Source organism: Terrapene carolina, unplaced genomic scaffold (genome assembly GCF_002925995.2).
Source record: "Terrapene carolina triunguis isolate 2854851 unplaced genomic scaffold, T_m_triunguis-2.0 Scaffold42, whole genome shotgun sequence".
Taxonomy (NCBI): Eukaryota; Metazoa; Chordata; order Testudines; family Emydidae; genus Terrapene; species Terrapene triunguis.
Genome location: NW_020664393.1, coordinates 28,059,462 through 28,203,640, shown reverse-complemented (window position 1 = coordinate 28,203,640; position 144,179 = coordinate 28,059,462). Strand labels below are relative to the sequence as shown.

Genomic DNA, 144,179 nt, shown 5'->3' with positions numbered 1-144,179 from the left:
ATTATCAAATGCTTTCTCTTGTTTTTATTTCTTGTATTAGAAAATCTGAGATTGAGGCAAAGAGAAAACAGGAAGAAGAAGAGAGGAAGAAGAGGGAAGAGGAAGAAAAACGTATTCAGGTAACATTTTAATTAAATTTTCCTGATCTTTCATTTAATTCATCCTGTTATCCTCTTTGAGCTAGTAAATCTAGAGGCTCTATTCCCAAGATAATAAAACAGTGTTGTGGTCACCATAGTTAATATAAGCATTGACAAAAACAAATAGTGGAATTATAGTTAGGTAATTCAGTAACTGAAGAAGTGGGGAAGAGGGAGAATTTAATAGTGATTGGTAAGGGAAAAAAAAAAATTTTCCAGGTAGGATTACAGGTGTGTGTGAACGAGAAGCAGAGAGAGAGGTTATTCTAGATGGCAGGAGCTGCAGCATAGGGTTTTGTGCAAACAGTGTCCAGCTTGTGTGGAACAGCATTGAGGAAAGCCGTGACAGATGAAATGATAAAGAGAAGCTGAGGCTATTTATGCGAGCTGAGCATGAACAAGTCCATGGAAGTTCTTAAAAACAGAAGGCAATATTGAATAGAGTCCTCAAATTCATGGGGACTCGTTAGCATTGTTTGTAGATATGACTGAATGCAGATGGTGAGCAGAGTCAGAAGGTGCCATTTTAACAATCGCTCCTTAGTACACCCCATCTCTAAAGGCAGATGTGAAATGACTGTGTGGGAAGAAAACTAGAAAAACCAAGGGCTGAATCTTTTAATTAAAGGACAGGTAGAGGCAGTGCTGCCACCAGTATAGGAGAACAAGGGATATGATGGGCAGGAGTAGAACTGAGACAGAAAGGAACTGGAAATGTTCTTGTAGCTATAGAGGCTGTCCAAGACAATGCACAGTGGCTTGTGCTTCCCCCAAGGTAAAGGAAAATGAGGGAGAAGGAGTCATTGTCAGCAGAACTGTTGTTAGTTACACTGAGGAGAGCATTTTGCATATGACTAAACCAGAATCAAGATTGAAATGAATCAATATTGTTACAAAAGGAGATTGAATTGATAACAGGAGGCTACACACACACACACACACACACACACACACACACACACACACACTTCCTCTGTGTCACTGACGCACATTTCCCCCCCACACCTCCCCCCAGCAGCTCGAAAAGTGTAAATTGGCTTAAGTTCTATTTATTGAATAGAATCTATCTATTCTATGAATTATCAGATTTGGCTGTACTAATGGTGTATTTTCTACAAATAATGTAATGTTAGTAGTATGATACCTAACCACACCACAGTGCTACTAAATCTTATCTGTGAAGTGAGGTTAGACTTAGGCCCCCACCCCCTTTTTTTCCCCTTTCTTAATGTGTTCTCTATATGGTGGGTTCCAATGTGAGATTTAGTGAGGTTCTGATATACTTACCACATAAGTGTCACAGTTCAATGAAATATAATCATGTAATAAAAAAAACACTGTTGCAATCCATGATATGTAACTGGTTAAATTAAAGTTATTTTGTAAATTTTAACTCTGAATATCATGGCTTTAATTTTAAAATATTGATCTAATGTGGCATTAAGATAATTTTGTGCATTGAAGTAGCTATATACAGTAGTTGAAGAAGGAAAAATAAATCCCAGCTGGGAAATAACACTTTGCTACAGGGAAGTAATGAGAAGTCTATTATTTACAGCTGTGACATTTGACTTCAAATTGTTTTAAAAAATAAAAATATCTTAATTTAAAAGTCTTATGCCATAGCTTTGTTAAATTGCCCTACAGTTAAATAAGAATTGTAAAATATAATATTTCTTGCTAGTTGGAGACTGGATTTTTTTGCTTTGACATTATACACCTCTACCCACGATATAACACGAATTCGGATATACTGTGGTAAAGCAGCGCTCCGGGGGGGGGCGGGGTTCCGCGCCCCGGCGGATCAAAGCAAGTTCAATATAACACGGTTTCACCTATAACGTGGTAAGTTTTTTTGGCCCCCGAGGACAGCATTATATCGGGGTAGAGGTGTACTTATTTCTGTATATAAGCATAGTGCTGTTGATATAAATGAATATTTAGAGTTTTTGTAATTTAGAAGTAAATCCCAGAACAATTTTTACAGTAAAACAAGCTTGTAAAAGAGCAAGCCTACTGTAGAATGATTGACAGAATTGCCATTGATATCACAATCCCATCTATCTTCCCACCCACCTTTGCTTTCCCGCTGTTCATAACAGACTGTTAATCAAACGAAGAACATGTAATGCATGCAAATTCCTTTGTTAATTTTGGAGTTCTTCAGGAAGCTGTCTCAGTCACTTCTTATACTTTCCTGAATCCTAGAACCATTTCAATGTGTTAAATATTGAAGTCTCACATACACCCCAACCATGGATCACTGTTCTATTTGTTCCACGTAGAAAGCATGTTTTTTTTTCTCACTATTGACGGCAGGTTACAGAACAATTCTTTCTAATGTTTCTTGGCATCTTATCAGTCTCTACTTATAAACATTCTCTTAAATAGTTATAAACAATAGTTATAAATTTCAAATCCATTGCTTCAGCGGTCAGTGTTAAGAACAAGTAACGGCTAGGACTAAAAATATCTGGTCTCTCTGAGGACGTCAAAAGCCTGGTCCACACTACCCCCCTACTTCGGACTAAGGTACGCAAATTCAGCTACGTTAATAACGTAGCTGAATTCAAAGTACCTTAGTCCGAACTTACCGCGGGTCCAGACTTACCGCGGGGCAGGAAGGCTCCCCCGTCGATGCCGCGTACTCCTCTCGCCGAGCTGGAGCACCGGCGTCGACAGCGAGCACTTTCGGGATCGATTTATCGCGTCTAAACCAGACGCGATAAATCGATCCCAGAACATCGATCGCCTGCTGCCGGACCCTCCGGTAAGTGTAGACGTACCCCAAGTGAAGGTGCTGGCCTTTGCCTTTCAATAGTCTAGACTTTAAAAAAAATTTTTTTTTTTAAAGCTCATTCCCAAAATCATGTTTCAGTCTTTGAGGCTTTTGCAGTTTTGTACAGAGAGGGCATCAGATTTGCACTACTAAAAGCCATATCACAGCTACAATCAGGCTATATCAATGCAGATAGCAATCCTAACACAAACCTAGAGAGTTCCAGGATGCTTACAGCTATCAAGGGGAACAAAACTCTCTTGGAAGACATCTTTTAGTTGCAAATATATCATCCAGATGGATAGATGCAATCCAGATCCAACTCCATCCTCCTAGATTCATGAAGACAGTGATGTTTTTCTCATCCCAAATTAAGAACATAAGAATGGCCATACTGGGTCAGACCAAAGGTCTATCCAGCCCAATATCTGTCTTCCAACAGTGGCCAATGCCACCAGGTGTTTCAGAGGGAATGAACAGAACAGGTAATCATCAAGTGATCCAGCTTCTGGCAAAGAGAGGCTTATAGCCATTGATGGACCTATCCTCCATGGATTTATCTAGTTCTTTTTTGAACCCTGTTATATTCTTGGCCTTCGCAACATCCTTTGACAAAGAGTTCCACAGATTGACTGTACATTGTGTTAAGAAATACATCCTTTTGTTTGTTTTAAACCTGCTGCATGTAAATTTCATTTGGTGACCCCTAGTTCTTATGTTATGAGAAGGGGTAAATAACACTTCTTTACTTTCTCCACACCAGTCATTATTTTATAGACCTCTATCATATCCCCCCTTAGTCGTCTCTTTTCCAAGCTGAGGAGTCCCAGTTTTATTAATCTCTCCTCAGATGGAAGCTTTTCCATACCCTAATCATTTTTCTTGCCCTTTTTCCAATTCCAATATATGTTTTGAGACAGGGCAACCACATCTCCACGCAGTATTCAAGATGTGGGCATACCATGGATTTATATAGAGGCAATATGATATTTTCTGTCTTCTTATGTATTCCTTTCCTAATGATTCCCAACATTGTTAGCTTTTTTGACTACATTGAGGGGATGTTTTCAGAGAACTATCCACGATGACTCCAAGATTTTTCTTAAGTGGTTACAGCTAATTTAGACCCCATCATTTTCTATGTATAGTTGGGATTATGTTTTCCAGTCTGCATTACTTTACATTTATCAACACTGATAATCTAGGCTTTTTTACTATTTAAAATTCTTTCCCAGGGTGATGTTAGAATTCTCTGAATCAGAAAATTACCTTTTTGTTCTTTTTTTCTGAAACCTTGGGAGCTGCCGGCTGGGAAGGTAGCCACCAAGAGCATATTGTCTCTGTCCTGGCAGGAGCTGGGTGCATTTGCAGCAGTACTGAGGTTGCAGGAAGAGGCCCAGTAATGTCAGCAGAGTGCTTTAAACTTTGTCTACTATGATTTCTTCCAAACTCTTCCCTCACTTCTAACTTGCTATCCCTGTGCTGCCATCCTTGCTCTACCTGCCTTTCATGCTCCTCTCCACCCCCACCCCCCACAGTACCCTGACCCTCCTTTGCTCCTGTTTACTCCTCCCCTTCATTCACCTTGGCCCACATAGTAGTCGTAAACAAAAGTGTGGAACTAGCATGACACACATAACAAAGAGGCTGAATCTCTGCTTGAATTGTAAAAAGGAGCTCAACGTTAACTGATTGTGCTGGGACCAGTGTCTCTATCAAAATAATAAATACTGCCAGACTGCATAAAGACCTATTAGTTGCTATTTGGTTGAATCCAAGCCCTTTTTTCAAGATTATACCAGAAGCTCAAAGTCAAGGGATAAATAATTTCTGTTCAGAGATAGTTTAAATGGATTAAATTGTATCCATTGAGGAAGCAAGTGTCCTACTGCTAGAAGGATTTAAGAATTGATCAGCTAGCACTATGATTGTCTTTGTGGCTTGCATATGTTGTATTTCTGGGTCTGAAATTTGTAGGTCTGCAATGTGAAGTACGTCTTACACTTCTACTCAGCTCCAATCTCTCTGTTCTGGGTCTAGCACAGATGCCCAATTCAGGAGGGCATTTCTTTGGTCTATGTAAAATTAATTACTCATTTCTCCTTCTGTTTATTGCTACTACTAGCTAATCTAATGTAGGACTCTACAGAGGGTAGTCTCTGCAGGAGAAAGGATGACTACTTAGCAGTTAAGGATGTTATTTGACTGCATCGCTGGACTTGCCCTCCATCACCATCTCTTTGAAGTCTTAGTCTAGATTTTTGACTGGAGGAGAGGAACTGATGAAAGTTGGGTCATGGAACTTTGCTCACTTGGGTAACATGCTCAGATTGCATTGGATATGCACGCATGACCCCAGTGGTTAAAAATGGACTTGTGAGAAAGAACAAACTGTTCCCGTACCTTTACATTTAAATTGGTAGAGTTTTGCCATTGACTTCAGAATCAGGCAGAATCAGGCCCTTAGAGATTTACAGTAATTTTCCTGATCCCTTCCCTGATGGGCCATAAACAAACATGCAGGAACATATTTACAAACATATTTGTAAATGAATTAGTAAAAACAGTATTCATTGCCAGAGTCTTACGGAATACTCTAAATAGATAAATTCAGGAATGTTACCTATAGTACTACACAGCATCTGAGCTTTGACTCCATAAACTCTTCTTGCCTGACTCTCGTGCCTAACAGAATTGTGAGGAGACCTTGATGTGTTTTATAGATGGAATAATTGTCTCATCTTTTGAATTATGAGGCTGTAATTAAGTTAATGGGCTCAAATGGTTTGATAAACCACATAGGGAATGAAGCTGATATTGAAACTATTTCTCTCTAATGTATCTCTTGATTTACATGTGTCAGAAAACTATCCCTATGTCTTTTCTGTTTCTACTGCTGCCACTGTCTCCCCTCATTAATACTTCCTGCTATTACCTTCTTCCTTCCCAATCATCTGTAACTACCACTTGAGCAGTCTTCCGAGCTGTTTCAGTGGGTCCTCTTTGATCATTGAAGGTATCCTTTCTATAGCTGAAAGTATAACTTGCTCTTCAGTCAGACTGGTGATGTGACAGCTTTGAACTATCAGCGAATTTTGCATGCAGAATAATGCGCTTAATTCTGCAAATCATGTGTTTATAGTTTGTTGGTTTTTTTCAAAATTCACCTTTGTAATATCACTTACCTAGTTGTTTACCTTTGTAGTAGTTTCTCATGGTGGGTGGGTGAGTATAAAGCATTTATTTAAAACGTATGTTTATACTACGCAGGCTGAAATTGAGGTACAACTAGCTAGAGAGCGTGAAGAAGAGACCCAACAACAGGCAGTCCTTGAACAGGAACGTCGTGACCGTGAACTTGCGATGAGAATTGCACAGAGTGAAGCAGAGCTAATCAGTGATGAGGCTCAGCTTGATTTAGGATTGCGAAGGTATGGTCATTTAGTACTCTTACTTTACTTTCAAAACTTTTCATTTACAGATCCTATTGTTATAAAATACGGAGATCTTGTGTTTTTAATTAAGAAATAAAAGTAAAATGGGGTTTTCAAACCAATATATTGGAGTATTATATTTTCCAAATAACGCTGTCAAATTTGTTGAAAAATAGCTTGCTTGGCTTAAAAACTCTTCATTAGTTTGCAATGTGCATATAATCATATGTAATCCCCCTTTTGGCACTGGCTGAGTATCTGTATGATGTGTGAACAAGAGAGGGGTACCTCAGTCTTTGGACAGTCCCAAAGTTTCTATCACCTGAGTTCTTCTGTATCTTAACTGGCAAATACAGAATTGGAAATGCATGCATAATCCTGTCAAGATTAAAAAAAGCCTATATGAACTGACTTTTTAGGCACTCTATTAAAAGATGTAGACCCTCCAAATGTTTTTTTTTAGATAATGTCACAGCATTTGCTTTGTCGTTGATATTATGTTGTCTTTCATGTAATTTTATAGGGTAAGTACTACACAGCCGCATTGGGTATTTACTAATAAACTTCTTAGACAGCTAACATACATATAACTGATTTATTTTCTGTGAGACTTGGCCCTATTCATCTGTTCTTCATTGTGTGTGCTGAATGCGTTTTTCCTTGTGTGACTTGTGGTTACAAAATTCAGTTTAGAGAATCTCCATGATCTTAATTTTACTCATAGAAGAACAATACAAGTACTCTTTTTCATAACACTTCACTAAACTGATAATGGTAATTTTATACAAAACAAGGAGCTATCTTTTAATGTAATGAACCTTGTTTAGTTTGGTGTAGCTGAGATGACACCTTGGCTGTTACAGGAGGGATTATATTTGCAAGAAGGTCCCTTTACGTTTCCAGTAACAAATCCATTCCAATATTTTAGATAGAATTAAAGAAAAAGAGCTTCGGCAGTTTTGTATGTTCAATATTGTATCTTTGTCAGTCAGAATTCTATTTTAGAAACCATGACATAATGAAAAAAATAAACTTTTTACAAACCAGAAAAGTATTGTACATAATGTACAGTGTACCAGAAAACTAAATGTTGCCATGATTGCTCAGTCTGTGCGTTTTCTGAGTAATATAAAACTATTGGAATATTCTATCACTGTTCACTGTATACATACAGGAATACAATGGTAAACTTGTACCCTCCTGCTGTCAGCCAATCCACATACAAATATTACTTCTGGGGGAATTCTGCACCAAAATTTTAAAAAATTCTGCACACAATATTTTAAAATTCTGCATATTTTAGTTGTCAAAAATAGCACTATTTGATCTTGCAGTTTCAATTCTTTTGGTAATTTATTTCAAAATACCTGTCAGCAAGGATATCTCTAACAATACAGACACACACAAAAAATCCCCCCTTCCCTCCCCCCCAAGGAGTAGAGAGTTAAAGAAATCCCTATGACAACTCAGTTCCTGTTTCTCTGCAGAGCCCAACTGCAGACTCCCCAGCCCAGACACTGGCATCCCCTCTCCACCCAAGGATCCAGAGTGTGAAACAGCCTTATGCTGGGTCCTGTGCTTGCATGGAGTTTCCTGTGTGCCGCTGCTTCCTTCCTTCAGGGTGCGCAGAGAACTGCAGCTGCAGGGAACCCTCCAGCTCCCTCTCCCGGGATCAGTGTTTTCTGTTTGAGAGCTGGGCTCTGCCTGGTCTAGTGGGAACCAGAAGCTTTGCAGCCCATTTTGAAGGCGGTGGGGGGAGGGGGGAAGGAAATTCTGCATACACAACATTAATTTCTGCAAAATTCTGCGTTGTGCAGTGGCACAGAATTCCCCCAGGAGTAAAATATAAAATGTTAAAAAAATGAGTGCCATTTACTTGTCAAATGAAGAACAATGAACCCTCCATAATCCACTCTAAGACGGATTGAATAGAGTGATTATTTTGTACAAGGGAAGCATCTTGAAAAGTTGGCAGACGACAAGGAATTTCTAAGAACTCAAGAAAAAACCCAGAAAATCCTTTTCTGTTCTTTTACATTCTTTATTACAGCATTTTACTTCAGTGTGTATATAGATGATATGGTTATAAAATACATGGTATGATATGTATTTTTGTTGAGTACCTGTATTGACTTGCAGAGGTTGCCACTAAAAAGTCAACAGTTACTAACAGTCACCATACAATAGTTATCTCAGACACTGTTGTTTGGTATCAGTTGATAAATGTTGACGTTTTAACAGCAACCATTGTAACTTGCAGTTGGAAATTCAAGTGTGATACACAGACAGAGTTCTGGAAGCTTTCACTTCCTCCCTTGTCTTTAGTTTCCTATACAATCTATGCTTTTTTTTTTATCTGTCTCTCAGATCAAAGAGCAACTTTTCAAAACCATGTGTAGGAATGCAAAATGAGTACATTAAGGTATGCAGCTCTACATGATGATAATAATGAGGGCAAGTTTGTGGCAGACAGATCAGCTCCTGTAGGTTTGAATCACTAATAGATCTTATTCTTTAAAGTGCTTCCATTTCCCTGACTTTCTCTTAACCTGTGAGGGTGAAGAATGAGGTTTAGATTGTATTATGGTCCCAATTGGATATTCTATATCCATATATTTGTTTTGAGGAGGTTTAGGGACTTCCGGAGCTCTGCTTGAGAATTTGCTTTTAGATGACAGAGCAAGAGACATGTTTCCCAGGAAAGGAAGGCCAGTGAAGCTTTTCAACAGCTGAGGGGAAGGAGTAGAGCTGCACCAGAGGCACCTAGAAATGCCGGGTTGGAGGGAACATAGGAATGGCCATACTGGGTCAGACCAAAGGTCCATCAAGCCCAGTATCCTGTCCTCTGACAGTGGCCAATGGCAGGTGCCCCAAAGAGAATGAACAGACAGGTTGTATCATCAAGTAATCCATGCCCTGTCACCTAATCCCAGCTTCTGGCAAACTGTGTGTGTGTAAGGATCTGAGCAACCCCTCTATTTTTAAAGTCCCTACATTAAATAGGGACGTGGCGTGGGATATACGAGAGGCATTAGTTCCATAACCTTCCCTCCCTCAAGTTTGAAAAGGGAGTAGATAGACATGTCCCTTGGTGCCAAGAAATAGGCAGAAATTGGAGCCCAGGAAGGGGGACTGGTTGGCAAGTAACCTTTCTTGCAAGACATGTAAGAGGGAGAGGAGGAGGAGGAGCAGGGAGAGGTGTAGCAGTATAAATGCATTGCAAGAGATTCACTCAAGCTCTGATCTTCCCCACTTTTCCTGCTGCCAGAGGATATGCCTGGCCCTTCTGTCTTCCCTGCCTGGGATGCCCTTTGAAGCACATAGGATGAGTAGAGAAAAAGAATGCTTAACCTTCCCTTTCCTCATAACTTCTCCAGTTCCTCTATCTATTCAGATGGTAGGGGAAGGAATCCTCTGTTTTGAACCACTGGAAAGAGAACAAGGATCTGGACAGCTTAATGTGGCAACATACTGTCACTAGAGATCTCAGGATATCCTAGACACACCTGAAAAACAATCTACCCATTTTGAGCTATAACTGAGTCTCTTCCTCCCTTTTTTTGTTTTTGTGCATGGGCATGGACATGTGCACATGTGCGCACACACATGGTGAGGGTTGGGAACACAGCAAAACTATCTAGGCTCAGGGAATAAGTGAGTGCAACCACACTTAAATACCAAAATACTTTTGACTGGGAAACTTTGACAACACTTTAAAATAATGTCCATCTTGTTTTCCATCAGTGTAAATCCTTTCTTAGATTATTTCAACTGTAAATGCAGTGAAGAAACCAGTTTGCCTTGGTTATAACTTTCTTTGAGGCATAAGCAAACTAATTTAATTTCTAACTGCTTGTGTGTAGGCACCTAGAAAACTTGCTTAGAAAAGTTGTGGAAATTTTGTTCAGTCTGAATCAGCGGTTCTCAAACTTCATTGCACTGTGACCCCCTTCTGAAAATAAAAATGACTACACTACCCCAGGAGTGGGGAACGAAGACTGAGTCCACCCGACCCCTGCCACCCAAGCTCCACCACCCCGGGCAGGGGGCATATAACCTTAGCCCTGGATGGTGGGGCTCGGGCTTTGGCTTCATCCCTGGGCGGTGCGGCTTAGGCTTGGGCTTCAGCCCTGGGCCACAGCAAGTCTAACACCAGCCTTGGCGACCCCATTAAAGTGGGGTCGTGACCCACAGTTTGAGAACCCCTGGATAAAACTATTGAGTTCAGCAATTTTTTTTTTTTAAATCCCTTTTACACAAATCCTCACAAAACATTTTAGTCCCGTTGGCTGCAGGGAGAGGTTTGAAATTTGAAGCATTGCATGGAAATAGTGCTCAAAGAGAAGAAATTCCTTTGTGAGATTTGGAGAGGCGGGAGCTAAACATAAGTATTGAAAAATCACTGCTGAACATTCTTGCTCAGTGGGTATTTGTTAAAATTTTAGCAGACTCTAATACCTTTGTGTCTTCCTTGGGGGCAGATGAACTGCACATTCCAACATGCACAGGCTTACATTTCTATAATTTGCATTTCCTTTTCTCCCCTCCCTCACCCCATGTTCAACCTTATTGTTGCATAACATACTAAGTATACTGAACTCATTCAGCCTCACTGCCTCTCCAGTGCTTCGCATAGCATTTCCACAAACAATTTTGGTTTTACTTTTGCATCATGACATGAGCAAAAGTATTTTTTTTCATCGAACTATACTCCTTTTGGAGTACTTAATAATCAGCACCAGGAGCTTTTTTTAGCCAAAAGCCATGTGACGATACAATAGTACGTTGTGTTTCTAAGGAGCCTAAGTAGTGACTAATATGTTCTGCCCTATCGTGCTGTTTAAAAAAAAAAAAAAAAAAAAATCAATTTGTAGCATGTCCTTCTGTAAACGGCCTCAATTTTTATTCAGTGTACACACACTCTGTGTTTGATCTGTTTGACTTTTCAGGTTAAGTAAATGAATACATTGCCATTTTGTTTTCTTATTCTGTTGACATTTACTGGCTTGGTTACAGTATCTGGTACCAAAATACACACTAACCCTTTTAAATTCTGGTTAGTCTGTCACTTTTGAATATGTTATGTCATTACATATTTCTGGAGAGAAATCTAAATATGTATGTATTTAATAACTGTGTACTGTACATAAGGATGTATGCAATATGGATTACTGTTGATACTGTATTTGTGTACGTTCAGGACAAACCATTTCAATTCGAAGTATCTTTTCACAGATTGGATGCTGAAATTATTCAGCCTGTTCCAGTATTTGCTAAGTAAGAATTGTTCCATTTTTTTGTAGTATGCTCAACCACACATAAGTACGTCTGTTGCATGTCTGAGTCTTTGATTCAGAAAGATTAAATCAATTGATTATGTACAAATAAGTAAATTCCAGGTTATAATATGAGAGTAATAAACATAGCCATGGTGAAGTGGAAGGCCATCTATTAACGGAGTAAGACTTTTCTGAATTATTTTAATTTCACTTTTCTAATTGTGTTACTCTGATCAATAAATTCAGAAGATTAAAGAAGAAAACAAGGCTTCATAATGCTGAGCCTAGATCAAATAAAATCATTAGATGATAAATAGGAGGAGGATGGGAGAGACGGAAAAGTTGAACTGATTGTCCTCTTGACATTTCAGATTATTAGAAAGCTAATTAGGAAATTGCCAGACTAACCTAAATATCTTCTGTTTGCAGAGTCAATGGAACAAGGCCTCAAATGACTGCGTATGACACTTTATTTTCACTGAGTTTTGCACTACTTTCTTCTTATAGTAATAATAATTCTCTTATTAGAAGAAATTCTTGTATTGTCCTTTTATTAATCTGTTCCCCTATAATAGTAAGCATCGTTATACATTGACCTTTGATAATCAATTTTAATACTTCATACCTTATACTTTGCTTATGTCTAAGAAATATTTAAAGTTAATTATAAATAGTGTACGTAAATTCAGTATCTAGCAAATACCATGAATTGTAACTAGCCCGTATGAAAGAGGCAAACATTCATAAGGAGTTACCACAATATAAATCAGCATTTGGTTGAAGTTTATTGCTCCTGCATTAGTTTTATCTTAGACATAATATACCATCAGTCATAATAGACCTTATTAATATTTGAATATAACACTTTTCTTATGTACACTTATCACTTTTCTTATAGGGAACAAATGGCCAAAGAAATGTCAGACGTTTTGTCTAGGTGGGTGAATAGACCTTCCAAAATTAATTTAATCACTCAATTAAATGAAATCATAAACTGAAATGGGCTGATGCATATAAAATAATGGAATTCCATATTTAATTGCTCAATGAAATAAATCAACCTTTTCTTTTGGATGAAATTGCTGTATCAGTATGCTTCCTATTCAAAATCATTATCTGATTTCTTTCTTTAATTATTTTGCCATGACATTTATTTGATTGCATAAACATGCTCAGAAGGAAATTATCAGTAAATTGCACCTTAAAGTTTCTTTTTGAATAATTTCAATAGATAAGGAAAAGCTTCGAAGAGCATTCTTTTCCCACTGTATCTGAGATGACACTGACAAGTTTCCAAAATTTTCAGGCAGCATGCTTACAAGTTCAGGATGGTGTTAATAAGGACATAAAAAGTGTTATGTTTATGTAACTGTAAGGAGCTTTTTAATAAGAAATTAAATCCAGACATAATTCCATTTCAAACAAAATGAAAATTTGAGGTTTACTTTGTTGTTACAACCCTAGAAGTAGTACTCTCTGAAGCATTGAAACACAAAATGCCAGATGGTGTCTGTTCAGCAATCTTGGTATAATAATGTAGCAGTTTTATATTCTAAATAAAATTCTGTTTTATTGAGTTACTAATTAAAAGGTGTCTTTGGTAACCTCAAAGATAAAAAGCAGTCTTATGACATGCTGTCTGAAGTTCACATGAAATCTTACTTTCTTTTACATTTTTAAAAATAAACCCTTCAGAAAACAAGATATTATGCTGTGTGTGTATATGATCTTAAGATATTAGTATGTTTGTTGTGGCATTTCTTAATTGTAGTGCTGATAGTATTGAACACAGCAGATGCCTACGTTTGCACAAAAACATTACTTGCAGTATTTTTGAACAGGAGAAAAGGAAGATTAGCACATCCAATTGAAATTGCTGGGGGAACATAGGTAGGGGGGTTGTAGAGTAACTACGTAAGAACTGAGCTGAGTCACTGGAGTTAACATGCCCTTAGCTTCCAGAAAGTATCACAAGAATTTTGGCCAAAAGTGGTAGGAGCATAGGTTATGGACAGAACTTAAAAACTAGCATTTTTAGTGTACACTAGTGTGACTGGTAACTTGTTAAATTCAATTGTTTAGAAACTTTTGATTCTTCTTTGAGTGGTGGTACCTATATTTATTCCACACATGAGATATGCGCTTGAGTTTGAAATTTCTTATCAGCAGTGTCCATTGGCTTGCACATGCTTCGTAGATCTTTGTGCTCACAACTGATAGCAGAAAGGACGGTGCAGACCGATGCCTCTCCAGATCCTTCTTACCGCCATGTGGTGTGTGTCGTAATATTTGGTGTCCTCAGCTCCTTTTTACCGTGTCATTCCTTTATGAATTATGTATAGTTAATTTTTGTAGTTTTTATAGTATAGCATAGATAATTAGATAGCATTATTTCCTCCTGCCCGGGAACTTTTCCCCCAAGAACTCTGGGATTCTGCTCAGGTTCTGGGGGTTTAAAAACTGTTTCCTGCCCTCACTCCTTTACTGTGAGCAAAGAACATCAACGCTGCTTCTACTGCCTGGGTGAGGCTCACATTTCTGCTAAGTGCAGCATCTGCCACACTTTCCCCCATAGAACTTGTGAGGGTCAGGAACTGAGAGTCAGAAAACACCTCATGGAGAAGGCAATGAAGCCCCAATCAGAGCTGGGCTGTGGACCCCCCCCACACACACTCTACATCAGCCTCAACAAGCAGGCAGTGTACCTCTGAGCATGGGTTGAGGAACAGATGCTAAGTCTGTTAAGCCTAAAGAGAAGGCTTCATTGGAGAGTAAGGGGCATTCTCATAGACATAAGGACAGTCATTTATGTCTGAAAAGAAGGGATCCCTCCCTGACCCCCTCAGGAGAGCCAACACGCATGGGTGCTCAGCTCTTCAGCCCCCTAAATCTTCTTGACAAGTCAAGAGGGCACACAAGGGTACGGATCCATGCTTCCAACACTGGCTCTAGTGGTGAAGAGACATGGTAGCGCCTGGTGCTTCGATCCACTTTGGGAAACAGGCATTACCAATAGCAATGCTGCTCTGGAGGAAGCCAACCACCATCTGACCAGAGAGGCTCCGGCTCCCCCAATGGACTCTCCTCATACTCCAGGATGGTCAGAGATGTGTGTCTCCCTGGAGGACATCTTTTGGTCTCCCCCCATCCACATTCACCATTTCCATTGGGTCCATCCATATTCCAAGATGTTGTTACACGGGAGGAGGAATCTATCACAAGGAGATGGAATGGGGTGATGATTCTATCTGCCAGCCTACAAGCACAGCCATCAGGAGTCTCTGCGGCATGGAGGAGAGGTGGCCTTGGACATGGGTCCTAGAAGGTCAGGATTCAGGCCTCGAAACCGACATGGGCTAGCCTGTGCCATGGGGTCCCCCTCCTCCAATGGATCCATCTTATTGGCATTACTGCGGATCGTGGGAGTCCTACCCCCAGACATAGAATCTATGCATGAGTCCTACTTGCCATTGCCTGGCCCTACACAACTGGCCCCACTGGCATATTCAAAGGTGGATGGCAAGCCAGATCCGATGGTTCTGGGAGCAATCTGTTCAGTGTCACTGGATGAGGTGACCACTCCATCTTCTTTGTCTCCACTGGGTGACTTTAAACAGTACCAAGAGCTCATGCATAGGGTAGCAGCAGTGCTACAGATCCAGCTGGAGGAAATTCAGGAGCCTCAGCACAGCTTACTAAACATTCTGCAGCCCTCCAGTCCCTGTAGAATGGCCCTCCCTGTCAATGAAATTATCATGAACCCAGCAAAGGCCGTTTGGCCGACCTCTGCTTCTTGTGCTCCCACCCCTAAGAGGGCCAAGAAGCATTGCAATGTCCCATCCAAGTGGGGAGAGTTCTTGTTCTTTCACCTTCTGCCAAACTAGCTGGTGGTGAATATGGGTACAGAGCGGTCCAAGCAACAGCACCCAAAGGATACTCCCTCTGATAAGGAACACGAGATGCGACCTGCTGGGAAGAAAGGTCTTCTCTTCCACCTCCCTCCAGGTCAGGATCTCGATAATTATTAGGCCCTCATGTAGTAACCCAATTAGACGAAGGTTTCTAACCGTCAGAGGGGTGAAATTCTGGAACAGCCTTCCGAGGGAAACGGTGGGGGCAAAAGACCTCTCTGGCTTCAAGATTAGGCTAGATAAGTTTATGGAGGGAATGGTTTGATGGGATAACGTGATTTTAGTCAATTAGGCAATAACGTGCCATCGCTGGTAAAATGTGGGTCCGGCTGGAGAATCTTGCGTGTATGCTCGGGGTTCTACTGATCGCCATATTTGGGGTCGGGAAGGAATTTTCCTCCAGGGTAAATTGGCAGAGGCCCTGGAGGTTTTTTGCCTTCCTCCGCAGCATAGGGCAGGGGTCTCAAGCTGGAGGATTCTCTGCGACTTGAAGTCTTTAAATCACGATCTGGAGACTTCAACAGCTGAGATAAGGGAAATTGGGTGGGCCAGCTTTTGTGGCCTGCATCATGCGGGAGGTCAGACTAGATGACCATAATGGTCCCTTCTGACCTTAAAGTCTATGAGTCTATGTCCAAATATAATTTTATCAATTATACTAGATTTCTAGAGGTTAAGGACAAGATCCCTGTGGAGTATGGATCCCACTTCCAGGCCTTAGTAGATGAGGGCAAATTGGTGGCAAAACTTGTCTCCAACTCACGGTGAATGTAGCAGATACCACATTGAGGGGAATGCTATGGCCATTGTCATGAGGAGAGACTTGTGGCTGCAATCCTCAGGTTTCCCTAGAGAGCTGAGGAGTACTGTCCAAGATCTTTCCTTTGATACTATCAACCTATTCCACAAGAAAATGGACAAGTGTCTCCACTCCCTCAAAGACTCAAACAGCGCTTCACTTGCTGGGCATTTATACCACAGAAGGAAGCCTCATAGACAGTGGTATAGGGCAAGACCAATTCCTGAGGCCTTTTATCATCAACTTCCTCAGGAGCCACCACGCAAGAGACAGAGGGTGTATAGACCTAGGAACCTAGCCTCTGCAACATCCACTGCCAATTTGTAGTCTAATCCCTAGGTGAAGCGTTTCTTTTGATGAGACTCTCAAGACCCATGTCCCTTTATTGATACCTCTTCATTCCCCTGTTCAGATTGTTTGGAGGCCACTTTACCCAGTTTGTCAAAGACAAAACTATTTGTTTCCATTGCAGAGCAATCAAGAAATCAACGTATATTGGCTTAGAGACTTTTGAAATGGATCTTGGGTTGTATTATCCTTTTGTTACCAACTAGCTGGCATTCTCCTCCTATTCCCCCCCACACACAGTCCCCCAAGAGGTAAAAACTCATTCTACTGGGGACAAGCTACTTCAGCTGCATCTCTGAGAGACGTACCCGTACTAGAGATATATGTAGGACAGCTTCTTGCAACTCTTTGCATACCTTCACAAGATATTATCCCCTGGTGCAGTTATGAACTGCGCATACAGCTGTGGAGACAGCAGTACTACAGACAGCTATCACTTCTGCGTCCTCGCACCCACTATCGGTTTGCTTACTGCTTGTTAATCTCTGATTTCCACTACCCACCCTCTGTCCCCACAGCTGTGGATTGGCTACACTGTGGTAAGAGTGGAAAACTGGACAGACATCAGCCCATTATGTCCTCCATTAGGGAGCACAAGGAGAGCTACAGCACACATGTGGGCCAACAGATGCTGCTTGAAAGAAATTCTGGACTCGGGCACATGGTGCACGTGTGTATAACCCATGTGGAATACAGATAGGGACCAGCCATCTCGAAGAACCTCTGGTTACGGGTAAGTAACCTCCTTTTTGAGACAGAATATTAATAATCAACTGCCATTCTGGTTTTGATCCATACCCATTATTTGGATTGTTGTATAGAGTAATGAAGACGAACAGTATGAAGGAAAGAATGAGGAGTACTTGTGGCACCTTAGAGACTAACAAATTTATTTGGGCATAAGCTTTCGTGAGCTAAAACCCACTTCATCGGATGCATGCACTGGAAAATACAGTAGGAATATATATACATACACAGAGAACATGAAAAAATGGGTGTTGCCATACCAACTCTAACGAGACTAATCAATTAAAGTGGGCTATTAGCAGAAGAAAAAAAACTTTTGTAGTGATAATCAGGATGGCCCGTTTCAAACAGTTGACAAGAAGGTGTGAGTAACAGTAGGTGGGAAATTAGCATGGGGAACTAGTTTTTACTTTGTGTATTGACCCATCCACTCCCAGTCTTTATTCAAGCCTAATTTAATGGTGTCCGGTTTGCAAATTAATTCCAATTCAGCAGTTTCTCATTGGAGTCTCTTTTTGAAGATTTTTTGTTGGAGAATTGCAACTTTTAGGTCTGTAATTGAGTGACCAGGGAGGTTGAAATGTTCTCTGACTGGTTTTTGAATGTTATAATTCTTGACGTCTGATTTGTGTCCATTTATTCTTTTGCTTAAAGACTGTCCGGTTTGGCCAATGGCAGAGGGGCATTGCTGGCACATGATGGCATATATCACATTGGTAGAAGTGCAGGTGAACGAGCCTCTGATGATGTGGCTGATGCGATTAGGTCCTATGATGTTGTCCCTTGAATAGATATGAGGACAGAGTTGGCAACAGGCTTTGTTGCAAGGATAGGTTCCTGGGTTAGCGTTTTTGTTGTGCGGTGTGTGTGGTTGCTGGTGAGTATTTGCTTCAGGTTGGGGAGCTATCTGTAAGCGAGGACTGGCCTGTCTCCCAAGATCTGCGAGAGTGAGGGATCGTCCTTCAGGATAGGTTGTAGATCCTTGATGCGCTGGAGAGGTTTTAGTTGGGGTGAAGGTGATGGCTAGTGGCATTCTGTTACTTTCTTTGTTGGGCCTGTTCTGGAGTAGATGACTTCTGGGTATGCTTCTGTTTCTTCACTTCAGCAGGTGGGTATTGAAGTTTTAAGAATGCTTGATAGAGATCTTGTAGGAGTTTGTCTCTGTCTGAGGGATTGGAGCAAATGTGGTTGTATCTTACAGCTTGGCTGTAGACAATGGGTTGTGTGATGTGGTCTGGATGAAAGCTGGAGTCATGTAGGTAAGTACAGCGGTCAGTAGGTTTCCTGGTATAGGGTGGTGTTTATGTGACCATTCCTTATTAGCACTGTAGTGTCTAAGAAGTGGATCGCTTGTGTGGACTGGTCCAGGCTGAGGTTGATGGTGGGACGGAAATTGTTGAAATCATGGTGGAATTTCTCAAGGGCTTCTTTTCCATGGGTCCAGATGATGATGTCATCAGTGTAGCACAAGTAGAGTAGGGGCATTAGGGGACGAGAGCTGAGGAAGCGTTGTTCTGAGTCAGCCATAAAAATGTTGGTATACTGTGGGGCCACGCGGGTACCCATAGCAGTGCCGCTGACTTGAAGGTATACATTGTCCCCAAATGTGAAATAGTTGTGGGTGAGGACAAAGTCACAAAGTTCAGAGACCAGGTTTGCCATGACATTTTCGGGGATACTGTTCCTGACGGCTTGTAGCCTATCTTTGTATGGGATGTTGTTGTAGAGGGCTTCTACAGACTAAACGGCTACCACTCTGAAACCAGTATGAAGTGAGGTGTTCTTGTTCTTGTTACTTCCCGGCTATTTAAATCCACGTAGAAAAAAAACAAAGTGGTGATCTCAGCACAGAGTAGTACTGTAATGGAAAGGCTAAGCCATTCAATTGGATTAACATTCATAAAGATTACTTGTTTGACCAGAGACCTTTTGGCCTACTTCTGTTGATCTAAACTCTGTAGGGGATTCTTAGGAGTGATGGATGATGTTGCTAAATAAGGAAAATCCTCAGGATTTGTCAAATTAATGGTTCAGGAAGGTTAGACATGTAGCGGAAATTACATTTCACAACAATCCTTTAATGGCATAGGACTGATATTTTAACAGTGTATTAAAATATATTTTAAAAAGTAGTATTCCATTTGGTAACTTGTTTCACAGGTGAGATTTTTATATACATTTTATATTCATGTCTTGTAATTATAGAGGGGGCAGGAAATGTCTTCAAAATGTATTTCAACTTTATTGTTTAGTGGATGAAGAATATAACTTCTGTATGAAACTTGTCACATGTATAGTAATATATTTCTAATCAAGGGCTGTTATTACACGTCACTAGGTGCACATGAGAATGGTCATAGCAGGTTTGAGATTGCTTTAAAGAGTAAGGAATTGCAGAGTTAATCATTTACATGTGAGGAGTTGTTTGAGTTGCTGTTAACAAGGATGTTTGCATAAATTAGCTGGTTTTATTCTATCCCCTTGATGATTATTTGTGTAGTATTCTGTCTGCTCCAAGGACAGTCACAACTAGATGCCCCATGTCACTGGAGAAATCCTGAATAGAATGTGTATAGAGTGAGTGTGAGTGTGTGAAGTTATACAAGTTCTCCAAACACCTATATCTGAATAAGATTCCATGATTAATATATTTTTGTATAAATTACATAATATATTATATTATTATATATTGATACTTTTAGAAGTGTAATAAGCTCTAGGAGTTTGGAGAACTTGTGTAACTTCATTAAAAACAAAATGAGACTATATCTAAATATCACTCTAAACTTTACAGAAAAGTAAAATTTCTCAGTCATAGATATACCTAGTTGCATTCTAATGATATTGTACTCATGCAAAGACATGACTACAATACGCAGTTGCACAAGAAGGACATGGTATATTGTTTCTTCTGTTCATTTTTTTAGTGATATGCCTATATCTAGTGATGTGCTACCCTGGTAACCTCAACCCCTGGCCTGGAGAATGGATTCTCCCAGAGTTTGAAAAATAATTTAGTCTGCTTCCTAGCTTATTCCTGGGCTTTAATAGAGGCTACCAAAATCATGCATCTGTTATCTCAAATCACTCAACAATTCAGCATGTTCTGTCATTCATTAGGGATGGTGATGCTACAATCCCAATTTGTGTACTGTTAATGCACAGGATAATCACAGATATGAAGAGTGTGCTTTCATCCCTCCAGTCATAACCGCTAAGAATGAAAAATATTATCTGTATCATTGCTGCTCAAAATCAAATGACAGTAATATATTATAGGATGTTAAATTTGTCTGCCTTGAATGTATTACAGTGAAGACTGATATATTTGAAAAATCATCAAAGTATCAACTTTGGTCATTTTATCACTTGTCTGGGCCTGATGTAGTTAATCCTAACTTTCATGGATTACCATGGGGCCCTATGTCTTTCGGCCTTTGTTCTGTGAATGGTGGTGTCTCGTGACCTTTCCACCCATGTTACTTAATGCTGATTTTTTGTGAATAAGTGAGACACTTTAAAGTTACTTTAATGTAGAATTAATTTTATTTCTTCTATTACATTGGGAGATTTGGATGAAACGTTGATTATTTCATTTATTCTCCGTGCTTTTAGACAGTGTAAGGTGTTTCCTTTTCAGTTTTGTTCTTTTCTACTTAGTCATTTTCCCCCCACCCTTGTTTTGCTAGTGGAACTTAAAATTTACTTTGCTGCTGTTGTTTACTGCCTTTATTCTGCATCACTATTATTGATGTCCTCAGGACTATACGTAGTTCTGGGAACAGTTTATATTTAAAGGGTGCTGCAAAAAGGAATACACACAGCCTTATTTTCAGCAAGCCACACTTGTATATTAACTTCTAGTTTGTTTTAATCTCTTTGCAATGAGCAAATTGAACATTTAGAATACAAAGTACATATAAAATATATTTGAGGTAAGTCAGATTTTGGATCTATATTATACTCCTTCTGGAGTTTCTTTTTAATAATGCCAATATGTTACAATAAAGATATATTATGCTGCTGAAAGTTATGAGGTGAATTTTATCTTACTTTTTTTGCATTCAGCTCTTAGAACATATAATGTTTTTCAATGCAATGTGTATTGCACAGAGATGATTGTGCAATCTGCTTGTCCTGTTGTCACTAATATTTCTTCTCACTCTCCTTTCCTTTCTGTACCTTGAACATTATTATTGTTTGTTATAACCGTAGGGGCCCTGCAGTTCAAGCCACAAAAGCTGCGGCTGGCACTAAGAAACATGATCTTAGTAAGTGGAAATATGCAGAACTTCGTGACACAATCAATACTTCCTGTGGTAAGTTTGTGTTTGCTTGGGACTGACGGGGATTGTGTTCCAATAGTACAATAAATCTATTGCCTCTTTCACCAGGACAGAATTTTGAACTCACTAATTTAGTCTCAGATGAAAAACTAAGTTGAATGACTTTTCTCCAAAGGAGAGAGCAAATATACCATTTCCCATTGAGGAAACCGATGCTATTATGTTACCTGTTATACTCAGAGTTGTATCTGTGAAATTAATACACTTCAGTCAGGAGTAACTTGCTATAAATTCTTAATGACCTTGTTTAAAAATAATTTATATTTCAGTGAAATGGAACTAAATGGATGTGGTTTTTCCCTGAATTTGTAAGATCTTCTAAATTTATAACTGTAATTTCTTGCATTCACCAAAATTTAAAAGAACATGAGTTAATTTAAAACACAATCTAGATGTATTGACGTTGTAGCTTTGCTTAATTTTCTCAGAAGCTACAGCTTATCTATATAATACTTAGATATTTTCAGTATCATGAAGAGATGAACTAATCTGTAATATTCCTTTATATTGTATTATAATTGTTATCCTGTGTCAATTATGAACAATTGGTTTATTTCTTGGAAAAGGTATCTATCTTGAGGCTAATGGATGCATCTGTCAAATGCCTCATTCCTCCTCGGATATCTTGGATAGAAATCTATCCATTCTCAAGATTTGTTTTTAAACCACTTAATTAGCCTTAAATTTGAGACTTTTCTTTTATAATTTTTGAGTTTTTGGATTAAGACACTGTTGGCTGCAGACTAGGTTGTGCAGTGGGTTAATGCATTTAGCTGTTCACCTCTGGTGAACCCAGTTCAAACCCTGTTAGGGGACCAGTGACATGCATTTGGTATCGTTCTACCATCTATTGTCTGTATGGGCCAGATAATTTGGCAAAAGTAACCATCTCTGTTTAAAGGAAAAAGTCCAGGCCTTGATTTTGTAGCCAGGCTGCCAAGTGTTTTCTCAGTAAGCTAGTTCCCAGTTTGGTTGGCAGGAATGAAGCAGGTTCTGCTTGCAGTAATGAATAGGCAAAGAGAGCAAATCGCAAATCATAACTCTAGATGACTGTTCCAAACCTGATAGCCATCCCTACATTCAGAAAGAGAAAAAAGAACCTTCCAGGCTGTCCACTACATTTGGCTTCCAATGTGAGGAGAGGGAGAAGGATGCTTGGACCCTGTGGGTACTGGGGAAAAACACTAGAAAATCCAACTGTGAATCTTCACATTTCTCTTCTCGCCAATCCCCCATCCCAGTATACCTTCTCTGCCAGTACTTGCAAGGGAGTCCTTGGGAGTCAATCTTACACAGATCTGTCTTCCACAGATCCTGCACCAGGGGAATCCTCTAGGGCTGAATATGGGTTTTTGAGGTTCCCTTTATGCCACTGGGCCTTTTTACACATCACAAAGAGGCCAGAGCATAGGTGATGATCTTGCCCCGGGACTGTAGTAAGGAGAAGAATATGTGAGTGAGGGACAGTGAAGAGGGTCTCACCAGCATTTGGATCCACCTTCAAGTGTGATGTGAAGCCAGTCGCCTGCCATTCCTATAATAAGCCTTCATAGCACCTATCTGCCTGCTTTGCTCAGTTTAGAAGTCTCTCACTTGTTACAAGCTTTCAATTTACTTGCATTGTAAGAAATAGTTATCTTATAACTTGTTCTAAAATTATGTAACAAATATATATAAACATGTTTTATAAATAGGTTTCTCTTCTGATTTTTCGCACTCTTTCCTTCCCTCCTTTTTTTGAGACAGATATTGAACTACTGGCAGCTTGCAGAGAAGAGTTTCACAGACGACTAAAAGTATATCATGCGTGGAAATCCAAGAATAAGAAACGTAATACAGAAACAGAACAGCGTGCTCCAAAATCAGTCACTGACTATGGTGAGAAAAGTTAATTTTTTTTTAATAAATAGGGGGAAATTTTCAAGTGAAATGTTTCTAGAATAAACAAGCAGATTGTTTTAAAAATATTTTTCTCTGTTACGTTGAAGAAAAGGGTTATTTTGTTTAAATATGTTTGTATGAAAGTAGGTAAAATACTCTGTTAAACAGATTTTAAGACAAATAGTTTGCAGTTAAAATACAGTGTTACTCATAAGATCCAGTATAATTTATGTTAACTAAAATAATTATTTTCTAAACAATCATATTTACTAATTCACATTTGCTATAAATTAGAAATAGTTTTAGATTTGGTATTTTGTGTGCTGGCAGTTTGTTAGAAGTTAACCACTGGGCAGAAAGATACTTAAGGCTTAGCTGATGAAGAGCACTCTTCATAAAACCTTACTAGAGGCTACTTCAGCTACATCCTATAACACACAAAAAAAGTTCTGATTATTTAGCAATCAGATTATTGTTAGAAGAGAACCCTCTCTCTGAATTCTGCTGTTTGATGTAATTCTATGTGGTAGATATTATCAAAGATAGACCAAATCAGAGATTCTAATTATCCTCAGAGTCAACCTGCTGTACCTGAACCAACAGTGTCTGTAAAAAAAAATAAAAAATAAAAAAATAATAATAATAATTGGCTTGCTGCAATACTAATAAAAAACCAGACAATTTTAGCTGGTGGCTGCTCAATGGTATGATTGTTTTCAGAATGAGCATGACATAAAAATATATTGAAGACAAGATTTTTTTTTAACCTTTGTTTATCCATCAACAGCTTGTGTTCCCTGTTGGTTCATTTTAACTAACATCTTAACTTTTTTACAGTTTAACTTCTGTTTAATAAACTTTAATATTAAAAATGTGTGAAAATGGGATGATAGTTGATTTACAGTCTGTGTTTCAGTATGTGACTCTCATCCTGCTGGTCTCAGAAATGGTGTTCACTATGTGAAATTTCAAATACTGCACTAATGAGAATGAATGTGTTTGCTTTTTAAGAGATTAGATGGAAGATAAAGGTGTATTTTAATAAATTGCATATAACACTATTTGGTGTTAATGGGAGTAATGTGCCATAAAGAGCACAAATCTATCTTTGGATGTGTGTGTGTGCAACTCTTTTATGGGTCTCCCACATTTGTATTGTATTTGAATGAATAAACCACATAGCAATCAAATTTATAGCAACTCTAGTTTTTCATTATAGTTTTTTCCTTCATTTTCTTAAAATATGGCATTATATTTTGTTAATAAAAGTTGGGATCATTGCTGTTGATAGAGAAATATAGTAATATCATAATACTGAGCTTTAGAAATTCATATTAGAGTCACAATAAATTCTTATTATTGTGAGTAATTACACTAAATGAACATTTCAATTCCATTTATTATAACTAACCTTCAATATAGTGAATAATCACTTACCTGATTTCTTGGGTGCTTGTGCTATAACTCTTTTAGATGTCACTGAATACATGATTCAAATGACATATTTCCGTTTTTATCCACTCACCCAGTATATTGTAGTTTTATGCAAACTGTCCAGTAATTAGATGTCAGTGTTCATGAGAAATGGAACATGTTAAGTTAGCACTGGTTCAGAGAAGGGATTAGAATTAGTGCGTTTTATAGTGCCAAAAAAAATTTAGTTGCATCTCTTTCTTTAATTTGCCACAGTTCTGTTAATATCTAGGAATCATTTTTCTTACCTTTAATAAACTTTTGACATTTTTACATGGAATCACATGAAATAACTAACAAAGATTTATACTTGCAATCTGTGCTGAGTACACCTGTACCACTGTTTTGGTTTTTGTTCATTTGTTTTTTGTGAGTGGAACTATGTCACTGAAATATCAATTTCAAATTTATATCCCAGTTAGACTATAAGCAACCATAGATTTGTGAAACTTAATAAAAGAAAACATTTTCTTCTTGTCAATAAATAGCACAGAAATGCAGATAATTGCCTCAACGCCCACTTTTCCATTACAAGTGGAATCTCCATTTGTCATCTGGTTTGGTGATGCATTTTCAGTATTTCGTAAAGTTTAACTTTAACAGCATCAACATTGTTATGTTTCCTTCAATATGGAATATTTGTTTACAGATTTTGCACCATTTTTCAACAACTCAAGTAAGTGGGAGATGGTTATTTAAGATAACTTTAACAAATAGGAACCATTTATAAGCTCTATACTAACCAGTTGAACAGCGTTTTGCTATCTTTTATGTAGAATCGAAGTATACCAATCAAAAATAATAATTCACTATTTTCTACTTAACACAAAAACAACCACAAAAAACATTAACTCAACATGTGGACACCTAATGGCTATATGTATTAAATTACCAGAGCACTGTGTTGCTTGAAAGCTTCTCTCTCTCACCAACAGACGTTGGTCCAATTAAAGATTTTACCTCACCCACTTGGTTTCTCTAATGGTTGTATATTTTTGGAATTTCTTTTCATAATTAGATCCTACATGTTGGGAAAAACACCTTATTGATGTAGGTTAATCTCATTTTTTATTTCAAGAAATGCTATGCTATTATTTTAATTCTACCCTTTTTATTATACAGTATTTGTACACGTTTTGCTATTGTAGCAAAACTCTGCAATCAACTTAATATAGTAGCTGTTCTCTTAGAACAAAAACTAACGTTAGGATGCTGGCTTCTTTTTTAAAATGAAGTATTTCTGTATGTGTCAAAATATCTAGCATTGAAAAGTGAAGGCTAAGCTGACTGCTCAGAATTTCTATCCTTTAGATTTACTGTTGGTTGTAAATGTGCACAAGGATAGAAACAAGACCTACTGATTACTGTTGTAATGCAGAGATGTGTTTTATAGTAGTATGTCTTCAGTGTGACGTGATGCACATTTAGGCAATTCAAAAAGATTCATGAAGTTCTATGCAGTTTAATATAAATAAATTCAGAATTTTATTCTTTCATATAGAACATGTTTTATCAATGCTAGCGTATAAAAGTGGCATCCACAGATAACTCATATGTAATAAACATTACTAAAAACCTGTTCTGTAGAAAAGCTTTTCTTGTTTTCCTTATGTGGACATGAAAAATTCTTGTTTTCTGTATAATTTTCAGGCACTAACATTTACATTTCAGGCCTTTTTTCAGATGTTGCTTTCTACGCTTTAATGAACCATTCTAGTTCTGTATGAATGGAAGAGATAGCAAGTGGGGCTTGCTATTCTGTTTACTAATGTCTTGTTTATGAAACTGCAAAAATATATACATTAAATGTGAATGCCATGTTTTAATTTTATTAAAGGTCCAGTATAGATTTGCTACTTTATATGTGACTAATATAGATTAATATTAAAGTTGCTGTTTAGAAGATCACATTGGCCTTGCTTTCAGAACTTCTTAAAAAAGAAACAAGTTGGCTAAAAATATGCTTGTCTCATGTAAAATTTTGTTCAACTGAGCTGATTTTAATGACATACAGTAAATACTTTCTGAGGGCAGGTCTACACTACGGGACTAAATCGACCTAAGTTACGCAACTCCAGCTACATGAATAACCTAGCTGGAGTCAACTTACTGCGTGTCGATCCCCCGGTAAGTGGAGACAAGCCCTGAGAGTCTCAGAAAGTAATCCTAATTTGTAAATTCAATGCACATTTCAGAAAGCAATTTTTGGTGAGTGTTTTGTAATAAAAGGACAGTAATAGCATTTCTGTTAACACATTAGATGTCTTTAATGATATTACAAGATTTTTCTGTTGGTTATCAAAATAACATCGTTCTTTAGATATTACAATGTTACATTAGCCTTTTATATCTAAAATTGCTTCTCTGTGGTATGACTTGATTTTGTGAAGAGATAGACTGTAATATAGACAGTCTATCCCTAGTTGCTGCTTAATACTTTGTTTTTATGTTTGTAAAGGGTTCGATAAAAAACAGTATATCTTCAATATTACTCTAAACCATAGTGGCTTTTTAGCCACCCCATTGTCTAGACGTGCTCAAGGCCAGACAGCATAGTGCTGAAAATTACCAAGTAGGCCAACACTAGCTCTTCCCAAGTCACTACCCTTGCAAGAGTGCTAACTGTGAAAATGCAGGAGGGTAAATTTTGAGTTGTGTGGTTTTAGCTAATCTGCTTTCTAGCATTGATTTTATTTATTTATTTGATGAAATATTTCAGATTTTTGCACGTGAAAAAGAAGGCGTTTAGGGGTTAAGGGCTGCTTTTGCTGTTTGATCTGCAGTTGTAACTTTGTTTTTTGTAAATAGCTCAACAGAACCCAACAGCTCAGTTGCCTGCCAGACAACAGGAGATTGAAATAAACAGACAACAGCGTTACTTCCGTATTCCCTTCATTCGCCCAGCAGACCAGTATAAAGATCCTCAGAACAAGAAGAAAGGTTGGTGGTATGCACATTTTGATGGGCCTTGGATTGCTCGACAAATGGAACTTCATCCTGACAAGCCACCTATTCTGCTTGTAGCGGGTTGGTATATTCTCTCAACTTTTGTAAAGAAAAACTCAAGTATAGAAAATATTCAGTGCTGATATTTATACTGTAGCTGTAAGAGGCTTGTTACAGATTCCAATAACCTCTGGACCAAAACAACATCAAAACTAAAGATTGACATAAAGTGATCTGAAATAATGCATGGTCACTGCTTTATTTATTTGATTTTAGGTAGCAGTGAAAGCAGTTGGGGGTGGGGAGAGATTTAAGCAATATATCATTCCATTATGAAAAATAGTTTATAATAGTAGGATAATTTTAAAAAGTCAGAAATTAGGGCATAAACCCATTTATCTACAATTTTGAATACTTCTGTATTTAACAATGTGTTTATAAATGTTTCCTGGACTTGTGGGAGACCCCTTCTGTCACCTCTCACCGCCTGCCTCAGTCTGCTGCCCTGTTCATGGCCCAGACGCTACTTTTATCGGCTCATTGATTTTAAGGTCAGAAGGGACCATCATGATCATCTAGTCTGACTTTCTGTACATTGCAGGCTACAGAACCTCACCCCCTACTCCTGTAATAGATCCCTAACCTTAGGCTGAGTTAGTGTAGTCCTGAGATCATGATTTAAAGACTTCAAGTTACAGACAATTCACCATTTACACTAGTGTAAACCTGCAAGCGACCCATGCTGCAGGGGAAGGTGAAAACCCCCTGGGGTCTCTGCAAATCTCACCAAGGAGAAAATTATTTCCTGACCCCAAATAAAGCGATCAGTTAGACCCTTCCTCTCTTTGTGTTGAAATATTCCTTACCGGGGATCGAGCTGCTGCAATTGATTCAGCGGGGGTCGATTTAGTGGGTCTTAATTGACCACAGAATGCTCTCTGGTCAACTCCAGTACTCCACCAGAATGAGAAGAGTAAGGTAAGTTGACGCGAGAGCATCTCCCATCAACGCAGTGCGGTGTAGACACTGCAGTAAGTCGACCTAAACTAAGCGTAACTTAGGTCCACTTGCCCCAGTAGTGTAGACAAGGCCCTAGTGAAGAGCATTCCCAGGTTACTTGTGCATTGTCTTATAGTCAGGGTGCATTTCCAAGCAGCTAAGTTTGTTCTCTCTATGCTAATTAGAAATAATAGTATTTTTAATAATTATAGAATTATCTATCTGGTGCTTCTTTCATGTATAAGAGGTGTGTGTGTGTGTGTGTGTGTGTGTGTGTGTGTGTGTGTGTGTGTGAGATATATACACACACACACACAATTATGTTGTTTCCTATGGGTACACTGTTTAATGTACCTCCTGGCACAGTTAAAAAAAAATCAATTGGTTAGCTGCATTCTCCATGTATTTGGATTTAATGTACATACAGGTAATACAAGTTGACAAATGTCATTTTAAATGTTTAGTGTGGGAGACTGGCTGATTCAGCTTTTGACAGTGTTACACAACACCTTTAACTTCTGGGTCACTTATTCAGATATGAATAAGTTTAATAATGATAATTCAGTGGCTTATGTGAAACAAACTGATTAGTAATTTCCTAGTGGACAGGGTGCCCACATCTCAAAAACCATCCTTGTCAGTGATCTCAGCAGAAAAGACCCTTGCAGGTATTCTAGCCTATTCGCTTTTGAAGCACATTAGCAAGTCAGTTGAAACATGCAGTATTAGCCTATACTGCAGCTGTCCATGCTATACTTATTTAATGGGTAGGAGAACTTCAGTCTCTAGGACTATCAAACTGGTCTCATAGCACTAATGTTTGTTTGTAAACTACAGTAAAACATTGTATCTCTTAAAAGAATTGTACGCATTTTAGTGGGGGGGGGGAAGAAACAAAGCAGATGTGTAATTTTTGTTAATGGCATCTTGAACCATGTAAACGGTTTTATAAAACCAATTTTGCTTTAACCATTTCAGGGAAGGATGATATGGAGATGTGTGAACTAAATCTTGAAGAGACTGGCTTAACTCGAAAGCGTGGTGCTGAAATTTTGCCGAGACAGTTTGAAGAGATTTGGGAGCGCTGTGGAGGCATCCAGTATCTTCAAAATGCAATTAAGAGTAGACAAGCTCGCCCTACATATGCAACAGCTATGTTGCAAAGCCTATTAAAATAGTCACTTTGCACATTGATATTAGAGTTGAGAACTCTTACCATGATATAAAGGGAAGAGTTCCTCTATGCAACAGAGGATTTAAACAGTCTGTAATTGTGTTAGAGATGTTTAATTTAAAGTGAACAGATTTTATTAATCATGGGAGTTTAATTTGTATTTTTGATGTTTAATTTGTGTAGTGAACTCACTAATTCTATGGACCCTGCAGAAGTTTCAGTCAACTATGTTTGTTGCATTTTCTTTATATGCTGCATCCTTCTCAAAAGCTTCTGTTATAATGCTAACACTGTAAAATAACACTATTGTACTTAGGGTACATACTAGGATAAACTCCATTACAACTTCCTTTTTATAAAATCCTCTTCAGAACATGTACAATAGTAACCTTTCAAGGATGGTCTAGTGAAGAGGGTACAATGTATCTTATAACTGGAATTGTGAGGCCTTAGCTTTAACTTCTTCTCCAGAGAAGTTGGAGTGTACAGTACTTCTATATGATCAAAGACATTTTATGTCCTGATCTGAAAGCTGCTCAACATCTGTATGTACTGACTTTTTCAGAAACTTATGGGAAATCTTTAATTTCTTACCTTGTTTCATAGTTTAACTGACATTGTTCTTTTATATGTTTTGAGATGAGCACACATGTATTTGAAGTATTGTGTAATAATGGAGGGACTCAAAGGTTGTACTGCACATTTAGGCTTGCATTTTTTTTCTTTTTTTTTTAGGATTTTTTTTTAAATACAGATTTCTTGCAAACACCAATTATATTTTTCTGACAAAACTTTGTTAGAAGTCCTTCGATAGTTAAATTACCCAGGTAGTGTAATTTAAATATATGATGCAAAAATTGTCTAAGATATTTCTTTAGATACATTTAAGAGTAAAGGAAAGCATAAGGGAAATGTTGTTTTTTTTTTCCTTTTTTTAAATAGTAGCATAGCTTATTAGAATACAGAGGACTGAATTTCAGAGATCCTTTTTACTTTAATCCATGCACACACATTGTTACTTCTGTTATATGGCATCAGAGTCTTGCCCAGCAACACATCACTGGAGTGTCTAATTACAGTATGCTACTTCAAATGGCTACATTTTTTGGTCTCCAGTAAAAACAAACTTTTTCCTTCAATCACTCTGATTTCTTTGTACTTAATCTCCCTTCAGGGTTTCTAGCTTTATGTAATGAAGCTTACTTACTTACTTTCCTTATTTCGCAATGAAAATGCTTGTGTATAGGAATTATCATTTCACACCATGAAAACTGCCTTTTATTTATTTATCTGGGTGTTCCTAATGCTGGCCATATATCAGCAGATTAAAACTTGATATTTATATCTCAGTGCTAGACATTTGAAAAATAGAGATGTAGTTTGATGCCTTCTAATTAAAATGAAATAGGCATCATTTGAAAGCAAAATATTCTCTTTTCCGGCAGTGAAGAACAAAGCTTACATACTTCAGTTTATATATCTATATATGTCTATATAGATAAACTGATTTCCTCTCTGGATCCTAAGGTTGAAATCTTTTTTGAAAACTTTAGTTTCTAAATTCCCTTCATTGTGAACTTAAGAAAAGGTACAGTTCAATAGTGCAGTAAGAAAAAGTGATGAGAACACTTCCTAACTGTCAGAGTAGAGATTGTTTGTGTGCCACAGTCAGTCTGTTATCAGAAATACACTCCATGTTGTAATAAGTGTGAAAATCTTTTAGTAAAGAACTAGTTATTTATTTATGAATCCACTACACAAGTGATTGACAGTGTCTCTGAACTGAATATTGAATATGTCTCGGTGTGTTTTCTTTCAAGGTAAGTATCGCATCGCTCTTAGGTCATGTGGTGGCATTGGTCAGGCTCTCAAAATGCCCTTTCTCTTCCCACACCCAACACTTTACTTAAGCTGTAATTATTGACTGCAGTATGAAAGATGCATGCATAAGGCCCCAATTCAGTAAGTTATTCAATCACATGCATATATTCAACTACATGAGTTCAATGGTACTACTTGTATGGTTGAAGTTAGGCACTTGTTTCAGTACATCGCTGAATTAGGACCAGAATCTCATAGCCTCCAGTCACCAGATTCTTGGAAATCCTAAACATTATAAGAGACTGTGGCATTTAATAGACACATTTAAGGAAGTGTTGAACCATCTTGGAGCTCAGATGCTCACCCTCTTCTTTGTCTATCTGAATTTTAGTTATTGCCTAGTTATGTGTAGTCTCATGATCTTATTGGTACATTATAAAGAGTTTTAAAAAATACAGTGTATTGATTTATTCCTGATATTAACACATTTAAAAGTGTTCTCTTGATGCATACCCATAACTTCTCTCAATAGTAACTATGGTTATACATCGGGAGGAAACTAGCCTTTATTATACAGTATGGCATATTCAGCGTTCTTATGTCCGAGTATATTTGTAAGTCACTCAGATATCATGGCAATGGGTCTGAGATAACCAAGAAATCTTTCTTACTTTAGTCAAAATGGAACTGGTGGCTGGATGTTGTCATATGACACATTTCCCACATCTTTCTATTGCTCTCGGTACTTGCTCTTGTCTTAATTTGAGCCAGAGAAAAATTTCTAAAGTTTAGAATTTCCCAGTTTTGACAGGATAGTATGCATTCCAGTAAAGGTCTCTGCTGGAAGTGGCTTACTAGTACTCTGCATTAGCTGATTGCTAGATTAGACACTTGGTTATCTCATTGGTGATAAGGAGTTGCCATATGGAGAATACAGTGTTGGCTAATGCTGCTCCTGATATCTAGCAGTAAGGAGCAATTTGAACTGCTCCGACCTGACACGTCAACAGGAAAATGAATAGAAAACATTGGCTCTTGTTCTGTGTCTTTGAATGATTTAAAAACCAAACCAAACCTGATATCCAGAGTAGCTGGGGCTTTTCACATGTAGCATGTTAGTAAATAAAAAGAAATAAACACACATACCAGGCTGTATTCCTGATCACATGACCCAAGAATATGGATCTACCTTTTCTTTCCATTGATGAGATTCTATGTTTCTTTTTGCACTTGCATCCTCTTTTTGTTTTTGTTGTTTAAAAATATTTTTCAAGTAGTTTCCCTAAACTGATCTCTTAATGATGTACTGAAAATTACACAAAATAAATACATCCCATGTTGAAATCTATCTGGTATCTCTTTCTTTTAACCCAATACTTGCAGTTTAAGTGGGAAAAGTTGACCATGTTTAGAAAAATATAAAAAAAGGCAGAAAGGCCTTTCTGAAGGAAAAGAAATATTGTAGATGAGTTATTAAGGTCACTTGAGTGTCAGGAAATCAATTAAGGGATGGCCAGGTGAGTTATAGTACTAGCAGAGTTGCCCAGTCCAAGCAATACAGACAGGCTTAGTGTTAAGACCCCTCTTTCTTCATGGGAAAGGAAGTTACCTCAGAAGAAGAAATTTCATTTTATGGTGATGTCAACGAGCGCATAATGTTGAGATTTTGCTGGTGAATTGAGATCCCATTCATTCAGCATTGGGCTGATTACATCCAGAGTGTAGTTTGGAATAAGAGCCCAACATGTTATGCCTGTCAATGGCAGCATCCAAATGCATAGAAGGGTTTGGAGGCCCCTGTAGAGGAAAATAGTTCAGTGGTTTATATGTGCTAAACTCTCCCTGTTTGTCCCTTCCTTCAGAATCATGTGAACGCGTCACAGGAGTTGGTGACTGGATGTGCGGACACAATATTAGGCATTTGGCTCAAAGGTGGATGGTTGTTTCCCCCTGGAAGTTCATTGCTGGGCTGAAGCTCTGAGTTGGCAGGGATGGAGGGGCAGGTGACATGGAGCAGGGCAGGTCATGAGACTTAATATTTGTATCTGTGGGCACAATATTGTGTGTTGGCAGGGCCGGCTCCAGGCACCAGCTTAACATGCAGTCCTCTAGGAGCGAAGGACCTGCTGCTCAACTGCCGCCGCCGATCGCGGCTTTTTTTCTTTTTTCCCCCCCAATTGCCGCCGCTGATCGTGGTCGGGGGTTTTTTTTTTTTTTTTTTTTCCTTGGGGCGGCAGAAATGCTGGAGCCGGCCCTGTGTTGGGACTATAGGGAGGCAGTCTGTTCCCCTGGAGGTCCATAGCTTGGCCTCAGTGGCGAGGCAAGGTGAATCTGAGTTGGCGTTGCAGAAGGGATGTGCTGTGGGACCAGCTGATGCCTGTTTTACATTCTTTGGCAGTCCAGAAACAGTCACCTGAAATGATTATAGTTCATTAGTTGAGTAGGGATTTTGTAAGCGGGTGATGTGATCATCAGGGCACAGAGGTATTTAGGGAAAATCCAGATTCAGGGGGTGATGCTGACTCGTCTGAAATGCTGGGTTGACAAGGCCAGAAGGTGTGTGTCTCATCAGGAATGGAGAAGATCCATAATTACCCACCCAAAACTATTGTATTTGGTACCTTATTATTCAGGGACAATGAAGTACACCTTCCTGAGCAGGGAGCAGATATATTATTGGCTGTTACAGAGGAAATTGTTAACTATCTGGGAACCCAGCTGGGGCTGGTGTGAGGCAGCCAAGTAAAATGACTGGTGCCTCCTTGTGGCATGTGTCCAATGCAAGGATTTGTTCCACAGGGGATAAGCTGGAAGTGGATTTAGAGAAAGGCATCTCCTAAAGCAGCTGGGGAATGGGATTCGGGCTCCTGATATCTGGCACAGCAAAAACACCCTTTGTCCAGCCCCTTCACTCTGGTACAAAGGATTGGAGAAGGGGTCCCAACAATGGGCTGGGACCAGCTGTGGAAGAGTGGGGGGCTGATGGCAGCCCTCTATCAGGTGAGAGCGATTAAGGAAGGAATCATGATCTGCACTGTACAAATTACCTAGGAACTAGCCAGCAATGAGACAAGTTATTAAAGTTGCGGCCTAATTAAACCACATTCTTTGCAAACTGTCTTTCTTCCCGCATGTCTGGGACAAGGGTGAAGTGATGTTAAGCATCCCTTTCGATTTAAATGGCTACCCTATTTCAACTCTAGATTCTACTTGCCTGACACACAGTTTTTATCATTTTTATTTCCAAATTAATTTAAGACCCAAACATCAAATTAGGATGTAATTATGATAATGAGATTAAATACTGATTGAATCTCCTACACAATTGTCAAGTAAACAGTTTTATTATATTTTATTGAAATACAAAAGGTTTACATCCAGCAAGTGTATTTGGTAATTAATATTTGATAGTGATAAATACAGTCATGAGCAATCATTTCATTATTCAAATACACATTTAAGAATGTCTTCTTTATTGCCTGACTAATGAAGAGTTGATATGAATTGAAATATACTAAATACATTGAAAAAAACAGACTATTTTGTGCATTCTTAAGTGATATGATCAGCAGTTACAGCTAACATTTGTTGGAAGATATCTTTCAATGCCCACTGAAAAATATATTAAATGAGGTTCTACTCTGAGATGTGACTTGGTAAAATAGCATCATGGGTTCCCTGTTTATTGTCTCAATGATTTCCTACTCAAAATACTCAGTTTATAAGTCATAAAGATGTTCTGTCAGCCCTGCAAATTCAACCTGGGATTTAAAATGGGTTCTTTTATCTTGCACATGAGCACCAGTAACACAGATTCTGCATGGCAAATTATGGTTTGCACAGATGTAACTAAGTGGAACTTTGTCATCTACTCTGTTGACACTGCACAAGATAACACAGAATAAAGCTCCTCACTCTTTGTTTTGCTGGCTCTCCAGCACTAACAGTTTAAAAAGTAAATATTTAATTTTTGTCACTAAAATAGCAGATAAAACTCTGAATACACACAAGATTCAGATCTCAATAAAGAGGTACCATGTTGCTATAGTACGCTGTACTGAGTAGAACCGCACTTGTAAGTTTTTAATTACAGTTTTTGTTGTACAATAAATGGTAAATAATGATGCAGCATAGACAGACTCATGAATAGGACAAGTAACATCAATATTTGAATCTGGATTATGAAACAATTCAGCACAGATGGGTGATAAGTGTATGGCTGCCCATTGCTTGTAGAGATGCCTTCTGCAGAAACTTAATGGTAACCATTAGGAGAGATTTGTGTGTATACAGAATATATATTATTTGTGTGGGTATGTATGTGCATATATATACACTCTATTTGCTACCATACAGTAATCATAAACACAAATCTCTTATGTACATTGTAAAATTTACAGAATGTTTCTTTATGCCTGGAAAGCCTACTTGCAGGAAAACTCCAATCATTTTGCTCCATCCAAAAGTGTGAAATCTCAGAGTGAGAGACCGTTTCACCATGAATTAAACAATTAAATATGTAAAGTTTTATTGGGGGTTGGGGTCAGACAATAATTATTTAATGACAGTAGATGTTGAGATTAACAAGTTAAAGCTTTATAACTGTTAAAATGCAAATTGTCAACATCGCATGTCAAAATATAAAAAGCAGGGCTGTTGATTAATCGCAGTTAACTCACGCAATTAAATAAAAAAATTAATCATGATTAAAAAAATTTATCATGATTAATCGCAGTTTTAATCGCACTGTTAAACAGAATACCAATTGAATTTTATTAAATATTTTTGGATGTTTTTCTACATTTTCAAATATATTTATTTCAGTGACAACACAGAATACAAAGTGTACAGTGCTCACTTTATATTATTTTTATTACAAATATTTGCACTGTAAAAATGATAAACGAAATTGCATTGTTCAGTTCACCTCATAGTGAGTACTGTACTGCAAGTACTGTAGTGCAATCTCTTTATCGTGAAAATGCAACTTACAAATGTACAATTTTTTTGTTGCATAACTGCACTCAAAAACAAAACAGTGCAAAACTTTAGCGCCTACAAGTCCACTCAGTCCTACTTCTTGTTCAGCCAATCGCTAAGACAAACAAATTTGTTTACGTTTACAGGAGATACTGCTGTCCACTTCTTATTTACAATGTCACCAGAAAGTGAGAATAGGCATTCACATGGGACTTTTGTAGCTGGCATTGCAAGGTATTTACGTGCTAGATATGCTAAACATTCCTATGCCCATTCATGCTTTGGCCACCATTCCAGAGGACATGCTTCCATGCTGATGACACTCATTAAAAAAATAATGCATTAATTAAATTTGTGACTGAACTCCTTGGGGGAGAATTGTATGTCTCTGGCTCTGTTTTACCCACATTCTGCCATATATTTCATGTTATAGTAGTCTCGAATGATGACTCAGCACATGTTCGTTTTAGAACACTTTGGCCTGGTCTACACTACGACTTTAATTCGGATTTAGCTGCGTTAATCTGAATTAATCCTTAACCCGTCCACACAACGGAGCCAGTTACTTCGAATTAAAGGGCGCTTAAAATCGATTTCTGTACTCCACCCCGACGAGCGGAGTAGCACCAAAATCGATTTTGTAAATTCGAATTAGGGGCAGTGTGGCCGCACACCACCGAATTAATGTGGTTAAAATTAATGGGGTAGTGTGGCCGCACACCACTTAATTAATGTGGTTAAAAACCGAATTAATGTGCTTAGTGTGGCCGCGCACAATCGAATTTATACAATCTGTTTCCCAAATTCGAATTATCTAAATTCGAATTAATCTCGTAGTGTAGACGTACCCTTTCACTGCAGATCTGACAAAACACAAAGAAGGTACCAATGTGAGATTTCCAAAGATAGCTACAGCACTCGACCCAAGGTTTAAGAATCTGAAGTGCTGTCCAAAATCTGAGAGGGATGAGGTGTGGAGCATGCTTTCAGAAATCTTAAAAGTGCAACACTCCAATGCAGAACCTACAGAACCCGAACCCCCAAAAAAGAAAATCAACCTTCTGCTGGTGGCATCTGACTCAGACGATGAAAATGAACATGCGTCGGTCCACATTGCTTTGGATTGTTATCGAGCAGAACCTGTCATCAGCATGGATGCATGTCCTCTGGAATGGTGGATGAAGCATGAAGAGATATATGAATCTTTAGCGCATCTGGCATGTAAATAATTCGCGACACTGGCTACAACAGTACCATGAGAATGCCTGTTCTCACTTTCAGGTGACATTGTGAACAAGAAGCAGGCAGCATTATCACTTGCAAATGTAAACAAACTTGTTTGAACGATTGGCTGAACAAGAAATAGGACTGAATGGACTTGTAGACTCTAAAGTTTTACATTGTTTTATTTTTGAATGCAGTTATTTTTTGTACATAATTCTACATTTTTAAGTTCAACTTTCATGATAAAGAGATTGCACTACAGTACTTGTATTAGGTGAATTGAAAAATACTATTCTGTTTTTTACAGTGCAAATATTTGTAATCAAAAATAAATAAAGTGAGCACTGTACACTTTGTATTCTGTGTTGTAATTGAAATCAATATATTTGAAAATGTAGAAAACATCCAAAAATATTTAAGTAAATAGTATTCTATTATTGTTTAACAGTGCGATTAATTTTTTTTAATCGCTTGACAGCTCTAATAAAAAGTAAATATACTTAAATGCTAAGTTCTCAAGCAGTATTTTTGTATATTACCTGTCTGTAAATGTTGATTATTATTGATGGAAATATTTTCTCTCTGTGTGTGTACAGTGAAATTGACGTTTACTGATGTTTACTGATAAAAATCTAATGTTTCCACGTCTATTTATAAAAGCAGGTTGGAAATGCACGAATACAAGTGTTCTTTCTACTGGGTTCTCATACTGCTAATGGAATGTAACACCAGCAAGATATCTGCTTGCATCACTTATCTTTGAAATAACTAATTAAAATCTTTAAGCACTATATTTTAACACTGAACACTTAATAAATGCATTTTAACACTGTATTCATGATGAATTTTTAGACTGTTGCACTGAGCAAAGTGGCTGCAGCTTTCCATTAACAAAACAGTGACTTTCACTTGATGTGTGCTTCAGTTTAAACACAATTGTAAGACTTTCTGTAATCCCCAAATTTGCCCGTATACATAGTTTAGCCTGAACTCCAGTCTTGAATAATGCAGAACTTGTTTCTGAATACCTGTAAGAAAAAATCTTGTAAGAAACATTTTTAAAAGTTTACAGAAGTCCTTTAATAAAGTGTTCTCAAATTGAAATAAATTGAATATGTTTTACTAAACCACTGTAATCAGGCAGGCAAAGTTTCTCTAAAATCATATTGGGTATTTTCCAAGTTGTTTCAAATAGAATTTTGTAGTCCCCTACTTGCAGCTATTTAGTTGTGCATAGAGGTAATGCTATAGCAGTCATGATGTTGTTGTGCTTAGCTTTATGGGGGCTTTATATAAAATCTCAGTGAAAGGGTGCATGAATAGTATGTTCATTTGAATAGTATATTCCTGATTATTAAACAATGAATGAAATACAGTATTCTGAAGAAGTCACATATGAAATATTTATGGATCCATAAATACAATAGCTCTGGCAGCTGAAATAAAGCATTCTCCTTCATGACTTTGCCTGTCTATAGTCTCAGTGTAAAGGCAGCTTATCTTACAAACTCACAGAACAATTTCCAAACCTCAGAACTATCCTTCTGGAATTAAGGGTATAGCCCTTCTCATTCCACCTCCCTCTCCAAAATGTCTCTTAACGGTCCCTCAGTTCTCCTTCCACCAACCTTAGTAGTAATGGAATCCTACCTGTGTGATGATCTGGCTTTCTTAGATAGACTTATTTCTATTGCTGTACTTTTGTACTTTTTAAAAAAAAAAATCCTATGAATATTTCAATAATTCAGTTACTCTTGAGACCACTTGTCTAATATAGCAGATGTGGAGCAGAAAAGAAATTGTGGCATTCCTCCTTCTCCTCAAAATTGTGTAATTCCAACCAACATCCCTGGTGAAGGGTGTTATGCTGTTTTTTCCCCAGGGTCAGATGAGAAAGGAACTATACATTGAGACGTGTACGATGGGGGAGCCCTTCGGGATCTTCAGTCCCAAACAGCTGTTTCGTGGGAAGAGCCTGTGTCCACATAAGGCAGATCCAGCGCCAAATGACTTGAAATCCAAGAAATCATCCTCAGATCCACCTAAGGAGGATCCCATATGCTTCAGTTCTAGTACTTCTAAATTATTTTATTTGAGGTCTTTGGGTCCATCTCCTTTGAATGGGACATTTATAGTGACGCCTCGGGACTCCAGGAGAGCATTATCCTGTTCTTAACAGAATCTTGCAAACCTATAATAAATGCTCTCAAAGGCGGGATCTGAAATAGGGTTTTGTCTGAAACTGTTACAATTGATTACTTCCTGCACTTTTTGCAAGGCTGCAAATGTGCCTTCTGCAAGGTTGCGTAAGTTTTGTTTGCAAACCGAACTTTGTACGCAATCCAGATAAGACCCTTTCTTCTTAAGGAGATCAAATATTTAGATTTATTGGTGGATGGTGTCAGTCAATGCCTGGAAAGGGATGCCCTTCTCACCTCTGATGCTATTCACAGCGGTAGACATTGATATTCAAATCTGGGTTGTGGCGGTCCATTTCAGTCAACTGAAAATGTATGGGCTTTGAAAGTCAAGCAAACTTAGACTCCAGACAAACCTCTTGTAGCTGTGAGTAATGTGCTGCTGCTTCAAACACTCCTGCTGATCAGAAGGCAGGCATCACTGATTCTGACAAGCAATGCTGTGATAATATATTATTTAAAGATTCAGGAAGGAGCTTTATCTCCCCTATTACATACTTCCATAGAAATGGTGCATTTTGAAAGAGATGTTTTCTTCAGGTCTACACCTGGCAGGAGTGAAAAGCAACTTAGTAGATGGCTTAGGTTGCAAAAAATCAGATCAACTTTGGATAGTTTCCTAAGGACTGTTGTATGTTTGACTTTTGACATATGGGGGTCATCTAGGTTTGGTCTTGCGTGCCTGAAGTCACAACATGAAATGGTCTGCTTGAGCACAGGCATGAACCCAAATTCAGTGTCAGATATGCTTCTTTTGCAGAGAGGAGCAAGACTCACATATAGCTTTCCCTTTTTCCTTCCATTACGGAATATTTTGAGGGAGAAAGGACAGAGTCCGTGTGATCCTGATCACCCTAGCACAGGCTGTGGTTTACAGATTGGGTAGCCCTGTCCAAGGTTAACTTGTTTTTGATCTTGAGCATGGATCTTTTATTTCAGAATAAGGGCCTGGTTCATCATAGTCATGAATCCTTTCGTTTGACCACTTGATTTCTGGGTTACGAGCAGGGTTTTTCTGAGCAGTCACATCCTTGCTTTTGGAATCACAGATACCTTTCACTTGGTAATCATATGACTTCATGTGAAAGCAATTTTCAAGCTTATGTAGAGACTAAAGGAGTTGTTGCAACTTCTTCACTATATACTGGATTTTTACGTACCCTTTTATGAACTCTGAATTATCTTTGACTATGGCTAAGGTGTACTGAACAGCCTTTACTTCTACCATCTCTATCTACCACACACCTGTTTGAAGGAGTTGGGTCTTTTTTCAAGCCTTGGTAAAATGATTTCTTAAGGATCTGGGCTGGGATTGTCAGAGACCAAAGAGTGTTTAGGCATGCAAGTCCTACTGAAAGTCAAGAAGATTTGGATGTCTAACTTCTGTAGTATCCTTTGAAAACCCCAGCCCATATGAATATGTATTCTCCAGATGGTAAAACTGAGCTTTTGCACTGCCCATTCATTTAGCTTTGTTAGGTCCCACTAAAGTTCCACAGCTGTTACTTCGATACTAACACAAATAATTTTGTGTCCTCTGCACATTTTGCCTCCTCCCTCTGCAGCACCTTTTCCGAGTCACTAACAAATACAATAAGCATCAGTCCTAGCATGGAATCTTGGGGCACTACACTGTGAACTTTAGCCATAGTGAAAATTGGCCAAGTATTCCTATTGTTGTTTTAGCCAGTTCGTAAACTGAGACAGTACTTCAGCTCTCACCCCATGACTATCTAGCTGTCTTAATCTTGAGAGGAATTTTGTCAATGTATTTTTGATGGTTCAAATAAAATGGTAACGATGTCTCCTTTACCCACTGTCATACTCAAAGGATTCGAATAGATTAGAGAGGCATGGTTTTCTTTTGGAGAAGTTGTGTTAGTTTATTTTTATAATACCATGTGTTTTAAGATTTCAACCTGTTCACCTGGTATGGAAGTAAAGCTTACTGGTCTATCATTCCTATAACTCCCCTCCCCCCAAAGCACCTCTTTTAAAGACAGGTACAATATACACAACTTTTTAGTTCTCAACTATAGTAGCTGATTTAAGAGTAGACTTATTTTTGTTAGCAGCTGAGCTCAGCCACTTCATTGTCCAGTTCCTCAGAATATTTGAGTGTATACAGTCCAGCCCTGGTGACTTACAGATCTTCATTTTATCAGTGTGTTCTAGCACCTCCTCTATAACAGTGCCTCATCTTTATTACTTGAAGAGAATAAGCCTGAGGTAGGTATCTCCCCAACATCCTCTGCGTGGCGAAGACCAGTGAAAAGAAATCATTTAGTTTCTCTGCTCCTCTTACCCTGGTAATCCAGTAAATTAATCTATTCTTTTGCAGGCTATGATTCAGAGAAATTACAATAGTGGAATATTTTGAAGGAACAAACCAACATAACTTCAGTGACAATTAGTTTGGCTTGGTGCCAGGCAAATCAACAATGGGTGCTATCTTTTCATGAAGAATGCTTGTGGAAAAATATAGGAAAAAAGAGAAAATCCCTGCATGTAGTATTCATCAATATTGAGAAGACTTCTCTCAGAACATGGTCATATAAGCTATCTGTTGCTGTATGAGAATGAAACAGATACCTGAAGGCACATACGAGGGTGCTGCTACCATACGTAGACCATGTGGAGAAACTGAACAGCTTCTAGTAAGAGCTGGAGTACATCAAGGTTTGGCACTAAACCTCTTTTTGTTCATATCGGTGCTCGATGCATTAGAGGGGTATCTTGATACCTTGAAGACAACAAGACTGTAAATCTAGAGGGACCAGCCACCAACAAAGATACAGAAGTTCAAGTACCTAGGTTTGATAACGCAAGATAATGTTGAACTCAACGATGAACTTAACAAGCAGAACAGGAAAGGCCTGGACTAAATGGAGAGAAGTGAGCAGAGTGATCTATGCTAGGATAATGCCTATCAAACTGAAAAGTAAGACCTACAAGATAGTAATTAGGCCTGCATTTTTGAATGGCTCAAAATGCTGGACACTGAGGAAGAGACAGGAGCAGATCTTGAATACAGTGGAAATGAAAATGGTAAGATGGGTGCTTGGAATTACAACGATAGGCCACGTTTGAACAAATGAATTAGGGAAGTGTGAAGCTGGTACTATTTACAGGGAAACTGAAGGAATCCAGGCTTAGCTGGCTTTGGCATGTGAAAAGAAGATTTGGTAGAATATACAGGAAACAGGGCATTAAACTTAGAAGTGAAGGGTAAGAGAGGGGTTGGAAGACCCAAAACTGGATGGATGGATGGATATCATACAAAAGGATCTGATTAGCTGTAGAGTTTCTGAGGAACTGCTTCAAGACAGACTGGGATGGAAAAGAAGGACTCAGAGCCAACCCCATGTAGATGGGACTAAGGCTAGAGAAAGAAGGAAGACATAGCTTGACAGTACAGAGAGAACTTCTCAGCGCAATCGAGTTTCTACCCTTCCTAGTTAGATCTTGTTGTTACATATAAGCAAGAGATTCTGTACTCCAAGTCACACATTTTAAAGTCTAGATACACACAAAGTAAAATACAGTGTAGTGTTCAAACTCAAATTTAGGAGCCTTTTGTATGAAGGTCTTGTGCCTAATTTAAGTAATCTCAGCTCCTTACATTGCACTAATAAGTGAAAGTATATGACTACTATTCCTATTAACATTCGTTCTTTTGTTTGTTACAATTTTAGTGTCTTTTAGAGACTACTGCATTTGAAAGCGGGCATACAAAATGGCACAGTATTACATAAAAGCACTTCAAAATAGAATGTAGCTAACTTATCAAGCTCCCAAAGGAAAAGTCATTTGCAACAAAAAAGTACATGTTCTTTTCAGCTTCAAAAGGAATATGAAACTAGTACATAGAGAGGTTTCTTGGTCACATCTACAAATGGTAAACTTGAGAATAAACATTAAATGGTACACTTTTCTTGAAAATGGAGTCACAAACCTTTATCTTATCTGGCCGATGCTGGAACTCCATAATTTCAGACACTAACTTGTCAGTCTTGGTTTTGTAATATCATCTGGTGACCTACAATATTAAAATAAGGATATTCAGGCTTAATTCTTGCACTAATGATTAGGAAAGTCATCAGAATAGAATGGATCACCAAAGCCATGCAGAAGAGCTGTAAAAAGGTAATTTCTAAAGTTCTATTATGAAACCTTTGCAGCAGTAAATATTATAGATTATTAGTAAGTTTAGGGATTAGTATTTTTAGCTCTGAAATGGCTAAGGCAAGAGGCAAAACAAACAAACAAACCAAAACCTGATTTAGTTGTAAAGTTTATGCATGAAAGTGGACATGTTGTTATTTTGGGGAAACTTACATTGAAGAGGATGAGAATGTATGTACATGCATTTTACCTTCACACTGAGTTGTTTTTTCATATTTGTGTAATGTTCGTTGGTTAATGATCTCTGAAGAACTGACACAAGCACTTACACTACAAGGCATATGGCTAAAGCTAGAGATGGGCTCATCATGTTCAAAAATGGGATTAATTCTTACAGCATTTTCTGTGCCACAGTTGTTGGGAGCAGGACCTCTATAATGCAGAACATTTTTGTTTTATGTAAGAATCTGTAACTTAAGGAACATTATTGAAAATTAATTTTCAAATGTGAAGGGAAAAATCATGAGCTGCTTACTCCAAATTAGTCTGGTTTTTGCATTTTCTTCTTATCTTAACAATTAAAATGATGACAAGAAAAACAAGGCTTAATAAGCTAAGAACCACAGCTTTTAAAATGAAGGGTTGTATAGGTTCTGGAGCAAACTTTGCACAGCGCTCTCCTTGGTAAAACCGGTGCCTACGTACAGGGCATCTAAACAGGAAGAGGGGAAAAGCAAAAAATATACATAAACATAAGACTGAGGGCAGGAAATACAAAGTACTTGTGTCCAAAATACAGGGAAAACTGCCAACAAGTATAAGAACAGTTTTCTCATTGTAATTAATCAAAAAGAGTCTTTCCATATGAAGCAGCATGATTAATAATACATGGAAGAATATATCTTCAAGTTCATGATGATTAATATAAAACAATTGGAGACTGAAGTATTCTCTCCCCACCCCTGAATCTTGAGGAAGTTTGCATATAGAACAGAGCTTTGTGGCTGATTCCTAGCTCTATACTGAGGCCAAACCAAACCCTACACTTGAATGCCGTGGGAATTTGTTCCATATGTTCTAATCGTATCTCTTTTTTGAAATCTTCCCTAGACATTGCTCATCGGTGACCTCTAACTTGAGAAGTGCTGTCTAAAGCTTTATACTACAAGACTCTAATATAAAATAAACCTCTTCCAAGATGTTGGGTGAGACCTCTGGCTTTTCTATGAGAAGGTAGGTTCATAGATTATCAGAAGTGAAAATCAGTCAGGTTTGAAGTAATTTTGGAAATGAAGCAAACATTGGACTGAATTTTACTTGCCTTACCAAGTTCTTACTTGGAAGTACTTTCATTGGTATCAATGATCTGCTATTTTCATACCTTTCTTGGTTTTGCTTGCACAAGCTTTTTAAGTTTATATTGGAATTATGTAAGTATGTAACCAGACACAATTCACAGGCATTGTATTCATTATTGTTAATAAACTTGCATTCTCATTATGTTCATTATCTGCATTTAAGCTAAGTCATTTGACTCTATGGACAAAATTCTGACCTTGCAAAATCATGATCTTGGGTAGATATATTATGGGCATTAGATCCCAGTTAAGTTTATTGTTGCAAAATACAGCAAGTCTGCTATCATGAGTTTGCATATAGGGAATTCAGCCGTGTCCCTTCAGAACTCAATCTGAGCTTCAAGCATCAACATCCTGTTCTTCTCTAAGAATCGCCACCCTGCACTTAAGCAGGGAGGAGATATCCTATCTCTTAGAACTGGAAGGGACCCTGAAAGGTCATTGAGTCCAGCCCCCTGCCTTCACTAGCAAGACCAAGTACTGATTTTGCCCCAGATCCCTAAGTGGCCCCCTCAAGGACTGAACTCACAGCCCTGGGTTTAGCAGGCTAATGCTCAAACCACTGAGCTATCCCTCCCCCCGAGGAGTTTGACTGGCTGGCCGGAAGAAGAAGGCAATGCTTTCTGGTTCAAGGGAGGAGGGAAGACGTAAAGCTGCTGGAAGAGCAGTCAGCGTGGTGGAAGACTCACCACCTAGGAATGAGGGGTTTAAAAAGGTCAGCTGGGCCTGGCTCCTCTCCTCTTCACTCAGAACAGGCTGGGCAGCACCCAACCTCCCCCTCCCTAATTAGGTCACAAATATGCCAGTGTTTAGCTATATCTGCTGTGGGCATTACTCTAGCCACCCCATTAAGGGGGGCTGGGAAGGAATTTTTCCCTTATTACCATATTGGCCAGGTGCAGTGGTGGTGGGGGGGGGGTTTCGCCTTCCTCGCAGCAGGTTCAGGTAGGCTGTGTTCATGCAAAGCATGATGGGTGGTAGGTCATATGTCTCAACTTTTTATTTAAGTGTATAGCAGATGTTCAGTGCAGGTACTCCATAAATTAAGGCACAAAAGAATGAAAAAATGGCTTGGAAAAGAAATTAAGGAGAGGTGCTTGGTAATTTAGCAAGCTGGGGGCAGTTGGGGACTCCTATGATTGATACAGCAGAGAGCCAATTCCCTCATCATTATAGTCCACCTTAACCCCTCCTAGGAGGGGGCATGGTCGATGGGGGAGATATGGAAGAGCCCCCCCCCCCCCCCCCCCCAAAAAAAAATTGGCTGGAATTGGTAAGGTCCCGGCAGTGAATCTGCTGAAGGGACATAAATTTTGCATCTGCACTGCACACATTTTATCCACCGGGTTAGTCCCAGACATCTGTCTAATAATAAAGTTGAGGCCTAATTAAACCCATGTCTAATGTCTCCTGTCATTCTTTCAGCATAACCAGACAAGCCAACAGAGGCAAAAAGAGTTAAGGTAAGTCAACTATTGTACATTTTAAACATTAACAGTATACAATGTAGTGGATAATTCCTCTACAGTCATGATATGCAGAAGTTGTTCAATGTTCTTATTGTTTGTAGCTGATATTGAATGCTCTAATTAGCATATACTGACCTCTTGAGGTCAGTACTAAGAATGATTGATTGGGCTAATCAGATCTGTACTCGGCTTGTTACAATGGCAGTCAATCAACTGCTGGGTAACACTCAAGGTTCTGGACATCCTGTGTAAGAGCCTCATCATCTTTGACCTACTGTACAATCTACACTCCTTTTGAACACTAAGGGGAAGTTTGTGTGTCTGGATTGCATGACATTCTCAGTAATTGACCCACACTCCTGAATTTGCTCCCTGTGAAAATATGGTATCTGGTCACATTTACAAAGAGTTGCAAGAAACATCATGCCTTCCCAACCAATGGAATCCCGGCTCGCTTGATTACTTTGAAAGCTGTGGGCAGCAGGGTGTCTGATCATAAAAAGTTCTTGACTGTCTCAACATATGCCTTGTAAGGTGGCCAGCTATTACAGTGGTGGATGACATATATGCTTACAATAGTATTTTAAAATGTATTTTATACAACCCAGCCAAAAGTTAATTCCTCACAGATATACCTATTTTACCAATGGCCAAAAATGTGAACAAATGTTATTTGATTTTCCAAAATGTCAGAATAGTTGCATTTTGAAAATCAAGAAGAACCAAGAAGAATATCATTTCAAGTTACTTGTAACCTAGGTCAATGATGTTTCCTTTCTAATAAAGAACTAGATTGTGATGCCCTTACTGATATTGTGCAGTACTTGACTGCTTAAATAGTCCCATTGACTTCAGTGGAAATATTCATTGTGTAAGATACTTTGTCAATGGAACAATACCTCAGTCTAGATCAAAATGTCTATATAATTTTACACGCGTTGGCTTGCACTTGATACTCCTGAAAAAGGGTAATCCCAATTGCAACTCTTCATATAACTGATTTTTCAGGAACTATTGTTCAGCAGAATTAATAAGAAATATAATTTGCCTACCTGCAGACAGCTCCTTTTCCTGGAACTAATTCACATTTTCCGCCGTTAACACAAAGATGTGGCTGCATCTCACATAGACTCCGACATGGCAGTCCATCTCGGCTTGCGTAACCAGGTTTACAAAGGCAGTCTGCCTCTTTTGTCCATTCATTTGTTATGCACTCTGAAAATTCATCACATGCCATGAATTTGCATGGGTCCGCTTGATCAGCTGTAATAAGATAGAGACATTATTAGTGGATGCGTTGAGGCATTATCCCAGTGTACTTGGCAGAACTTGAGGCTGCTACAGAGAACAAAAGAGATTCACTACAGCCAGGCTCCTTCTATATCAATTGGTGGGACTATATCTCAGCATAAAAGGAAGCTGTACATTTTTCTTTCCTCAGATAGCACAGAAAATTGCTGTTATATTTTCTTGCACAATCTGTTTCCTTCCCACATATTCAGAGTCATGTTTTTATGTTTGCACTGTAGAGACTTTTTTGCATGTGGGTGTTCTGATTCCATCATCTTTTACTTTTGGGGAGTGCTAGTACTATATTTGCACATATATACAAAAAATGTGATTCTTGTCACAAATAGCTTGCAATCTGATTAAGGACATGTTAAAAACAGCACCATCCCTGTGTATAGTACAGAGTGACACTGCTAGCTAGAAATGGTGGCATTCTCTAGGGGAGAGCCATGTGTGAATGTCTTTGTGGAAGTAAGGTGGTTTACCTTTTAGGACAATCTCCTTTCATGAGGTGTATGAAACCATCATCACTTGCTGGTTTTCTGGGTTTGGGAAGGAGGCTGCTATGAGACACTGTATTGGGGAAGATGAAGGTCTATTGATGCTAGAAGAAAGGACCAAGCCAGGACTGCAGCCTGAAGCCATATTTCCTCCTCCCAAGCACCTCTAATTCTCCTGTGGACTGCCTTACCCTGCTTCCTCCTCTTGCCAGGTTTCAGTCCCCGCCTCACACCAAAAATCAGCAAGGGACTCGGCATGAGTCTTCCTAGCATGATGAGGCTGTTAGATGGAAGCAGTGGTGAGGAAGGCTATATCCAATGTATATGTTTTTTGGTAGGAGTATCATTTGGTACTTGGACGGAAGTATGGGAGAGGATGAGGGAGATGAGAGCCATGCTAAATCCTTAGCCCTGAGGATACAATTAATGAGTAGCAAATTATTTCAACCATGCGGATTAGTGTGGGAAAGGCCTGGGGATAAGCGTGCAGAGAATGTTGGGAGGGGCAAAAGGAGTAAAAGGAGGAAATGAGAGCAGAGATATAGGCATGGGTGGAGTGACAGGGCCTCAAAGGTGTATTTGAGAAGCCTGAACTGTTAAACGGAACTGAGAAAATGCAGCCTTTACCATAGCTGTAGAGATAAGCATGGGTCTATTATATAAAGATTAACTATCAACAGCTCTTAAAATGTCAAAATGATGTTATCTCTGCAATAATGGGCCTTAAGATTTGCCTTTCTAGGGAAAATAAACATTAGTTTCAAAAGAGGATTCATGTTGGACATCCTACCTATTAACTATAAACCTGTTGGCTGAGATTTTCAAAGCCTTTAGAGGATATGGATGACCAGTGCCATCAATTTCAATGAGAACTGAACACTGAGTCCTCCCTGGTGGCACTGAAAATCTCAGCCATGCTTGAGGATGCTCATATCTGCCTATATAAAGAGTGAAATGGATTGAATGATCAATAGGTCTCTTTCAGCTCTAACCTTCTATACAATTCCATGATTAGCTTCTCCTTCAAATTTAAAGACTAGGGAGACTGTTTTAAATCTATCTTTGGTACTCATAAGATGATGTCACTTTGGCATCCACTGTGTTATTGGAATGAAGAACTTTGTATTTTACTAAGTTTGAAGCCAAAAAAAAAAAAAAAAATTGTATCAGCAATAATAATTAAGTAAATATCTGTAATGAGTGACTGACAAATCCCTGTCTAAATGTAATAGAAAAAATTCTTTACTGTATTAATAATAATTTTTGAATGAAAATTAAAAAAAAAACATTCTGTAGCAAAGCAATAAGTTTGTAAATCAAAAATTGTTAACTCTTATTTTACAGAAAGGAAGTGAAATAACGTAAACAGGTTTTAGCTAGGAGTGGAATTCTATATCAATGTTCACAGAAAAACAGTTTTTCTCTTTTAAAAAAAAAACAACAACAACAACAACAATAAAAAGCCTATTAGCTACAGAATCATAGATAAAAACAAAAAATATTAGCTGGATCCACTGAAATGTGTCATCCTGCCTCCCCCCCAGCATTTTACAAGGCTAGTTATTGCCTAGATGACTCTCACTAGTGTCTATCTTCGCTTGCTTATAAGTAAAAATAAAGTAAATCAATACATACAATTGTCAAGATAAATTGAAACTTTGATTACATATTTTTGGGAAAAAAGTGTGTGTGTGTAATAGAAATATGCTTAGATTCATAGATTTTAAGGCCAGAAAGACCATTAGATTATCTTGTTTGACCTCTTGTGCATTGCAGGCCTTTGAACTTCATCCAGTTACTCCTGTAGTGAGCCCAATAACTTGCATTTGATTAAAGCATATCTTCCACAACGGCATCCAGTCTTAATCTGAAGACTGCAAGAAATGGAGAATCCACCACTGCCATTAAAATCATTCCCGATGACACTGTACCGCTGCTGTGAAATTTATTCACTCTTCGGCACAAAAGGTGGGGCATGTATTCAGTATGCTTTTTTAAACCATTAAAATTGACTTTTACAATGTGCAAGAAGATTGCTTTTTGTGCTCATGTAATGAATACCAGTCCTGAAATCTGTTCACTAGCCATGAAATAAGGATTTACCATTCTTTCTGTTGGCTAAGGACAAAGTAGGGTTAATAATTTTAAAAGTAGTAAGTGAACCTATCTTTCAAGGTGGTGATCAGACTCTTGACTGATTCAGGTTGGAGTCATGTTGATGCTACTTGGGCCTTAGAAGAACATTCTTTCCAGATAGTGGGTGGTCCATTTCCATGGCTAATGAGTTGGGGAATCTGTTTATGTACAACTTATGAATTCTGGTTGTTATGAAAGTGTTGTATCTTGGAATGCCTCTATCTGGATGTGGGATCCCTTATTTTCTGACAAACCTGTAGCACATACCTACCATATGAGGGACAATGGTTGGTTACTAAAATAGTTGCCTATTCAGGTGGAAACCTTGAGACAAAAGATTGGCTTTTACCGAGGAGAACTGGTTTATCAGTTTTCAGAGTGTATCTGTGTTAGTCTGTATCAGCAAAAAGAATGAGGAGTACTTGTGGCACCTTAGAGACTAACCAATTTATTTGAGCATAAGCTTTCGTGGGCTAAAACCCACTTCATCGGATGCATGCAGTGGAAAATACAGTCGGAAGATATATATATATATACACACACACACACACACACACACACACACGGAGAACATGAAAAAATGGGTGTTGCCATAACAATTCTAACGAGACTAATTAAGGTGGGCTATTATCAGCAGGAGGAAAAAAAAAACTTTTGTAGTGATAATCAGGATGGCCCATTTTCCAACAGTTGACAAGGTGGTGCGAGTAGCAGTAGGGGAAAAATAAACATGGGGAAATAGTTTTTACTTTGTGTAATGACCCATCCACTCCCAGTCTTTATTCAAGCCTAATGTAATGGTGTCCAGTTTGCAAATTAATTCCAATTCTGCAGTTTCTCATTGGAGTCAATTTTTGAAGTTTTTTTTGTTGGAGAATTGCGACTTTTAGGTCTGTAATTGAGTGACCAGGGAGGTTGAAGTGTTCTTTGACTGGTTTTTGAATGTTATAATTCTTGACATCTGATTTGTGTCCATTTATTCTTTTGTGTAGAGACTGTTCGGTTTGGCCAATGTACATGGCAGAGGGGCATTGCTTGCACATAATGGCATATAGCACATTGGTAGAAGTACAGGTGAATGAGCCTCTCATGGTGTGGCTGATGTGATTAGGTCCTATGATGGTGTCCCTTGAATAGATATGAGGACAGAGTTGGCAATGGGCTTTGTTGCAAGGATAGGTTCTTGGGTTAGCATTTTTGTTGCGTGGTGTGTGGTTGCTGGTGAGTATTTGCTCCAGGTTGGTGAGCTGTCTGTAAGCGAGGACTGGCCTGTCTCCCAAGACCTGCGAGAGTGAGGGATCATCCTTCAGGATAGGTTGTAGATCCTTGATGATGCACTGGAGAGGTTTTAGTTGGGGGCTGAAGGGGATGACTAGTGGGGTTCTGTTACTTACTTCAGGACAGGCCCAACTAAGGATGTGATTTCTGGGTATTCTTCTGGCTCTCAATCTGTTTCTTCACTTCAGCAGGTGGGTATTGAAGTTTTAAGAATGCTTGATAGAGATCTTGTAGGTGTTTGCCTCTGTCTGAGGGATTGTAGCAAACGCGGTTGTATCTTAGAGCTTGGCTGTAGACAATGGATCGTGTGATGTGGTCGGGATGAAAGCTGGAGGCATGTATAGGTGAGTATAGCGGTCAGTAGGTTACCGGAAACAAATACTCACCAGCAACCACACAACAAAAACACTACAGACGTCAAGAATTATAACATTCAAAAACCAGTCAGAGAACACTTCAGCCTCCCTGGTCACTCAATTACAGACCTAAAAGTCGCAATTCTCCAACAAAAAAACTTCAAAAACTGACTTCAACGAGAAACTGCAGAATTGGAATTAATTTGCAAACCGGACACCATTAAATTAGGCTTGAATAAAGACGGTGTGTGGATGGGTCATTACACAAAGTAAAAACTATTTCCCAGTGTTTATTTTCCCCCTACTGCTACTCACACCACCTTGTCAACTGTTGGAAAATGGGCCATCCTGATTATCACTACAAAAGTTTTTTTTTTCTCCTGCTGATAATAGCCCACCTTAATTAGTCTAGTTAGAATTGTTATGGCAACACCCATTTTTTCATGTTCTCCGTGTGTGTGTGTGTGTGTGTGTATATATCTTCCGACTGTATTTTCCACTGCATGCATCCGATGAAGTGGGTTTTAGCCCACGAAAGCTTATGCTCAAATAAATTGGTTAGTCTCTAAGGCCTGGTCTACACTAACCCCCCAAGTCGAAGTAAGGTACGCAACTTCAGCTACGTGAATAACGTAGCTGAAGTCGACATACCTTACTTCGAACTTACCGCGGTTCAGACGCGGTCCACACGGGGCAGGCAGGCTCCCCCGTCGACTCCGCGGTACTCCTCTCGTTGAGATGGAGTACCACAGTCGACGGCGAGCACTTCCTGGTTCGATTTATCGCGTCCAGACCAGACGCGATAAATCGAACCCGGAAGTTCGATCCCCAGCCGCCGAACTAGCGGCTAAGTATAGACCAGCCCTAAGGTGCCACAAGTACTCCTCATTCTTTTTGGTTTATCAGAGGAGAGGTTGCTTGGCAGCATTGTCTCTTGGTAAGGATGTGTTATCACCTGTTGAGGCGAATCAGGAAGTCACCTGAAAAACAGTGCTGGAGTTTATAAAAGAAAGGGCCATTTTAGAGAGAGAGAGAGAGATGGAACACAGGAAGTTTGGGGCAGAAAAGAAGGAAATGGGAAGCAGTGGGATCTAATTTAACTGTGGATCAACCAAGATAAGGGAAAGTTAGCTGACCTAGAGGGGGAAAGAGGCTCCATGTTTCTGAACTGAGACACTGAGCTTCAGGAGAAGGATTCCAGGCATCCCAGAGGCCTCTGTCCAAGCCCAAAGAACTCTCCAGAATGGTGAGGTAACTGAGGGAGGGAAAATGCATGCCTTTTGTCTACAGCTGTGTATTTCTCATGCTGTTAAGTAAAGGGTAAATTGTGTTTAGAGTCCTGTGCAAAGTCTGTGTGCTTTCACTGTCATGTACCCCTGAAGAGGTAGACCAGAAGACGAACCAGAAAGAAAACAACTTCAGTGGGATTCTGGGGAATGTGCAAGAGCTGCTGGAGATGTGTGGGGATATGGCACCAGTTTCAGGGCCTAGGCAATTGGGCTGCGGGGTCCACACTGTCAAGAGGGGTGTCAGATTTGAAGGTCACACGTGGAGTGAGTGCCTAGAGGCCCAAAGCCAGGGACAATACCTGAACTCTGTCGAGCACCAGCAAGCTAAGGGTTCGTGGAGTTGTTTGGATCCCCTCACAGCAGTCTGGTGAATGTTAAGCAGAGGGAACCTGACATCATGCATTTAAATATTTGTGCAATCCTGTTTTTGCTTTCTTGCTGGAATCAGTACCACTTTGTGATTTATACATGGAAATGGTGAGTACTGCAGGTAATTCATTTCCCTCAGCTGCATCTCTTTGCAGTCTTTAAAGTCAATATTTACCCTTACCTTGCCTTTTCCATATCTCCATGGAGAGCTTTCCCTTTCTCATTTTATTTCCCTACATATTCATCTCTTGGGCTCAGATGCATTTGCTTGAAAAGATCCAATTTGTATTAGCATACTTTTTGTAATTGTTGTAGTGAGAACGGGCTGAATGCATTGTGTTGTGCATTCATGTCAGATTACATTTGACTGTCTCCCTAGTTATCAGTTCACATCTCTGTTTCCGCATTATTAAAGGAATGCATTCTTTAAAGTGTAAATGATGCCATATGGAGAATCATGGGAGAACATTCGGTTAGAGACAATTCTGCTTTCTGAGTCAGATGCTGTCTTTTTCTTCTCTTGTTCTTTACCATTAAGGCTAGTGTCATGAAAGCAGGCTATATCTGAGCTCTTCTGCTCCTCCTACTTATTCCCCTGTTTATTTTAGCTTGTTAAATGAACCTATTTTTCCTGAGGCATCAGTGGATATTTTAACTAAAATCTTTTCAGTGGGGGGTCTGAGAGATCATGATAGAGCTGTTCATCTAATTAGTTCATTGATTAAAATATTAATTTCTACATCAGTTTCATATCCTCTTGTAAGTTCCCCATTTTAGCTATAACATTTTAGTTTAATGGAAGTGATTTTTAATTGTGATGTCAAAGGCCAGCATTAGTACCAAGGGAACGAGGCTATAGCTAAGTTTTACTCAGTGTGTACATCAGCGCTGTAATTTTCAGGAATTTGAAGCTATCACTTTTTAGCTGTTAGAGTTAGTCATAAAACATTCTTCTGAGTTATACTGGGTCATTATTTTCCTGTAATGCTGTGTCATTTTCCTTAATATAATTCTGACTGGACAATGTGACCATTGCAATTTGTTGCCATATTTTCACTTTGGTTTGATGATTTAAAAATACTTGCAGGTATTTGACAGGTCTTTTGGCTGCCTTTTGCAGAAGGCTGAGATTTGTTTTAATATTTAGTTGTGGTACACCATTGTTTCCACTAGATGGGTCTCATTTTCACAAATGAAAGGGGATTTACTTCAAAAAGATTTAAACATGTTTCAAACCTGTAGATTTTTTGAGGTGATTTCAATTTCTATGGGAAAGTAGTAGAGAAAATGGTGGCATAGCACTCTAAAATTATGATACTAAATGAGGAATGAATATGTCAGGAAACAGCATCAGGGAGAGATCTCGTTTATGAGATGGAATGTGTTCCAATCACTGCTGATGACTTTAAAAGTGTGTTGATAGCCTGATAAACATTATCATAATTGGGAAAGTTTCTAAGTATCCCCAAGTTATTTCTGGTTGCCATAATTTCCTACTAAAATGAAAGATCAAGGGCAGTCTGACTACTGGAAGCCCAATATTAATAATCTTTAAAATAGAAATTTCTTTTTTTCAGTTGTGTTGGGTAAAACCATCAATTGTATCAATGCTCTGAAAGGTCAGCTGTATATATTTTTTGTTTTTACATTTTTAGTAACATAATCTTACCTGGCTCAATATCAAGAGAGTAGCTGTCAATTTCCAAATTCAGGCGCTGGGCTGCAGCATCGCAAAAGTCTTCCAAAACACAGTGCACAGCTTCTGTGATATTGTATGGAACTGTCTTAGCAAACTTCATTTTGCTGTTGACAATCACACTTCCATTTCTGAAGTTAAGTATTTCCAATTGCTTAAATCCTGTAAGGTTGGATTGAAGATATGGAAGCAGCTGCAAAACAGGAAGTTGTTTTACTTTAAATCCCCTATCAACTCCTACCTGCTATTAATTTCACTTATATTCACTTTTCATTATCAAGTACCTGAATCACCCACTTATTTCTCTGGCTTTAATACTAGTGCTTAACTACCAACTCCAGTTTTCGGTTTGCCTTGATTAGTCTCTGTATTTGCATCTTTCTCAATAGTGTACTGAGATGGATGGACGCTAGTTTTCCTTGTAATGAAACACAGTGTTTGGGGAATTTATGGGTCTGAATAAAGAAAAATCACCTCACTAAAAAGCCAACTTCAATTATTTTCAAAGGGTTCCATCCAGGCAAGTGAGAGCATGATATAATAAGCACATTACTGTTGTCCAATGGTCCAACAGTATCTCTGGGGAAAATCTATATCTAATCACCTTCTCTTTGATAACTCATGATGTATTTTAAAAGGATTGATAATAAATCCAGCATAAGGATTCAATTCTTAGATATAATCAGTGTTACCATACCACTGAAGTGGAGCTAAGAAAAATCCAATTAAAATTACTTGCCAAGAATATGTGTGTGGTTTCTTGCATAGGTAAATATTTCTCTCTCTCTCTCTTTCTTTTTTTTTTTTTTACATGTATTCTCCTTCATAAACCACTGCTACCTGTTACACAGCCAGCATCTCAGACTAAAAAAAAAAAAAAAAAAAGCTACTTTTTTTAGTAGTTCAAGGTGTTTTATTAAACTGGAGGACAGGGCCCTATATTGTGCTCTACTTCATACAGTTGTGTTTTCCAGCTTCTCCTTAGTTTACTGATCTGGTCAGAATAAATCAGTTTTCTAGATGAATGCCCTGGTAGCTTGTCTCTCTTTATTGCTTCTGCTAATCTGGGGAGCAATAATATAAGCTAATAAGGAAAATATTTTTTCTTTAATCTGTGCTCAAATACTGTACGTCACAGACAATCTGTTTTTACTCACCAGCTGCATGAATTGTTGCTCTAGTGCCCTGTATTCCAGAGAACTCCTGTTGAAGAGGTCATCAGAAAAATGCATGTTGGTTACTCTCAGGCTGAAGAAAACCACTAGCTCTTTGCCTTTGGCTGCAGTTGTCATGGAGCTAGTGGTTACATACTTCAATGTAGGAGCTGGGGTGGCTTCTGCTGGCTGGCTCTCCGACCCAGAAATATATCCACTGCCATACTCCACTTCATCCATCGTTACTGTGCTCATCGTGTTGACTCTATCCAGTTCTGCAGCAATATCCTGCACTCCTGTTTCGAAGCCAGTAGGGATGCTGCTCTCAGCTGCTGGTGAACCTGTTACTTCAAAGGGCTGGTCTATAATAATGGAGTGGCTGTGAGGTGGACTAGTCACTGCGGGCAGTAGTGTGATTTGGTCAGTGGGTAATGTGGCTATGATGACTTCTTCAGGCAGGGAGGTGGAGTGGTCACTTGAATCAATAAAGAAAGGCAAAGTTCTGTCTGTCGATAAAATATCACCTGACGATTCTGGCGGATCTATGATCTTTACAGCTGCAAAGGGTGGGGAGAGGCAAGTATTTAATTTTGAAAAATATACATAATGAAATATTTATACAGCATTTCAAGTGAGACATTTTTAAGGAGAATATACTCATCATCAGAACATGACAGTCTTATTATGACCGCTTTCTGATGACTCAGGCCTGGTCCACACTGCGGGGGAGGATCGATCTAAGTTATGCAACTTCAGCTACGTGAATAACGTAGCTGAAGTCGACGTACTTAGATCTACTTACCACGGTGTCTTCACTGTGGTAAGTCGACGGCTGACGCTCCCCCATCGACTCCGCCTGCGCCTCTCGCCCTTGTGGAGTACCGGAGTTGACGGGAGAGCGCTCGGCGGTTGATTTATCGCGTCTAGATTAGATGCGATAAATCAACCCCCGCTGGATCAATAGCTGCCCCTCGATCCAGCCGGTAATGTAGACAAGCCCTTAGTAAGAAAATGGAGGGAAATGCTCAGTCCACATGGTTACGTGCTGAGCTTTGTGTGTGCTTTTTTTAAGTTATAATTACACTTTATAAGTCTTTCCCTAACTTTTGCTAAAGTGCCGTGTGGTTTTGATGTACATAATCACACTGTCAGTTTATATTGACTGAAAGTGTAGGTTGCAGCTTTGACTTGTCTGCTTGGATCAGTGCAGGGCTTGAGTCATTCCTGGCCACTCCCCCCTTTGTGAAAGATTAAAGATGGTATTTGCCACTGACCTCAAAATGTGGTTGTACAAACCTGTGCAGCCTCCTCAGATACAATCAGATACAAAAGATTGTCACCTCGGTAAATATACTATTTAAAAAACAAACAAAACCCTCCTAAAGAATCATTTGCTACATTTAAAACAACCATTTGCCCCAGATTATAGGATTCCTTCAGATGCCTGCTGGAGCTCAGAGGCAGTCTAGGAATGTACACCTCTACCCCGATATAATGCTGTCCTCGGGAGCCAAAAAATCTTACCGCGTTATAGGTGAAACTGTGTTATATCGAACTTGCTTTGATCCGCCGGAGTGCGCGGCCCCGCCCCCCCAGAGCACTGCTTTACTGCGTTATATCCAAATTCGTGTTATATTGGGTCACGCTATATCGGAGTAGAGGTGTAGTTCAAATTCAAATCTTAAGCATGGAGAAATGAGACTGTTTGAATTCAGACAATCAGCTAACTTACTGTAGTAAGATAACAGAAAATGACAGATTTCAACTTCAGACTAAAGAGGGCAACTTCTCTCTTTTCCAGTGATGGCCTCGTTAGGGGGCTGTAAGGGGCTCCTAGTCAAAACTCCTGACTTAACTTGGCAGGAAAGTCTATCTTTGGACACTACTTTATTATCCCTGCCAGACATCACTTATCCTGGCAGTTTATAAAAATACTTCTGAAGAGCAAATATTTCCCCTTAGAATGGACTGGATTGGGGGGAGAGAGGAAAAAAAGAGGTATTTTCAAAATATTACCTAGTACAGTTATCCATAAACCCTCCATACTATCTCTCCTCTCTTCAAATAACACAAGTCGTAAGCCTGTGCTTATCCAATCTGTATGGTTAGGAGCAAATATGCATTTCCAGCAGTGAGAACCTTAGTATAAATTAGTTGCCTCATCTCTTGATAATGGTTACAGGAGACCTTTTCTGTTAAATGGGAAAGTAAAGAATATGCTAATCCCTCACCCGTCCTATCTGCAGATAAATCCTGTCAATCAGAGTCTCGCCAAGTCTAAAGGGAATGTGTTTTCCTTTAGTGAGCCCATTGTTAAAATATTGCTGCCACTCACAGTTCTTTTAATTACCAATGAGAATTCTTTCAGACATTAGCTTAAAGCTAGTTTGCCTTGGTGGGGAGATACAAAAATGTCCAAGTCCTCTTTCCTTTAGGATGATCAGACATTCAAAATAGATGCCCTGTACCAAAATCTGCCCTCAACTTTTTGTGCAGTTCTAAAGACTTCAGAATTAGGCCCTTGAAAAAAAGATTCATCTTCCTGTCATAGTTGCCACCTTGTACAAGGTTGGGAAAATAACTGGTACAGATTTTCTTTCATTCATCATTTTGAGGGTGCAATGGTGTACAGTTCCTTCTTGGGTAAAGCAGAGTCTGTTAACAGCCTTATGGCAGCTGCTTCTGCCTACACAGTCACTACATCAGCTTACTCCACTGCAAACTGCTTGAATACCAGTATGAAAGGCACTATGCAAAAATCGTATTCCAATACTGCTTTATGCAGGCATTGAGTAACAGGACTGTATATTATATTTCTGGAATTTGCTGATAATTACCTTGGAAAATACAAATACTAGACAAATGTTTGTTAAATATTTGAGTTTACTATGACAGTAACATTGTATCCCAAAGCATATCACAGTGCCCTGGTAGCTTTGCAAGAAACAGTCACTCAGAAACAAACACTTGGCTTGCTACAGCAAAGGCAATTGGAGAGAGGCCACATACATACTATAATTTACTCCCCTTCTAGAAGTAGCAGAATCAGAAGTTTGGGGAGGAAGCAACAACGGATAGCAAGGGCATTGGAAGGTGGCTGAATGTATCTCTTGCCCTTCTGAAGATGGGGTTATTAGTTTTATACTACAGTGGTGAGCATTCTATAAATAGGACACATAGATAGAGGGTGATAGGAGGCTGCTTGTGGCTCATTCGTCTCTTTCTTCCCTGTTACAACCCCGGCAAACCTTCCCGATCAATTCTGCTGCCTTCTCCCACATAAGTGCAGAGCCCTTTTCTTTGAGCACCTTATTATTGTGGACAGAAGTACCCTTAGTCACAACAGCATTTTAGATAAGGTGATTTTCCTAATTAATAGGTACACATTGATTCTGTTTGCTGGTTGAATGATTAGGGACAGGTTCTGATCTCATTTACTTCAGGAGTGAACTCATAGAAAACAGTGGAGCTCCCTGGGTATAAAACCTGGCCAAGTGAGATGAGGTTAACTGGATCTGAATTGAGCATTAAAAGTTCAGCGCAATGATTCTAGGAAGCTGAACAGGTTGTATGGAAAGCAGCATTATATCCTGGTGACATTGTATAGCTAGATATTAAAATCAGTCAGAACACCAGTTTGCTTACATTACACAACTGCATTTTGACATATCACCCACCCAATGGCTCCTTCGGAGTGACTTTTTTATATAAAACACACACCATGCAATGTTCAACACTAAAAGGAAGTCAGAGCATTGGCACTTGGGGAAAAGAAAACAGTGCTGTTAAATCCATGATTGACACTACTGGATTGCTGGATGCTATGAAACTATAAAAACACCACTGAATGAAATGTAGAGGCTGAGGGTCTATTTACTCTAAGGCCACTTTACAGATCCCTGAAAGTGCAAAGGGGCTGTAAAATGAGTCAATTTATATTTTCTTCCACACGGGAGTGCGGTCACAACATACAGTTTGCACTGCTGAAAATGAAGGATCTATCGTCCTGTTAGGGCCAAAAGAGAAATATCACGACACTGGATGAAACTGAAGCCATTCAGTTACATTAATGGTGTATGTGATGTCCACAGTAAATGCTGTACCACAGGATGGGGCCTTAACACTTGATTAAAATCCTCAAGTGCTGCCACAATAGAAACAATAAACAACACTACAATTGCATACACAATTAGTTTGTCAGTGCAAAGACTTCCTAATGTGTCATTCAGCATTAAAACTGGGGTCCGTACTGCAAATACCATCAAATCAGAAACTGAAGTATGAGAGAGTATGTATCTCTCATAAACTGAAGTTGCAGAAATGTTTGTAAATACAAACATAATGAACTCCCTCTGCCCTTATCCAAGTAAATTGGTTTTTGATTAGCACAAACAAGTAGAGCTGTGTATCTGACAGTCAATAGGCATATATCGTAAAAGACTCTCCTTTAGTTGTAATATATGTGTGTGTGTATAAATTTAATAAAATTGAATTACAGGAGCTTTAAACTCTATATCCCCATTTTATTGACAGCTGTAGCAATAAATCATTCCCATCTCCTCACTTTTATGCTTTGTTGTGACACTGATCAATCAGGGAATGGGCAAAGTTTTATATAAAATAAACCTAACCATGTCCTGTGGTAAATAAGTCCTCTCTTTTATTGATGGCACAATCAGCTGTTAGATTGACAGTGAATAAGACAAGATTGCAGTGAGGTACAAGTGTGCTCAGAAATGAGTTTTAGTTTGGTGGAGATTAGTGTTTGATGAACAATTTTTTTTAGGAAAATTAGCAACCCTCTGGAGCATCCCTGTCCCAAAATGATAAATTAAAATGGAATATTTATGAGCTTGAGTTTGGCAGATTGTGAAATTGTGATGGTATTTGTGAGACAGGTAGTTTTAAGTGACTCATCTGAATTCACACAGTGAATTTTAGGTAGCGCCTTGAACACAATACAATTCTGATGCCCAGCCCTGTGTGTTAGCAACAATGCATCTATATTACTATAGTAATAACTCAAACACTACAACTTGTGAAGATGAGTACTGTTTCTTTACAGCAGGAATCTAGGCAGAAGAGGGTTTGGGAGAAGTGCTAAGCAGAAACTCTGCAGTGAAGCAGAGGGAGAGAGACTAGATTTAGGGATAATATTGCTTACTTTATTCTAATAAAGTACCTTATTCAGCGTGAGAAGAAAGTGACTCTGTTATTCTCAAACATTGTCCCATGACAGCATATTGTTGTTGTTAGACTGTTATTGTGGAAGACTATAGTATTTTTAAAAGCACTTCCTGTGACGTCGGTGATTCCATCTGCCCTCTAACTGTAACAATAACACTCCCTAACAATTGGTGCTGTACTGATAAAATAGTTTGATATTGTGACGCCAGAGTTCTATCCTGTGCAACTACTCTCCTTATAACCCTCATTAACCAAAATGTGCTAGGTGCTATACATACATATAGAAAGACCCTGCTTTGAAGAACCTATGTTCTGAAAGATATAAAGCAGATGAAAGGTGAGGAGGAAATGGGACACAACACCCAAGCAAAGCAATCAGGGTGATGGTTGGCAGATGTATTGCTAGTTCTCCATCTCTCTTGGTTTTAACTGGGCTTTCCGGATTTGTAGGATACTTTCATACTTTAAATGCATGTTGAGCCGAAGGACATAGGCCAAAGGTGTTGGGTCTAGTTTTCAAAGATGCTGAGCTCCCACATTTCCAACTGAAATCAGTGGGAGCTGCAGATCACCAGTACACACATCTGAAAAGTCAGAGCCAAGATTCAAACTTAAGAGGGTCTGGGTTACTATTATGTCCTTATTATTGGAAATAGTTTTCTTTAGCTTATATGAACATTTATTCCAATATTACAAACATCTTTAAAAGTCACTCTCCAGGTGAATTTATCAGTTACCTACAAAGAGAAGTTGTAACCGTTGTCAGCATCAGAATAATCAATTTACATGATAAACTAGGGCCTAGGGAACAGAGGCCTCAGTTCTCAGCTAGTCCATCCGTGGCTGAGAGCTTCAATAGAGGGCAGCAGGGAGGTAAAGTTGGGTTTGAGATGACATTGTGCTTCCTGTGGTCTGGGGACATTTGGGGCTGGTGCACAACCACCAGTGTAGGTTAGAAGAGCCTCAGGTCTACTCTAACCCCCATAGGCATCGACACATAGACCATTTTTGTGCCCTTTACGCTAGCAGAGTGATATAAAGGGTCCTTACTGCAACAGAGAAGCAGTCCCAGAATCTTTGAATTGTGCTGAGCCTTGTGATTTAAGTCCTCATTTTCTTTTGTATTTTGAATAAGCATGAGTCATATAACACAAGATAGCGTTCCAAAAGACCCTCCATTAAAATCAGTAGAAAAATGAGCTTCAACCGTTTTATGGCAAGCTGTATGGCTCAGCTTCTGTTTGCTCACTGTTCATAACTGATTTTTGATCAAATGATCCTTCTGAGTTAATAATGCATGAATGAAATATGTAGAAGTTTTGGATCCAAAAACCTTTGCCTTTGGAAATTTCCCATTGTTTTTCTGTGTTTTTACTAGACTGGTAAACTATTTACTAGATAAATGATCAAGGATACAGAACCATGCTGATAACATTTTTTCAAAAACACTGTTTCTAAAGCTTTGGCACTGTATGAAAAAGTGAAACTTTTGCATTTTATTTTGGATTTTCCCAGATGAAGAATGGAAACCACCATCATGCAATCATTTTGAGACCTTTAAAAGCATAAAAGAATATGGAGACATAGGGCTTGTCTATATGAGGGGTTAGTGCACGGCAAGCTAGGGTTTGAATCTACATTGCACTAGCTTGCTGCATAGTCCTGCCTGGGAGGATGTCAAAGTACACTATGAAACTTTTAGTGCTGTAGCAATGTCCACCTGGGACGTCACCGTGTGGCAAGCTAGTGTGGCTGCAGATTCAGACCCTGGCTTGCTGCTCGGAGCGCGGGTGCAGGGGGACCTGCTGGAGGGGGAGGGGGCGGGAGAGAGAGAGAAGGGGGCGGCCAGGGCTACAGCAGGGGCGCCGCCACGCGGCCCCTCCCGCTGCGCCGCCGCCTGCCGTGAGGGCTCCACTACGGTCGGCGGGGTGGGAAGGAAGAGAACTGCCCTGCAGGGTGGTCTGGTTCTCTGCACCGCCGCCCCCTACAGGGCGGCCAGAGCGGAACAAGAACAATAAATAAATAAATAAATAACGCGGCCATGCCGCCCTAGGATTGGGCGGAATGCCGCCTCGAACAATCTGCCGCCCCAAGCACCAGCTTGCTCAGCTGGTGCCTGGAGCTGGCCCTGCTTAGCTGAGAGATCTATAATTTGATAAAATTAAAATATGATGGAAAAACCTAATTCTCACACACACATTAAGTAGATTTGGAACATGAACAATGAACGTTAAAGAAACACAAAGCATGCTATGTACCAAGCTTTCCAATTATTTTTCAATAAAGATTTTTGTGAGCTGCAAAGATCTTTACATGCAAGAATATCTTTACAATATCAACCACCTTTCAGTGCAGTAATTATATTTATAATCCCTAAATATTTTTAAATAATCAATGCAGTCACATTCAAAGTGTTTCAAACATAATTTTAAATCATTCATCTTTATATATTTTGAGAGCTACATAATTATATATATTATCTAGTAATTACAAGACATTTAGGTTTTTTTTTAAAAAAAACCCCTCAATTGTTGAAATAGCTAAAAATAATTCATTTGTTTTAAATTTTAATTATTTTTCCCTCTTGCAGCCCTCTGACTTCTCTCCTTCCCAGAACCTGGCAGCACCCACCAACAGTTCAGTGTCCCACACCCCATCAGTCTCTGGCCACCCCTGCTTCACCTTGGTATCTCCTAGGTTTCTTCAGCTCCCCTCTCCCAGGCCTGGGGGGCTGCATTGGGGTTCCCTCTCATCTCCTTTTCCAAGGATGAGGGGACATTGTGGGAGAGGCAAAGGCACTGTCCTGTTTGTGTTTCTCACAGGAAAGGAGGGTGAGGAAGGAGCGGAGCTCCGTTGGGTTGCTGGGTGCTTTGCACCTCCTGTGAGAACACCGCAAAGGGAAGGGAGGGATTCTGCCGGCAGGGCTGAACTCTGCAAGGGGGCTGGAGAGTCTCACATCATGGGGAGAGGGGCTCCAAAACCCTCCAAAATTCCATGAGAGCTGGCAATAGTGCTATTGGAAATGGAAAACTAAATAGCAGGAAACAAGATTCGATTTTTAAAAAATGCTCCCAAACTAACCCTCAGGCTAAAGGGTTGAACAATAGCATAGAATCAAAAGTGCTACCAGTCCAAAAAAACAGCTCCAGGTCTCAATCACTATTTAATCTCCCAAGATATTCATGGAGGTCTGCAAATGTTTGTTGTACTGTTACATGGACAAAATCAGACTGTCTGACACTTAATGTGTGTGAGGATAATATTATGTCTAAAGCTAAACTGCTGTTGGCATACATGTCTAAACATTAAATTAAAAGAGGCCATTTCCTGAACACTCTGCAATATTAAATCGCTGTAAGAGTGATTTTCTAGACAGAAGGTTTATTCCTCAACAGGGAAAACAAATCATGTGGGTTTGAGTGGCCCAAAAGAATCCTGGCTGTGATCATAAGGTGTCTATTTTAGTTATAAAATGAGATGATCCTTTTGTAATTATTAAAAAAACAAATCAACCCCCCCAACCTCATTCTCTAAGAACAAGGAATTATTTTCCCTACAGGATATAATAGTCTTGGAAAGCTCTTCCAGCGTTACCTCATCTGCATTTTTTTGCTAGAAAAAAAGTTTCAGCCAAAAAATTACACAGCTCTAATCTCGAGTCTTGAACAACCTCAGGTCTCCTGGCCTTTCCTACTAGGGGTACCACTTGTCCTGAAATTTTCAGGGCAGTCCCAATTTTCACAGGTCTGTTTTGCATTCTACAACCCTAGCCCAGGACTATTCAATGGTATGTAGTTGCTAACTGTTATTTAACAAGGCCTGAATTTATTTTGGGAGTCCTCATGCATTGCAGTTGTGCACTGTCATTATGTTACCTTTGAAGATGCAAGTGACAGTGTCACACTGCCTTGGCCAAATGTGTGGGTGAATTTTAGATACACAGGCCTCCTCTGCCAAATTTCAAGTCAATGTTTCAAAGCATGGAGGTGGGAGAGCTTTTCAAAGAAAAGGCTGTTATTGTTTTGCCCACATTAAAAAATTCTGTTTTCTTCTAGCCCTGTTCTCAGGAATGGCTGAACAATTTGGGCTGATTTCCCACCCCCAGCCCCTCTCCCCCCAAAAAATGTAGCCTGAGGCAACACTCAATACAGAAAATGTCAGCCCAAATTGTTAAAATCTGGCAAAGTTATAAGCCCTTGAAAACTGGGTCTTTTAATGGGAAGTGCCAGCAACCTTAATAATTGGTGATGCTACTAGTACAGTCTATAATACATACTATAGACTAGAGATAATTTACTCTGTAAGGGTATGTCTTCACTGGAGCGGGAGAATTAATTTCCAGTTCAAGGAGACACAGTAGGTCTGATTGACCTAGTGTGCTAAAAGTATAAGTGTAGCTGCAGCAGTAGGGCTGGCTAGCTACCTTGTGTACATACCTAGTGTTTTGAATGCATATGTACTTGGGGAAGCTAGCCCCTTCTGTAGCAATACGACATCTAAATTCAAACCACAAGATCTTTAGTTGTATTTATTAAAGCCCCATATTCAGTGTGCTGACCAGTGAGCACCCCAGTACTGGGATGCAGCTCCTTAGGTAACCATAAGCTCAAATGCACACTGCAGTACTTGGGTATGCCATAATTTTCATGGAAATAACACAAGTTAATTTCATGTGACCCTCCTTCCACTGTGTGCTCCTGCCCCATAGCATTTCTAACTGTTCCTTCAGTAACCCCTGTTGTGTCTGTCTTGGCAATCTTGTCCACTTAGAAATTCTACTCACTACAGTTTTCTGAAGGACTTGGTTCCTGTGATCTTTATTCTGAATTCATTTTTCTCCCATTTGCATTCCCACATGCCTTGTCTCATAATTTCTTATGGTCTAAAAATACTAATTCAACTTGGCATTTTCTGTTTCATTAAGGACTTTATATACCTCAATTAGATATTTGCCTGTGGCTTTTTCCTTCAAGGCATTTGACGCTTCTGTTTATATATAAAAGCCCTGCTCTTTTCGCTTATAGTTCCTTACCTGTGGGCTCCACTGCCTCCTTTTATGCTGAATTCTTTCAAGTGCTACTGCTAAGAACATGTTTTTTTAAATGAGGGTTTGGTGAAGAAATAGTGTCTTTAAGATAAAAACACAGACAAGGGACTGTGTAGGACATTTTATATATCTGATTATATATATATATATATATAATATCTTTATGCACTTTTACTAACTTCATACATTTGTGGGACTTGCAGGTTGAATTTTAGGTCTTGCAGGTCTTTGGCACTATCAAGTTTCTTCAATGTAAGCACAGTTCTATGGAGTAACCTGTTCGAAAATATGTACATATCCCTGAATGAAGTGGAAAAGAGGTTTGTGGGGGGGGCCACTATTTATGAGGAGGTGTTCAAAGGTCTTCTCAATGTCTCTGTGCAGCGCTGCTTGACTTCATTTCACAACTAATCTCTTCAATGGGGGAAGACACTGCAGGTAAAAAATGCTAAGGGGTTGACACTGGGCCTGATCCAGCATCCATTAAAATCAACAGGAATCTTTCCATTAACTTCAAAGGGTTTTAAATCAGGCCGGCTGTGATGATATTTCCAGAAATGCTGCATTTTGAAGGCAGGACTCTCAAAATGAATTCACTAACCCAGCTGTTTGGTGCTACCCATTTGCCAGACTATATTCTGAGCATAATGATGAGAAAAAGACATCACTTCCCTTCCCTCCCACCTGTCTTATTAACTAATACTATAAACTGCCTAAAATAGTTACCTCTAATTAGAGGATCATCAAGCAAGCACAGTGTGGGGCTATTGTCCCTGCGTTTTATGAGAATACCAAAATGGGATGAGCCTAATTAGAAACCCGACATAACAGGAAGTCAGTGGTGGGTCATGAAACCTACACTACAGTCATGTGAAAAAAGGTCAGGGTTATTGTTCAGTGAACGCATAACTCACTTATTATTCAACTCTCAAAATAAAATAACACCTTAGTTTTCAAGTGTTGTAAAACTCAGTCCTACAGGTAACATGTCAGCAGGTTGCTAGAAGGGATGAACTGCTTGAGTCCAGAATAATCCTGAGGGTACGGAGTCAGTAAGGATATGTACAATGAAAACAGATTGTAAAATTACTTTGATAGCTGCATTAGGTGCTACTTTCAGTGGTTTATTAAAACCGTAATTTCAAATTCTGCATTAAAGAGAACAATGTGCTATTTGTATTTATCAGTATTAAATTCCATCTCAAACAAGCCACAAACCATGTCAAACAAGAAGGTCTGGATGAGATCAGTGTTTAAATGAATGAAAGCAGTGGAGAGACAGAAAAATTGAGACGCATTTTCAATATGAAGGTACTTTAAAAAAGAAACTGAATCAATGATGAGCAATGAGAAGCTTACTCATAACCATAATGGCGGGTGTAGGACTCACCACTCCAGTTCCCATTGAAGACTGATATGCAATCAAAGCTGGAAAGTTCAAATATGTTGACATATCGAAGTGTTTAAAATGAAGGATGTTATCAATATAACCAAAAACTTTTCTTTAAATTTTCAGGTGTTCTGTAATGTGTAGCTAAGTACACTAAATGCTGCTGAATTGTGACTGTGGATACTATATTTTATTCTGGAGCTTTCTAAAGCATGGCATAAGTAAGGGATTGGAGTATCATTTTTGTGTGGATTAGGTGGGAACAATTTTAAATTAAATTTTGAAAAGCCTCATAAACAATGCATATACTCTAGAACTGAGGAAGTGATTTGAAATGAAACTCTAAGTAGGAGGCTTAAAACCCTAGAGTCCTTTTCTTCTTTTCTCTACTAATAGAGCAACATGACAAATCCTCTTGCAGATAATGGTAAAGACCAACATAATACTCGGACACGCAGCTCTGTGGTATCAGAGTTTATTAGTCTGTGCAATGACAAAAACAATGCAAAAGTCCCATGAGATAAAATATTCTTGTAAGAATATGGCGCCTCACTTCCTAAAACCAAAACCAAACATAAAATTGAAGGTTTTAAAAAGGAAAACTGAATATGATCAACTCTGAGGCACCCCGACCTCTCCAGCATTTCTGTACTTACAAGGGAAAATAATGGAAATAGACTACACATAGGTTCTCAGCTCAAGCAGATGCCTATATTTGGAAAGCACTGAAATAACATATATTTTATATTCCTAACCTAATATGCCTCTGAAATGATGGATGCAATCATCTTATTTTTCATATTCCTGACACTACTAGAAAGTGTGTAAGAGAGAAATTGAAGGGTCTGTCCAAACGTGGGGGCCCTACTGTTTTGGGGAAATACCTGTTGTGTGTGGATACCAAATACTTCAATTTGGCCAGCTTGATAAACACTATAGCCCAGATCCTCAAAGGTATTTAGGAGTCTATTAATTCCTCAAAGGTATTTAGGACTGGGGCACCTAAATACCTTTGAGGATTTGGGCCAAGGTGGGCAAATTACTGGTAAACTCCAAATGCTTTTTGCCACTCTAGCAAAGCAAACCAACACAGATATCTTTGGCCTTAACTGGCCAGTTAAATTAGGTTTATGGATGCTTTGCATCACCAGAGCAGTTTAAAGTAGTCAAGGCATAACAGGTGAATCTGGCCCTAAATGCCAGGACTCAGGCAGGTCAGATGCTGGTAAAAATGGCTACAATCAAACACGGTACAAATAGGCACAGTATGAGTTCCTCACATTCCTGCCAATTAATCCATATCCTTCTTGACCTACATAGCTCCACTTTTGAGCATGTCCTTCAAAGGGACGGCTAGTCATATTGAATTATGTCTGATTCTGAGATGCGGATCAATTTGTCTAATGGGGAGAATAGAATGAGACCATCAAACTCACTTTTCTAGTGATCCAAGCCAGGTTAGGCCAAGGTCTACACAGATGAAAGGCTCATAAATAGGGCTGTCAAATGATTTAAAAAATTAATCACAATTAAAAAAATCATGATTAATTGCACAATTAAAAAAATGAACTGTGATTAACTGTACTGTTAAACAGTAACAGAATACCATTTATTTAAATATTTTTGGATGTTTTCTACATTTTCAAATATATTGATTTCCATTACAACACAGAACACAAAGTGTACACTGCTCACTTCATATTTATTTTTTATTACAAATATTTGCACTGAAAAAAACGAGAGTATTTTTCAATTCACCTAATAAAGCTACTGTAGTGCAATATCTTTATCATGCAAGTTGAACTTATAAATGTAGAATTATGTACAAAAAAACTGCATTCAAAAATAAAACAATGTAAAACTATAGAACCTACAAGTCCACTCAGGCCTGCTTCTTGTTTAGCCAATTGCGCGAACAAGTTTATTTACATTTGCAGGAGATAATGCTGCCTGCTTCTTGTTTACAATGTCATCCAAAAGTGAGAACGTGTTCAAATGGCACTTCTGTAGCAGGCATTGCAAGATATTGACGTGCCAGATGCACTAAAGATTCATAGTCCCTTCATGCTTCAACCACCATTCCAGAGAACATGCATCCATGCTGATAACGGGTTCTGCTTGATAACTATCCAAAGCAGTATGGACCGACGCATGTTCATTTTCATCATCTGTGTTAGATGCCACTAGCAGAAGGTTGATTTTCTTTTTTGGTGGTTCGGGTTCTGTAGTTTCCACTTCAGAGTATTGCTCTTTTAAGACTTCTGAAAGCGTGCTCCAAACCTCGTCCCTCTCAGATTTTGGAAGGCACTTCGACCTTGGGTTGAGTACTGTCGCTATCTTTAGAAATCTCAGATTGGTACCCTCTTTGTGTTTGTCAAATCTGCGTGAAAGTGTTCTTAAACGAATAACATGTGCTGGGTCATCATCGGAGACTACCATAACATGAAATGTATGGCAGAATGTGGGTAAAACAGAGGAGGAGACATACAATTCTCCCCCAAGGAGTTAAATCAGAAATTTAACACTTTTTTTTTTTAACGAGCATCATCAGGATGGAAGCATGTCCTCTGGAACGGTGGCCAAAGCATGAAGGTGCACATGGTAAACATTCGTATCTGGCACGTAAATACTTTGCAATGCCGGCTACAAAAATGCCATGTGAACACCTGTTCTCACTTTCAGGTGACATTGTAAATAAGAAGCAGGCAGCATTATGTCCTGTAAACAAACTTGTTTGTCTTAGTGATTGGCTGAACAAGACCTAGGACTGAGTAGACTTGTAGGCTCTAAAGGTTTACATTGTTTTGTTTTTGAGCGCAGTTATGTAACAAAACTAAATTTATAAGTTGCATTTTCATGATAAAAAGATTGCATTACAGTACTTGTATGAGGTGAATTGAAAAATACTATTTTTATTATTTTTACAGTGCAAATATTTGTAATAAAAATAATATAAAGTGAGCACTGTACACTTTGTATTCTGTGTTGTAATTGAAATCAATATATTTGAAAATGTAGAGAAACATCCAAAAATATTTAATAAATGTCAATTAGTATTCTATTGTTTAACAGTGCAATTAAAGCTGCGATTAACCATGATTAATTTTTTAATCGTGATTATTTTTTTGAGTTAATTGCATGAGTTAACTGCGATTAATCGACAGTCCTACTCACAAACCAAGTCCTGTACAGCTACATTCTTTGCTCCCCCAAGCTACACAAACAGCTAGTATAAAGTATTGGATTCCAAGATGAAATTTCTGGTGGAAACATTTTCAGTCCCTAAAAATCTTTTCATTGGGAGGGCAAAACTGAGGAACTGAATTCCTCTAGTCTTCTCACAAATATGAGGTAGCTTGACTTGGTTACAGCTAGAAAACGAATAGCCAACTGCATAATAATATTCCCCATTTACTTAATTACCCATTCAGTTTCCAGTTATAACCATGCCAACAGTCAGAAGCATCCTCTGTTTGAAACTCCTGTTGGTGCAATTTGCATGGCAGCTTCCAATTACTTACAGAGTGCGTGGTAATGAAGAAAATATATTCTTTTCTGTCACCAACTCAGTTACTGGTCAATGGCTCCAATGTTCCAGTCTGCAAAGGAATAGCATAGCTTTAATCAGACAAAAAATCCTTTGAATGAAGGGGGGAAATTGAAATGAAAGTTAAATCTGTTAATGCAACTAAGTGAGCAAGAAACTAATTTTTATAATGATTTCTGCAGAAAGGCTTCCATTAATCAAATGCCATACTGACACACAAAATGATGTCATTGCTTTAGGGGGCTAAAAAATTAGACTTCTACCTGCTAGGAGAAAAGCCCTGAAGAATAATAGACCAAAGCATTAGAAAGGGAATTATCTCTTTCTTGTAGACCATTGGCATCATTACTTGTAATAGTGCTTAATCCTTTCATGAATTTACTTTTCCACGAACTACTGGAAATTGAACAGTGTCACACTGAGAAGTAGTGTTAAGAATTTAATAGAATAACCTGCAGTATGTTCAAACAATAGTCGGGGCCAATTTTTTTAATGTGCATGAACAGACTCAGATGTGCAAGAACAAATGTCTATATGTATACGCATCAAGAGTTGCACATGTATTTTGGATTTTTCATAAGTGCAAATGAGTCCACACAATTTAGTATAAACACTATTGAAAATTTGGCCCTGTGTGTCTGTTTAAATTGACTGATGCCATAATATTTAAAACAGTGTCAATACTATCCTTAAAGGATACAGCTATGCCAATCCACTCTTAAAAATGTCTGGCTTTATCTTATAAATCTAACCCCTACTATTGAAAGGACAATGAACCCTCTAAAAAGTGAAGTGCAGTAATTTTTAAAATCAAATTTTCAGTTCCTTACACATTCCTGGAAGCCAGAATTTCTAACAAAGATAGCACATAGGACAGGATATTTTTACTGGAAGAGGGAAGAGTAATCTTCGAGGACCCTTAACAGTGTCCCTTTAACCAGTAAGTAACTGTAAGTGTTGTAGGGATCTCTGAGCAGTTTGTTACTATATACTTAGTGAGCTTCAATAACCAGACAAATACAGGCTGGTGAGGGACACAATTTCATCCACAACTCTTTAATTTTCAGACTTAAAATAAATCTTAACCATTTCTTTCAAGGTATCATTTTAATGTTACTACTTTGTTTCCTAACTCTTTAATTAAAAGAAATCTTGCAGTATGGGCTATTGTGAAAATGGCTTTTTTGGGGCAATTTTTAAAATATGTAGTGTTTAGCTCACAGATTTGTTAGTCTATTCTATAAAGATGAGTGGGCAAACCTTTTGGCCCAAGGGCCACATTGGGGGCTGGGGCAGGGGGTTGGGGTGTGTGTGGGGGGGGGTGAGGGCTCCAGCTGGGGGTTTGGGCTCTGGGGTGGGACTGGGGATGAGGAGTTGGGAGTGCAGGACGGTGCTCTGGACTGGGCCGAGGGGTTTGGAGGGGGATCAGGGCTGGGGCAGGGGGTTGGGGCACGTGTGGGGGTCAGGGGTGCAGGCTCTGGGTGGCGCTTACCTCAAGCAGCTCCCAGAAGCAGCGGCATGTCTCCCCTACAGCTCCTACGTGGAGACCCACAGCCAGGCAGCTCTGCACGCTGCCCTGTCCGCAGGTGCTTGGGGCAGGGGCAGGTGCGAAGCCCTCTGGCTGCCCCTACGCATAGGAGCTGGAGAGGGGACATGCTGCTGCTTCCGGGAGCCGCGTGGAGAGGGGCAAGCCCCTGAGCGCCCCCCCCCCCGGCTGGAGTGCCGAAGCGAGGCAAGCCCCAGACCCCACTCCCCAGCAGGAACTCGAGGGCCGGATTAAAACATCTGGAGGGCCGGATGCGGCCCCAGGGCCATAGTTTGCCCACGCCTGTATAAAGACATTCTGAAAGAATTTCTCTTTTATTTTTAACTTTCTTATGTCCCTAAGGACAGCTTGTTAATAGTTAGTTTATAAATACATTTTTGGGTGTGTCACATATTAAACATTTGCTTTTGAAATAGGTTTTTAAACTATCAAACAGGTTTTTGCATTTTCAGATTCCATTTGGCACATTTTGGGCTCAAACATGTGGAACTGCATGTGATGTTTATGGTAAGGGTGGACTAGCAGATTTTTTGTCTGGGCAGGTAACTTTTCTTGACATCTGTTGAACAGTTTTTTATGCTGCATAGAGTAATATCAACAAGTCCATAGAATTGTGAGTTACATCTAAAATATAATATTTTACCTGCTTTGATAACATGTGTTGCATATTTTTGACACACATGCACAAAAAAGGTGATGAATCATATTTGAAAGAAGTAAAGCTTAATCTTACATGAATGTAACCCTTAATTGGAGAGACTGGGTAATTTAAATCTTAAATCTTGAAATGTGTCTATGCAGTGCTCTCTGTCCCCCTCATACTTCTTGTGAAGAATGCCCAAATGCAACTGACTTTCTTAATGTTGATTTTTAGTTTAACACTTTAAGCATGATTTGAAGATGTGATATTGATTATTTTATTATATCTTTGTTTTTTCTATTTAGGTTCTTCTAGTGTGCCTATCATAGTCATAGCTGAGCACCAGATTAAATTACATATGTCCATATGCTATTCATGTAGATACTGTAATATCTACAGTGCTTTCTGATTTTGAGTCCTCCTTTTTGACTTCTGCCAAAACAATCATCTTAGTATGTATTTTCCACCCAGCTCCCTTTAAAACATTTCTGGTCAAGAAGTATAGCGCATCCTGTCCTCAGCCTTTTTTGTGGTATTTCTGTGGTCATATTACAGGCCTGCTGGTCACTTTACATCCACTCTCACTATCAGTTTAAAGATAATTGTCAGACTAATCAAAGTCATAGATAATGCTTGAAAAAGTTACATAGCTAGACTTACCTTTTTACTCCTTGGAGTACTGGATGATGTAATGCCCACATAACGAGTGTTCTTAGAACTTCTGAAGCAGCCAGTGATAATGAGAAACAGTAAAAGGGTGCGCAGAGAATTTGATGGAAAAAACATTAAGAGAAGCTTGTCAGTTTCTGATCAAAGAGAATTCATGAAAACCAAAAGAGAGAGTAATGAAAATAGAAGAATTCTTACCCTTTAAAACTGGTGCTCTGGGGAAAGGAAAAAATGCCCTCGGTGTCAAGTACATAATATGGACTGAATTCCAATCCCTGTGAAACATCTGGCGCAGTTCTTGTAAGAAATAAAAAATGGGGTTTTCTTTGCAATTTGAGTTTAAGATCCGGCCAAGTGGAATGTCATGTTAAAGGTGACATTTTACAATAATGGACCTTCGGGCCGCCGGGAATGAACATGAAGCAGAAAGAATATCGGAAATACAGTAATGCCCAGCTCTTCCATAGATCCAGCATCTGATCACTGTCAAATATTAGCTCAAAAGGATGAGCAGGAGATTGTTTTAACTGCAGCAGGAATGTGGTGTGCAAAGGAGCCATGCTGCCTTACTTGACTGCAGGGTTGGGAGAGCACCAGAGCAGGCTTGGAGGCACAGAACCTATACAAAAGAACCTATAACAGAAGGGTGTTTTGAGTTGGATCCAACAAGGTACTTAAACATACCTAACTTTAGATCAAAATAGGATTACTCCGGTGCCCGAGTCCCTTGCTGAACCAGGACTATATCGGTAAGAGACTGGATGGAAGTAGAGAAGTTGTGGTGTGTCTAAGTAAAAGTGAATAAGTCAGATTCATAACTATAATAAAAGTTGAACCAAAAAGGGGGAAAACCAGAGTGTTAAATTGTAGGAGAGCCAGTTATGAGAAAATGTTGTTGTGTCAATGGATTTAAAGGGAGGAATACACAAATTCAAAGGGAAAGGAAGTTTAATAGCACTAGTTAACAGATGACACAGCAGCCTTACCTCCAAAAACTCCTACAGGGCTTTTCAAACTTTACCAAGTATTTCCATTACTTGCAGGGTGGAAAGCCAGCAGCTTATATATATCTGACTCAGCAATTTTATATGTCTTTCAAGCTTTCTATCATCAGCAACATACTCTTTAATAATATCCATGGGATAAAATTAAATAGACATTTTAATCTTTGAAATGTAAGTACACTCCTCTAAGAACTGTGTAATTCACAGAAGAGAAGAATCCCAAGAACACTGGGAATTTTGCTGTAACTGGTTGCAGCTGTCAAAAAGGAGAAAGCTTTTTAAATGTAACCCACTAGGAAATCTCTCAACAACCTCAATGGAAATACTTTCAAAATCTGTGTTCTCTGAAGGATCCAGCACACTTTGGGATATTATAATAAATAAGTGATAATATATACAACTATGTATTGCCACTAACATAGGCCTAGTCTACTCTGAAAAATTAGACTGACCTAACCAAGTTGCACAGGGCTAACCCCCACTGTAGATGCAGCTATGTTGATGGGAGAATTATTCTGTTGTCCTAGATATTGCCTCTCGGAGAGGTGGATTAACTACATTGATGGAAAAAACCCATCGCTGCTGTAGCCGCTGTAGTGTAGGCATACCGATAGTGTATCTACTTCCTTAGCCATCACTATTCCATAAATACTGTATTTCTTGAATATTACTCCGCTACACAATTGATTATGGTGTCTTTTTGTACAGTCTTGCAATGGGCATGACTATGTGCCCCTGTATACACCTGGATACAAGCAAGTGCTAAAGTAATGGATCTTGTGTTTGGGGGAAATGACTTTGTCAGTTTAATAAGGTTATTTGATTTTTGAGAACTGTTAGGATCTAACACATCTGCCCAATAAATAACTTCCTTTAGCATACTATGGATAAAGAGCTCGCTTCCACAGGGTGTTGAGCACCTCCAAATACCACTGAACACTGTACCTCACAGGATCAGACCCACAGAGAATATTGCTGTAGAGATGGCAAAAACCACATCTGTCCTCAATTAACAATCAGTGCTATGTTTGCCTGGAGAAAATAACATAAGTAGTTAAAAATCAACTGAATGAAAAATTTAGCAAGTAATCTGGGAAGAATTTGTGAGAGAAAATTACACTGGAAATTAAACAATTTCCTTTTCTGTTGTTCTTCCTTAACCTCATAGTCATTATGATGTTGAAAGACACTATAGGACATAGTGGATTATAATGGAATAGGTATGTAATGTTCTTTAGCAACATTTAAAAGTATGGAATCAAAATTCCCATTGAGTTCACAAGGACAAGCCTAATGAGAATAAAAACAAATGACTAACGTATTTTTTAAAGATATAATGGAAAAGAATTCAGTGAAGTAGATTGAAGGCCCTCAAAGGGATAGCAAGAATAATTACAGATAGAAGAAAATTAAACATTCTTTGCATATTTTCACAGTGGAGTAGTAGAAATGATCATACGTTTCCATGGGAGGAAGAAAGGGATAAATGAAGGCCAGTGGAATCCCACTTCAATTTATAAAGGAAGTGGAGGGGAGGAGAGGGAAGGGGAAGAGAAAAGTATGTTTTAACTTCCTTAAAGGAAGGTAAATTCCATATAGCATACATGGAAGAATCTATCCATCCAGGGATGTTACATAATATGTACTTACCCTGCCGCAATTTTGGGCCTAAAACAATTTTATGCCGTGTCTCATTTAAGAAGAAGTCTAAGGAAGGACTAGAAAACAGCAGATTTCTAAGCATGAATGGTAATACTAATTGGGAACAAGATATGGGAACACTAACTGTAGCATATTACAGATAGTTAGCCTGAATTTTTATGAAAAGAAACATGCCAAACTGCTGGAGAGAAAGGAATTTCCCCCCAGGTCAGACTAGCAATGACCTTCAGGGTTTTTTGCCTTCCTCTGCAGCATGTGGGTGTCAGTCACTTGCCAGGATTACCTGGGTATATTTCATTTAATAAATTCTCTGCCATTTCAGGGCCCCGAGTACTGGTCCCTCCTATTCTCTGTGTGTGGTACACAGTAGTTTAGTCTTCTATGGGCTGTAATACTTTGGTCTAATTTTGGTTGTTAGGTTTAGTGTGTGGGTGCTGGAGGCCTGTGATATACAGGAAGTCAGATTAGATGATTAGGTAATCCCTTCTGGCTGTAAACTCTGACTTTATAATGCTACAGAATGATTTTTTTTTTTTTAGGAATTCTGAGAGTTAAGGGTAGAAAGAAGTATATACTTAGACTTTAGCAATGCTTTTGATAGACCGCTACAGAAACCAAATCAGCTTCAATTTTTCCCCATTATCCTCTGATATCAGTGAGTGATTTTCAGTAGTTGGAGAGTGATCTGTCATTTTTAGTCCTTTTCCAGTAAGCTACTGCATTCTAGTTTCAAAAACTGCACACCGCTAATAAAGACTGTTGTATATTGCAGCTCTAGCAGACTGAGTTTGCACATGTGCAAAAAAAGTACACATCTGCACATCTCCAAGTGGAGCAAAAAGTAAACTAGCTCCTCCCAGCAAACTCCTTATGGCAAGCTACAGCCCCTCCTCTTTTTGGAGCCATCATGAAGAAAAGGAAATTCTCCCTACTCTTTTCCTCCTCTCTGATTGAGTTGTGGGGTTTGAGGGACTCCTTTCTCCCTATATTTCCCTTAGGTTGTAATGAGGTGATTCTTAAGTCCCTCTCCCTCACCTGGCAGCTAGAAGGGATAGCTCATCTTTCTTGCTCCTTTTTCTCTTCTGACAGCAGGGAAGAAGGAGTTGTCTTTCTCCCTTTCCAAACAGCTGGTAGCCCTTGTCTCTTAACTTGGTGACTCTCACATCTCTGGGTGGATTCATTAGATACTTTGTTCCTCAGTCTGCCTCATGCATGAGTATCAGGCAGGTATGGCACTGCCTAGTTTCAGACAGAACACCAAATATCAGAGTGCTCAGGTAGAAGAGCCTATACTGAGAGCGCCATTTCATCCTACACTGTAATTGGGGGGGCTGGGGGTTCAGCCAAACAAATGGTACCCTGGGGCGAGAAACAGGTCCCCTGGTGAAACTCAGTTAGGTGCTAACTGTGATTAAGCATAACACTGCTCTACAGCCAAAATGCTTCTGAAATAAATGTAGTCAAACTTTACTAATTCTGGGTCACTGAGAACGAAAATGATGCTTAACATTGTTGATTGGCTCTAGTTTTCAAGATATGCTATTGGGTCAGTATATACGGCCCTTGACTTGGGAATGGCAGAGGATAAGTGAGTTATAAAGGGAAGGGATCTCAATTTAAACCAGAAATGATTAAAATACATCTTGGACTGGATCTATGAATAAATCTATGACTGGGTTTGGACAGTACTTGCTTTTTAGGCAAAACAATGAATGATGCAATCTGAAGCTGGTGTTGCGTCATACATGATATGAATTGCATCATGTTATTCCTAGAAGTCATGGATGATGCAATCATAATGAAGCTTACATCACTCTGCTGAACAAATTGCCCTATATCAGCTCTAGAAATCATAGAGTGTCGTGCTCTCTTATTTGTCAGTGTTTGATTTTGCAAAGGGACACATTTCTGTTTAGCCAAAGTGAGCAGAGATGCCTCGTACTTGTGTGAACAGTGCAGATAACTTCTGCTATGTTTGTGGTGAAGTGACTTTTGCATCACAAAAGCGCAATATAACCACTATGGTTAAGAAAGCCTATCACCTTTATTTTGGCTGCAAAATTGGAGATCAGGACAAGAGGTGGGCCCCACACATATGCTGCAACACTTGTGCAACAAATCTTCGCCAGTGGTTGAACAGGAAAAGGAAATCTATGCCTTTTGCAGTGCCAATGATTTGGAGAGAGCCAACAGATCATACCAGCAATTGTTACTTCTGCATGGTGCCTCCAGTTGGGAAAGGTGTGTCAAAGAAGAAAAAGTGGACTGTGCATTATCCAAACATTCCATCAGCTATACGCCCAGTACCCCACGGAGAAGGACTGCCGGTTCCTGATGCACCAGAATCATTCTCACTTGAGTCAGACTAGGAAGAGGATGAAACTTCTGGTCCTGAACCATCAATGTCACAAGACCCACATTTTCTACCATCCTCCTCCTCTGAACCACACCTCATAACACAAGGTGAACTGAATGACCTCGTCAGGGATTTGGAACTACCCAAGAGTAAGGCAGAGCTGTTGGGCTCCAGACTACAGCAGTGGAATCTCCTGGCAAGTGATGTTAGGGTTTCCATGTTCTGTGACCGTCAAAAGGATCTTGTCCCATTCTTCTTCGTGGAAGGTGATCTTGTAGCCTGCAACAACATCCATGGTGTGATGGCAGCCCTCAACATCGTTCACGATCCAGATGAGTGGAGACTGTTCATTGATTCATCGAAGACAAGTCTTAAAGCTGTTTTACTGCATAATGGCAATGTTTTGCCATCAATTCCAGTTGGTCATGCAGTCCATATGATGGAAACCTATGACAACATGAAACAACTTTTGAGGTGCATAAACTATGACCAACATCAGTGGCAGCTTTGTGGCCATTTGAAGGTTGTTGCTCTCTTGCTTGGTCTGCAGACTGGATACACAAAGTACTGCTGTTTTCTCTGTGAATGGGATAGTCGTGCAAGAGATTCCCACTACATCAAGAAAGACTGGCCACTCCGACAGTCATTGGAGCCTGGGAGGAAAAGTGTTCAGCATCCACCACTTGTTGAATCAAGGAAGATTTTGTTACCACCCTTACACATCAAGCTGGGTCTGATGAAGAACTTTGTCAAGGCCATTGACAAAACACAAGCAGCTTTCAAGTACCTCCGTGGAAAATTTCCAAGGTTAAGTGAAGCTAAGATAAAGGAAGGTGTCTTTGTTGGTCCTCAGATTCGTGAACTTCTTCGAGATGATGCATTTGACCATGCACTGCGTGGCAAGGAAAAGACGGCATGGAAAGCCTTCCAGTTAGTGGCAATAAATTTTCTCGGAAACAACAAGGCAGACAACTACAGGTTGTTGGTGGAAAACCTCAAGGCATACAAAAGCCTTGGTTGTAACATGTCACTAAAGATACATTTTTTTTGCACTCTCATCTAGATTTTTTTCCACCGAACTGCGGAGCAGTGAGCGACGAGCACGGCGAGTGATTTCACCAGGACATTGCAACAATGGAGAAACGCTATCAGGGCAAATGGAGCCCATCAATGCTTGCAGACTATTGCTGGACAGTGACAAGAGATGCTCCATTTAATGAATACAAGAGACAAGCCAAGACGCGCCGAGTAGACACTGAATAGGACTAAACTATGTACAGAATAGTTTTTTGCCTTTTGTTTCATAATAAATTTTATTGATATAACCCTTTTGCTGATTTTTAAAGTGTTACATAAACAGGACAGGTGAAATATTATCATGTAAAGCAACCATAAACATATGAAAAGACCTAGGTTTACAATTTATGATTAAAACTCTACTATCTACACAATATACATAGACATAAAATGTAAAATCTTAAATATCTTAGAAACAGTAGCCAATCAGTTGTTTTAATTGTCATATTTGAATCCAGCACATCAAAATACATAATAAATAGCACATTTTATCTCTGAAGCAGACGACTTCTCAAAAATTGTAGACCAGTGTAATTAACACATTCTTCAGTCATTTCCAGATCACAGACCATGAAGTGAAACAAATAAATAATGCCCCTCTGCTGAGGTAGCCAATAGAGAGATAACCAAGAGGGAACTGTGTGGCTACAGTATTTTTCATTTATTTAGAAAAATGCAATGTTCAGCAATCATGTGGATTGGTGACACCAAGTCTACAACCAGGGAGTGAATGACAATGAGATAAATGGAGCATTTTCATCTATGAAAGGTATAATTTCATGCCAATGCTTGTTTATTAAAGGGAAACTGTACTGTTTTTGATCAGCCCTGCAATCTGAAAGATGTGATGTGCTACTCTGCATTAATAAGATGTGCAAATATATTTGAAAATAAAGTTATTAATGACAATTGTCATCAAAAACATTATTTTCAAGTACAATGCACAGATCATTCAGGCAGAGAAGTGTTTCTTATTCCTTAGAATTTTCAGACTGCTGTGCTGATCAAAAAGTGTGTGGTTTTCTTTTGTTTCAGAACTCCATGTGTGTGAGAGAAGACTGCAGAATGAGAATAAAGTGTACAATATGTGAGAGAGACTTGCAGCAGTTCTCAGCATGTAGCATGCCTGCCAATGAAATTAAAAGCATAATACAATTTTTGACTGTGGCAAGAAATTACCATTTCAGTCGACAATTATTTTCATTTGCAGCTACATTATCTACAAATAAATAAACCCTCATGCTTCAGAACATAAGCCAACAATTAACCACCTGCAACTGGAGGGACTGATCATGTTATTGCATTCTACAACTATCTAGTATGATACTTTCCTTTGCAACATCTGGTTCTGATTGCAGTACTTGCAGGTACTGGAGTACTTGATCTGTTAGTCTAATCTTAAATGGCAGTCACTCTGGTCCTATTCCTCTCATAATGCTAGTCTCATTTTCTATGTGGTTCTTTACTGTGTCCAGAAAGGAAATGGCAGGGAAGGCCATTTTGGATTAGGTGATTAGGATGAGGGAAATGTAGACACCACATACTATACATGGATATCTCCTCACACAAATCTCTACTGTGGATTCTTTTCTTCTGAGAGGCCCATAGACATGAAATTTATTTTTTTAAAGTAAAAATAACATATTAACCATTCTTCTAAGTCCCCTGGTGTGACTTATTATTTTTGTTTTATAATGACCAAACATGCGCTAGGTGGTTTAGGTAAAAAGACAAGGTCCCTGCTCTGAAAACTTAACAATCACATCTTATCATACTTGTCTTTTAGTTTCTCAGGACAGGGAATGTATTTGTAGCTCATCCTGTAGAGCAGGTGTCAGGGTCCCCCCCACTCTGAACTCTGGGGTACAGATGTGGGGACCCACATAAAAGACCCCCTAAGCTTATATTTGACCAGCGTAGGTTAAAACTTCTCTAAGGCACTAATTTCTTAGCCCTGGTCTACACTATGAGTTTAGGTCAAATTTAGCAGTGTTAGATCGATTTAACCCTGCACCCATCCACACAACGAAGCCATTTTTGTCTACTTAAAGTGCTCTTAAAATCGATTTCTGTACTCCTCCCCCGACGAGGGGATTAGCGCTGAAATTGACCTTGCTGGGTCCAGTTTGGGGTAGTGGCTCTGGATAGCACTCTCAACTCAGATGCACTGGCCAGGTAGACAGGAAAAGCCCCGCGAACTTTTGAATTTCATTTCCTGTTTGGCCAGCGTAGCGAGCTGATCAGCACAGGTGACCATGCAGAGCTCATCAGCACAGGTGACCATGGAGTCCCAGAATCGCAAAAGAGCTCCAGCATGGACCGAATGGGAGGTTTCTGTATGGGGAGACGAATCCGTGCTATCCGAACTCCGTTCCAAAAGACGAAATGCCGGAATATTTGAAAAAAACTCCAAGGGCATGAAGGACAGAGGTTATAACAGGGACCTGCAGCAGTGCCGCGTGAAGCCTACCAAAGAACCAGAGAGGCAAACGGCCGCTCTAGCTCAGAGCCCCAGACATGCCGCTTCTATGATGGAGCTGCATGCCATTCTAGGGGGTGCCCCTACAACTACCCACCCCTGTGCTTCCCTCCTTGCCCACCCCTCCTGGGCTACCTTGGCAGTTATCCCCCCATTTGTGTGATGAATTAATAAAGAATGCATGAATTTGAAACAACAATGACTTTATTGCCTCTGCAAGTGGAGATCAAAGGGGGGAGGGGAGGGTGGTTGGCTTACAGGGAAGTAGAGTGAACCAAGGGGGCAAGTTTTCATGAAGAAGAAACAAACAGAACTTTTGCACCGTAGCCTGGCCAGTCATGAAACTGGTTTTCAAAGCTTCTCTGATGCACAGCGTGCCCTGCTGTGCTCTTCTAACCGCCCTGGTGTCTAGCTATGCGTAATCAGTGGCCAGGCGATTTGCCTCAACCTCCCACCCCACCATAAAGGTCTCCCCCTTACTCTCTCAGATATTGTGGAGCACACAGCAAGCAATAATAACGATGGGAATATTGGTTTCGCTGAGGTCTAACCGAGTCAGTAAACTGCACCAGCGTGCTTTAAAATGTCCAAAGGCACATTCTACCACCATTATGCACTTGCTCAGCCTATAGTTGAACTGCTCCTTACTACTGTCCAGGCTTCATGAGCCATGGGAGCAAGGGGTAGGCTGGGGTAGGTGCGATAGCGCGGTGCTGCTGACTGGGAGAGCAGCCTGAGGCAGAAGCCTCCAGCTGGCATGATATTCCTGGCAGGACTGAATATCCATTAGATGAAACTTAAAGAAGAGAATGACCTGGAGTCATTCCTATTTTTGTCCAGGCGCCCCCGACGGACCTCACCGAGGCGGGCCAGGAGCACCCATGTCTGCCCAGGTGCCTCCGACCAACCTAACTGAGGTCAGCCAGGCGCACCCACGGGACGACAACGACGGCTAGCAGTCGTATTGTATTGTCTGTCTGCCGTCGGCAAGGCAAGGCAAGGGGATGCTGCTGTGTAGCATTGCAGTACCGCGTCTGCCAGCAGCACCCAGAAGACATACGGTGACAGTGAGCTGAGCGGGCTCCATGCTTGCCATGGTATGTCTTCTGCATGGCTAACCCAGGAAAAAAGGTGAGAAACGATTTTTTGCTCTTGCTTTCACGGAGGGAGGGGGGCCTGACGACATGTACCCAGAACCACCCGCAACAATGTTTGCCCCATCAGGCATTGAGAGCTCAACCCAGAATTCCAATGGGCAGCGGAGACTGCAGGAACTGTGGGATAGCTACCACAGTGCAACATTCCGAAAGTCGACGCTAGCCTCGGTACTGTGGACGCACTCCATCGACTTAATGCGCTTAGTGGGGACACACACAATCGACTGTATCAAATCCATTTCTAAAAAATCAACTTCTATTAAATCGACCTAATTTCGTAGTGTAGACATACCCTTAGAATGACATTGCTGTCACCACAAAGTGATTTACACAAAATATTCAGGGAAGGGTCACTTGGAATCCCTATCCCCCCAAAATATCCCAAGCCCCTTCACCCCCTTTCCTGGGGAGGCTTGAGAATAAACTACCAACCAGTTGCCTTAGCAATGTGAGCACAGATCAGACCCTTTGTCTTCAGGACACTGAAATCAATCAGGTTCTTAAAAGAAGAACTTTAGTTATAAAGAAAAAAGTAATAGAATCACACCTGCAAAACCAGGATGGAAGGTAACTCTCAGTTTCTGTGGTTTTAAATGGATTATTCTAGGTATATTTTTCAGATGATATTGTATGTGCTTGGCTTCTCCATCCGTACGGAGAGGGAACAACACACGTAACAACAAACAAAGCCTCCCCACCGCCCCAGATTTAAAAGTATCTTCTTTTCTCATTGGTCCTTCTGGTCAGGTGCCAGCTATGTTATTTGAACTGCTTAACCCTTTACAGGTAAAGCAATTCAGTACAGCTGCCAAGGATGCATAAAGGTTGCTACCCTTCCCCTTATATTCATGACAGCAGGGATTCTCAACTTTTTTCTTTCGGAGGCCCACCCAACATGCTATAAAAACTCCACAGCCTACTTGTGCCACAACAACTGGTTTTCTGCATATAAAAGCCAAAGCCGGCATTAGGGGCTAGCAAGCAGGGCAGTTGCCTGGGACCCCATGCCATAGGGGACCCCTCAAAGCTAAATTTGGCTTCAGCCTTGAGTGGTGGGGCTCAGGGCCCTGGACTTCAGCCCCATGTGGTGGGGCTTCGGCTTTCTGCCCCGGGCCCCAGCAAGTCTAACACTGGCCCTGCTTGGTGGACCCCCTGAAACCTGCTCATGGCCTCCCAGGGGGCCTCGAACCCCTGGTTGAGAACCACTGCTGTAGAGCACTGAGTACTCTGAACCTTAGATATAAATTTAAATTGACCATACTTACCAGAGGTACAAATATAGAAACGCTGTCCACAACTACATTTACACACACATGGTAGATCCATTTGTCCCAGAAACGTTCCTCTGACAAACATCACACCATATATGTGGTGCAAATCCTAACATTACCTACCAACCAGAATGTAACAAAATACAAAGAAGGAGTCTTAGAAGATCATTGGGAGATCAGACTGCCTATTCAAGCACTGTATCAGAGGGGTCGCCGTGTTAGTCTGAATCTGTAAAAAGCAACAGAGGGTCCTGTGGCACCTTTAAGACTAACAGAAGTATTGGGAGCATAAGCTTTTGTGGGTAAGAACCTCAGTTCTTCAGATGCAAGACTTGCATCTGAAGAACTGAGGTTCTTACCCACGAAAGCTTATGCTCCCAGTACTTCTGTTAGTCTTAAAGGTGCCACAGGACCCTCTGTTGCTTTATTCAAGCACTATGTATGATGGAGTCAGTTTAAAAATGCCTTTTCTGTTGTGCTTACAGAATTTGCAAGCGCTGGGGAAAGGCATTGATTTCAGCTCCTGGGTCCCCCTAGCAGCCCCTGGGTCCCTCTAGCTCCAGAGAGAGCTATTTGAAATGGTACTGGACAAAACACTTGAGAATATTGTTGAAAGACCAATCCCATGTTGGGTGCTGGTTCCAGATCATAAATTTGGGTGACCCACTTTAATTTGCCATAGCTGCACATATCTTCATTCACTTAATTACCTCTCCATGCTCAACAGTGGCTGCTGGAAGGTTTCACCCTCAGGAACTGTCTAACTTGGAGAGATTTTTAACCTTTCAGGGCTCCCAGCTATCCAAGGCTTTTTTTGAGGCTTGTAAATGGTGCTATGGGGGGGCCAGGATGGTTCTCCTGAATGGAGACAGTATTGATCTATTTCACTGATCCCTGGCTTGCTCCTTCCCCTGCCTCCTACTGCTGCTAGTACTTGCCCCAGGGTCATCCTGGAAGCAGTAGGGGATGGTTGGCTAAAAAAAGCCAAGAAAGCTATATTCTGGGCTCAGACGCTGACTGGTTGGCTAGCAGTGAGGGCAGGAGCCTCTTTGCTCACTGGCAAACTGGGTAGGCTGTTTGGTTTTATTTGGAGACAAAGAGGGGAAGAAACAGGGAAGAAATTATAGTGCCACGCTTATCTCTTATTTGTAGTCATCTGTTTTAGAAATGCATGCAGCAGAACCTTGATTTTACCAGCACCGATCTTACAAATGACCAATTATACAAACCATTTTTCCCAACAGAAAAAAAAAATCACTTAACAAAAGTGAGGTCAATGAAGAACAACTTGACGTCTCTTCATATTCTGGTGCCTTCAATGCACTGGAAATTACTTTGCAGTGATTTGAAGGACGAGAAGAAAGCGATACAGTGCCTCGTACTGTGACTTATGCACTGTACCTACTGTAACTGAGTTGTTCAGTTTTATAAACTTTTTGATTTTATGAATTCTTCAATCCTCAATTAGTATGTAAAATAGGGGTTGCACTGTATATGGTGCTCTAGAATACTGACTGGATGCTACTGTGCTCCTCGGAATTTTGTTCATGCATTATTTCAGACTCCACAGATGAAATACTGGGTTGGTTCAAGTTAATGGGAGTTTTGGTATTAATATGGAGCCAGAATTTCACACCATATGTATTTTTTTTCTCTGTAGATTTGTATTGCTTATTCATAGAGAATATCATATAAGAACATAAGAACAGCCATACTGGGTCATCCAGCCCAGTATCCTGTCTACCGACAGTGGCCAATGTCAGGCGCGCCAGAGGGAGTGAACCTAACAGGTAATGATCAAGTGGTCTCTCTCCTGCCCTCCATCTCCACCCTCTGACAAACAGAGGCTAGGGACACCATTCCTTACCCATCCTGGCTAATAGCCATTAATGGACTTAACCTCCAGGAATTTATCCAGTTCTCTTTTAAACGCTGTTATAGTCCTAGCCTTCACAACCTCTTCAGGCAAGTTCTACAGGTTGACTGTGCGCTGTGTGAAGAACTTCCTTTTATTTGTTTTAAACCTGCTGCCCATTAATTTCATTTGGCCCATAGTTCTTATATTATGGGAACAAGTAAATAACTTTTCCTTATTCACTTTCTCCACACCACTCATGATTTTATATACCTCTATCATATCCCCCCCAAGTCTTCTCTTTTCCAAGCTGAAAAGTCCTAGCCTCTTTAATCTCTCCTCATATGGGACCCGTTCCAAACCCCTAATCATTTTAGTTGCCCTTTTCTGAACTTAAAGAGATTACAGAAGATCCTGTGGACTTCTGCATACTCTCATGCATCAGAGTTCTGTAAATCAAATTACCAAACAGAGAGAATGGAATAGATGACTAAAGAAAAGGAACAGGAGTACTTGTGGCACCTTAGAGACTAACACATTTATTTGAGCATAAGTTTTCGTGGGCTAAAACCCACTTCATTGGATGCATGCAGTGGAAAATACAGTAGGAAGATATACACACACACACACACACACACACAGAGAACATGAAACAATGGGTGTTACCATACACACTGTAAGGAGAGTGATCAGTTAAGGTGAGCTATTTACAACGAAAAAAACCCTTCAAAAACAGATTCCAACGAGAGACTGCTGAATTGGAATTAATTTGCAAACTTGACACCATTAAATTAGGCTTGAATAAAGACTGGGAGTGGATAGGTCATTACACAAAGTAAAACTATTTCCCCATGTTTATTTCCCCCCGCCCCTACAGTTCCTCACACCTTCTTGTCAACTGCTGGAAATGGGCCATTTTGATTACCACTACACAGTTTTTTTTTTCTCTCCTGCTGGTAATAGCCCACCTTAACTGATCACTCTCCTTACAGTGTGTATGGTAACACCCATTGTTTCATGTCCTCTGTGTATATATATATCTTCTTACTGTATTTTCCACTGCATGCATCGGATGAAGTGGGTTTTAGCCCACAAAAGGTTATGCTCAAATAAATTTTAGTCTCTAAGGTGCCACAAGTACTCCTGTTCTTTTTGCAGATACAGACTAACATGGCTGCTGCTCTGAAACCTGTAAAGAAAAGGAGTTGTTTTTTAAAACCTTGGAATCCTCAATCAGATTATTAGAAAATCCATACTCTTTCAAATTATTATTTATTTGTATTGTTGTAGTGCCCAGGAGCCCTAGTCCGGGCCCAGGACCCCATTGTACTAGGTGCTTGTGGTGGTCCTATTTTGGGATAAATTCTGTTGTTGTACTTTTTACAGACTTCAGCCTGAGGTGCCTGTAGTTTATGTGGGTAATTTAATCTCCATTTTTGAATACTGGAATTGTTCTTATTTATGGTTGGTCTGGGATTTTATTTGGCATTTCTTTGATTTCCTTGGGTTTGTGAAATCCTACCCTAATCCCCTATATAAATCCCACCTCACCCTTAAGTACTTGTGGTTTTTACTTGCTTTACTAACCCTGAAGTCAACCTAAAAAAACACGTTTGCTCAGAGTGGATGTCAAAAAATTCTAACTCATATTTTCACTCTTGATGCTGTAAGAATATTCATTCAGCTGCAACTCAAAATGTAAATTTAAGCAAATATTTAGTCTACTTACTAAATTGTAGATGTGGCACAATAGCTGGGTGTCTCTTATTTCTCTTCATGTATAGATGTTTTATAACCTACCTTGTCCAGATAGATTTTCCTGGCTGACTCCCAGATCTGTGCTAACGGTCTGCTCTTTCTTCCTTTCAGCTTCACTCTTCTGATCACTGGGTTGCAGAAAGTTAGGTGGTGTAGTATAAGCTGCCCGTGTGACAACCTGCTCAGCTGGGACTTCAGATTCCCTTGTGCTTAAATCATTGCTGGCTGACTCATCTGCTGGAGGAGGTAAATCAGAATCCTCTGATTTTAAAGGGCCATCGGTGCTATCCAGAGTACTGAAAGGCACTGTAGAGCTTTGGTGGTCAATAATAATGTTCATGTCTTCAGTTTCCTTTAAAGATTCTGATTCTTGTTCTTTAGCCCATTCGCTTGAGGGTTTGGCAGGAAATGCAGGTTTAGATGAAATAAAATTTTCAGGGGCACTGATATCTCCACTTAGCATAGTGCTTCCAGTGGTATATTCACTAATCAAATCGTCTCCTGTCTGCTCCACCGTTGCTGGACTAGGGTAACCTAGTGGGAGTTCAGCACTCAAACCATCATCCTGAAAATCAAATTCAGAGAACATTTACAGGGTGTAGCTTTCATTAGTAGAGAGTCTGATACAATGTAGCCACAAAGTTTTGCAACCATTGGCTCAATTATATAGTTATGAAATATGGACCGATGCTTGTTATATGTGAACGTGATCCTAAATAAAATATATAAGTCCATTGCTTTAAAATCAATTGAGCAAAGGTCACATTGTATTACACCATGAGCGTTGTTCTATCTCACTCACTGAGATGTATAGTTTAGACGATGGTTCCCCAAATAACTTGTAATTCCTATAAATGTCAGAGGAAACCAGGCAATGTCTTCCACATGTTAATACTGCAATCAATTACTTTTTGCTTTTGCAAAATAACACATACTACTCATACTGGCTGCATTTATTATAAGGATTCTATTTATTTTTAGCATCAGTTTGTGTGTGGGGGGGAATTTTAGATTATTTCAGTTTCCCTTTGAGAGAGAGAGAAGCAGAATTAGCTTACCGACTCAGTGCCTGCTGGAGCAATGGTGACCACTGATTTGATATCATTGTCTGAGTCACTAGATGGTTTAATAGCTTCTGCAAAACAAAACAAACGGCCAGGTATGTTTTTCAATAAAGCTGCATATTGAAGATAATGGCACACTGAATGCTGATCAAAGTGCATAACCTCTATAATAGAGATAAAAACTGATGGAAACAAAATGATTCATCTGAAATACTTTTAAAAATTAGAGTTAATGAGAATGAGAGGTAAATTTTATTTTTAAGTTACTATAGGAAGTAAAGCAGAAATTTATTTGCAGTACTCAGTATTATGCATTACATAGTCAGTGGAAATGAGATATGTCTGTAGAAAATTCCTATTGGTTAAAACCAGTTTAAGCACAAACTATTCAATGTATCCACATGAGCCATGCTGACTTGTGTAATGAATAACCGCAGGGTTGCCCTACGTCCACACCATTGTAATTCTAAATCTAGTGCTTTCTTGGGTTTGTACCCCACAGTTCTCAGTGGAGTTACTGGTTGAAATATTTCACAAAAAGGGGGTGTTTTTGGTTGTCAAAGGCGGCCATATTTAAAAAAAAATAAAATGTAATATTTTAAAAATTGGTTGACATTATTAAAATTTTCTATTTTCAAGAAATTTTCCATGACAATTTTTATCGATAGTTTAGACTATTTTTAAATCAATAAAGGAATTTCGTTTTGGCACACTTCATTTAGACCCATGAACCCTTTAGAAGCCTTGCAGTTCACATCCTAACAGGTTAATTATACCAAATGGAAATAAGCTGGAAGGGAAGGGGAAAAAATCTTATTTAAACCTCATATTGGATATTAGGAAAAACTTTTTCACTACAAGGGTGGTGAAGCAGTGGAATGGGTTACCTAGGGAGGTGGTGGAATCTCTTTCCTTGGAGGTTTTTAAGGTCAGGCTTGACAAAGCCCTGGCTGGTATGATTTAGTTGGGAATTGGTCCTGCTTTGAGCGGGGGGTTGGACTAGATGACCTCCTGAGGTCCCTTCCAACCCTGATATTCTATGATTCTCATAAATTAACAAGAGAGAGATTTAGATGTATGCACTTATCAGCCTATATGTACTGACCATTGGTAAACTGAAGTGTTCCAAGGTCCATTATCAAGGACTGGTCTTCCTGTAGTGCCATGGCAACCAGCTGCTGAAGGTCTGTTACTGTGAATTTAATTCCTGGTATCTCCTCCTCTTCCTTTGTACTAAGAGGGCTTTTTTCATTTTCAACTTTATTGGAGCCAATAGTTGAGATATCATCCCCAGTGCCTTTTACTTCTGAGCTGTCTCTCTCAAAATTCACAACGTACCGTGCTACAGTGCTGCTTGACCTGCAGTGCAAGAATGCAATGATCAGCTACAACAAAATCAGTTATATGCCAAGCAAACATTTTAAAAAGGATTCTTATAGCCCCCAATATGCCAAAATTGTTCTATAAAAGTAATGTAATTATACTTCTAACCTAATTATCTATCTAACTGAGTTGTTACCTCCAAATTACTTTTTCCAGTACTGAGATTTTAAAAATAAAAAAAAATTAAATTTAAAAATTCCATGCACAGAAACACTGGATTTATTAACCAAAAAAATCCATTGTTCAAAGAAAATGTAAGAATTGGCAAATATAATCCAATTAAAGCTTAACTGGTGAACTGCATGGCTCGTGGGATTGGTAATAGAATATTAAGTCTTTCACTCCTAGGTCATTAGCTCAAATACAGTCATAAACCCATGCTGGCAGTGACAAAAAGTCATAACCATCTGTTGACTACAATAGCCTATGTGAAATGAGTTGGTGAACTCATTTCAGTTTATAGTGGCGAGATTCCCAAACTCCCATCCCAATAGGTAATATTGTTAGCCGTCTTAGAAGAGCAGCTAAGGACTTAATATGCATGGAAAACAAAAGTAGCTTTTCACAATTTAAGTTAGTTCTTCCAGGTCATGGGTGAGTCATGTAGATTGGGCTATCGTGGAGAAACTTGCAGTATTGCTGCAGTATTGTTCCTGTTCAATAGCTAAACAGAAGATGTGATCTGCAGGACTATTAATCTGTCACTTTTCATAAGCAGTAAGTACACAGGTTTTTTTACACAAGTAACAAACATTAATTCTAAAAACAGAAATTGTGAAACAGCTTTCCACAATGATGAATAACTGAAGGGAGAGGAATTGGCCTCTTATCTGGGATGTGCTATGAATTTACATTTATACTACATGGCAAAAATCCAGTAAAAGGAGTAGGCCATTTTTGTTGTAAATCAGATGTAAATAATAAATCTTATTCTCCAGCAGCATTCTTAAGCTGTAAGAAAATATTCTACATTCTATATTATATTACCAGTTAAGTACGAGAGCCAGTTTGCCTCTTATCAAATCATTCTCAGAGATATAGCTGGCCTTTTTTGTTCAACTTCTGTTTCAACTGGGAACTGAAGTAGCAAATTAATCCTACGTACTTACTGAAGGGACTGTGTATGTGGAAACAGAACTAGCAAGCAGCTGTCATGCCAAAAATACTCCTTTAAACATAATTTAAAGTATGACATTTTCCCATTTTCTACTTAAACCTTATGTTGGATAGAGGTATCTTTAACTGTTCAAATCAATGTTATGTTGCTTATCCAGTAGAGTTATTTAGTCTAAAGGATTTTTGTCCCTCTTCACAGATAGGATGTTACACTTTGATTAAATGAGCCTTTAAAATGCAAGTGGAAGCCATGCTTCTTGTTTACCACAGATTCTGTATCTGAACAAAAGACAAATTAATTCACTTTGCCACATTAATAAATAAAGTGTTTTATCAAATTATTCACTACATTTATTTTTTTAAAAATGCAGCTGAATTACCCATCTTTTTCCATATTCCGGCTTCATTTCATCACACAAGATAGGACATGATAATGGATTGCAAAAGAGAAAGAAAAGATCCATGTAAACTGTTAAGCCAGGCAGTCATATATCACATTTATCGCAGGACAATTTATCTTTTACCTATCCTTTGTCATCTTTATTTCAATGTGAAAAATGTCAGCATGCTGTCCATCTTTACACATTTTCCCCTCCAAATGATGGGCATCTTTCTGCTCTGTCTGAGTGTGTGAGCAGGAATTTTACTGTACTCTATTGCACAAAGATTTGAACTCCCAGTCCCTTACAAATGACACAATTTGTGGTGCCGTCGTTCCTAATCTGCACCTCCCCAGTGGAGTTCATTACTACAGAGAAGCTGGGACCGAGCCTGTGACTGGCTGCTATCCAAATCTAAGCCTCAGAAGTAACCTGACCTATTAATTACCTACCATGTACAGTTCTGAAGAACATGTCTTATGTTGACATTCTATAATTTAATGACAGACATAACACTCCGTTGTTCTTGTTTCCCCGATGAATCCTCTAGTCCAGCCATAATGGAGCCTTTAAGCTGACACCCACACCCACCCACCCACCCACCCCTGTACCCAACAGAGCAGCAACCTCTGCTGCAGACCCCACAAAACAATTTTCTTGTCAGTCAAGGATGAATGAGCGGGGAAACCCTAGTGGAGCAAATCAGAGCTGATCTCTAATTCTCACGAGGTGATATCACTACTAAGTGGTCCAATGTACTCCCTAACTCTTCCAAACTGGTGAATATGCTGGCTTCTCAACCCTACCAGCCCCTACTGACTGAGAATAAGATACCAGGACAGGTACTGATCTCAGGTTACTTGAGGCCACGGGCTAAATCGGCGCTGCTGTGATCGATGCAGCAGGCATCGATTTAGGGCCTGGTGTAGACACTGCTGTAAATCGATCTAAGCTACGTGACTTAAGTTATGTATCTTAAGTAACTTAACTAGCGTAACTTAGATCGATTTACCTCATTAATGTGGACCAGGCCTCAGTGTAAAATGTTGGTGCTTAGTGCCTGTCAGATTTGGTCTTTAAATGGCAGGGTGGAGCATTGGGGGCATTTAGCTGGCTCAGTGGAATGTTCTTCAGCAGGAAATAATAAACAATAAATTTTTAAAAATGAAAGCACATTTTAACACAATATTGACATGTGCTCACTATTTGGAAAGACTGTATGTGATTTGCTGAATAACAATTTGGGGAAGGTCTAACTTTCTCTGTAGGGAAAGGTGCTTGAATGAGCGTAACCCCTCCCCTTCCCTAAAGTACTTTGGCTTCCTCTGTCTGGGGTTCTATATACTCTTGAGGGCCAGTTAGCTAAGTCGAACAAGACTTGGCCTGTCAAAAATGGCAAAACACCCTACACATAAGAAATAGTGTACATTCTCTGTGTACAATGTACAGTGACTTTTTTTGCACAGAAAAATTAATTAGTACATAAATAGTGAGCAGTTTTCCAAAATTGCATGATAGAAATTAAAATTGTCAGGAAATTGCATGATAGAATCAGGCCTCATTGGAGTGTACTCGGTGTAAAGCTTATATAACTTTTTTAACCCTTTTGCTGTGGATCCTTTCTGCAGCTTCTGTGCTACAGAAGAACAGGTGTGGGACCTCGAGAAATGCCAGAATTCCATGGGAATGCCAGCATGGAATGTTGGCACTGTGTAGGTAGTATACCTGGTAGAATGAAAGGACTAACACTTACTACAGTGATTTCTTATTCTAGGTACAGGAAAATTTAGTCGTGTCTTACATGGCAGTCATTTTTATTAAATGCTGACTTTTTAATGGTGACCACTGTCCCTGAGGCAGCAGAGAAGTGTGAAGCAGTTAAATCTCTTAAAGCATCTCAACTTTAATGCAGGCAGAATCTTCAACCTGTACTCTATTTCCATGAAGATTGAAGAGAGCAAAGGCCAAGTCTAAAGCAGCATCTCCATTAACATAACTTGCTGCCTAGGATTCTTCACCATAACTTGAGCTTTGGTCTCTACCCACAGGAGATGTGCCCCTTTGGCATTCATTAGAAGTAGGGTGAGGCCTCAGGAGAAGTTTTAAATAGCAGGAGATTCTCTGTAACTGAGTTTGCTATGATAAAGTTCCCTTGTAATATAACACATCTGCTTAAAATTAGTCTCTTCTGCAGTTTAATTGATGCAGCAGCATGCTTTTTAGCAAAAGCTTGTGCATACTTAGGATAGTGTCCCCTCAATTTTTATTCCTGCTTCATTCAACTGACTTCACATAAAATGCTGCAAAGTGGCACACTGAAAATGAACAGAAATGTCTTCGCTTCTGTAAAGATTAAAAATAAAATCACCTTGATGACATTCAATTTACATGCTGAAGCTAGAAAAATCATTAGTGCATGGAAGCCAAAATCACATATGATCCAAAAAAGCAAACAAACTTCCTAATTCTGAACAGATTCTCAAGTCCTGTTGCTGCAGACCATGAGTCTCACTGTAGCAACAGAACAGATTGCGAATGTGTCAGAAGAGTGCCTGTTGGACCCCAGGCATCTTTATATTGGTTGCCCTTCTTTGTAAGATAAAATAATTCCCTGGCCAAACTAAGGTAATTTTGATAAGGTGCTGAATATTTTTTCCTGACTGTTCTGCCATAACCACTGTTTCTTTTCATTTTTTTTTGTCTATCAAAAAGTTTAACAATTTACTTCAATTCTGTTTTGCCTTTTCTTTTCCAGTAATTCTGTAGAGAGGAAAACTAGAAACGAGTGAGTAACTCTGTAAGAATGGGTATGATGGGAACATTCTTCAAAGTATTAAAAGGTGTTACTCGAAGGAAATTAGTCTGGGGGAGGTGCTGATAGAGGAAGGACCTGTATGAACTTCAGGATTCCAGACCTAGGTTGGGAGACCAAGTTCTGGCCTTTGCATTTGATCCCCACCTCGCAAATTATTTTGTAGTTTTTATTAACATTTGTAAATTGGGGGGGGGGGGAGGTAAGTGTGCATGTTTATATTTTTATGGTATGAGCTACAGATTGTTGATGATCGAGAGACAATTGAACTTTAAAACTGCAGATTCTTTATTAATAAGCTACAAGACAGCTTGCAGTAATAGTAAATGTACGTGGAAGTTTAGAAATTCAAGATTGTACTAAAAAAACAAGTGATACTCTTTGGATAGGGTGGAACAAACCTATTGCAAAAAAAATCACAGATTGTATGAAAATATCATAAAGGTACTCAGTACAATAGAATGGCTTCCAGTAACTGCCCTGCCTGATACAGAACCCTCTCTAGTAACAGCCTAATTACCTTTCCTGCTGTAACCTTCTGTTGCTGAGACATTTTTCTGTGAGCTATAAGGGGCACATGATTAATGCACAAAACAATAGTCTGAAGAGACAGGCACACTCCCAGAACCCTTTTCCTTCCTTAAGTAGTTTGAGATATGTTAACACAAGACTGCTGGCAAATAAACAGATGGCAGGTGATGTGCATATTAATGGGTCCTTGAAATAGCATTTCTGTTTTCCAGAAGGAATCAGAAATTCTTTTTCCTTCTCTTTTTTTAATAATCTGAAGGTCTCAATCTCATTTGGAAGTATTTGTCTATCCTGGTCTCCATTCTTATTACAAAAGCTAGTTTATGTTTATAACCACATACTTTCTACAACAAAATTGCTTGTAATAGTCCTTTTGGTGATGGGGAGGGAATCCTAGCAGTAAATAGAATGAGTCTTGTTTTCTTACTTACCTAAATCCTAACACATGAATTTCTTTGAATCCTGGAAGTTTCTCAAATATCTTTTGCATCTATAGAAAAGCATAAACTCATTAAATCCATGTAAATTCCGCTGTTAGAGACCTTACCTCAATGTGAACAACTGCTGTCAATAGGCACAGTTTGAATGCGTGAAATATAATATTTAGGATTTCAGAAAATGCTTAGGACATTGTACCATTTGTATTTGTATTGATATGTTTTGTTGTTCAACTTATACATGACTTGGCTTTGTAAATGTTGTCTGTACTACCTGATGAGCAGAAAGCAATATAAAATACTGCTTTTTCAGTGAGAGTAGTTTGTGTAAATTAGTGGTAGCCAAGTTCATAATAGAGCAAGTCAAATAGTATTCATTGAACCAAATATTTGATTTATTTTGGCTGCTTTTTGTTTATGAATTATTTGCAAACCAGTCCCATTAGTTGTAAATTATTAATTATTCAAAAGCATTCACTGAATTTAGCAGATTGTGGGCTGTTTGCAAACTGCTTTGATCCCTTTGACTGTTTTCTATTCATTGTGTTTGGGTGGTCACACTGTATACTTTCTGCTTCCTAAACAGATAACTGAAACTCTTTAATGTGAGAACAGGCAATAATGAAGAGCAAATAATGGATAAAAAAACATGTATATGATATGAATTTGTCAAGCTGTAGAGGTTTATCTACATGAATATCTGGTGCTCACAAATAACGATCACACAAATCACAGTGAATTGAATTCATGAATGCCTTAACAAATCTGTGCATTCTCATTTATGGTAACATTTACACAATACATTAAATGATATATTGTATGTACCTATATTATGTAAATTGGATAAACTCCTGGTTTAAACACACATTTCAAAGAACTATCTGAATAACAGCCTGGTTCTGAAAAAGGCTGAGGACATCAGCCAGGGTGATGAATGCTCCCATTCTGCTAATGAAGCCCTTGGGAGTTCAAGGAACTCAGCACTACAAAGACTGAACAGCACATTAAGGAATCAGGCCCTAATACATCAGCACATCATTTACAAGGTACATGAATTAGTGTAACCAATAGGTCTTTTCCATCTCTTCTTAGTATGATTCTGCATAAATCCTGCTGAAATTGCAGCCCTCTTCCCATTCATGGGTGGGTGGGAATTGGGCTTTGACAAGCAGGGAATAGGCCCTCTTGTGGGTCCTGGTGAGTGAGTGTGTGTGTGTGTGTGTGTGTGTGTGTGTGTGGATTGAGGCGCCCCTTTCTTTATCCATGATATCCCTCTTGGTGGATGGGTCTTGAGCAAATTTTCTTCACCACACCAATGGCCTTCAAAATGGTACCCTCCATTGAGGTGAAGGGGGAGGTGACCTTAAAAGACTCGACCTGAGTATTTAGGTTCTCATTTGTTGCCCACCCTTCCCCTCTTGAGTTTCTCTTGGCTAATTGCTGTGATTTGTCAGTTGCTGCTAGATTTCTTGTTTGCCCCTTGGTTCCCCCAGCGTCCTGGTGATGTTATGAAGGATTTTTCGTTCATTGAAGAAATGGCACAGTTGGTGTAGGTTTCTCATCTTCCTCAGAGCACACAGGAGATCTGACATAGGATTCTTTGAGAGATTTGATTAATTGTCACAACTTTTTGCAGGTATCCAGTGCAGGTTAAGGAAGGTAGTAGGTAGCCAGTGTGCCGTCCCAGTCCCAGAGTTGGCTACGTGGCATCTACCTAGAAGTCTTTCTCTGCATTACTGGGGGAGTGGAGGATTTCATATCTAGTGCAGAGAATGGCACCTCTTATCTAGAACTCATCCCTCACATGAGGAAAGAGCAAGAGAGATCTAGAAACCACCTCAATCTTGATCTTGGATTGTCTTGATGTGGGGAGTGGAAGAGTAGGTGTAGCCTCATACTAATGATTATCAAATTGCCATGCAGATATGGAGCCCAATGTAAGGCACTGGACTTGCCCTGCTGGTTACTTGTTAGCAAGGGACTCTTTGAGGTCCTTCCTTGGTTATGTTTGTGTTATAATTAATGAAACTGCAGCATTGCTTTCATCGTATGTGTGGTGTCTTATTTCCTGCCTTCTCCAAGCTAAAGTTAGTTTGTCTACATAAACAAACATATATGAACTTTATTTTCATCCAATTTTATGCAAATCTGTTAGTGTTCACATTTGTGCCACAAACATCTACAATGACTTAAATCTCCTTTGCTATGTTATGAGCTCATGGATGTTTGGGTTCCAACAGTGCCCCCCCCCCCACCTAAGAAGAGCTGAATTAGAATTTGTGGATGAGGTTTCAGAGCTGGTTGAGTTCACACTGCTGGTTCTAACCCGCTTACCCTCACTCCACTAATGCACTTCTAAATCTATCTGGTGATAAGATCACTCTTTGCCTCCCCAGTGGACTATCTTTGGAGAAAGGCATGCCAGCTGTCCCATATGGTGCCAGCATGTGAACTGTTTTACTGTTCAGTACTGCATGTCAGAAACATAGCTTCATACCCTTTAAAATGGTAAGATGAAGTTTCACAAAAAGGAAGATACTTTAATAATCAAACCCCCTTTTTTCTTTTTCTTTCATATGAAAATACTGTAGAAACTCCTAAACAAAGCAACCAAAAGACACAGATATTAGGTAGCCCCAGTATATGTGCTGCAAAGAAAAGTCTGCAAGCAACCTTTACTAATGAGATACACTTAGATATCTTGGGAGAAGCAGCTGTTCATTAGCTCTGTCAATTCTCCCTTTGCAGTTTCATTGTATCTGTGATTGATTAAGAATGAGTATAGCTGAGGAGAATGCACAAAGGAACACTGGAGAAACTGGCACTAACTTTTGGTTAATTTTACTAAGGAAGCCTCCTGGAGACCACCTCATCATTACGTGCTAACTATGAAATTGCTAATTAAAGATGCAGTTAGCATTATTAACGATATAAATATGCCACTGCTGCTCCAGTTCACAGTAAAATAACTAGAAGAGGCTGTGTGCTTTCAGTCCCTTGGCTGCTTGCTCTGAAAACTAGTTCAGACAACAGTAGCTAATTTCTTTCAACATTTGTATTAAATTGCTCATTAGGTTTATTGTGAAAATTAAATTACTACAAAGCACTGTCCATTAATTCCTGATTAGGCCCAAATGACTTTCCTAATGTTGAAGTGGGGCTAATACTCTGCTGATTGGTTATCTGCAGCTATGCTACTGAACAGATGCCGGAATTCTTGTTAGACTGATAGATGAACAGATATTCCAAGCAAGCGATGTCTATGCTTGGGGGAAAGTGCAACAGGCAGGGACAATAGGAGTTGTCTGTTTCAAATGAGGGCAGTTCCTATTTATTATTTATCTTGCAGTAGCACCTACAGCCATCAACCAGAGCAGGCCCTTATTGTGCTTGGGGCTGTACAAACATAGATGACAGTCCATGCCCTGAAGACCTTATTATCTAAAAGCTTGGGAAAGACGTTATGCTTTGAAACAAAGTATTCAAGGCTCATGGGCAGATTTTCAGCGGGTATAAGTTTGTCATAGCTCCATTGATTCCATGGAACTATGACAATCTACACATAGCTAAGGACCTGCCTGTTTACTATATGCTTGTACGTGCTTAGTTTTGGCCAGGGCTCATATGAACTACTGAATGTAAAGAATAATACCAATATGCCATCCTACTAATACTACTATAATACTAATAATTTTGTAATTCAAGGGCATCCATGTTTGTGGCAGGAAAGTAAAACCTTCTGTGGCAGTTTTTTCTTCAACAATTCTTGTTGCACTAATTTGATATTGGCCTGAAGTTTAGGAAGCATTTTGTGTTGATTAAGAGACCATGAAGTACAGCAGAAGCTATTGAATTCTTGTGTTAATGCCCCATGGTAATCTGCAGCAATTCCATGGAAACCTACATTATAGTAAGATATTACTTTTCTTTAATAAGACAGTGCTCTGTAATATGGTACTTGGTAAGAGTAAACCTTTGAGAGGTCTCCAATGTATGTGATGCTTTATTTTTAACATTGTGAATATGATGCAGTTGTTTCTTATTATAAACAAATGTCAGTTACATTCTTTAGCATTGGGTCAACCCTCTTACCTGATGTTGAAATTTCCCTGCTAGTTCCTGGTAATGTGGGGAGTTGGGATCATTCAGCTCTGTTGTGTACTCCTGATTGATGAGAGTGACACTGAATTCAACCATCTGCTCCACCGGGAGTTCTGGGACTGTATTAGTGACCTCTGGCTCCAGCCCCTGGGACAAAGGGAGAGGAAATGAGCTTCATGGAGGGAAAATAAGAAGACAAAGTAATTTCTTTAAATACTTTAGTACCTTTAATGGGTACAAAGACGTTTTACTCTTGCTACAGAAGAGGTTTCTCAAATAAATCTTATAAAAAGGATTTTTAATTATTATTTTTTTATGTACTCCACAAAGTACTTTCAGGGAGAACAACAGAACAAGAAAGAACAAAAGCGATGTCTGCATCAGAAAGCATGCTATGTTTTGCCTATGAAGCAGGCTCAAAATGGCAGCTGCCTCTAGACTAGGGAAGGGGGCTTTACTTCATTTAAAGCAAAAAAAAAAAAAAAAAAAAAGTCTTAGTACTGGGCCTGATTCTTCCCCACTTACAAAAGTTTTTCTTCACTTTGTCTTAAGGGAGTTATTTCTGGTTTACACCATTGTATGTGATAAGAGAATCAGGCATTCTGTTACAAAATGAATGGTGTTATACATTTTTTTTGAGATCCCACCATCATTAGAGTGCAATATAGATCTGTATCTTCCCTTTTTCCTCTCCCCACTTTTTTGGCAATTTATCTGACATCTGCGTAAGGGTCAGATAAAGCTTTTTGTGGAAACAAGATAGGTTTGAAACTTGCTGTGTCTCAGCTTGCCCATGTAGTTGCCTTTAGCACTTCATACAAACATTCTGCTTTTGTTTACCACTGTATAACCTTATTCACAATTAGGTTCAAAGGCAGCACTGCCAACTCTTTTCATTTTATTGCAACTCTAGCAATTTTGGGATTTTTTTTTATCTGTCTTAAGAAAACATGGTGAAAGGCACCTACTTATGAATTTACCCTCATTCAGAATGTCCACCATCTCCTATAACTGTCAATGGGGCTGAAGCCAGCCATTTCCCTGCAGGCTATCTGCAAGAAGTGAGGCTGCCCTTCCACTGTTTTCAATAAGATTGAAAACATGTCCCCAGGCAAAATGGCTGCCATTCTGGTTCATGGGGCTAGATAGGATACAGGGACAGTGAGGAGCAGCGGACATACTGTGAAGGGTGACCGGGGAGAGTGAGGGGGAGCAGGGCACTGGGAGGAACAGAAGTTTAGTGGTTGCAGGGGAGAGGGGATGGGGGGGTAGGAGGCAGGTTGAGCAGGTTGCAGTGGGCAGTGATGCAGTGGGAGATGGAGGGGATAGACTGTCAGCATCCTCAGTCTAGGGGTAGTGGTGGGTAAGGGGAGTCCCCTCTGAGCAGCCAGGGGAGGTGGTGTTGCTAACTCTCCTGAATTGATCACAAGTCATGGGATTTTGGTGCTTGCAGGAAGAGCTGTCGAGATAACATGAGATGCTCCTCCAGTCCTGTGATTTTTTTTTTCAGTGCTGGGCATGTGTGCAGTGCTCTGTGTGAGATCCTTTAGGCTAAGGACATAGACCTGCACCTGATCCCTGCCTTCAGGTATGGCCCTGGAGCAGAGAGAGGGGCAATGGGAGGCAGTGAAGAGGGAAGTCAGGGAAAAGCTGCTGCTAGGTTCTGGGCCCTAGACCAAGCAGCAGCATTTCCATTCTTCCACTGCCTTAGGACTTCTCCTTTACTTGGGATCCAGATAGAGGAAAAGCCCTGGGAGACAGCAAGGCAGGTGAGGGCAGGAGTCAAGAAAGAAATAGGAAGTGAAGGCAGTTCCCTTTTCTTATTGGTGAGGAGAAGGCTAGTGGAGTTTCCATCTGAGCAGCCAGGAAGAGGCATGCATTTTGTGTGCATTAAAAATGGATTTTTCAATCTGAAATTATTATACACCCACAACCACAACAGTAAAGGAGAGTTAAAAAGTCAAAGACAGACTAAAAAACGTGGTTTATAAGGCAAATCTCATGATTTTTTGGGGATCTCATCACTTTTGCTCTCTTTAGAGAATCCAACACGTTTTTTTTATCTCTTGAGGTTGGCAAAACTGCAGAGGTGCAAATGAGAACAGAATTTGGGCTACTGTTTTTAATTTGTTTTTAGACACCTTAATACTATTATTTTAAACACAACACTTCATTAACCAGCTAAAGTGCACTGCCTGTTGGGGAGGCAGGAGGAGGGAAACCACTTTTGGCCCTTTCAGAAAGAATTTTGAACTTAGCCCATATTTAGTGTTATTTATTCATATATTTTTAAGGCTAGAAGAGTCCATTATGATCACCTAGTCTGACCTGCATAACACAGGCCAAAGAATACATAATTTTTTATCACTACTACCGTTGCTCTTGGAGGCAGTTCCATGAGGGGGCTACTACCAAGGACTTGGGAGAATGGAGAGAGAGCCTACAACATGGAAAAGTTAATTTATTTTGAAGTGTACTTGAGGCTCTGGATTACTAGAAACAAATGACTTTTGCCCAGCTCTTTCCCCTCCCCAGATAATAAAGAGTTAAGGGCCAGATTTTTAAAGGTACTTAGGAGCCTCACTTTAACAAGGCACCTAACTATCTTTAAAAAACTGGCCCTAAATGAATTAAAACTTTTTTGTCGGCTTTGCCCCGGTGAATTAAATGTTATTGATAGTGGGGATAGAAAAGAAACAATCAGTTGCAATTTCCCTGATTTCACTGCATAAGTAGAATGAAAAGCCTATGCAGATGAGTTTTGAAAAGCCAGTCACAATTTTTTCCAGTGGTGTATAGAGGTATTTTTCTCAGTAACGGGACTTTTTGCATCCCCAAACCTCTGAAGCCCTTGGTGCCTGTTTGCTCTGGAGAGATGTTGGGGAAGATTTCTGTGTCACACTTGGTTGCTAAGAAGGTAGAAAGGCCAGATGGAGTGGCGATACTCTTGCCTGTTCCACTGTGCAGTACAGAGCTCAGAGTGTGAATTTTCACTGCTTTTACATAAAACAGTGGGATTACAACATTGTGTAATTAGGCCTAAAATCCTTGATTCAAAGAAAAAGAGGGAGAACTATGCTTCAAAGACTATTATAATGTCTGTATATTTTCCACACTCATGAGCAGGAACCATTATTCATGATTAGCGTATAGAAGAGAGGCTAATAAAACCCTTGAATCTTAATTGAAGTGAATAGAAAAAAGCACTAGTGGCTTTGAACTGCAGAGTTCTATAAACAACATTTATTTATTTATTTATTTGTTTGCCATGTTAGTTTAAAGAAGAGAGGTCAATCAATAGTAAATAGGATATTAGACCGTCCTCACCTTCACAGGAGTCTTTGTGTCATTGACAATTTCGTTGCGTAGTGTGCCATTAGGAGCTGATGCATATGGAGGCGGAGATACGTTAGGGGCACCTGCTGGGATTTAAAATAAAAAGGAAGTGAGAAAGGGACATTCATTAGCAAAATGGCAAAAATAAGTCACCTTTCTCTGTTGCTTAGCTATCAAATGACAGAAAATGCACTTCCTAATTTCCTGTGTGTGTGTGGAGAAGTTGAAATGTGGAAACGAATTAAGGTAGGACTGAAAGTCCTTTTCCTGTGTATAAAATATGGCCTTTCATTAATATCATAAAAGTCAGTGGTGTTGAATATGAGTAACTGTAAGCAGAGTTTAACTCTGAGTTTAACTCTGCAAACTACTAAGCCAGAGAGCTGAAGCTGAGGGCCAAAGAGGGCTTGAGGCAAGGGACAGCGGAGGACTTGGATATACATATATAATGACATACAATACACATATTCTGTTAAATGTCCTTACTACATGGTAAATTAATGTATATTTTTGATATTGCAGTTGCAATCTTTGTTTCTATGACTGTATCACAGGGTGACACTGGCTTTTTAAGAGGGAAGAATCCAGTGCACCTGTGTCTGGTAAGCTGCCCCCAACTGGCATAAAAGGGGGCACGTGAGGGGAGAGAGATCGGCAGGTGAGAACTTTCCAGGAACAAGGAGAGTGTAGAAGGTCCCTGAAGGAAGTAGTAGATTGTTCCTGGGGGAGGGCCAAAGGCAGTAGAGCAATTTGCTTGTTAACCTTCATAAGACAGGGCCAGAGGGCTGAAGGCAGGACCGGCTCCAGGGTTTTTCCAACACAAAAAAAAAAAAAAAAAAAAAAAAAAAAAAAAAAGTCGCAATCTGCAGCACTTCCGCCGCGACTCTACTGCCGCCGTTTCTTCGGCGGCAATTCAGCGGCAGGTCCTTCCCACCGAGAGGGAGTGAGGGACCCGCTGCCAAATTGCTGCAGAAGAGCCGGACGTGCCGCCCCCTTCCATGTGCAGCTCCAAGCACCAGTTTGCTAGGCTGGTGCCTGGAGCCAGTTCTGGCTGAAGGCCAGGAAGCAGCAGAGTTGCATGCTCACTTGTATGCCAGAGAGCTGAAGCTGAGGGCCAAAGATAGCTTAAGGCAAGGGAGCAGTGGAGGACTTGCCTGCTGATGTCTCCTCACTGGAGAGCTGGAGTTAGGGGAACAGTGGAAGGGGCCTGCCTCTTGGTCTGTCTGAGATCTGAGGGGTTAATGGAACAGGAGAAGTGGTGGATAGTGAGGATGAACTGCCAGAAGAGAGGCAGTTCTGCTGGGAAGAGCAGGCTTGCACTCCAGCTGGAAGGGTGGGGGTGGTTGTCCTGGGAGAAGGACAAGCGAAGACCCACAAAGGGCCCAGGTGTGGCAGAAGATGCTGGAGTGTGGTGTGTGTGTGTGTGTGTGTGTGTGTGCGGGAAAATAGGGGGTGTCAAAGGACAACGTGGTGGAATTTTATGGACTACATGCACTGGGGGTGATAAATGGACTGTTTTGGGTCTTTTGTTATGGACTGTATTACACAGTTTTTAGAGCAGGGGTGTTATTGAGGCAGAGAGCACCTGGTGTGGAGTTACTGGGACTTCTGAAGGAGGGAAACTAAGGCAGCACACTTGTTCTGCTGCAGCATGTTGCTGGAGGGTGCTCCATATGACAGACTAATATCTTTTTTTAGGAGTCAATTTAAAGTAACAAGAGGCTTTGGGGGGAAAACTTGAATTTTCCCATTAGAAGCAAATTCATTTGTAATATTAGAAACACTTTGGTTAAAGTCACTTTTAAGAAGTTTCTAGAATACACAAATCAATAAAGAAAATATATTGATTGACGACTTACTGCACTAAGCTGCTAATATTTACAGTTTTTAATTTCAATATTTTACCAACATTTTAAAAAAAACTACTTTTCAAGGCTTACACGTTGCACCTGCTAACACTCTTTCTTGCCACACTTTTTAAATAAAAGCTTGAATTAATATGCTGAGATCAGTATGACTTTCGCGCTAACCACTTGAAAATAAAGAATTATATTGGTATATCCGAATCTGCTGATTTTGGCTAACAAAATGCAACAGCTCAAACTCCAAACATTATTTTATAAGTGAAACAAAATTAGCATTGTGACATCTTATTGGCTGCAAATCAAACTAGAAAAGGTTAAGTTTGTCAAAGTGCACCCTCAGAATCGAAAATAATGGGAAAAACCAAGTTAGAGTAATAGTTTTTTTGTCTGAATGTCAAGGTACACTACACAGAAATCCTAATGTACTCGGTTTAGATCATTTTGCTAAAACACTTTTTTTTGGGTTGTACCTAACTGAACATTTTTACTTTTGTTGCGGTCACCAAATTACAGCCTTCTAAATTCCAACAGTAATTGTTTCTAACAATTTTGTGCTAATGGGCAAGCAGTTTCAATTTTACCTGTAGAAAGGGAAGAAATGTCCTCAAGCTTTTTGCCACCTGTCTTCTCTGTAGATATTTCATCTTTCCTATTAATCAAACAGAAAGGAATGATTTAATGGGCAGCATGAATGTGGTGTCATTATCAGCAGGAATATAATGAAATTTTGGCTTCTACATTAAAAACAGTTTTAAATGAAGGAAGTTATTTTTAATGTAATATTTTGATTCCAGCTTTCTAAAAAAGGCAGTGGAGCAATCAATTGCTTTTTTATTTGGGAACTTCTAGAACTTATATTTATGTCCTTTTTTCAGCATAAGATACCTTCTTTCACTAAGGGCTTGTCTACACTACCGCGGTAGTTCGACGGCTGGCAATCGAACTTCCGGGTTCGATTTATCGCGTCTGGTGTGGACGCGATAATTCGAACCAGGAAGTGCTCGCCGTCGACTGCGGTACTCCACGTCAGCGAGAGGAGTACCGCGGAGTCGACGGGGGAGCCTGCCTGCCGTGTGTGGACCGCGTCTGAACCGCGGTAAATTCGAACTAAGGTATGTCGACTTCAGCTACGTTATTCACGTAGCTGAAGTTGCGTACCTTAGATCGAATTGGGGTGTTAGTGTAGACCAGGCCTAAGAAACTATTATGTGATATATGCATATACCATGTTGTTGTCTGAATACCACACCTGACATGAGCTTGCTTGTGTAATTTCATTAATTCTGTGAATAATCATAGAGAGAGTGGGCCTTGTAAAATGTGATAATAGCGCATAGTTAGATTATACATACAATAGCTGTTTTAGGGCCTGTTTCTTTGCTGACTGAAGTCAATGAAAGTTTTGCCTTTGACTTAAGTCAGAATTCGATTGGGCACCAGGTCAATAACTCTTTGTGTGTGAATATTTTCTAAACCAAATATTTTCTCCCTTGCTGGTCATGACATGAAGCATGGTCCGAGCATCTCTTTAGAAGTCTCATCTTTTAATCTTGGAGCCACTGGACTCTACTATACTATGCCTCTTATTTTGTTCATGGCTAATTAAGAAGGGGAGGGGGGTTGGGGAGGGGGGTTAGTGAGAATCAGTTGTCAGATCACTGGCAGCCAGATGGCTGTCATTGATCCCCTTTAAACTAGTAATGGTCTTAAACCACATCCCATGATCCAAACCTTGCTAAATTATAGGAAAGTTTGGATTCAGATCTGGATCCAGACATCATAGGTCTGTCTACGATAGGCCTAAAACCAGATATCTCAAAACTTTGAGAAAGTTTAGATTCAAATCCAGATTTGAATTTTGCAGCTCTGGCCCCATCTTTTCTTCAAACACAGGAATGGCACCTCGATGGCGCACCAGATCTGTGCATGACCAGAGCTTATGAGCACAAGGTCCTGACTGAATCTAGCTCTGCCAGCTGGCTGCCTGAATTATATTGATTGCTTTTTACCAATGGTCTGTCTTACATTATTGGTATTTAAAATAATTTCTGGTGACATGGAGGCAGTTTTTTGCACTACCAAACTGGACGTCTGAATTCAATAGTAGTCTCTTTCCCCAAGCCAGCTACAACTAGACTGGAAAGAGGAGTAAATGCCTCACATATGCTTTGAATTTCTGGTACTCTTTTAACTAAAAAAGAAGTATGACATCCTATGCTAGCAATATGTCCAATCCCCCTTGGCTAGAAGGATGGTGGCTGTGATGTCATGTCACAACACTATTGAATACACCAAATTGAGGGAAAATAGCTTTTACTGAGGAAATGCCTCTGGGTGGAGTGTTCAGGTGAAAATTGATCTGAGTGAGTGAAAATACATTGCATATGCAAAGTATTTTTTAATGATGACAACACTAAGCTCTTAGTATATGCAGCCAAGGCAGGTGATGCTGCACATGCACAAATAGCTAACTTAGTAACTTAGCTATACCATGAAAAATTTAGAGCAGGTAGACAGTGGATCCTTTGCCTCATTCTCTGAATATCGTGTATGGTGGGAACTGAATATAATACCATATTTTTTTAGATATGAATGTGTATCATATCTGTGCTTGGCAGAGTCCATATAAGGTGTATGAAATCATTCCTCCAAACGATTCAGTAGTAAAGAATAAGTTTAATAGCATAGAGCCATGGCCACCTACATTTTCAGCTAAAATTGTTCAGCTAAAATACAAATAACTTATTGTTATCTGCCTCATTCTCTGAACTGCATATAAGGAAAGTTGTGCTGTGCGTGGGAGCATTGGAAATTAGCTTCATAATTAGCCACTTCAGCCCTTGTATACTGAATGGCTGCTGACTGAAGACTCCACTTTGGAGTGACGTTAATGGGAATTTAATCAGGCCTTAAATTATTAAAATACATACCTAAGAAAGCAGAAAACTCAGAATAGTCAAATCAAAGTCACTAAGGACATTGTGACAATGATAACAATGTAGTTCATAACAATGAAAAATATTACAAGTTGCTACATATGATTATCTAGAGTTGTACAAACAATTGTGTGAAATTATATTATAGTAATTTGACAAACAGATAATTACATAATTAACTGTACCATAATATTTACGTACAAGGGGGCAGAATTAAGCATGCAATTTTAATTTTGTCATTTTCAGCCTTTTGAGGGTTTTACCCTGTAGTCCTGATGTTCTCTTAACACAGGACCTGAACTACTATTTTGTTACACTGGTGTTATGTGACTGTAAGTCCATTCACTTTTAATGGAATTTCAGTGGATTAAAACTGTTATAGTGAAGCAGAGAATTGGGTACCTAGAGTTTTTCAATATGAATAAATATTATAAATAAATAAATTATACACAATAGTAGTGATATGCCTGAAATTGACGTATAAATTTCTAAGTTTGTACTGAGGAGTTTTAAGCAAGGTTCGACCCTTTCTTCATTTTTCTACATGTTTTTTAGTATTCGTGCACCATACGTAATTTTCTAGGAGTTTATCCCATCGAATTTTGGGGATGGTTTGTTGTCTGCCAAGCATCTATCATTACAACTCTTAGGACTGTAATAATCAACCAACTTATTTTTAAGCTGCATGGAAAGAAGCTGGGGTGGGGGTTATCTTTTCAGAATATAGCGTAATACATCTTCTTTCTGTGGCTTCTAGTGAACTATGAACAATTTTGTATCCTGGCAGAAAGAGGTTCAACCCACTGAAGTATGCAAAACAATAATTTAAATTGCTTCTTAATCAAACTAAAAAAAGTCACTATTGGAATAAATCTTATCTTATTGAAACATGCCATTTCTTTTACATACATACACACACACAATAAACGTATCTCTACTAAAATATATACCCTTCATAAAGAATATGCATACACAAGGAGTAAAATCTTGGCCCCACTTGAAGTCAATAAGAATTTTGCCATTGACTTCAATGTGACCAGGATTTCACCCGAGGCATGTTCATATGTATACAGCACATACATGGTCTGGAAATCTACACAGAGACCGCAAATAACATTAGTGAAAAATTAAACAGTTGAACAGTTAAAATCACAAAAAAAAAAAATCGCAAAGCTTAAGATTCCAACAGCAATGTGAACTCACCAGCTATGTACATCTTTTATATTTTATGCAATATATTTTTATGACAACAAGTAATATATTAAGCTACACATGAACTCAGAAAAATAGAAATGGAAAATGCTACATATATTCAACATGACTGAGTTACTGTTGCTGTGTTAGAATCTTAAGTTTTACATATCCTGGTTTGTACTTAAAAGGCAATGACTGCATAACTTCAATGTCATGTTAAAGGGAAAACCATAATTTAAAAATATTACTTCTATTGTTACAAGTGACATCATAAGGATACAATAATTTTAAAGTGATTCAAGAAGAAACATTTTCCAGTTTGCTTTCCGTTGCATTGACTGCACTTTTCATATAGTAAGTTAATTAATCATTGCCATCATGCTGTTTATCTGCGTCTTTCACATAGCAATAGGAAGAGAAAAACTTTTTAAAAATAGGAAAATTTGATTATTGAAAATCTCTAAGATTGGCAGGGGGATTTGAATAGGTTTAGCATGGAAAATCGCTTGTCAGTTTCAAAAAATAAATTTACTGTAAGTCGATGGTGTTCCTTTAATATAGTTTTTACATTTTAATTTCTGTGTGTGTGGTTAATTAAAAAGAAAATCAAAGCAAACACTTGTGCTTAATAAAGTTGGTTTGCAGATGGTCCGAAGTGATGACCCATTTAACTGAGATCATTGGGATGGGGATGGACTAAGTTTCTCCAACTGCTATATTTAGGGCTTGTCTACCACTGGGAATTTACCAAAATAGCTATTCTAGAAGTGGATTAAGCTAAATCTGAAAAAGGCACTATTATTCTGAAATAGCTATTTCTGTAAATTTCCCAGTGTAGACAAGTCCTTAATGCCTATGTAGAGACAATTTTCTGCATGGTAGGATTTACAGGATAGCTGAACATGAGTTAACCCTGAGATAAGCATATCTTCATTATGGGGAAGCTTAATTTTTTTAAATTAGAGCACAGGATTTGCACTTTCTTGTAGAATGCATAAAAGTGATTAGAACCCCTACAATCATGGAATACGTGACTTTTCCCCACACCAATGATTTCTCCTTTTCTTTGTCTTCTTTTTATTTACCATTAAGGTATTGCAGAGAATTTTGTGGTATGTATGTGTGTTAGTCATACTCTCTCAGGACACCTATTCTAGCAGAGGCTTTGGTCTCGACTGAACCTCGTGGTCATACTAAACTAGGAGAATTTTTCATGATGTTGCGAAGTGAACAGGTATTAGCTAAGCCTTTTGCACAGCCTTAATTATATGGGGCTCTATTAACTGTACAGTACACATAGCTGTCTCACATATACTACACACAGTGCACACCAGGGTTCTGTCCATGCATGCACTCTCTCACACCCACATAAATCTGCACATACCTTTTTCAAAAAAGGCAGTAGCATCAACTGGTGTGTACTCTACTTTTGCTTTACTTACCTTTCCTGGAAGGGTCTATGTTTTACTCGCTGCAAAAAGATTAAAAAAAGAGTTTTTACTAGTGGGCGTATTCAGTCAAACACGAGAAGCCTGTTAGTCCTTCTGTTTACTTTATTGTTAACACCACTTTTTTTCACCCAGTGAATGTTGATTTTTTGCAGTGCACCCTCCCTTGTCTATGTTATCCCTTACCCTTATGCATGACATTTAACAGGTGGAATCTGGGAAATCTTAACATTTCTAAAGAAAGTTCAATCGTTCTTACCCGTTGGATTATCTCCAGATGTTCCTGGGAGTTGCTGAAGTTTTTGCCAATGTCAAATATGCAGAAGGTTTCTCGCTGGCAGGCATTGACCCAGTTCTGATATTCATTTGTATCAGGAATCCGATCCAGAAAGATCCGAAAGGCTTCCCATACAGCTTCCTGGCAGACTGAAGAAGCAGAGCAGGGTCAGGGATGGATGTACTAAACCATACAGAAAACTTCCAGGCCAACTTCCACATACTTTTAAAGCAAGAGCTAATTTTCTGTTGCATTTCGGATTTTTTGTTTTCATTCAGTGCTTTTAAACAGAAGATTTTTTTTTTTTTGCAGTTTTCATGTTTATTTGAGTTGACATTTATTTGTCTTCACACTGAAGGACTGAGCCTTTGAGTGCTAGCAAGCACTGTCTTGCTACAACATGTACGCCTTGCATGAACAATGAAAGAAAACAGACATAAGGAAACATATTAACAATGGAGAAAGCATAAATTCACAAGTGGCCTTGTAAACAGGGCCAGCTCCAGGCACCAGCTTGTCAAGCAGGTGCTTGGGGCGGCCGCTCAGGAGAGGGGCGGCACGTCCAGGTATTCGGCGGCAATTCGGCGGACGGTCCCTCACTCCGCCTGGGAGCGAAGGACCTCCCGCCGAATTGCCGCTGCAGATCGCAATCGCGGCTTTTTTGTTGTTGTTTTGTTTTGTTTTGGCTGCTTGGGGCGGCCAAAACCCTGGAGCCGGCCCTGCTTGTAAATAATATGTAGTTAGTAGATAAAGAAATAGTAAGAAGAGTAGTGTGTGATAAGCTTGCAGCTGAAGCTTTGCTTATTAATATATTTTGCAGCTTGTGGACGGTTCAGGATCTGTACAGGGATTGGTTACAAAAATTAGTAAGGCAATTATAAAGTGTGATACAAGGTAAAATGTAATGCACATGCATTAGTGTGTTTTAGAATAGGTATATAATCTGATTTATTATTATGTGCTTTGGAGATGTGGTAAACCCCTAAACCCAGCTTGCTGCATTTGAGTTTAAGCACCTCAGTGTAGTGTTGCTGTATGCCAGTAAAAAAAATACAGACTCAGTGATGGATGGATCCTCTTAGCTGTCTCCAGCAATTAATGCTATGGTGTGAGGTCTCTCTCTCCCCCCCCACCAACCTGATATTCAGCAGAAGACGTGCATCTATCTATCTAGACTATTTACACTCTCCTTATACAAGAAAGCCATGACATTTAATTGTAATATTTTATAAACTAGTTTATATTTGGGGCTGGCTCCACACATTTTTATTTATTTTATAGTATCCACAAGTCTGCTATGCACTTCACAAGCAGCACATAGAAGTAAGGTCCCTGCCCCAAGGAGCTTGCATATTAAATGGTGGACAAGTGAGGATCATAACATGCACCAGGGAAAGAGGAGGAAGCAGATGGGTTATACTAATATGCAGCAAGTTTACTCAGACATACAATTTATTGATTTAATTTCTGGGCATGACTTTTTTAGGCAATGCTACAGAAGTGAGTTTTTAGAGGTGATTTGAATGAACTGAGGGTGAAAGTCTGGTGAAAAGATTTTGAAAGTGCCCCAAACACAGAAGAAGATATGGAACATATAAGTGTGTGATGGAACAGGGTCCCATTCTGTTAGCATTTCTACCCAGCAAACACCTACAACTTTTGATTGTATTCTTCTATCTTGTAAGATGAAGTTGGGGGCTCAACTGTTCATGGATCCACAAAGATAATCACCTGATCCACATCCTTATTAGCTACTGGCACCTCAACTCCATTGACAAGTGCCCCAATCCCTGCACAGATGCCAACCCGTCGTCTTGCCCAAAATGTTCTGCATGGGTTACAGAGATCAGGCATCTCTCACTTTGCAAAGTGTCCCATTAAACTTACAACTGATTCCGGTAATACATACTCTGGTCTGAGAGCATCTATCTTTGTTATGTGACTGATGTGGCAATTAATATTTAAAGGATCACATATCTTAAACATTATAGATCATCTCTAATGTTGCTTGAAATACAAAATAGTTCTGAGATTTATGAACACAGTGGCTATTGCACTGTTATTTTTCTTTCTCTGAACTTCCTCCCTCCCTGTTTCGGGATGATTGCTTCATTCATTATTTGTTGGATGAATCCATTGTTCATTACTTTCAGTGTCACCAAATCCAGCTAAATTTTTGGCTTTGTGAAAAGATGGTGCTCACATAGAATGAAAGCTCACACTACTTAAAATCTATATTTCAAGTCTGCCCTTCAGAGGAAAATGAACTCAAACATTTTCAAAATGTAGCATACTTTTAGCACAGAACTTCTCAGCAATTTAAAAGCTGTATCCTTCAGCAATTCCAGAGGTATTTTTGAATATTTTATAACTGTAAGATGGAGCTTTCACTTTTAATATTTGGTAATTTCAGTAACTGCAGGTGAGAATTGCCTACAGTATCTAAAACCTCAGGGTCTCTAAAATTAATAGTCAGTGATAAAAATGGCTATTCTCAAAGCTAGTATAGGCATGCACTGTGCAAACATGCTCGCACTGCTGTGCCAATACACCTCAGTAATAAGTTGTGAAACATCTGCCCTTCCAGCACTGAGCCTCTCCTCTGACTAGAGATGGTCACATTAACAGTGAATAATTTACCTAATTAAGTTAGTCTTTTTTTCTGTCCATGAATTGCCATTGTGCAGGTTGTCCTTTTGACTGATTTGTTCCTTATTTGCAATCATTTAGAGCTACGTTCTGCCACATTTTACTCACATTGAATAGTACCTTTTTTTCTGAGCAGCACCTGCGGAGTAATGTATTACTTAGTGAGAGTTAGGGGTGGCAGAATCTGGCCCTGAATGAGTAGTTTACTAATGAGCATTCATTATTTACCATTTACACTATGTGGTTGGTCCCTTAAGTCACACCTGGTAGTTCCCGTGCTCCTTCATTGGAGGACCTACATTTTCTGAAGAGGAATCTTTTTTTTCCTATTTGCAGATCATTTGTAAACCCCGCCCCACCCCTCTTTATTTTTACTGTGTGATTCAAAGCCCATGGAACTGGATAGGAATCTCTCCATTTACTTCAATGAACTTTGGATCAGGCTCTTAGTGTGTTCATTCTGTTATGTGGATAAATGTTCAATATGAACAACTAAGCTAAAACCACTCAACCTGGTTTAATTTGTAGTCTACAACAAAGTACATTTGGGATTAAGATTTGAACCAAGGTCTTCAGAGGTGGTTGTGTTATTTGCTTACACACAGTTCTGCTCCAGCAGGAAAATAGTGCTTACAAATCACGTGCATTTATTTTAGCTAGAAAATACATAAAAGGCAGAATGGCTATTTATAGTGACAAAATGGTTTTTAAAACTGTAAATTCTCCAGGGCAGAAACTGTGTCTAGCTCTGTGTTTGGAGAGTACCTAGAACATTTTGGACACTATCACAAGCCAATCAACAATACCACACAGTGGAACCCAGTTTATCTGATCTGTTTGAGACTGGGACCAGATCGGATATTCAAACATTCGGATAATCAGGAGAACTGGGAAAGAGCTTTCCATCCCTTATTTTAAGTTGGGGGGAGCGGACTATCAGTCCCAGGCGGGGCTGACAGCCGCAGCCCCATCTGCCCTGGGCTGACCCCCCGAACCTCACCACTGTCAGCCTCGGGTGGCTGGTGGTTCGGGTAATGTGAAGAGCTAGATAATGGACTGGAGGCTCAGATAAACTGCAGTAGAACCTCGTTTAAGTGTTTGTTTATGACCAGACTAGTGTTTCTAGCATTTGTGCTGTGCTGGAGGGAGTGAGGAGAGGAGCACTTGTGAGCAGTGGTGGGAGGGATTAAACCTGTGGCATCTGCTGTGTCTTTTTAAAAGGTGGCCTTTCTCCACAGGTTAGTGCACCCATTATTTGGTTTTTATCATCGGCTAAAGAAGAACACATTCTAAGTTCTTTGGAGGTTATGATAGCAACTTAGTATCTCTTGTTTATATCACTGCATTATAATTTTGATAATTGCTCATACCTTGTGCCGTGACTGTACTGTGATGTACCGGTAACTTTTCACCAGTCTAACAAAAGAGTAAGTGCCAAGTTTTCTGCCCAGTACTAGAGAACAACGAAGTGCCAAAGGGCTATTGTTGGGTTTCTTAAATTAAAGGAAAGATTCACAAGAAGAGAATATGTGGTGCAATCATCATCTCACCTCTTAACCGATAATAAGCTTGATGGCTGGCTAAAATCTGCTTCACTGATTCTTGTGGACAGACTTTCACACCAGTTGGGAAAATAGATGACCTCTTTGTTCGATGCTTTGCCATATCAAATATCTTCCTGATGGTTGACACTCTGGACCTCTTTGTTGTTCTTTCTGTTTTGTCTGCAAGCTGTTTGGCTTCATTACGATTTATTTTATTAGGGATTTCTGTAAGGGGTAAAATAATGAGAGACATAAATAAATAAACACATAGTATGTGGGCTTTCTGTATGTACTATAGGTTTTGGTCCGTTTTCAATACGTTATCTTAAACACCAAACACTAGTATCAGAAGGGTAGCCGTGTTAGTCTGAATCTGTAAAAAGCAACAGAGGGTCCTGTGGCACCTTTAAGACTAACAGAAGTATTGGGAGCATAAGCTTTCGTGGGTGAATGCCCACTTCATCAGACGCAAGTAATGGAAATTTCCAGAGGCAGGTATAAAACACTAGGGTTCTCAAATACCTACATTACTGTGAACATGTCAACAAACAGGCTGATATACTGTGCTGATATGGATATGGTCTTGTGATCAGATCATAAAACTGGGAGTCAGGATATCTGATTTCTATTCTCCACTCTGACTAGCTCACTGTGTGACCTTGAGAACACTTAGGGTAAAATTTTCTAAAGCACCTAAGGCCCAGATCCACAGTTAGTTAGGGGCTTAACTCAATGGGAGTTAGGTGCCTGAATAGCTTTGAGGATCTGGGCCCAAGTGACTTAGTAGCCTAAATCCCATTTCCAAAAGTGATGTAGGCATGTGGAGCCATATTTTTAAAGGTATTTAGGTGCCTAATTCACCTTGATTTAAGTGCCTAGTTATTTTGAAAATCCCAGTAGGCACCTTTGTGCATGTAGCCTGGATGCTGATGAATTGGCTGCAAACAACAATTGCATTTAGAAAATGTTCAAACTTTCTAAGTGGAGGAGAAAGGTGATGAACCAAGAGAACACATTTACAAGAAAATAAGACAATTGGAAAATTAAGAGTAAAACAAATCAAGTCTATTTTCCTGTGAATTTGAAGAAATTGCCTAAAACAAATAATACAAATTAGGCAGGGTGCTCATGATGGAAACCATGTATTTGGTGTTTGTTAATACTATTTCAAACCAGGAGGTGCAGCAGCACCTTCCAGTACTTTGGTTCCAGCACCACTGAAATTGTGTCAGTTGTTTTTAGACGGATAAAGAGAAAATAAGGACGATAACATCACTTTGACAATTTGGAACTCAGTGAATTACAGTCTTGCAGAAAAATGGGGAGGAAATGGATAGGAAATGAGTAGCAGAAATACTGGATATGACAAAAAGGGATGGAAAATCTGGAGATGGAAGAGGCTTTCCTCATATACATGGCTATTGTTGAGTTCTTAATTAACATCTGAATCAGCATCAAATTCTCCATGTGTAGAAATTGTGGAACTTGGTTTTTACAGTTTATAGTAATAATTATAGTTAACATGTGTGATAAGTAGTAGTCTTGTGTGTGTGTGAAGCATTGACCATTTGGTGACAATGAGTACCATACAATGGCTGGATATTTACAAAGTGAAGCCAATACACAATTGTTTTTGCCTTTTAAATCATACTGCAGGTTGCATGGCAGCAACTTTTAGACTTGCCTAAGTAGAACTGCCTAATCATCTGCAAGGTATGTGAAAATGAGGATACAGTTATATAACATTTGTCATATCAAATCACTGCAGTTCACTTATCATGTAAATATTTGTATCAATGTGTTATTGACATGTGCCACCGCAAATGAGCAAAAAGATGGAAAATATTCTGAAGAAATGACTGGGGTAAGACAGAGAGGGATAGATTAGTGCTTCTGATATATTTTGTGTGTCCTTGGATTCACCACAGCTTATGAATGAAGTAATGTTTCCATATTCAGGGTGCAGACCAATAATAAACAGTCATATTTTAATGGTGCCCAGTTATGATCCATAAAGGTGAGACAACATGAAAGGATTTTGCTCCATGCAAATACTGTCAAGGGCTACCAGAAACCATAATGGGCCAAATACTGATGCATCCTATGCACCACCTGTGGCAGTAGCAGCAGTGGAAATCTCACGCAGGAAGATTCCATCCCAGTAAGATCTCCAAGGCAGGTCTGTGCAAGCTCCTCTGCAAGGATGACATATGCTGAATGAGGCCAAAAGCCCACACAGAGGGGAGAGCAGGAGGCTATGGTTTCTGCTTCACCCCACATACTGTATTTTGGTTATGGCCCAGCTGCACAGGCCATCTGACTAGTTGGGACTGAGGATTTTGTCGCTAAGCCCATGATAGCTTTTGTATGAAGCAAAGAGCTTTCACGAAGGATTTGCTTCTTCTCCACGATTTGACCCTGTGGCATTAGCTTGAATTAAGAACCATTCTATTTACAAGACTATTATGATGGAATAGTGACTGCAGCTCGTGGCAGCTATGCTAAGATTGGGATTTAGGCTGCTGGATCAGGGACATTGTACTTACATGTACTCACCCTCCTGACCCACCTTCAATAGCCCATGCTCTGCTTGCCTGTTCAGGGCAGGAGTAATCTTCCTCTGCTATAGCTACTCCAGCCACAATCTCCCTTTTCCACATACAGGGGCACAGTGGGACCTGAATGGGGCAGAGAGCTTTGCATGGGCTGTGCATACCTGGATGAATGTCACCCTATTTGCATCTCATAGGTGACCTATTCCTTTTTGTACACATGACTCCTACTATATGAACTTGTGAGCTCACTCTCTTGTCAAACCTCTATAAACCTTGACTTAGAAAACCCACTGTCTATTCATAATGTTTCCCAGAGTTTGCTGAATGCTAATTGAAGAGCAAACTCTCTGTGGATAGAAATGTTCATTTAGAGCCCTGTCCTCCCTCTGCTTTAGTGGAAACTGTCAATTATACACCTGAGAAATTTTCACCAAAGGGCACAAGCATCTTAAATGGCTTAAACATTTTTCCATGTTTGAATATGTGTCATTGGATTATGCAGCTTGTTTTTGTGTACATATTTGTCTCCTCCTGTTGAATAAAAATATACACATACATAAGTCCTTTGCCAGGTGGTGATGTGCCTATAGGCTGAAGTCTACCCTATCTCTTTCTCCCCCCACCCCATTTATATCTGAGTAGACGCAGATCATTCCAATTTTATATAGTGTATTTATTAAGCCCAATACCCAGAACACTTTTTGAAGACACCACATTCCAAAGAATCCCAGGAATATGGGAATTTATTTTAATTTAAAGCAAAGAATTTTTTTGGGAGGGGTATTTTTCACTGTTGTGTGTACACATAAGACATTTGCCCTGCACAATTCTTTTGCCCTTTTGTTTAGACCTGTTAATTGGCAAAGGCATTTGTACCAGTTTTACCTTCAGGAGATGTATGGAAGATGGTTTTTATTTCGTCATGATAATTCTAGTTCAGGAAAGCAGACATCGGCCACAGTATGGTGACTTTTTAATAATAAACTTTAGGTGTTTATGTAGTGCTTTACAAATGTTTAACTAACTAATCCTCACTAAATACCCTATGAAGGAGATGGGTATAATTCGCCCCATTTTCCAGATGGCATAATTGAGGAAGACAGGCAAAGTGGCTTTACCAGGGCCAAGGCAGGAGTTAGTTTCAGTGCAGATATTAAAATCAGGAATCCCTGTTCCCCCAGTCCTGATCTCAGACATTTACAACCAGGGCCGGCTCCAGGCACCAGCGAAGGAAACAGGTGCCTGGGGCGGCCAATAGAAATGGGCGGCAGTCCGTCCGTTGTCAGGGCGGCACATCCGGGTCTGCGGCGTCAATTCGGCAGTGGGTCCTTCAGTGCCTCGCTTCCTCTTTGGTGGCACTTTGGCGGCAGCTCGATCGCTCCACTCAATCGGGCTTTTTTTTTCCTTTTTTCTTCGCCGCTTGGGGTGGCAAAAAAGCTGGAGCCGGCCCTGTTTACAACACAGGTTCTCAAACTATGCTAGTCCTGAACAGGAAAATCAGAATCTTTTGTTTCAAAAATGTTGAAACAAAAACCTTTTGGTAATTTTGATTTTTTTTCCAAAAATTTTTGGGGTTGGGAAATTTGTCAAACTGACCTTTTTCTGTGAAAAAGTATGTTTCAACAAATGAGCATTTTCTGACAAAATAATATTTTATCAAAAATTTCCCGACCAGCTCTATTAATTTACAGGTTGGTAAAAGGAGAGTACTGTATGTGGCTATTTAACAGGACTCCTAGAAAAAAAGAAATTTAAAAACTTCATGGAGTAGGTCAGTGGGATTTTTTTCTTTTCTAAAGAGAGGAGCAGGGAGGTTGCATCCCTGTTCCTTTCCCATTATTACAGTGGATGTCCTTTTATATATATATATCCTTATTTCTGACTGCCAATACTACCTGTTTCTCCTACTTCTCATTTTTTCTTTTTCAGGTCTGCAAAATATACCCACGTGACTGCATTATGCTACTGGGTTAATTCAGAATATGACATTTAGTTTGACTAGATGCCAGAAAGTTGATTATATGCAAAGAGAAGAGTTTCAAAATTGTGAATGCTTGAATAGAAAAGTAAAGGGTGTCATCAGGACAAAAATGTTAAAGTTTGAATAATTCAGGAGGAAAAGAAAAGAACTGCCTGAAATCAACCCAAAGTTTGAAATCAATAAAAAAAAAAAAGCAAGTTAGTCTCTGTAATATAAGAGCATGTTCTCCAAGTGTAGAGAGGAAGGCTTGATTGATAAATGAGGCATACTGCTTTCATAGTAAATTAATTACTAAATAAAACCCAAGACTCATTCAAGGAAGAAAACAGTAACTGGTAACAAAGAAACTGACCAGAAATTACCAACTGGGTTATTTCAACGGCTTTCCTATCGATGTGTTTAGGTCACCCAAAAGCAAGAATTAAGTGAACAGCAAGTAACACAGTATACTATTTGATATTTAATTCTGTAACTGTAGGCAAGGATAACAACATATAATTAAAAATAGATCAGCAGCTCTCTAGAAGTGATTGATTAGTATAAAGTGAAGAAAGAATGTAACATATGAGTAGTAGAGCATATAAGGTGCAATTGGTACAAATAAAAGGACAAGTGTTGGACTTCTTATTCAGAACCATATTCCCATTCATCAGTGGGAGCAATCACGAACCAAATCTGGTGGTACCTGCCAGTGGTGGGCAGGGCCTCTGCAGCACACCCTTCAGTGTGTCCTGATACCATGGCAGTCCCTCCACCCCAGGTCCATTTTGGGGGGGGGGAGACAAGCAACAGGACTGAACAGGGCCAGAATTAAGGCAATGCAGGTCCCTACCCATGCAACTCAGCCGCCCACTCGGAGCAGCAGTGTCAGCAGGGCTGGCCTTACCATGAGGCGAACTGAGGCGGCTGCCTCAGGTGTCAAACTGTGGGGGGGCGCCTCTAGGACCCAGAGTGTAGAAAATTGTGTCGTCTGCTGGTGCATATGTATTCTCTCTGCTCTAGATGCACAGAGATGGTGGAGTGCTGTGCTGGAGGAAGGAGTGCACAAGAGACGTAACAGGCAGGCAGGAGAAAAGGTGAGAGGGAATAACAGAAAGCAGCAGGAGCTGCAGGGAAAGAGAGGAGGAGGAGCCTCTTATGTACTTCTTTAGCACCCCCAGGAGCCTGGACTGATTAACACCAGCTTCTCAGGGAGCTTCCTGTTTCCTGCTGCTTCCCTGAACCCACTTGAGGAGAACAGGCAGTCAACTGAAGTAGCAGGAGCCAGTTAGGCCCTTAAGACGCTGATATCTTCCCTCACTCAGGCCATGCTACCAGCCTGCTTATTTGTCCCCTTCAATTGAGTCTTGAGAGCCACTATAGCTGGCACAGAACACCAGTCATGAGTGAAAGAAGAAAACGCCCCTCTGGGGCAGCATTCAGAAAAAGAAAGAAAGCAAAGGAAGCTTTTCTGTCTAAGCAGGAAGGAGTTTTCCTGAGATACATAGACACAAATGTTCACAGTGAGCCTTCCGGCCCCAGTGAGGATGTGAGTGGTGAGGAGATGCCTGATCTTCCAGTTAGTCAAAGTGCAGGTGACCTGGCAGCTACTGCAGCATCCATATCTCCATCTCAAATGGATGTAACCGTGCACATGCCTGAGGAAAAGTGCAGATCAGAGAAGAGTGTGGTGGAGGCGCAGAAACAGCTGCTCCTGAGTTTAGTTCCTTAAGTCTAGATGATCCAGGACTGTGGACCCACTTGAGCAGTAGCCTGAGGGACTTCCTTGTACTGCATGGGCCACAGCAAGTGAAAAACTTCATGTTCCCCAAAGACAATGAAAATAGAAGTTTCCATCCAACACATTACTGGCGTGAAATCCCCAATGGTGACAAAGTGGAGAGGCCATGGCTTATGGACTCAAAAACCCAGAATGCTGCATACTGTTTTTGTTGCAAACTCTTCCAGTCTAATGTTCCAGCCACATTGGGTTCTACAGGAACAAAGGACTAGAAAAATCTGGCTAGAAATCTGGCATGCCATGAGAAGGCAGCAAATCACCAGAGAGCATTCTATAGGTGGAAAGAGCTTGAGATGAGACTAAGATGATCAGCATCAAGAGAAGATTGCATCAGAGTCTCTTTACTGGCAAAATGTTCTGAAAAGGCTCATTGCCATTGTGAGAATGCTTGCTACCCAAAACCTAGCACTGCGTGGCACTTCAGATCAGCTGTATGTGCCAAACAATGGAAACTTCCTTAAAGTTATGGAGCTGATGGCTGAGTTTGATGCTGTACTCCAGGAGCATCTAAGAAGAGTTACCACCCAAGAAATGTACACACACCACTACCTTGGAAAAACAATTCAAAATAAGATCATACAGTTACTGGCAACAAAAATCAAACAGAAGATTGTGGCAGATCTGAAGTCAGCAAGATACTACTCTGTTATTCTGGACTGCACATCGATATCAGCCATATGGAACAAATGACTTTAATGGTGCGTTTTGTAACAACAACAGAACCTAGTGAAAATGTCCCTGCAGTGCTGACTGTCAGAGAGCATTTTCTAGAATTTATTGCCATTGAAGATACTACAGGAGCTGATATGACAAATGTGCTTCTTAAAAAGCTGGAAGATATGGGAATTGCGATAGCTGACATGAGAGGTCAGGGCTATGATAATGGTGCCAACATGAGAGGAAAGAACAGAGGAGTGCAGACACGGATCTGAGAGTTAAACCCTCGAGCGTTTTTTGTCCCATGCAGTTCTCATTCATTGAACTTGGGGGTCAGTGATGCAGCATCAGCTTATAGTGAGGCTGCTGAATTTTTTAATGTAATTCAAAGCATCTATGTATTTTTCTCTGCATCAACTCATCGATGGCAAATTTTGAAGCAACATCTGGGAACATCCTCTCCGACACTGAAACCACTGAGTGCCACATGATGGGACAGTTGAGTGGAGGCCATAAAGCCTATCAAACACCAAATTGGGAAGACAGATGATGCCATAGTTGCCATTATGGAGGATAATGCTATGACAGGAACTGTTCGTGGGAGAAGAGTGGCAGAGGGAAATGGAATCACCAGAAACATACATAACTTCAAATTTCTGTGTGGCTTAGTGTTGTGGCATGACATACTGTTTGAAATAAATGTTGTAAGCAAGAGACTCCAAGGTGTTGACCTTGATATATCTGGAGCAATGGAACAACTGGACAAAGCAAAGTCATACCTACAGTCTTACCAATCAGATGAGGGATTTCAAAACGTTCTGAAGAGTGCACAGAAGTTGGCAGAGGAACTTCACACTGAAGCTATTTTCCCACCCATTCAAGAATACAAGAGTCACCGAAGAAGACGACATTTTGATTACGAGGCACGGGATAATCCCATAAGAGACCCCAAACAACAATTCAAAGTTGAATTCTTTAACCAGGTGCTAGATTGTGCAATACAGTCAGTTGAAGAATGTTTCATGCAGCTCAAGGAACACAGCAGTATATTTGGGATGTTGTATGATATTCCCAAACTCCTCACTATACCTGAAGAAGGCCTGCACCAGCAATGCTGGGCACTACAGACAGTGTTGACACATGATGACATGCGTGATATTGTTGCGAGTGATTTAGGTGATGAATTGAAAGCCCTTTCAAGATACATTTCAGCAGGATCAACTCCAAAGGCTGTTCTGGAATATATGTGCACAGATAAGATGACCACCCTCTTTCCAAATGCTTTTGTTGCTCTGCGCATACTTCTAATACTTCCTGTAACAGTTGCAAGTGGAGAACACAGTTTCTTCGAGTTGAAATTAATAAAAACACATCTACGCTCCACAATGACACAGGAGAGGCTGGTCGGCCTTGCAACCATCTCAATAGAGCACGAGCTGGCCCAGACTGTGGACCTTCAGGAAGCAGTTCAAATCTTTGCAACCAAGAAGGCACGGAAAGCACCACTTTAATTATTCAAACAGATAAAAATGCCAGTGTTTACTATGCAGACAAGGAAAGTTACATTTGCTGTTCAGGCATTTGAAAGTTAAGTATTACTTAACATTTTTCAACAAGGCATTTTAAGTTGTTAGTTCTCCTTTATTGGGGTAGGTAGCAGAGCAGTACCATGAGAGCAGCAGAACAGGAAGTTTTGAAGAAGAATTGAGACCTTCCAAAGTTTTGGCCCAAGTGAGGGGCGGGGGCGTCATTTGAGCTCCCCGCCTCAGATGCCAAAATGTTGTGGGCTGGCCCTGAGTGTCAGGGCCCCCCTCATCTGCCCAGGTCGCAGGGACAGTAAGCATGGATCTTCTTCTTTCCCTTAGGAGTGACAGCACGGGTCTTCTCCTTTTGGGAAAATGGGAACAAAAGGTGTGTCAGAAGGGGTCTCACAGTCCTTATCACAGCATTTGGGGGGTGTTTATTTGCTCTGGCTGATGGACTGAGCCCACAAAAACACAGTATTTTGCTCGGGTCTATTGGCAGGGCCCCCAGAGTGAAATGTATGGTGCTGTTTATGCTTCTTGGTGCTATTGTTTTGGACTGTCTGCCAACTCACTCAGATAACATATATTGGCTACACTCGGGTCACATTTCCAAACTTTTGCTGAGAAACATGAGGGATAAAAACTGACCTTCAAAAAAAATTTAAAGTGAGAGTCTGAAGTAATCACATGATTCCAGGATCTGGGACCATGGGCACAGGCCTATAGTACATATGCCTTAATCTAACCCTGCGCTGGAGAATGGCCACTGTTTGCTACAGTGTATTTCCACAAACCTGCAGTGATTGCCTCATGGTAGATAATTTTGATCCTGTCTCAACTTTCCTCACCAATTTTCCTCTCCCCCGCAAAATACAAAAGACTCTAAGCAGGTTGGGGGGCAGTAGCCAACACAGAGATCATGGCCCAATAAATCTTATCATAGAATCATAGGTTTAGAAGAGACCCAACACCTTGCCCAAGATGTAGGATTTGTTGTGTCTAAACCAGGGGTTCTCAAACTTCATTGCACCGCAGTCCCCTTCTGACAACAAAAATTACTACACAATCCAGGAGGAGGGACCGAAGCCTGAGCCCTGCCTCCCTGGGTGAGGGGACCAAAGCCCAAGCCTCACTGCCCCAGGCTGGGAGGCCAAAACCAAATGCCAAGTCTTCAGCCACAGGCAGGGGGCCTGTAACTTGAGCCCCACCACCCAGGGTTGAAGCCCTCGGGCTTCAGCTTCAGCCCTGGGCGGTGGGGCTCAGGCTTCAGCCCCAGACTGCACCAAGTCTAAGACAGCCCTGGTGACCCACTTTGCAGTCCCGACCCACAGTTTGAGAACCACTGGTCTAAACCATCCAAGACAGATGGCTATCCAGCCTCTTTTTGGTTAAGGGAGTACAGTGTGGAGCCACAATCTTTAGAATGTTCCAGAATCCATGGGATTTCTGTCCTTGAGAACCCAGGAAAGCTGTGGTTTTGGTCTGTCATCTCTAGCTGCTCCATAGGATGATTGGGTGGCTTTCATTATTTACTTAGGCAAAATTTCCATCAAAGTCTGGAGGAATTGTCTTACTGTAATACAATATTCAAATGAGACAATGTACAATTTTCCTTGTATGAATGAATGACTGGGGGAGGGATAGCTCAGTGGTTTGAGCATTGGCCTGCTAAACCCAGGGTTGTGAGTTCAATCTTTGAGGGGGCCATTTAGGGAACTGGGGTAAAAATCTGTCTGGGGATTGGTCCTGCTTTGAGCAGGGGGTTGGACTAGATGACCTCCTGAGGTCCCTTCCAATCCTGATATTCTATGATTCTGTGATCCAATTTCATAATTAGTAAAGAAAAATCCTGAGAGTCAAGAACATGTTTCAAAATAAAACAATAGAAGAGTTTTTGATGATTTATTTCCAAATATGAAGTTTACAAAATGACAGTCTTAAAGCTCTTGATTAGAAAAAAAAAATTATTTGCAAAACACTGTTTTTTTTTTGTTTTTTTTTTTTAAAGCAGTGGCTTTAAAATTGATAAGCAAAGGGATAGTAAACTAAGTAAGGGCAACTTGATTCTTCTCCCCCAGGAACCTCTTTAGATTAGCATTGCAGTACCAGACATCACTGTTTTCACTCAACAGTGCACAAGTTGCTTTGGAATTTCAGTGAATGGGAAAGAGTTCATTTCCTTAACTGAGTATCCCCAAGGAACTTGACCACTGACATACTGCTCCCCTTCCCCAAATTTTTGTTCTCCCCGCTTGCCCACACAGATGTCCTTGGTTTTCTTACATCCTAAACCAGATGAAGAGAGGGAGAGATGGAAACTCAAACACCAATCACTGAAAACAAACGCTGAAGCAGACAGACTGAAACAGAATTTCTCCAAGCCTATTCTGAGGGTGTATAACAGGCCAAGAGAACCTTCTTCTCAGAATCCATAGCACCTGCCAAATCCCAACCTAAGGAGCTAGTCAGGGTGGAAAACTGCTTCATTAACACTGACTGCCTACAGTCGACAGCCAAGTCTATGCAGCATCATGCTCAGTGAAGAACTATCCTCCTGCTTTGCTGTAAAAGATCACACATGTTTGGGAAGGTTCCTCTTGTTGCACAGATCCAAGCCTATACACTGACCAGCAAACATCTCATCTTCAGTCCGAGTTCACACATTCACTCTACAGGAAGTATTGGTCACGTTGAAGAAATCTTGACTTAAGACCAGTGAATCTGGACCCTGCCCTTCCTGCCTGGTAAAAGAGAATCATGAATGAGTGGGTCTTTCCTGACAGAAATAACCAATGCCTCATTCAGGAAAGGAACCTTCCCTTCCTCCTTCAACCAAGTGCAACCAGCACTGAAGAAATGCATCCTGGGTGCAGCAAATCTATTCAAGTCCTGCCCAGTATAAAACCTTCCATTCCTGAGCGAGTTCTTAGAGAAACTAGCCAAAGGCTTCCCATGAGCTCATCTAGCTGAAGCCAGTACCCAGGATCCAGCACAATCTGGTTTCAGGCCAGGACATGGGCCAGAAACAGCATTAATATCATTGGTGGATGATTTCCTAATGTTAGTGGATAGAGGACAGACATCCATTCTCATTCTCCTGGACCTCTCTGCAGGATTTGATACTGTTGATCCTGAGGATACTGCTGCCCCACCTGAGAGAGGTGGCAAGGGTCCTAGCGAATGCTCTATAATGATTCGAGTCCTTCCTTGAGGGCTGCATCCAAAGGACAGTGAAGAGACACTCCACCTCTGCCACTAGGCTCCTCATTTTAAGAGTGCCTTTAGTATCAATTCTCCATACCAGTGGCTCTTGACCTTTACAGACAACTGTACCCCTTTCAAGAGTCTGATTTGTCTTGTGTACCCTCAAGTTACACCTCACTTAAAAACTTACAAAATCAGACATAAAAACACACAACTGTCACAGCACACTATTACTGAAAATTGCTTACTTTCTTATTTTTACCATATAATTATAAAATGAACCAATTGGAATATAAATATTGTTCTTACATTTCAGTGTGTAGTATACAGAGAAGTATAAACAAATCACTGTCTATGAAGTTTTAGTTTGTACTGACTTTGCTATTGCTTTTTATGTAGCTTGTTGTAAAACTAGGCAAATATTTAGATCAGCTGAGTACCCCCTGGAAGACCCCTGAGAACCCCAAAGGGTACATGTACTCCTGGTTGAGAACCACTGCTCTATTCAATGCTATTCAGCATCTACATGCAGCCACTAGGAGAACTGAGAGACAACATGGGGTCAAATGCCACCAATTTGCAGATGACATCCAACTTTATCTATCCTTTGATATGTACAAGCACCACCAAGATAGTTCATTGGTTGGGGAAGATCAACTAATGGGTGAAGAGAGCAGCTGGTTGAAGCTGAAGTAAGATGATGGTTATGCTGGTTGGCAGAAGAAAGCACTTTTAGGAGTCTGAAGCCATGGTGTCTAAAAGATCACTTAAAGCTCTGGGATAAGGATACCAGTCCTTAGGCAAATGGAACTGTCCACTGCAAAGGTAAAGCTTACCTGTGCAGGAAATAGAGCTTTCTCAGTCCATGAATCTGCAGTGAACTTCTACAGGAGCTAAGAACCACAACAAACCTCACTACATTTTGTTCCACTTTAAGGTTCTTGACATAGCCTTTCTAAGAGAAAGGAAGGATGGTGCAGAGTTTAGGGTGATAGATTGGGACATGGAGTCTTACATTCAGTTCTTTGCTCTGCCACAGCCTTTCAGTGTGACCTTGGGTAAATCACTTAGTCTCTCTGTGCCTCAGTTCCCTTTTGGTAAAGTGGGGATAACAGTACTTCCCTAATACATTAAAGTCTGTGAGGCACAAATGGGGACCTCAACTGAATTAGGTATAAGCACTTAGCAATTTTGTGAAAATGTAGGAGTGCTCTTCGGTGATTCTCAATATGGTGTTTAGATCTGGCACTGTCTGTCCCATAATTGTGGTGGAACCCTTCACTGTAGGGGTCACTCTGAGTAGCTGACCTAGCCTCCCCACCTAGGGAAAGAGAAAAGAAGCCCCCTTTTTAAGTGTCACCTAACTTATACTTAAGGGTCATTAAGAGGCAATGCCGAAGTGAACAGCCTTAATGGCTCTAGCCTGCTCTCCTGGGGAGTACTGAAACATGTCTGAATAGAATGGGTTGGACTGAGGGACCCATGGACCCTCAGGAGGATCTGGGCTTGCTAGGAGAATGTAAGTTGATTCTGTTCTGTTCCTTTAATGTAAGAGGAAAATCTGTCTAACTTACCCTGTAGTGAAACGTAAGAGTAGGTGAAACTAAAGACGTGTCAGATCTTTGTTGTTGTGGAATCCCTTCTTCTCTAATGCTTTGTTCCCACTATTTAATTAAAAAAATTGCTTTAATAAGGGTATTTATTGGTCAATATCACAGGTTCCTGAAGGTGCCTGAAACCCAGTCTGGCCTGCAAGGTGGTAAGTGATATTGGGCCCTAGTCTAAGATGCCAAGATTCCACCCCAAGACAGATAAGGCCTGAAGCTGGGAATGGGCAACAGGGGATGTCGCCAGAAGCAGAACAGAGAACTGCCAGAAGCTGGGAACGGGCGACAGGGATGGATCATTTGATGATTACCTGTTCTGTTCATTCCCTCTGAAGCACCTGGCATTGGCCACTGTCAGAAGACTGGATACTGGGCTAGATGGACCTTTAATCTGACCCAGTATGGCCATACTTATGTTCTTATGTAAGGGGAAGAGGCCTTCAGAGAGGGTGCCCCTAGAGAGACCAGAAAAGGGGTAGAGACACAGCTAGTCCTGTGTCCATGACAAACGTGTACATATAATTTAGGGTGGAAAAAAAATTAAACCCCATAACAAATACACCAGAATGCATGTACAGTTTTTCTCCTGAGAAAAGGATGAGAGCACATGAACCACACATGACAGAAGTTAGTCTGGTTACTTAATGTCTGACTAGAAGGTGCTAAGATACCATAGTTACGAGGGCACTGTAAGAACTTGTGCAGAACATACTAAACCCAAATATGGCTTTCTAGCATGTGGAGAGTAATTTGGGTAAAAGTCCCTTCACTGTGGCCTTTAACTTAGATCCTTCAAGGGGAGACAGCCTTTTATTGGTAATAAATATCTTGTTCTCTAGAGTCATCTCTATTGTTTTTCTCTTAAAAGCTATCTTGTCTAAGTATTTATAATGCACCAATCACCATAGTATCTGTGTGCAAACCTATAATACATGTGCTACTCCTGTTTAATATTCACTGACAATACTAATATTTTATTACATATATTTAACTTTGGAGTTAAGTCAAGGAATAATAAATATTAAAAACCATTCCTAATTAATTCACTATTTTTGCATTCAAAGTAACCTGAATTTTATTTTTTCAGTTGTTTATAAACATAAACAGGGAAGCCAGCGTCCTTAATTCAGCAAGATGAATTTTTATTTCATAGATGAACTGTGGAATAATTCTGATGAGTAAATCTGGCATTCCCATGTTTTGTTTCTTTGAATTTTTTAATGATTTCCCCCCCTTCCTTTGGCATAGATTTGTTTAACCCTTTTCTCAAGGGCAATTACAGTAACAAAAATCTGCAACAGTTACTGTTGAATTGGCACAGCTCAACAGGAAGGGATAAGTCAGAATGAATTAAAATGATTTTACAGAGCACACAGAAAGCCATTGTCTCCTAAAGAATGACTGTGAGTGAATGGCGAATACTTGTCTACTTAAAAACCCCCTCAAACTTAGCAGCCTTGAGCACTGTTATGTAGCTTGCATATATTCTTTCTGACTGAAAGCAGGGTACAAAAGTACATAATTTCAATACATAATTTTAGGAGATCCTGCTTTAACTCAAAGCCTGTCAACATTTTCATTGGTGAATTTGTATTTTCAGTGCTTTGTAACTCATATTCATTCTAGGTTGAAATGAAGCACACACTTTGTGTTGGGTTTTTCTTCTGTGTTAAAAAAAGTTTGTGCCAGCTTAGTGGTAGGGTAAGACATAAAATGTGAGTTCAAGTTCAGTCTTTGGATCCTCCTAAGACTAACAAGTTCTGGAGCATTGTTGAAGTTCTGTCTACTCAACCCATGAAGTCCCCTTGTATTCCTCTCTAGAAACCCCCTTTGACATGTGTAGCCTTCTTGGTTGTTGAAGATCTCACAGCAAAATTAGATGGGTAGGGAGAAAATAGAATAGTTCAGAAAACTAACTCCATTTTTTTGGCCACCTTGAAAATAACAATTTAAGTTTGACAGTTCTGTGATAGGGGGAAAAAACCAGCAATTGATTAATCCATGAACTAGTTTAGAGACTATTAGTGTTCTGAAGATTTTTTTTTTAAAGGAAAAAATGTTAATTTGCATTTGAGCCTTCAATGTCCTAAGAATGCTTAGTATCTCCAACTATACATGTATAGCAGTTGCACTGTAGAGTATACTGGAAGGGCCATGAAAGTTCTGAACACATCTAGATTATTTCCGCTATCCACTAACACCCACTACTTGAATTTAAGTAGTTAGGGTGAGATTTTAAAAGATATTTAGGTGCCTAAAGATGCAGATAGTCAAGTAGTGGGATTTTCCAAAGCACCTAAGCACCTGAATCCCCTTGATTAGGCATCTAAATATGTTTGAGGTTCTGGGCCCTCGGCACTTCTGAGAATCCCATGAGCCACCTGTCTGCATCATTGAACACCTAAATACCTTTGAAGTCAATGCATGTATATTTGAGAGCAGAATTTAATTTTAAAAAGGTTTTACTATACAATATTAATAATGAATATGTACGAGAACAAAAATAATCCCAATATGTGTGTAGACATACATTATAAACATGGGGGGGGGGGGAATTTTTCCAATTATTATTAAAAATGAATGTATATAAAAAACTACTGCCCGATAAACCAACAAAAGCCAGGAAATTCCTATAATCTTTGTCCCTAAGTATTGCAATAATATTTGATCAAACTGTTGTTTGCTGCTATTTATTTTAAAGAATTAAAAATAGTAGAGATGAAAAAAATCTATTTAATCATTTAGTCCTTTCCCTCTTTAGGTGCAAGATGATCCCTAGATATTATCTAGCGTGTCTTCCACAGGTATTATTAAATGTTTCAGTAATGGGATTTCTATTAAATCTCTCTTGTTGAAAACTCTCACAAACCAGTCTGGCACTTTGTTAGGAAGTTTCCCCTAATATTTAGCCTAAACTTCTCTTTGTAAAATGCCATCCAATTATACCGTTATCAGATGTATTGCAATATCTAGGTACAAGAAATGATGATAAGCCAGACTATTCAGCTTTACTTTTCATTTAATTTCTTTCTAGTTTTATAATCACAAATGTACTCATTATTGATACCATCATTAGTGCATTAATAATAACACAGAATAAGTTTCATCTTATAATTTTGTAAATAAATGCCTTAAATACAAAGGCAATGCAGCTTGGTAAATCTTTTTTTCATTGGATTTATATATTCACTCTCACTCATCCCCTTTCTGCCATACTTCCAAATGTTAAGTGATTCTTTGAAATTATTTATGTGAAGTGAAAAGGTAAAGCGGCACCATATGAATTAACTGCAACTGGTGCTAGCACTTAGCTGACCCATTATGTTTTGCCAAGGTAAAACATCCTCAGTACTTGGATGCACTAAATGTTCTCCATAGCTGTATGTCTATATTTCAGTGAGATAAACCAATTATTTAAAAAAACAACAAAATCTGCAAACAGAAAAATGGTAATAGTCTTTGCTGCACAAATAAAGTTTTCTAAATGTTAACAGCAGACTAAAGAATGCTGGGGCTCTCTCTTCCTCTACAAACATTTAAATACAGATGGAAATGCTCTTTTTCTGATACTGCCTGATCTCTGCATTTAACTAACATGACTAGGACTGAAAGAAAGTAAAATGAGTTAGGCCATTTATGAATCCCTTAGGCAAAGTGTAAAGCAATAGCAACCTGGGATTTTAATTAGATGACATAAATGTCAAAGACAGACAAAAAAGTTAGTAAGCAATCTACAAAATAACATAAAACAAAGACATAAAAACCCCAAACCAAAAATGAAATCAAACAAACAAACAAAACCTGGATAATTATGGAATAAACATGGGGTTACCTGCACTGTACACTTTTATCTGCCGGGTAGTCCCAGACATCTAATAATAAAGTTGTGGCCTGATTAAACCCATGTCAAATGTCCCCGTCCTTCTTTCAGTATAGCCAGACAAACAAAAAACCCAACAACCTATTGTGATAAGAATAAAATCTGATGTTTTTTTCCCTGTATGTAAATGAACAAGGGGAAAAACACATCTTCATGTTTGTTTTTGTTCTTGTTCATGCTGAAAAATTGAAGAAAGACTTGTGAACTTTTCAATATGTCTAAAGGAACAATTGTTAGTTGCTTCACTGAATACAGAATAGTTGTCTCTGTTCTGTCTCGCTTTTATTTTTCCTAAAGGCTTACAAATCAATGCTTCCTTTTATTTTTTGTAGGAATCTATTCATTGAAACAGATTTTAAATTTGTTACATGCCAGAAAAAAGTACTATTATGATTTTTTTTTACATTTTCACTAAATACTTAAGTCAGCAGATGTATTCTTTTTCATTTTTCTTTTATAATGTTTATATTTTTCTGCTTGTTCTGCTGTACACATTTATCAGTAACGTAGTCCTTATTTGTATTGCTATTTTCTGTTTTTTTGGCAGTATTGTTTCTACCTACAATATTTGTGTATATACTAGGAGTCTTTTAAGTTGGCCATGAGAATGTCCAGTAAAGCCAAAAATACACTTTGTTGCTTTCTTTTCAGTTCAGTAACAACGAATTCTCATTAAGAGTACAATCATTTTCTTATGCATTCACTTCAGCTATTTTGCCCCTTCTACGTAATTTGTAATTGTTCTTTCATCTAGAAACATAAATAAGTAAATAAACTAAAGTGCATCTTTTACAGAGAGTTTAATGCTGAGTAAACCTACATGATACAAGTTAAGTCAACATTTTCTTAGGGTAGCCTGTCAAGTTAACAGTATCACTAACCTAGATTTTTATAGCACCCACTTCTAGGCAGTGACTTTTATAGCTAGGGAAAACAACTTGACCTTTAGAAAGATTTTTCAACTACCACACTAAATAAATAATAAAATCATTTTACATGTGAACTTACCTTTGCTTCCTTGAACTTGGAGAGCAAGACAAATGACCAGAAATATTAATCCAGTTTTCAAATGCATGCTGGCAATTCAGAACGTTCAAGGATTGTCATTCAGGAAATATGACTAGTTTAGACTGGCTAACAGATTTCTTTTTAAGAACTAAAATCCCCAAACTGCCTCGTATTCCTACTTTAAGAAAGTGCCCAACAGTTTGAATTGTTTTGAATCTCAGGCAAAGAGTGAAACAGGTGCCAGAACACAATTACTGAACAAACCCCTCAAACACACACACTAGTAGTCCAGGAGACTGAAAGGGGGACTTGAGTGGTAAACTCCTAAATGTGACAAGAGTGACGAAGTTTAAAAAAAAAGCCCAACAGTGTCTGTTTCTGGAATAATCTGTTTATCTACTGCTCAGACATAATCCCTCTTATGGTCCAGCTGGAAGAGCTGTCTTCATCTTATTAACCTTCTGGAGTGGCATCTGTCAGCCCCAGAAGACTTCAGTAGCACCATAATAAACAACAGAAGCCTCTTCTAGTGGCCATTACCTGTAAATTTTGGTCATTTGGACATTCCAGTAATATGGCATGTCAGCAGAGGTATTGTGAAATGATGGCGATTGTATTATTTCTTAAATGTATGACCATAACAAATGGTGAACTTCCTTTGAAGAAGATGACTAATTGCTTGTCTGAAAGAACTGTGACTGTATGGAGCTTTTCAGCAGTGTTTGACTTGGGAGCGCTTCTCCTTTCTCACACCACAAAGTTTGCTTTTGCAATATTTTTTATCAGAGCTCTGATGATGGACAATCCATTCTGTTACACTGGTAAAATGCCATGACTCAGCAGTAAATTGCTGTAGCAATCAGGACTGGAACAATCTGATTCCAAATGAGGAATGGGGGAGGAGGGAGGTGGTTATAGGGAGAGGAATAAAAAAGGGGAGGAGGGAAATAGCATTTCAAGCTCTAGCTCTATCAGGCCAATGAGTGAACAAACTGTTACAAGCAGTTCTTTTACAGTTATATAAATAAATATTCCCATTACATAACATTTGGTAGGACTTTGTTATATTTATGTCCTATATTTGCTACATTATTTTCAAAAGCATCTTGTAAAGTTTTGTTAATCAGGGAGGGCTGCCAGGTGAGCATTTGCAGCTGTCTGTCCTATTTAGAGATTTATGTGGTGACTGTACTGTACAAACAGAGGCTATTTGCTGGCAGCAAGAATCCTTCTAGCTCTGCATGTACAAGTTGCTTTAAGAACAACCTTCATCTGAACCTGGTCAGTGTTCTATTTTTACCTGGGATTTAAACAATGGCAAAAGAAAACAAAGATCACCCTCTTCTAAATACTTGGAGCAATTAGTACAGGGACATTGCTGGGACCAAAATTTGACCTACCTTTCTTTTTTCCCCTTATCTGTTTTCAAAACCCCATAGTAACTTTTTATGTTGTTTTCAGAACAAAAGTTTCAACTGCCTTCTTAAAACAAATCCATGTCATCAGCACAGCCAAAATGAAGGATGATCTGGATTTATACTGAAGGACTTTTGCATGGAAGAACATAATTAACCTTTACACGAATATTACACCTCTCATATCTGGATTGAGATGCTTTTCAAACTATAATCAAACCTATCAAGCACTCTTAAGAGCCAGCTAAGTTTTAGCAAACCTTACTTAAAAGATGGATAAAATGAGATATAGGGGAAGAGAGTCAAATATTCAAAAATATCATCTGATTTTGGTTGCCTCAATTATTTCCTAACTTTTGTAAGCGAGGGGGATTTTTCTGAGGTGCTGGGTACTAAGAACTCCCATTGACTTTCAATGAGATTAGGCCCTTATATGATTAATTCACTTTTGAAAATGGGACTTAGCTGCCTAAATCACTTAGACCCAGATTTTTAAAGCTATTTAGGTGTTGCTGCACTCACCGTTGCAATACCTAACTAGTTTAGGATTCCGAATCTTTTTCTCAAAGGGGATTTAGGCACCGAGGAGTAAATTTCATTAATAGTCAATAGGATTTAGACTCCTAAATTCCTTTTGAAAAAGAGATTTAGGTTCCTAAGTCACTTAGGCTGTGCAGCACTGAATGTAGCAATACCCAAACAGCTTTAAAAATCTGGACCCAGTAACAATAACCAATATTAGAGGACACTTTTGAAAGTGTGGGCCAAAGAGATTGGCCAAAGATTACACTATGAGTCATTAGCAGGGCTAGGGACCTAGAATCAGGAGTCTTTCCTCCTTCCCCCATTAGATAACAATCCCTTCGTGAATAATGGAGGAATACATGTTTAGTAATGAAATATATTTTACTTTCAAGGTTTTACAGCCATGGATAGAGAATGGATTTTAAAAGAAAGAAAACACTTAAACTAGCACATTTAATTTAAAAGAATGTTGTTAAAGGAAAATATTAGGCTATGCAGCAAGTTTGTGACTGAAAATTATGCTGCTGGGATCTGAGTATAGTGAGATGATCTGTAAATCATGAATATTTCAAGTTGTTTTCTGCCAAGGCTAGTACCTTTTACATATTTCCTTTTAATTAAAAAACTTTGTAACTAACCTTGATAACTGCTACAGTCCAAGCAAACAATAATGATAAACACTCATTATAGCTAAAGCAATACTATCAAGGGACCATTCCATCTCTAAGTACCGCTGTGTTTAATTATGGGTCACTGTTAATTAATCTGGAAGTGATTCTTCTAGCTGGTTTGCTGTCAACAACAATTATACATTCTTAAAGAGGCAAAATCTTTTTTTGATTCTGGCTGAAATTCAATAATGCATTAAAAATATGCCAGGGAGGCATGGAAAGGGCAGTACTGCAAGCTGAAGTATCCATTCAGCCAAGATAAGTGCACATAAATGGGTAAAGTAGAGCTATTAATGGTTAGTGCAATGAATCAGTGCATATATCTGAAAGAATACACTAATTGTGCTGTTTTAAAGTAAAACTTCCAACTGACAAAAGACTGTTTCCTTCCTTTTCTTTCACAAAAACTGTGTTTTAGGAAAACCTTACATCAGGCACAGGAGAAGTTTTCATATGAGACCAGTCCTTTAGAGCGAACCATAGCTTGTCTCTGTACAGTGAACATACATTTTTAAGTGGAACTCCTGGAGACATTTTTCACCTTTAAATTCTATGATCCTACAAATCAATGAAGCACATACACAGTCTTTCTATGGGCGGGTTGTTTTCATAAACAAGCCTTATCCTAACTGGAGTTAGAATTTTGTAAGTAGTAAATAAAGAGTTTGTAGTATATCGGAAACTACCTGAGCCAGGAAGTGGTAAGTTTAAATTTGAGAAACTACATGCTCCATCCCATGAGCATGATAACAGCGGGAAAGCAGCAGTACTGCTCTGCTGGAAGTAAGCAAGGGGAAAACAAACTCCTTTCTAAGTGATCTAATAATTGTTCTGATGACTCTGCTCTTTAATGTTTTGACACTGATTTGTATAGGAGCAGAACCTAAATATACTGAGACATTTCTGCTGGTGATTTGGCCAATTACATTCTTTTCCTTTTTAAGGCTATACCACTTCAGAGAGCTGTACCACAGTTCTGGAAGCATATATTAGTATTACATTATTTACACTGAATGGGAGGAGACCATATCCTCAGTAATATTTTGTGCAGTGAGATTCGGGATGGCTCTAAGAAAGCAGGGTCACCTTTTATGCGGTACCACAACGTGTGCAAAAATGACACAAAGTCCATCAGCATCAAGGTAAAAAGCTGGGAGGAGTGCGAAGAATCCCGTCCAATTTGGAGGGAATATCTGGCACTGGGTGCAGCTCAACAGGAAGCGGCTTTGATCCAGCGGATGGAAGCAAAGCGAGAAAGAAGAAAGCAGCGTGTTGTAATCTTGGACTCTAACTCAGACAACATATGGATCTGTGAAATTTGTAACAAGCTGTGTCGTGCTCGAATTGGACTTGTCAGCCATAAGCGGATTCTTCCAGCACCTGATTATACCTCTTACGCGTATACCATGATCCAGTTTGGATGGACGGTTGTCGATGATGCTAATGATTTACACTGAGCAGGGAGAGACGAGGAATTAAGAATGGAACTGCAGGAGTAGCACCAGACTTGTCACAGCTGCTCACAGGACTAAAAATTCATGAAAAGCTTCTGCAGGAGCAAAGAGACCAATGAGAAGTGGAAATGGACTAGTTGGTTATTTTCTTCCTGTCCCTCTATTAATATTATCACTATTAAGTAAAATTTACATTTCATTATTTACGTTTTGCTTTCTGCTTGCCAAAGCCTAGTTCCTGGCACTAAGTGCTTGCTGGTTTAACTCCTTCACCACGATGATCATCCATTGTTTTTGCACTTACTCTAGCCTTTTCCATTGGATAGTATTTCCTTGTACTTTTGTCTCTACTATCATTCAGCCATCACAGTTTTCTTCTCCTTTCCACTGAACTAAAGAAAGAAAATCATGTTCTCATATAACATATTCTCATAGACAAAACAAAATATTTGTGAAGTGAAAAAGATTAAGCCTCATTTAAAAAATACCTCAATTTTATTTTTTATACTTAGATGGCCCTCTTCCTTTTTTCCTTTCTGGTATCTCTCTAAAGTGGCAATGAGCAAAGGTGATCGCATGAGTGATTGACATCTTGAAACTGAGGAGATCTAGTCTCTCTTCCAGAAAGAGCTAACTAACAGTTACACTAAGTACTAAATAATTAACAGCCATTTCTTGTTTGCCCTCTCTTTCTTCCTTTTAATCCCTCCTTAAAATCTATTTCTTCCAGAAACTTTCCATACTTTGTTCTCACCAAAAATCTCCCCATTACAATACTTGCCTGCTCTGTGTCTGATTCTTATTGGATGCTTTAGATAATCTTTGGGATGCAGAACTTGTTAAACTTTTTATAAAGATCCAACTAAATAAATGGTGATATATAAATAAATTTAATAATAATGGAGACATCACATTGTCCTTTAACTCAGACTAATCTCCCACTGAAGTCAATTTGGGCTGATAATAATAATTACTCCCCTAATATTGAGTTATGAAGCAAGCTGAATTTTTCCTTTGATGCCTCTCTCCACTAAGACAAGGACTTCTGGTGAAGTTCAGTTCTGCGGCTACAGAAAATGCTGTGAAATTCTGGACTGGCCAGATAGTTTGAGGACAGCAGCAAAAGTTAGTTCAATGCAGCTCTGCATCTCCTTATATGTATAAAAGCAGCAGAGCTTTTAATACTCATTTTAAATCAGAATGAAATAATAATAATGCCCCTGGAAGTCTTCTGAGTCAAACTTCTTTGCTGTAGTGCCATCACTAGCCATCTTGAGGATAATGTGATATTATTACTAACATGATATCGGCACCGTTCACTCTTATTTATAACAGAAAAAGGTTGTCACATGGATACATTTACACTATGAGCGAGTTACAGGTGCCTCATTGGCATTGACTTCTTGACCAATCTTCCTCATTTTCTATTTACAGTGGAATTGTTAAAAAGGTTGATGAATTTAGATGCACCTAAATGTGACAGGCAGATAAGAGTATGAGAGAGGCATGGTTCTGAGTGTATCTCTGTAAATATACCTCAGCCCTGATGGGCTACATCCTTTTTTATTTCAATCTGGCCTCTTGTGAACAAAGATTGCTGATGTTGTCATATTACATGGTGTTTTTGTGATGTACCAAATGTCTACATGGGATATAAAATGGTTATTTATGATGGGCAGGAAAATGCCAAACTAGCCACTAGGTTGTAGTCCGTGGAGATATACAGTAGTCTATCTGCTAATCCAGATTATTTTGTACTTGCCTATATACTCATGCACAATTTTCTGTTATTCCAAAAGCTGTTTAAACATCTAACACACAGAGCTCTAATGAACTGGAACATGCTTCTTCAACTGCTCATTTGACAAGTTGTTTTCTTCTTGCAGCTAGAAAGGATTTTTCTAATAGTAGTAGACGGATATAGTGTCCACAGAATATTTATGACATGTGTAGCACGTGTGACGGGATCCCCGGGGTGCAGCCTGGGACTGTGGAACTGCTGTGCCCCCTTAACTCTTCAGCCTTGGCTGTCTCTCACAATGTTTTGCTAGTGACAAGCAGCAAACCCCTCCAGGTGCTGTTATCACTCAGCACAACCACAACCCTGGGGTGCAGAGTGTCACAGCACGCTACTTTGATTGCTGTAGTTATCAATTCTGCAGAATTCAGTAGTAATTAAGGTGTAGCTCTGTGCAAAGCCAGGCATATATAGACTCCATCTTTCATGATACATGTTGTCTAATCAGAAATATGAAACATGGGACTAACTGATAGCTCAGCGTCTTTCTATAGCAATGGAGGGGGAAAGGGATGGTAGTGGTAAGACGAAGGGAAATAAGTGAAGTATTCAGTCATGTTGAGTGTTGGGTATGCTTGTATGCTTGATGGAAGCAAACTTTTCTCCCTAAGTCACTACCATCCCTGTCAGGTACCTGGCATTACATTGTGTCAGCCCTGTATTTCCAAACACAACACCTGCTTAGTCTTGTCTCCATGTGCCTCCATGTTATATCTATCCATAGTCCTGATTCATTAAACTATGTTTTCCTTCATAGGCAGGTTTTATCAGATGATGGTGACTGTGACCTCCTGTGCATAGAACTGATACCATAGGCAGGGTAATTTGGTTCAAGAAATGGTCTTGTACAAACACAGGAAACGCTCCTGTATCATGAGGCATGATGGCCTTATTACTGAAGTTGTTCTCTGTTGTGGAAGGAGAAGAATTTACTGCACAAAGCCCATTCAGCAAAAAACTGTCATGTTAGCTGTGTGTCTGCCCTTGGGAATTTATAAGTAGAGGACCAAGAACACATGGCTGATGTATCACTGCAAAATAAGTCAGTTGAATTTTCACAGTTTGTTTTCTGTTATGAGTTGCAAACTGAAAGTCACAATGAAAATGGGAATGTAATATCTGTACACCTGCAGACTTGGCTTCTTTATTCTGCGTACTGCTGTATTAACAGTTCCTTATGCTCAGGCTTTTATTTTCAGAAGTCAGGTTCCGTTTGTGGGTCCAGCTAATGGGCAGCAGATCTCTTTTGGGTCAGGCCATAGCTCCAGTGCCCTCCAACTCCTCCCTTACTATACACCTTGTGATATTACTGAATGTATACCAAGAAGATGTTGTCTGTGCTTTACTTTTTCAGAGTTTCTTGACAAACCATAGGGAAGTTTGAGGAGGTCAGCTTGAGATTGCATTTAATTACCTCTTCATTTAATGCTTGAGAATGCTTGGGGAAGTGTTTAGGCAATTTAAGTACTGTTGCTGTCTATAATATCAGTCTCTCTGCTTCAGTTACTTTCAGTTGTGAATCAATCATTTTTGGACTCTTAGAGAAATTCTGCTACATACCTTTTCTGGCAAAGATTTTTGAGAAGAAGGTTCCAAGTCACAATTACTGTCTGCCCATCTAAATGAGTTTGTTTTGTTTTGTTAATAGGTTCCAGTCTGTTTTCTATTCATCTCACAGCATCCGTATGCCCTTGTGTAGGTAATACCCTGTGTTTATCTGAAGACCAAAGTTTTTTTCCCGCCCCTACTGCTGCTGTTGGACGCCTCTGTGGAATCTGACACTGTTAACCTTGAAATTTTGTTACCACTATTAAAATGCATTATTTGTCTATTCAGCATGACATTACCATAATTCAAATAATTGCTCTGTCCCCTGTATATTTAGTCCTGCTTACTACTACTTTTTCTTCTTTTTCTTTTCTTCTCCAGTTCCTCCAAGGATCTGTCCTGGTGTGTCCTCCATACTTCCTTTTGGGAAATATTATTCATGCTTATGCAACCTGATGACTCTCAGATATTGTCAGCTGTGGCAGAACCTATTATAAGAGCTCTTATTTGTGTTGCTCACTTGGCACTTCCAATATCAAGGATCAGATATTGATAAAGCTTAAGTGAAATGTCTATTGAATGAATTCTTATTGAGTGCCCATTCCCAGCAGAATATTGTTTTATCTTTTTGGCAGTTTTCTTTGATGAGAGATGTATTTTGCCTGTTTTCATATTTTAAACTTCATTCACTGCTCAGATGAACCAGACTGGAAAGATGCAATATTATTTTAGCAGGGTTATGACCTATGCTCTTCCAAAGAGATATTGAGATTCTTATACTTTAATTTATTATTGTTCATATGTGTACATTCCCTAGCCGCTTCCTGAAGTATTGGAGCTTTTCTGGACTGTTCACCAGGGAATGATATACATTACTTTCATAGTGTGTGAGCTGCATTGGCCTCCTGCTACAGAGACAGACAGACACATTTTTCACATCCAGCTGTGTGCAGCCTCAATCCACTCTATTTAAGAGTTCTTAGCTCATTCTCCTCAGAGGGTCCATTCAGCTCTGAGCAGCTGCTCAGTTTTTAGAGTCGAAGCTACACTGATTTTTGTCTTGAGTCAATAGCCAAAATTTAAGACATTCTTGGAAAATACTTCATAATGCATTTAATATTTTTTTTCCTCATGCATTTCATAGTTTATTCCATTACATCCACCTGTATAGATCTCTGAAATGCTAACAGCTATCTCAGTTTGATTAATTGATGAATCCAACAAATTCAGATGCAAATACAGAGCTGAAAGGTGTAAATATCAAGGAGGGAGAATAATTGTTTAGCATGCTGTAAGGAGCATAAGTCGACATAATAAGATGAAATTAAATGAAGAATGGGAAGCTTAGATTGA

At 39.4% G+C, this 144,179-nt stretch overlaps 2 protein-coding genes across 4 annotated transcripts in view; one reads left to right on the top strand and one right to left on the bottom strand.

The window, feature by feature from the left end:
* The window catches only part of MYO6 (myosin VI), a 165,825-nt gene extending 134,381 nt beyond the window's left edge, over positions 1-31,444 (top strand). Inside the window, exons 27-35 of one of the 3 annotated variants that reach the window (XM_024193955.2) lie at positions 41-119; positions 6,190-6,350; positions 11,589-11,630; positions 12,062-12,091; positions 12,531-12,569; positions 21,653-21,756; positions 23,530-23,661; positions 27,946-28,164; positions 30,061-31,444. In XM_024193955.2, coding sequence (XP_024049723.1) covers positions 41-119; positions 6,190-6,350; positions 11,589-11,630; positions 12,062-12,091; positions 12,531-12,569; positions 21,653-21,756; positions 23,530-23,661; positions 27,946-28,164; positions 30,061-30,260 — 1,006 coding nt within the window. In that variant the 3' untranslated portion in view covers positions 30,261-31,444. The remainder of the gene's footprint in view (positions 1-40; positions 120-6,189; positions 6,351-11,588; positions 11,631-12,061; positions 12,092-12,530; positions 12,570-21,652; positions 21,757-23,529; positions 23,662-27,945; positions 28,165-30,060) is intronic. The other 2 variants (XM_026654564.2, XM_026654567.2) reach the window with 2 other exon arrangements.
* A 13,042-nt stretch (positions 31,445-44,486) lies between these two features.
* On the bottom strand, positions 44,487-135,482 carry IMPG1 (interphotoreceptor matrix proteoglycan 1). The gene is made up of 18 exons (XM_026652971.2): positions 135,416-135,482; positions 117,224-117,442; positions 113,007-113,173; positions 112,742-112,770; positions 107,751-107,818; positions 105,296-105,390; positions 101,960-102,115; positions 97,862-97,920; positions 94,088-94,108; positions 92,314-92,567; positions 91,203-91,279; positions 90,187-90,709; positions 57,503-58,056; positions 56,319-56,538; positions 48,484-48,694; positions 45,140-45,316; positions 44,855-45,036; positions 44,487-44,518 (listed from the first exon to the last, which is right to left on the bottom strand). Exons 1-18 carry the CDS (start codon positions 135,480-135,482, stop codon positions 44,487-44,489), a joined length of 3,111 nt encoding a protein of 1,036 aa, XP_026508756.1.
* Between the last annotated feature and the right edge of the window lie 8,697 nt (positions 135,483-144,179).

Excerpts from the sequence above, each read along its gene's own strand:
- IMPG1 (XM_026652971.2), bottom strand. The coding sequence starts at position 135,482 with ATGCATTTGAAAACTGGATTAATATTTCTGGTCATTTGTCTTGCTCTC. Across the intron at positions 91,280-92,313 it reads AACACTTCAGTTTACCAATG|AAGCTATTAAACCATCTAGT; the intron begins GTCAGTACATAT and ends TTTGTTTTGCAG. Across the intron at positions 45,317-48,483 it reads GGAAAAGGAGCTGTCTGCAG|ATGCCCTGTACGTAGGCACC; the intron begins GTAGGCAAATTA and ends CTTCCTGTTTAG.